The sequence below is a fragment of the Engystomops pustulosus genome, chromosome 3, assembly GCF_040894005.1.
Source record: "Engystomops pustulosus chromosome 3, aEngPut4.maternal, whole genome shotgun sequence".
Classification (NCBI taxonomy): Eukaryota; Metazoa; Chordata; class Amphibia; order Anura; family Leptodactylidae; genus Engystomops; species Engystomops pustulosus.
The window spans coordinates 64,341,236-64,485,414 of NC_092413.1; the positions used below are offsets into that span (position 1 = coordinate 64,341,236).

At 43.1% G+C, this 144,179-nt stretch overlaps 2 protein-coding genes across 4 annotated transcripts; both read right to left on the reverse strand.

Annotated features, from left to right (window-relative positions):
- Positions 1 to 47,019: 47,019 nt before the first annotated feature.
- On the reverse strand, positions 47,020 to 54,797 carry FBXO5 (F-box protein 5). The gene is made up of 5 exons (XM_072140968.1): positions 54,524 to 54,797; positions 51,130 to 51,816; positions 50,835 to 50,925; positions 49,765 to 49,938; positions 47,020 to 48,828 (listed from the first exon to the last, which is right to left on the reverse strand). The coding sequence occupies exons 2-5, from the start codon at positions 51,783 to 51,785 to the stop codon at positions 48,577 to 48,579; spliced, it is 1,173 nt and encodes a 390-aa protein (XP_071997069.1). The 5' UTR covers positions 51,786 to 51,816; positions 54,524 to 54,797; the 3' UTR covers positions 47,020 to 48,576.
- A 16,096-nt stretch (positions 54,798 to 70,893) lies between these two features.
- MTRF1L (mitochondrial translation release factor 1 like) lies at positions 70,894 to 109,031 on the reverse strand. Of its 3 annotated transcripts, XM_072140972.1 has the most exons (8): positions 108,616 to 109,031; positions 108,293 to 108,536; positions 100,619 to 100,698; positions 95,217 to 95,400; positions 94,966 to 95,129; positions 85,327 to 85,444; positions 73,047 to 73,183; positions 70,894 to 71,122 (listed from the first exon to the last, which is right to left on the reverse strand). In XM_072140972.1, the coding sequence occupies exons 1-8, from the start codon at positions 108,667 to 108,669 to the stop codon at positions 70,913 to 70,915; spliced, it is 1,191 nt and encodes a 396-aa protein (XP_071997073.1). In that variant the 5' UTR covers positions 108,670 to 109,031; the 3' UTR covers positions 70,894 to 70,912. The 3 variants fall into 3 exon arrangements, with proteins under 3 accessions (XP_071997073.1, XP_071997072.1, XP_071997070.1); XM_072140971.1 differs by having other exon boundaries at positions 94,966 to 95,126; positions 108,293 to 109,030; XM_072140969.1 differs by having other exon boundaries at positions 108,293 to 109,030.
- Positions 109,032 to 144,179: the final 35,148 nt, after the last annotated feature.

Consider the following 144,179-nt stretch of genomic DNA (forward strand, 5'->3'; position numbering starts at 1 on the left):
ACTTATCAGATGCCACTAGTCCCGATATTATTGTAAATCGTTCTTTTTTTTTTTTTCTTTTTTTTTTTTTACAACCCTGTCCTAATAATTATGTAATAAATACACAGCTATAGGAAATGTAATAAAATATAATTAAATCACCTAATGAATCAGAAACATTAACGATATTCAACTATCAATACTTTTGAAAAAGAAAATCATGTTTTTTTTAATGTTATAAATATTATATCTATTGCTTGTGCTTGTTAGAATCTGTTTCTAGTTGTGCATTAGCACCATCTTGTGAGCATAATATGTAATTGCCACAGTACAACCATATTACAGATTTTAAATGCATGCATTTGAGCATGGAGCCTGTACAGCAAAATCTAAATCATTTGGGCTATACCTCATACATAATATTTTTACTTCTAGTGGGCAACTCCGATAATTAATTGGTAAAAAAAACAAGTGTATAGTATCCTCTGTACACTTGAGTACAACACTGAGTACAACACTGTGCCTTCTGCACCAAGCTGAAGATCAGTCTGGAGGGAGGTAGATAGGTAAGTTTTTAGTGCTGGGGGACCTGAAGAGGTGACATTACTAACAGGGGCCACAAGAGGGGGCATAATAAATAGAAGCGAACCACAGGTTACGGCATAATAAATAGCAGGGGCCCACAAAAGGTGTATTTTATAATGTGATGGCTAGGGTGGGGTTAATTTTACAGCATGTTATACTAGAGTGCAATATTTGGGTGGTATGAGTATTTACAGGGGGCTCTGTATATCTTTTACCATCACAGGCAAACATTTATCAATAACAGTGCACACTGCACATAATTGATAAAAGTTTGCACTGTTATTGATAAATGTCTGTCTGTGTTTAGTGGATCTTCCTCTGGGAAACAACAAAGAAGTTTGGTGTTATGTTTAGATAACATTTTTCAATGTTAAAGCCAAATTCAGAGTAAAAGTCAGTGGAGATTTTTCAAATGCATTACATCTCCCAAGGTGTACAAGGCAAGGCTGCCTTCTGTTGTCTCTGTTATTTGCTTGTTGAGTCTTTAGCAACTAAGATTAGCGGTGTAGAGGTGATAGAGGGATGTGGATGTGGCAGCATGGGAGATAAAATTCTCCTTTATGGCGATGACATGATATTCCATTTTGGGGGATTAAAGATATCAGTTCCACCTACAATGTTAATCATTAAAGGGGATCTCCAGCAACAAAAAATGACCATTGCATACCTCCCCACATGTATCACTTCCCTAATTCAATGTGATTAAATCTTCCCTTTTCATGAAATCAAAGTCATTGCTGTGCACTGCCAGCTCCTTCTATACTTAGTTTCCACAAAAACGACCTGTATGCTTTCTCTGCTCTGCAGTCGCACATGAGCAATCAGCTCCCTGCTGTCCGGGTGTTGGTGCTCATTCCTCTGTCTGAAGAAGCTATGCTGACTAGGGGGGTTGTAGGAAATCTGGTCTTTAGGCAGAGTAGGGGCAGCGATCTTGGAGTGATGCAGCTGCAGAACTAAGCTGTAAGGGCATGTTCACGCGTTGAGTTTTGGCCTGCGTTTTCATTGCGTATGAAACGCATTACAACAGCTGAAGAGAGGTGATTTGTCTAATTACATTATTGTTAACCATTCAGTTTACAAAACGCATTGTAAACACGATGTTAATGCATGTGTTAACAACGCATTAACGCATGTGTTAACATTGCGTTAACAAACGTAAACGGTCATGTAATTACCTCTCTACAGCTGTTGTAACACGTTTCAAATGCAATGAAAACGCGACCAAATCGCAACGTGTGAACGCGCCCTAAAGTGAAATATAATATACCATGTGCAAAAGAACTGACCAGTTTTAAAAAAAAAAGAGAAGGTACATATAGTGACCAGAGCAATTTAATAATAAAGAGTAGGTCTAGAAATTAATAAGAAAAATATATTTAATGTAAATTAATTATTATTATTATTAAATTAGATCCTTTCATAATTTCACCTTCAAGTAGAGTTGATAGTATTGGGATCCTCTGGTAACTTTGAATATCTGGGTCTGAACGTTATGGATTTTGTAGAACTTAATTTGACCCCTTTGATAGAGAAATCTAAAATATGAATCAAAATTTGGAGCAAGTTACCTTTATCGGGAGCCAGAAGTATTTTCCTAGCCAAAATTATACTCGTCTGTAAAAGAAGCGCTTGTCTGTAAGCGGGGACGAGCGCTCCATTCACAAGACTTCCCGAGAGCCATGTGATGTCATTAGCTCTTGGGCAGGGGGTGGGAGTGAGTGGCTATGTTAGGGCACATTCACACGATGCGTTGCATCTCGTTTTTTGATGTGTTTTTGACACATTCCAAGGGCTTTAGCCTTGATCATATGCTAGGGTTACATTGTGTTTCCACTGCTTCTGCTAGAATGCAGTGTAACCTCAGCATGTGATCAAAGCTGAAGCCTTTAGAATGCGTCAAAAATGCATCAAAAAATGTGACGCAATGCATCGTGTGAAAGAGCCCTGACGCGTGCATAATTAGCAGCTAAAAGAGGCCCTGTGTGTAACACAGAAGAGCCTAGCGATAATTATCATATTTTAAAACTCCCTTTTTCTCTGGAATAAAGGCATTGCACCACTTTTCAAGATATGTCCCAGAGAACAGCAAGTAGGTGAATTGGTTGAAATCTTGTCTAGTGATAGATTTCCTTTAAAGGGAACCAGTCAGCAGAAATTGACTTAATAAATCACTATCAGTATGTTTTAAAACAGCTTTAAAATAGTTTTAAACACCTAGTTTTTGTTTCTTTAATGACCCATCCAGAAAATCTACTTTGAAGTGAGATGTAAATTGCTTGTATAAAGTAAAGAGGGTGGAGAGTCAAGCTCTCTCTTCCACAGAAAGCCCCCTTTACTGTAATTGATGATCCTGTATCCAGAGACAACACTAACCTGATCTCCTGAAGTCCTACTTATGTCAATCCCAGAGGAAGACCCATTCAGAGCTCCCCACCTTCACTTCTGTGTTAAACTCTCCTCCTCCTAGACTTTATAAAACCAATTCACAGCTCATTTCAAAGTTGATTTTCTGGATGATGCCACCACACTGGACCATAAAAGAAACAAAAACTAGGTGTTAGGGTGAAGACACACGTGGCGTTTTTAGGCCGTTTTTGGGCCGTTTGTACTAAGTGCGTTTTCAGATCGTAAAAAAACGCATCTGTTTTTTGAAAACGCATGCGTTTTGTCCGGTTTTCCAAATTTGCGCAATTAAAAACGGACAAAAACGCATGCGTTTAAAAAAAAAAGGAAGCGTTTTTTACGATCTGAAAAAGCACTTAGTAAAAACGGCCCAAAAACGGCCTAAAAACGCCACGTGTGTCTTAACCCTTAGGCTGTTTGACAATACTCTGGTAGTGGTTTATTGGGCAAATTGCTGATGGCAATTTAAAGAGGACCACCCCAAAAAGACCCCCACCAAACATGCCCCCCATAATCCTCTCCCCAGCCCTTTCTATACATGCAAAATTTATTTTAATGTATGTTGGGAAAGTTGTACCTAAAAGATCTGACCTCTTACCAAATAAGAGGTTAGATTCACGCATCTCCTGTGCTGGCAGTCAGTTTTATTCATGAGGGGGCTGGCACTCCTCTGTATGGTCTGGCCGACACTCCCCACCGCGCCGCTGTCAGCAGCGACCTGTAAGAGAAGCCAGCAGCATTGCATATATAGAGCTATCGCTGCCGGGTCTCCGCGGTGCTGCCACGTCAAACTGATAAATATCTAACATTCGACCGGCGCTGTCAATTAGCAATAAGCATGTCCGTCACTGTCAGTTTGGTGTGGCCGCATCGCAAGCCGGCAGTGATTGCACAACACATGCGATGCTGCCGGCTTCTCTTCTCAGTGCTAGCACCGATCGCGGGTGCCTTCACATTGATCGCCGCCGGCAATTGATGTCTCCCAGATGACGTCACGGGGAGCGGCGATCCGTTGCCATGACAGCTTCGGGTCTCACGAAGGCCCGAATCTGTCTCGTTTCAACCCATTCATTATAATGTTCAGCACATTGTAATGAATGAGGAGTAAAATCCCCATATACTGCCATATTGCAGTATGACAGTTTATGGTAGGATCGATCAGACAACCTAGGGTTAAAGTACCCTAGGGAGTCTGAAAAAAAGTTAAAAAAATTATAATAAAAAAACCTAAAAATTCAAATCACCCCCCTTTCACTAGAACTGATATAAATATTAAGAAACAGTAAAAAAATCATAAACACATCAGGCATCGCCGCGTCCGAAAATGCCCGATCTATCAAAATATAATAACGTTTTTTCACTGCGTTTAACCCTGTAGCGGAAAATAGTCATTTTGAAAAATAGCCATTTTGAAAAATATAAAAAAATTAATAAAAAGTGATCAAAAGTTCGCACAGTCCTAAAAATTATAACAATGAAAACGCCATCAAAAGTTGCAAAAAATGACAATACCCACAGCTCCGTACACCAAAGTATGAAAAAGTTATTGGCGCCAGAAAATGGCAAAATCCCCGAAAAAATTTTTGTACAGGAGGTTTTAATTTTTTTAGATGTATGAAACCATTATAAAACCTATACAAATTTGGTATCCACGTAATTGTACCGACCCAAAGAATAAAGTAGACATGTCATTTGGGGCGCACAGTGAAAGCTGTAAAATCCAAGCCCACAAGAAAACGTCGAAAATGTGTTTTTTCACCATTTTCACTGCATTTGGAATTTTTTTCCTGCTTCCCAGTACACGACATGGAATATTGAATACTGTCACTACGAAGTGCAATTTGTTACGCAGAAAATAAGCTGTCACAGAGCTCTTTATGTGGAAAAATAAAACAGTTATAGATTTTTGAAGGTGGAGAGTGAAAAATGGAAGTGAAAAAAACTAAAAAAGGCCAAGTTGTTAAGGGGTTAAAATAAAGCATATATAGAAAGGGGCTGGGGAGAGGATTATGGAGTGTATGTTTGGTGGGGGTCTTTTTGGGGGGGAAAGGTCCTCTTTAACCCCGACATTTGACGTAATAGTACTGCATCGCGGGAGGTGCGTCCCCGCAAAATCCAGTACTATTACGTCATGCTTCTGGCACCGGCTCCTCAACGGAGCCAGCGACAGAAGCTGCAGGTGTCGGCTATATATTGACTGCGGCGTGTAAGGGGCATTGGAGGCGATTCGGACAAGTGTCCCGGGGCTGTGCGGTATTCTTCCGGGAGCCGGGTCCATGCCTTCTGGCAGGACCCGGCTGTAAGACACTGGGCATGCGCAGCAGCTCAGTGTCTTACATTACACATTGCAATACATCTGTATTGCACTGTGTAACCTGTAAAAGAGCTTGAACACGTGATCAGAAGATCACGTGTTCAAGCTAAGATGTCAGTAACAGTAAAAAAATGTTTAAACAATAAATAAAGGTTTTTTTAAATAAAAATTGATAATAAAATAAAGTGAAAGTCCCCCCAAACACCACATTTCCCTGTACACCAGTAATACAGTACAAAAAACACTAAATTACAAAAAAAAAACATTTATTTGGTATTGCTGCGTCCATAACAATATGTACAATAATTGGACCCGCTCGGTGAACGTGGAAAAAAAAACTTGCCAAAAATGTACATTTTTTATCAAATTGCTTTACAAAAAGTTACAAGCACCAAAATGATACCACTGAAAAGAACAATTTGTCACACAAAAAATAAGCTCACAACCAGCTCCGTCAACCAAAAAATACTAAAGTTATGCCGCTGTAAAAATGGCGATACAAAAACAAATGCAATTTTTTCTATTCTAGTTTTCCTTCAATAAAATTAGACAAATATAAATAAAACTATATAAATGAGGTATCACCATAATCGTAGTGATCCGTAGAATAAAGATAATATACTATTGTTATGCTACAGTGAACACCCCCCCCAAAAAAAATGATAAAAATCCAAAACAATAATTGATGATTTTATTTTCCTCCACACGTAAAGAGTTAATAAAATTGCTTCAATAAGCTAAAAACCCACTAAAATGGTTTTTTTACAGTGCATCTTTTTGCGCAAAAAATAAGCCCCTATTTGTCTAAATTGCCAAAAAAAAAAAAAAAAAAAGACTGTATAGCCTATAACCCCCTTCCCAATGTGCGCTGTAACTGAACGGTGTGGCGGGTAGTGACTTGCCAACACGGTTCAGACACAGTGATCGGGGAAAGATGGCGGCGGTTCCTGACAGCCATCCATCCTGCCCCATGGACCAGAAGGGTTTTGTGGCCCATAGACCCTCCCCCGCAGTTCATGATCGCTGCTATTGGCTCATCAATGCAGACCAGCCAATAGAAGTGAATTTACTTATGACGTCAGTAATACTGATCACCATGTCTGTAGACGCGGTGAACGGGGCAAGGTGGCGGCTGTTCCTGACAGCCACCAATTTTACCTTTCGGTCCAGAGGGGTTTTGCTGCCCCCCTCTGTCCATGTTCACTGCTATTGGGTGGTCGATTTGGTCCAGCCAATAGCAGCATTATTCATCACAATGGGCATCGCTAGGGTGAATAAGAGCAACACTTGGCGATAATTGCCCTACTCCAATCCCTCAGTTCCAGAGGTTCTGTAATGCACGGCGGCCCTGTAGGCAAAAGCCAGAGAGGTCCCCTAGAACCCTTGTTAGGCAACGGGTTAGAAAGGGGGTGAGATCAAGGAGCTCAGCAATCAGAACATGGTGTTGGTCAAATATAAGGAAAAAAGCAATGTCCTTGTTCTGACCACCCTAACCGCTGCCCCCAAGCCACAATAAATACATGGGTTAGTTGATCCCCTGGTATATTCCACCTCCTTATACGCAACACATTCACAATTCACGTCCAACCTTTGTTGTGAATTCGTTTCGGTAAAATGAATAATTGTAACTGTTCGGTCACATTGCTCCCTATACCCCTCCATTATTTAATTGCGGGATGTAGTTTGCAAACTAGGGGCACTTGTGGGTTTATGTTTTTTATTTAGGTTTTGTATTTCCCCTCTAAGTCTCTGGATTTGTTAGCAGATCCTTTATAATTCTCCAAGTTCTTTATTTATTTATTATTATTCATTTATTTATAATCCAAGTGCTTTATCATTCCGGAGCCCTGCTGGATTTTCTGGCTAGCGTTTAGGACAGTGATGGGCAACCTTTTGAGCTTGGTGTGTCAAAATTCGCCAAAAAACCAAGCATAACTCGGGTGGTGTGTCACCTTGACAAAAAAAACATATTTTTTTTATATTTTATAGTTCAAATAACAAATATGTATACTATTTAACTTCTAGGGTACTTTAACCGTGGATTGTCTGATTGATCCTACCATGTACTGCCATACAATCAGACAGGTGTGAAATTGCTTAGTAACCTGCAAACTTTCAGTCATGAAAGTTCACAGGTTATAGTGAGGGCGCAGGCACCGATGTCCGCATTTCCTTCATGCCCTTTTGGCATGGAGAAGGTGTGCGGAGCAAAGTAATCGCAATGTCTGGCGATTTGCAAGGCGTTGCGATTATTTCAGGGCTTGTATGTCACAAAACTGACACACAAGCCTTGATAAATGTCTTCTATCATACAGTGCACTGACCTTACTCACTGTATGATGGGAGTTGTTGTCCTCCCTCATCCCTGCTCTGGAGCGGGTCAGTGTAGAGGGGGCAGCTGCTGGGACATCACACATGGCAGCAGCAATGTAGCCTCTGACTGTGTTGCCATCCTACCCCCTCCACAACTATCAGGAGCTGCAGAGGAGCCTCCGGGGTGTATGGCTGGGTCACCTCTCCTGCTGTGCCCTGTGCTGACGGGAGACACTAGGCACAGCTCACACATGGGGAGGGGCCGGCCCGGGGAGGAGGGGGGAGTGCTGGAAGCTCAGTGCAATCTCTCAGCCTCCCGGCTACTGCACCTGATCATGTAGGATGAAACTTAACTCTCAGACAGCCGCGTGTCAGTGAAAATGGCTACGTGTGTCAGCACTAACACGCGTGTCATAGGTTAGCCATCACTGGTTTAGGATCACATGTTGGGTCTTTCTCACATCAGGAAACATGGCTTCCTAATCAGAGAGCTGACATTTTACAGTGGCACAAACTGGGCGCCACATAACGAGCGCCACATAATGGGCACTGAACTTTCCAGAAATTATTCCATCTTGGACTCCATTGCACATCATATTTGAAAACCACCTATATGTTCAATATGCTCATTTCACCACGTGTATTACACTACACCACATATTACACCTTGCTAAATTCCCCAAAGGGTGTACATTCAACAATTAGGGTCACTTTTCAGGTTTTCCTCTGTGTTGGTACCACTAGGGCTCTCCAAATGCATCCTGATATATGTGAAGGATTTCTGTCAAATTTGGCTTTTAAAAGACAAACATCCCTCTTTTCCTCTACTGTGCGCCCATAAAGCATTTTATATGCACATGTGGGGTACTTCTACACTCGGGAGAAATAGTTTTACACCTTTTTCAGGGATATTTCATATATTATCCCTTGTGGCTTACAAAAATTAGGGGTAAAAGTGACATTTATAGGAAAATTTTCACCTTTTTAATTTTTAGGGCCTAATTGGATCATTCACCTGTAGGGGCAAATACATATATTACACATTGCGTTCAAAAATTAGGGTCACTTTTCGGGTCACTAGGGTTCTCCAAAAGCATGTAAAACATTTCTGTCAAATTTTTGGCTTCTAAAAGGCAAACATCCCTCTTTCCTTCTATTGTATACAACATTTTATATACACATGTGGGGTACTTCTACACTCGAGAGAAATAGTGGTATAATGACCTTCATAGGAAAAATGTTTTTTTAATTTTTAGGGCCTAATTGGATCATTCACCTATAGGGACAAATACACATATTACACCTTGCTAAATTCTCTAAGGGGTGTGCTTTCCAAAATGGTGACACTTGTTGGGGTTCCCCTCTGTTTTGGTACCACTACGGCTCTCTAAATGCATCCTGACACATATAAAGGATGTCTGTCAAATTTGGCTTCTAAAAAGCCAATGCCCCTCTTTCCCTTCTGAGCTTCACTGCGTACCCATACAACATTTTATTTGCATGTGTGGGACATTTTTATACTCAGGAAAAATAGTAGTACACATTTTTTGGGGTTGTTTCATCTTTGATGCCTTATGGGATACAAAAATCAGCTGTAAAAGTGACTTTTTTGGGAAAATTTTTATCTTTTTCCTTTTAGGGACCTAATTGAAGCAAACACCTATAGGGGCAAATGCACATATTACACCTTGCTAAATTCTCCAAAGGGTGCACTTTCCAAAGTGGTGACACTTGTTGGGGTTCCCTAATTGTTTTGGTACCACTAGGGCTCTCCAAATGCATCCTGACACATGTAAAGGATGTCTGTCAAATCTGGCTTCTAAAAGGCCAATGCCCCTCTTTCCCTTCTGAGCCCTAGTGTGTACCCGTACAACACTTTATATGCACAAGTGGTGCAATTCTGTGCTTAGGAGAAATATTTTTACACATTTATGGGGGTTGTTTCATCTTTTATCCCTTGTGGCTTACAAAAATTTGGGGTAAAAGTGACTTTTTGAGAAAATTTTCACCTGTTTCCTTTTTGGGGCCTAATTGAATCAAACACCTGTTGGGGAAAATACACAAATTACACCTTGCTAAACTCTCCAAGGGGTGAACTTTCCAAAATGATGTGTCATGTTTGGGCTTTCCTCTGTTTTGGTACCATTAGGACTCTCCAAATGCATCCTAACCCATTGTGAAGGTGCAAATTTCAGTGTTCAATGAATATATTGTAAGATAAAATTACATTTCCGTAATTTCATTTTCATTTATTTTTCACCCTCATGAAACGGTCATAGGGTTAACAAAATTCCCAAAGGTTGTTTTGAATATTTTGAGGGGTGTAGTTTCTAAAATGGTGTCATTTGTGGGGGTTTTCTGTCATGTGGGCCTTATGAAGTCACTTCTAACTAAATTGACCCTCAAAAAGTAGTAGGTTTTGCTGATTTTCATTTAAAAAATTGAAAAATTGCACCTAAAGTTATAAGCCTCCTAACATCCTAAATAAAGGAAAAGATGTTTGAAAAATGATGCCAAGTTAAAGCAGACATATGGAAAATGTTAGTTATCAAGTTATTTTAGTGATATGACCAACTTTCCAAAAAGTAGAAAATTTTGAATTTGGAAAACATTGTTTTTTTCAAAATTTTCGCCACATTTCCGTTTATTTCATAAATAAATACTAAACATGTTGCTTAAATTTCTCAACCAACATGAAGTACAAAAAACAATCTCAAAATCAACTGGATATGTTAAAGCGTTCCAAAGTTATAACCACTTAAATAGACACATTTCAGATTTTTAAAAATCGGCCGTGTCAGGAAGGTGAAAAGTGGCTTCGGCGTTAAGGAGTTTATTTGGTTGATTTGGGGGAGATCTAGATCTAGAGTTCGTATGAAACAATAGTTCATGTGTAAAAAATAAGCATAAAGGGGTAGCATCCATTCTATCACTATATTACTATTTTTTTCTGTTGATGCAAAAAGGATGGCCTCCTTTCTCCACCTAGAACATGCTTCAGAGTTCTGCCATTTTAAAGTATGTGTCCCATAGTCAGAGTTCCCTCCATAATAGTATGTCTCCCATAATCACAGAGTTCCTCTATAATAGTATGTCTCCCATAATCACAGAGTTCCTCTATAATAGTATGTCTCCCATAATCACAGGGTTCCTCCATAACAGTATGTCTCCCATAATTACAAATTTCCCCCATTACTTTGTGTCCCATAATCAGAGTTCCTCCATTACAGTATGTTTACCATAATCACAAGAGTTTCTCCATTATGGTATGTGTCCAATAATCACAGAGTTCCTCCATTACAGGATGTGTTCCCCCTTAATAGTATGTGTCCCATAATCCCAGCTAGAGTTATCCCATAATAGTAAAATCAACTTTTAAAATTATGCTAATGAAAAATAGGTGGTATGGGTTATCAGAACCCCTTCGTTCTGTCGCTTCACAGGAGGTTAGATTCTGAAGGACCACTTCCCCCTCCCATTGTGTCCTTAAAGGGGTATTCCTATCTGGGCATTCACATTTAATTTAATTCATTTGCTATATGTAAACATTTCTTCAATTGGATGTTATTTAAAAATATGTTCCTGTGTGAAGATAATTTCTCATGTAGCCATGTTGTCAGTCACTAAGAAACGAGATAGCTTTCTCAGTTACGACCACCTCACATTTTGGCAGCGGTGGACATAATAATAATAATAATCTTTATTGATATAGCACCATCAAATTCCTTAGCGCTTTACAAATCATTGTAGCGCTTTACAAACAAGACATGCGCTATTGAGTCCTGCCTGACCACCTGGATTCAGCGATCATTACAACAGGATTGATAAGGAAAAAAAAAGTAAATTTCAGCTCACCATATGTTCGTGGGTTCAATGCTGGCTAATTCAGGCAGCCTGTGCGCGGACATGCTGTGTGGGGACCAGTCAGAAATCCATGAATCCAAAAAGGAAAAGTCCAGCATCCAGGCAAAAAACAATGTGTCATCAGATAAAATTTTGCCTGGATGCTGGACTTTTCCTTTTTGGTTTCATAGATTACCACAGGATTGCTGCGAGACGAGTAGTAACTCCTGGACATTTCATATTCAAAAACTTGAAAGGGCAATCCCTCCAGCAGAGGTGGCCTCTATCCAAGGACACAGTCTTGTTTCTAAGGGACCATATGACTACATTTATGAGAATTTATCTTCACACAGGTAATTTTTTTTAATAACATCTAATTGAAGAAATATATATATATATATATATATATATATATATATAAATATATATATATATATATATATGGCAGATTATTGAAACTGAATGTGAATGCCCAGACGAGAATACCCTTTAATGCTGCAGAGATTACAAGAAGTGCCAAGGGAGTAGGGTGAGGCTGTGAGGTGCTGATGCAGTGTAAGAGTCTATGAGGCCAAGACACAGAGGGTTTCTGTAACACACCCAATGCCCTTATGGCTCATTAGCATAATTTTAAAAGTTGATTTTAGAGGCTATGATTCATGGTCATTTTCTCTGATGAATCCCCTTTCCAATTGTTTGGAACATCTGGAAAACAGCTTGTTCAGAGAAGACAAGGTGAGTGATGCAACCAGTCTTGTCTCATGTCAACTGTAAAGCATCCTGCAACCATTCATGTGTGGGGTTGCTTCTCAGCCAGTCTTGCCTAAAAACCCATCCATATATAAAGAATCGTACCAGAATGTCCTCCAAGAGCAACTTCTCCCAACCGTCAAAGAGCAATTGGTGCCATAAAGCAAAGGTGATAACTAAATGGCTCAGGGAACAAAACATAGAGATTTTGGGTCCATGGCCTGGAAACTCCCCAGATCTTAATCCCATTGAGAACCTGTGGTCAATCATCAAGAGACGGGTGGACAAACAAAAACCAACAAATTGTGACAAAATGCAAGCATTGATTGTGCAAGAATGGACTGTTATCAGTCAGGATTTGGTCCAGAAGTTAATTGAGAGCATGCCAGGGAGAATTGCAGAGGTCCTGAAGAAGAAGGGTCAACACTGCAAATATTGACTTGCTGCATTAACTCATTCTAACTGCCAATAAAAGCTTTTGTTACTCATAATATGATTGCACTTGTATTTCTGCATGTGATAAAAACATCTGACAAACACACATAAAAACCAGAGAGCAACAGATCATGTGAAAATATAATTTGTATCATTCTCAAAACTTATGGCCATTACTGTACAGCAAGCATACATGTCTCTTTAAGAAAAGAGAGCATGGGACAGGAAGTTAGGTGGTGGCTTGCTAGGAGCTAGGGGAAGGAATGATGATGAGGTCTGACTGCACAGGTTATAATAAGAGAAGTTTTTGATGGAATTCCTCGCAAGCTTCTGCTATTTCATGGAGACATTACACCTGGCAACAAGGATGGGATACTGATATTCTACATGTGTTCAATGCCAAGGTGTGTGAGACAAACACAGAAGACCTGCATCCTACACTACTCTACTGAGCAGAGCTAATATGGCAGATAGATAGCAGCTACATGTGATTCTACTGACACCAACAACCTAGCTCACAACTGGAGAAAATGGATAAGCAGATTTGAGAACTTGCGGGAAGCCATAGACATCAAAGATGATAAAAGGAAAAGCACTTTACCTTTGCACCATGCAGGCTCAGAAGTGTATGACATGTACTGCACACTACCTGCTACAGACACTGACACCTACAGCAACTGATGCAAAGCTCTAAAGCCCCTTCCACACTGGCGTTTTTCACGCGAACAATATATATGTGTGAAGAACACATTGCAGATGTATTTAAACATCTGCAATGTGTTCTTCACACACACATATATATTGTTCTTCACATGCTATTTTGGGCGCACCGTTCCGCACGTATCTCCCGACAAGTAAGCAGATGTGCCGAACATCTGTAATCTATTCTGCACTGTGTTCTGCACTGTGTTTTTCTCTTAAATGATCCTGTGTTCACTGTGTTCACTGTGTTCACTGTTTTTATTCTATTCTTCACTGTTCTTCACATCTGCTAACTTGTCGGGAGATAATATACACGGGGAACAGTGAAGAATAGATAGCAGATGTTTGCAACTTATCAGAAGACATTATTTTTCAATTAAATAACACATTTTAATCCCAAACCATGGTCCCTTCGAAAAATGCTCGAGTCTCCCATTGACTCGCGCGTGAAAAATGCGCCGAAAACGCAAAAAAAACGCTAACAACACGCACGTGAAAAACGCAAAAACGCTAATTACTCCAAGGAAAAATGGAACAAAAACGCAGCCAAAAAACGTCAGTTTTTCACGCATTGCACCCTGACGTGAAATGCAACGCTAGTGTGGAAGGGGCCTAAGAGTGCAGTCATACACTCCGTTAACGCATGCATTTTGTTAACGCAAACGTTAACAGTAATGTAATTAGGCAAATCACCTCATCTCAGCTGTTGTAATGTGTTTTAAAACGCAATGAAAACGCAACCAAAGCGCAACGTGTGAACGCGCCCTAAACAAAACATCAGATATGAGAACTACAAGTTTAGAATATCCAAGCAGCATCCAAAAGAATCCATGGATACCTTTGGGCACGGTTAAGTGACTTTGCTTTTGCTGATAATGAAATACAAGTAATTTTTTCTTGCACAATAAGAAAGACTACTCTCTACATGATTTTCATCATGGCCCATGGCATAGAAATAGCAGATCATCAGGAAAAAGGTGATGTCTCTCATTAATATAACAAAGATCTTAAACCTACGGTAGATACTTAGAGACGAAATAAAAATGTTAAAGATGTGACTTTCCTCACACAAATAGATGTCCAGCTTGAGGGCAAACATGGTAAAGGGAACCATTATGCATCTGTATATAAAAAGCAGCTTAACAAGACTCCTCTAAATCCAGAAAAACAGGCTCATGTACAAATATTGCATCAGGCTGAAGAGGAGATGTTACACTTACAATTGATACTGAAGCATCTGAGAACATCATAAACAACAATACACATGAACAAATGAAGATGAAACCTTAACCCCAGGATTCAGGCCGCAGTAACACGTTGGGGCAGATTTATCAAGCTGTCTGAAAGTCAGAATATTTCCAGTTGCCCATGGCAACCAATCACAGCTCAGCTTTCATTTTACCAGTGCTCATGAATATTTTAAAGGGGAGCTGTGATTGGTTGCCATGGGCAACTAGAAATATTCTGACTTTCAGACAGCTTGATAAATCTGCCCCGTTGTGTTTTGGTTGCATTTTCATTGCATTTTGAAACACATTACAACAGCTGAAAAGAGGTGATTTGCCTACATCACTGTTAACATTTGCATTTACATAAGGCGTGCGTTAACATTTTAGTTTTGTTAACACATGTGTTTACATCAAGTTAACATTTGCTTTTACAAAACGCACTGTAAACGGTAATGTTATCACCACTCCTCAGCTGTGACCGCGCCCTCAGCCTATTTTGGCCTCTAGGACATTTTTCAAATATTCCCTGTGTAATTAATAGTTGCTTTATATAGAGCACACAGATTACGCAGCACTACACAAAGCTTGCCAAATCGGTCCCTGTCTCCAATGGGGCTCACAATCGAATCAACCTACCAGTATGTTTTGGAGTTTGGGAGGTGCAGACGTTGACCCTGGGACTTGAAGCCAGGTCCCAGCGCTTGCAAGGCTGTAATGCTAACCACTAAACCACTGTGCTGCCCCTGTGTCACTATAAGCGGTTATAGCTTTGGAACGCTTAAACATAGGATTTTCTCGTGACATATTGTTCTTCAAATTAGTTTAAAAATTTGGATGATTTGGATACATTTTGAAAAATATTTTATTTTCTAAATTCTCTACTTTTGATGCAGATCAAAGCACCAAAATTAAATCATAACTTACATTTCCAAAATGTCTGCATGATGTTGGCATAGTGTTTTTTAAGATTCCGTGTATTTAACTAGAATGTTATGAGGCTTAGAATTTGGGTGCCATTTTTCCAATTTTTTTTTTTAAATCGCCAAGACCTGTATTTAGAGGGACCTGCTCAGTTTCCAATTTACTATGAGAAGTCTAAATAACAGCAAGACTTGTAAATTACCCCATTATGGAAAGTACACCCATTAACATATGAAAATGCACTTTTAGGAAGTTTGTTAACACTTTTTTTTTTAGGTGTTTTATAGGGGTTTATACATTCATTTGGGGTGAAAAATTAAATGAAATGGATTAAATGAAAAATTTAATTTTATTTCTCCGTGGCATTATTTATTATTTCCATGGCTGGAAGCAGGAAAAAAATTCCAAGTGTGGAAAAATTGGAAAAAAAACGTGTTTGCATCACGTTCTTGTGGGCTCAGTTTTTACGACTTTCACTGTGCACTCCAAATAACACACTCTACTTTATTCTTTGGTTTGGTACCATTACGGTGATACCGAATTTATAAAGGTTTTAATACATTTCCAAAAGTGGAACGAATGTGTATGAAAAAGAAAAAAAATGTTCACCATCTTCTGAAGATAATAACTTTTTTATACTTTTTATTATCTCCTGCAGTTCAAACCGAGCATCAGTATGGGGAAGAAAGGTGATTTGAGTGCCTTTGAACGTGGCATGGTTGTTGGTGCCAGAAGGGCTGGTCTGAGTATTTCAGAAACTGCTGATCTACTGGGATTTTCATGCACAACCATCTCTAGGGTTTACAGAGAATGATCCGAAAAAGAAAAGTCATCCAGTGAGCGGCAGTTCTGTGGGTGGAAATGCCTTGTTGATGCCAGAGGTCAGAGGAGAATGGGCAGACTGGTTCGAGCTGATAGAAAGGCAACAGTGACTCAAATCACCACCCGTTACAACCAAGGTAGGCAGAAGAGCATCTCTGAACGCACAGTACGTCGAACTTTGAGGCAGATGGGCTACAGCAGCAGAAGACCACACCGGGTGCCACTCCTTTCAGCTAAGAAGAGGAAACTGAGGCTACAATTTGCACAAGCTCATCGAAATTGGACAGTAGAAGATTGGAAAAACGTTGCCTGGTCTGATGAGTTTCGATTTCTGCTGCGACATTCGGATGGTAGGGTCAGAATTTGGCATCAACAACATGAAAGCATGGATCCATCCTGCCTTGTATCAACGGTTCAGGCTGGTGGTGGTGGTGTCATGGTGTGGGGAATATTTTCTTGGCACTCTTTGGGCCCCTTGGTACCAATTGAGCATTGTTGCAACGCCACAGCCTACCTGAGTATTGTTGCTGACCATGTCCATCCCTTTATGACCACAATATACCCAACATCTGATGGCTACTTTCAGCAGGATAATGCGCCATGTCATAAAGCTGGAATCATCTCAGACTGGTTTCTTGAACATGACAATGAGTTCACTGTACTCAGATGGCCTCCACAGTCACCAGATCTCAATCCAATAAAGCATCTTTGGGATGTGGTGGAACGGGAGATTTGCATCATGGATGTGCAGCCAACAAATCTGCGGCAACTGTGTGATGCCATCATGTCAATATGGACCAAAATCTCTGAGGAATGCTTCCAGAATCTATGCCACGAAGAATTGAGGCAGTTCTGAAGGCAAAAGGGGGTCCAACCCGTTACTAGCATGGTGTACCTAATAAAGTGGCTGGTGAGTGTATATTGTGATAGATCGGGAATTTTGAGACGCAGCAATACAGCTGTCAAGGCAACTGATCCTCCCCCGAGCGACGATCAGAACCAAGATGGCAGCGTCCACGCGCCATCGTCTTTAAAATTCTGCCGGCGGCATCAGGAGAGCACTGACAGCAGGTATTAGCGGAGGGGTTTGCTGCAATATGCAACAAACCCCACCTATGTATGAAGAGGGATCAGCCCGTGAGCCCTCTTTATACACCCCCTGCACATGCACGGCGCTGAGCGTTGAGGGGTCAAAGTCACTTTTTAGAGCATTTTTAACCCATTTTTTGGAAATCTAACATGTGTATAAGTGGTCAGAACTTTGGAATGCTTTAACATATCCAGGTGATTTTGAGATTGTTTTTCCGTGACACATTTTACTTCATGTTGGTTGAGAAATTTAAGCAATATGTTTAGTATTTATTTATGAAATAAACAGAAATTTGGCAAAAAAAATGTAAAAAAATTATTTTGTCTAAATTCAAAATTTTCTTTTGAATTTTCTTTTCACAGTAGAGGGAAAGAAGTACCATATATACTCGAGAATAAGCCAACCCGAGTAGAAGCCAAGACCCCTAATTTTACCACCGAAAACTGGGAAAACTTATTGACTCGAGTATAAGCCGAGGGTGTAGTATACAGCCAGCCCCCATGTAGTATACAGCCAACCAGCCCCCATGTAGTATACAGCCAGCCCCCAGTAGTATACAGCTTGCCCCCCGTAGTATACAGCTTGCCCCCCGTAGTATACAGCTTGCCCCCAGTAGTATACAGCTTGCCCCCAGTAGTATACAGCCTGCCCCCAGTAGTATACAGCTTGCCCTCAGTAGTATGCAGCTTGCCCTCAGTAGTATACAGCTTGCTCCCAGTAGTATACAGCCTGCCCCCAGTAGTATACAGCACAGCCCCCAGTAGTATACAGCTTGTCCCCAGTAGTATACAGCCTGTCCCCATCAATATACAGTCTGCCCTCAGTAGTATACAGCAGCCCCTATACAGATAAAGAAATAAACTTAATACTTACCCTCCGTTGTCCCGATGTTCGTTGCGGCTCCCAGCGGCTTCCGATCCCCATCACGGCTCCCGGCGGCTTCTTCACTCTTCTCTGGCCGGGAGATCGCGCTGGCCGTCGCACACTGTGATGCCGTGCTGTCGCCGCTGATGACGTCATCCGCGGCGACAGCGTCGCATCACAGTGTGCGACGGCCAGTGAAGAGTGAAGAAGCCGCTGGGAGCCGCGACAGGGATCGGGAGCCCGGCGGAACATTGGGGACACTGGAGGGTGAGTATTAATGTATTTATTTTTATCATTGACTCGTGTATAAGCCGAGGCGAGGTTTTTCAGCTCATTTTTTTGTGCTGAAAATCTCGGCTTATACACGAGTATATACGGTATGTTTGCCTTTTAAAAGCCAAAATTGACAGAAATCTTTTACATGCAATTGGAGAGCCCTAGTGGTACAAAACAGAGATGAACCCGAAAAGTGACCCTAATTTTTGAATGCACACCCCTTTGAAAATTTAGCAGGTGTAATATGTGTAATTGCCCCTACAGGTGAATAAGCCAATGTGGCCCTTAAAAGGAAAAAGGTGAAAAATTGATTTAAAAATTAAATCAATTAAAAATAATCATTTATTTTTTAAGCATTGTTTATGGGGTCCTTCACGGTGTTCACCGTGCGGGTCCAGTAACGATTCTGTTTTATTATACAGTTTTTTATGGACGCAGTGATACCAAATATGTGGGGGTTTTAGTGTATTTTATTCAATTTTACTGAATAAAAACTAATTTGCTGAAAATTTTGTTCATTTTAGCATCACCATTAGAGATGAGCGAACATACTCGTCCGAGCTTGATGCTCGTTCGAGCATTAGCGTACTCGAAACTGCTCGTTGCTCAGACGAATACTCCGCCCGCTCGAGAAAATGGCATCTCCCGCCGTTGTGATTTTTGGCGGCCAGAAACAGAGCCAATCACAAGCCAGGAGACTCTGCACTCCACCCAGCATGACGTGGTAACCTTACACGTCGATAGCAGTGGTTGGCTGGCCAGATCAGGTGACCCTGGAATAGACTAGTCCCTGCCCGCGCTGCTCGGATCATTCTCTGTCTGGATGCCGCTAGGGAGAGAGCTGCTGCTGGTCAGGGAAAGCGTTAGGATGTTCTATTAGAATATTGTTAGGCAGGAGTAATTCTACAAGAACCCAACAGCCCTTCTTAGGGCTACAATAACGTTTTATTTTACTTTCTTTTGGTTTGCCTGTGGCTGGGCTTGCTGCCATTAGTAGTGCAGCTAGTACCATATTGTGAGTAATTTGCAGGGAGACTTGCTACCGTTGTGTTTAGCTCTTAGTGACACACATATCCACCTTAAACACCGAAGTGGGACAATTTATTAGGGGTTCGATTTGAATTAGGCAGAGTCTGCTGATTTATTTTTTTTTACCTTTATTTCTTTTTATAGCTCAAAGTAATCTTGCAAAGCAGTGTGCTTTCAGTGTAGGTTAGAAAATAGCCATAGGAGAACCCCAACGGCTTACTTAGGCCTACAATAGCGTTATATTTTCCTTTTTTTTGTTTGCTTGTGGCTGGGCTTGCTGGCATTAGTAGTGCAGCTAGTACCATATTGTGAGGAATTTGCTGGGAGACTTGCGACCATTGTGTTTAGCTCTTAGTGACACACATATCCACCTTAAACACCGAAGTGGGACAATTTATTAGGGGTTTGATTTGAATTAGGCAGAGTCTGCTGATTTATTTTTTTTTACCTTTATTTCTTTTTATAGCTCAAAGTAATCTTGCAAAGCAGTGTGCTTTCAGTGTAGGCTAGAAAATAGCCATAGGAGAACCCCAACGGCTTACTTAGGCCTACAATAGCGTTATATTTTCCTTTTTTTTGTTTGCTTGTGGCTGGGCTTGCTGGCATTCGTAGTGCAGCTAGTACCATATTGTGAGGAATTTGCTGGGAGACTTGCGACCATTGTGTTTAGCTCTTAGTGACACACATATCCACCTTAAACACCGAAGTGGGACAATTTATTAGGGGTTTGATTTGAATTAGGCAGAGTCTGCTGATTTATTTTTTTTTACCTTTATTTCTTTTTATAGCTCAAAGTAATCTTGCAAAGCAGTGTGCTTTCAGTGTAGGCTAGAAAATAGCCATAGGAGAACCCCAACGGCTTACTTAGGCCTACAATAGCGTTATATTTTCCTTTTTTTTTTTGCTTGTGGCTGGGCTTGCTGGCATTAGTAGTGCAGCTAGTACCATATTGTGAGGAATTTGCTGGGAGACTTGCGACCATTGTGTTTAGCTCTAAGTGACACACATATCCACCTTAAACACCGAAGTGGGACAATTTATTAGGGGTTTGATTTGAATTAGGCAGAGTCTGCTGATTTATTTTTTTTTACCTTTATTTCTTTTTATAGCTCAAAGTAATCTTGCAAAGCAGTGTGCTTTCAGTGTAGGCTAGAAAATAGCCATAGGAGAACCCCAACGGCTTACTTAGGCCTACAATAGCGTTATATTTTCCTTTTTTTTGTTTGCTTGTGGCTGGGCTTGCTGGCATTCGTAGTGCAGCTAGTACCATATTGTGAGGAATTTGCTGGGAGACTTGCGACCATTGTGTTTAGCTCTTAGTGACACACATATCCACCTTAAACACCGAAGTGGGACAATTTATTAGGGGTTTGATTTGAATTAGGCAGAGTCTGCTGATTTATTTTTTTTTTACCTTTATTTCTTTTTATAGCTCAAAGTAATCTTGCAAAGCAGTGTGCTTTCAGTGTAGGCTAGAAAATAGCCATAGGAGAACCCCAACGGCTTACTTAGGCCTACAATAGCGTTATATTTTCCTTTTTTTTTTGCTTGTGGCTGGGCTTGCTGGCATTAGTAGTGCAGCTAGTACCATATTGTGAGGAATTTGCTGGGAGACTTGCGACCATTGTGTTTAGCTCTAAGTGACACACATATCCACCTTAAACACCGAAGTGGGACAATTTATTAGGGGTTTGATTTGAATTAGGCAGAGTCTGCTGATTTATTTTTTTTTACCTTTATTTCTTTTTATAGCTCAAAGTAATCTTGCAAAGCAGTGTGCTTTCAGTGTAGGCTAGAAAATAGCCATAGGAGAACTCCAACGGCTTACTTAGGCCTACAATAGCGTTATATTTTCCTTTTTTTTGTTTGCTTGTGGCTGGGCTTGCTGGCATTAGTAGTGCAGCTAGTACCATATTGTGAGGAATTTGCTGGGAGACTTGCGACCGTTGTGTTTAGCTCTTAGTGACACGCATATCCTCCTCAAACACCGAAGTGGGACAATTTACTAGGGGTTTGATTTGAATTAGGCACAGTCTGCTGATTTATTTATTTTTACGTTTATTTCTTTTTATAATTCAAAGTCATCAGGCACAGCACAAAATCCAGTTGTGTGCTGTCAGTGTAGGTTAGAAACTAGCCATAGCAATAGGATAGCATCGTTTTGTTTAAAAAAATAAATTAATTTAAAAAAATAAACACGAAAAAAAAAAATAAATTAAAGTTTACACTTTAATTTGGAAAATGTTTAACCCGAGGGCTAGGGGTAGAGGACGAGGGCGTGGACGTGGGCGTCCAACTACTGCAGGGGTCAGAGGCCGTGGTCCTGGGCGGGGTGAGACACCACCTGCTGATGAGGGAGCAGGGGAACGCCGCAGAGCTACACTCCCTAGGTTCATCATGTCTCAAGTTACTGGGACTCGTGGTAGAGCACTGTTGAGGCCAGAACAGTGCGAAGAGGTGATGTCGTGGATTGCGGACAATGCTTCTAGCCATTTGTCCACCAGTCAGTCTTCCACGCAGTCCACCCATGTCACCGAAATCAGCACTCCTCCAGCTCCTCCACCTCAGCCTCCTTCCCCCCAGTCTGCCCCCTCCCAGCTAAATTTGGCATTTGAACCGGCATACTCTGAGGAACTGTTTTCTGGACCCTTCCCACAGACACAAACCACTTGTCCGGTTGCTGCTGAGCTATTTTCCGATGCCCAGGTTTTCCACGGTCGCAGTCTGTGGGTGATAATGACATTATTGACGTAGTGGAAGAAGTGTGTAAAGAGGTGTCAGACGATGAGGAGACACGGTTGTCAGACAGTGGTGAAGTTGTTGTCAGGACAGGAAGTCCGAGGGTGGAGCAGACTAAGGGATTGGAGGATGATGAGGTGACAGACCCAAGCTGGGTTGATAGGCCGGGTGAACACAGTGCTTCTGAGACGGAGGCGAGTCCTATAGCAGAACAGGTTGGAAGAGGCAGTGGTGGGGCCACCACTACTAGCTTAACTACCACCAGTATGCGCAGGCATATGAATGCTAAACACCCCACTCAATGGCACCAAGCCCGTTCACCTCCGGCAGGGCACACCACTGCTCCTTCCCCTGTGTCATCTGCTAGTCAGCCCCCTGCCCAGGACCCCGGCCCAAACACCTCTTGTGCGAAAACCCCATCTTCGCCTCCACTATCCTCCACAGCATCCACCAGTGTTCAGCTCTCCATACCCCAGACGCTGGAGCGCAAAAGGAAGTATAGCGAAACCCACCCACACGCCCAAGCCCTCAACGTCCACATCTCCAAGTTGCTTAGCCTGGAGATGCTGCCCTATAGGCTGGTAGAGACCTTGGCCTTTCGAAACCTCATGGCGGCGGCCGCCCCTCGGTATTCGGTCCCCAGCCGCCACTACTTTTCCCGATGTGCCGTCCCAGCCCTGCACAAGCACGTGTCAGAGAACATCATCCATGCCCTGACCAACGCCGTTTCTGACAATGTCCACCTGACCACGGACACGTGGACGAGTGCTGCTGGGCAGGGCCACTATTTATCGCTGACGGCACATTGGGTTAACTTGGTGGAGGCTGGGACCGAGTCTGACCCTGGGGCTGGTCATATACTGCCGACGCCGAGGATTGCGGGGCCTACCTCGGTCCAGGTCTCAAAGGCCTACTATGCCTCCTCCCACCCCTCCTCCACCTCCTCCTCCGAATTACCATCTGTGGGCATGGCGCCATCAGTCGGTAGCCCTAGGCACAGCAGCAGTGCCATCGCTAAGCGACAGCAGGCGGTCCTCAAACTGCTGAGCCTAGGCGATAAAAGGCACACTGCCCAAGAGCTATTACAGGGCATCACGTCGCAGACCGATTTGTGGCTGGCACCACTGAACCTGAAGCCAGGCATGATTGTGTGTGACAACGGCCGTAACCTGGTGGCGGCTCTGCAACTCGGCAGACTGACACATGTGCCATGCCTGGCCCATGTGTTAAATCTCATAGTTCAGCGTTTCCTCAAGACATACCCCAATCTGTCTGATTTGCTCACGAAGGTGCGCCGCATCTGTGCGCATTTCATGAAGTCCAGTACAGATGCTGCCACTCTCAGGGCAGCGCAGCGCCGCCTCCAACTGCCCGCTCACCGACTGTTGTGCGACGTGCCCACGAGGTGGAATTTAACATTAACCATGTTATCCAGAGTTTACCAGCAGCGCAGAGCGATTGTAGACTGCCAGATGTCAACTTCCACCAGAACTGGTAGTCAGGTCAGTCAGCTTCCTGAAGTCTACAATGAGGAGTGGACGTGGATGTCTGATATCTGTCAGGTGCTGAGTAACTTTGAGGAGTCAACACAGATGGTCAGTGGCGATGCCGCCATCATCAGCCTCACCATCCCGCTGCTTGGCCTGTTGAGAAACTCTCTGGTCAGCATGAAGTCGGAAGCTTTGCGCTCGTCACAAGAGACGGGGGAAGAAGATTCCCTTGTTGATAGCCAAAGCACCCTCAGGTCCGTTTCTCAGCGCATATCGGAGGAAGTGGAGGAGGATGAGGAGGAAGAGGAGGAGAATGTTGGCGAGACAGAAGAGGGGACCATTGTTCAGTCCTTCACTGTTCAGCGTGTATGGGCAGAAGAAGAGGAGTTGGAGGAGGAGGAAATGGAGAGTCAGGCCAGTGAGGGGAGTGAATTCTTGCGCGTTGGTACTCTGGCGCATATGGCAGATTTCATGCTAGGCTGCCTATCCCGTGACCCTCGCATTCAAAGAATTTATTCCAGCACCGATTACTGGGTATTCACTCTCCTGGACCCACGGTACAAGCAAAATCTTTCCACTCTCATCCCTGGAGAGGAAAGGAGTGTGAGAATGCATGAATACCAGCAGGCCCTGGTGCACAAGCTGAAACAGTATTTCCCTTCTGACAGCGCTAGCGGCAGAGGGCGTACTTCTGCGGGACAAGTAGCGAGGGAGAGTAGGCGAGCAGGCAGCTTTTCCAGCACTGGCAGGGGTATGCTTTACAAGGCCTTTGCCAGTTTTATGTCACCCCAGCAAGACACTGTCACCTGTCCCCAGTCTCGGCAGAGTAGGGCTGATCTTTACAGAAAGATGGTGAGGGAGTACGTAGCTGACCATACCATCGTCCTAAATGATCACACAGCTCCCTACAACTACTGGGTTTCAAAGCTGGACATGTGGCACGAACTGGCGCTGTACGCCTTGGAGGTTCTTGCCTGCCCTGCCGCTAGCGTGTTGTCCGAGCGGGTTTTCAGTGCAGCTGGTGGCATCATCACCGATAAGCGTACACGCCTGTCGACTGACAGCGCTGACAGGCTGACGCGTATCAAGATGAATAAAGCCTGGATTTCTCCGGATTTTCATTCTCCACCAGGTGAAAGAAGCTCAACCTGAATAATGTATGCACTCCTCCTCCTCATTGTCCTCCTTCTCCTCCTCTTTGTACACTAAAGCAGAGGAAACTGGCTATTTTTTGCCAGGGCCAACTGGCTCTAGCTATAGTACTCTATGTATTTAATTTTTCTGGAGGACCGCCTCTGTTTTAAGCAATTTTTGGGAGTGCCACATACAGGCACTCAATCTATTTAATTTTTCTGGAGGACCACCTACCTGCTCCTCTGGTTTGAAAAATTTTTTGGACTGCCACATACAGGCACTCAATTTATTTAATTTTTCTGGAGGACCTCCTACCTGCTCCTCTGGTTTGAAAACTTTTTTGGACTGCCACATACAGGCACTATCCAAATTAAATTGTCTCCATAGTAGCCTCCACATGTCGTCTTTTTAGCTGGCTCCACACGTTGTCTCCATTGCTACCTCCACACGTCATCGCCATAGCTGCCTCCAAAAGTCGTCCATATAGCTGCCTCCATACATGGTCTCCTTATCAAAGGAACTGTGTCAGGCAGAATTTTGGGTTGTTTTCATGGATTCCACATCAAACTTGTTAACTTTGTCGCCACCCTGCTGTGTAATCCACAAAATATACTGGCAAACTTTTATCATTTACCGATATTATTTCAGCGCTTCCCCTCCCCTCACCCGCCATAACCAAAACTTATAAGAACGCTACTACACTTGATCTTATACAAAAGGTTCTTAGAAGTGCTGTTTGGGGAGTAGCCTAGAGACAGGGGCTTGGATTGGCGAAAGCTCGCCTGGCAGCGGAGCGCCAGCTCCATCTCAAGATCCAACTAACATAGTTTTAACTGCAGTAACTTTAATCTACTACTAGTTCACTGCCTCCATACATCGTCCCCTTATGAAACGAGCTGTGTCAGGCAGAATTTTCAGGTGTTTCACCAGTTACATAGTGAAACTCGGCCCATCTGTCGCCGCCATGCTGGAGACCTGAAGTTGCAATCATAACAGCGCAATATGGATGCCCCATACTGTCGCTCTTAATCATGGAACCATTTCCGTAAAAACAATTAAAAATAGAACCACTATGCTATTCCATTATTCTTAGGTGAAATATTCAAACGACCCGACCTGCTTTGAAAATTATAATTTTTTCAAAGTAAACGCTTCTGGCCCCCAGGCCCATTTTGGGTGGGGAGCAGCCGAGAGACAGGGGCTTGGACAGGCGAAAGCTCACCTGGCAGTGGACCGCCAGCTCCATCCCAAGATTAGGCAGCCTCAGAGGCATCCATGCATTCTGCCCCTGCTGTTTCCTGTCCATTTTGCCTCCACGATCCTCCACAGCGTCCACCAATGTCTCATTTCAACTCTTTATACCCCAGATGCTGGAGCATGAGAGGATATGCAGCACATCATCCCCTTATCAAACGAGCTGTGTCAGGCAGAATTTTCAGGTGTTTCACCAGATACATAGTGGAACTCGGTCTATCTGTAGCCGCCATGCTGGAGACCTGAAGTTGCAATCATAGCAGTGCAATATGAATGCCCCATACTGTCGCTCTTAATCATGGAAGTCGTCTCAATGGCTGCCTCCACATGTCGTCCCCTTATCAAAAGAGCTGTGTCAGGCTCATTTTTCGGGTGTTTCACCAGATACGTTATGGAACTTGGTCACTATGTCGCCACCATGCTGTGTTATCGACTAAATATACCGTCAACCTTTTGTTCACATAGGAAATCATTTCAGCGCTTCTTGCTCACCTCCTTTGGTGAAGCCTGAGTCCATTTAGGGTATGTCGCCATGACACTCTCTAGTCTGCCGCTGCTGCCGCTGCCTCTGCATGCCGTCCCCTATAGTGTCAGGGTCAATTATTGCATGTTTTAGATGCTATCTAGCCTCATTCAGTCACTCTGTCATGGCCATGCTGTTGCCCATAATTTTGGCATAATGGTGCGATTAAGCAGCCTCAGAGGCATCCATGCATGCTGCCCCTGCTGTTTCCTGTCCATTTCCGTGGTGTTTCCATCCTTTTCTGAGGTTCCCAGGTGTTTGGCCAAGCTTCCCTGTGCAGAGCCTTGGTCCCCTTGAAAAATGCTCGAGGCTCCCATTGACTTCAATGAGGCTCGTTATTCGAGACGAGCACTCGAGCATCGGGAAAAGTTTGTCTCGAATAACGAGTACCCGAGCATTTTAGTGCTCGCTCATCTCTAATCACCATCTTTTCAGATGCATAACTTTTTTAAATTTTTGGCTGATGAATTTGGTTTGTGTGGGAAGTGTTTGTGTGGGAAAGTGACATTTTAGGGGCTTATATTTTATTTATTTTTTATTTATTGATTTAATTTTTTTTTCTTTCTTTACTTTATACAAACTTGAACCAGTGATGCTCTGATCAATACTAATGCATTGTAGAGCAGCAATGTAAACTCTCTGGCATGCTCAGACAGTTTACAGTCAGACCCAGAAGGGATCTGACTGCCAGGGACATCGGGCAGGCCCAGGGCACTTGGCAGACCTTGGGGATAACCATAAGAGTATCATATCCCCAGGTAAGCAGCACGGGGATAGGGTCCAATCCTTAGAGGGAAAACCCTTACATGCCACGGTCATGCTTGGACAAGGCGTGTAAGGGGTTAACACTCGCGATTGGAGACGGTTCCTATCGTGTAAAAGCACGGTGTCGGCTGTGATATACAGTGTGACGCTGTTTTTCCAAGAAAACTATTTCAAAATCACTTGGAGATGTTAAAGTGTTCTGTAGTTATAACCACTTATAGTGACACAGGGCGGATTTGAAAAAATGGGCCGTTTCAACGCTGTGAAGGACATACACTATAATGAGGGATCTGTGGCGGGCACACACTGTTATGAGGGATCTGTGGAGCACACACATTGTTATGAGGGATCTGTGGAGCACACACACTGTAATGAAGGATCTGTGGAGGACACACACTGTTATGAGGGATTTGTGGCGGACAAACACTGTTATGAGGGATCTGTGGAGAACACGCACTGTTATGGGGGATTTGTGGCGGACAAACACTGTTATGAGGGATCTGTGGAGAACACGCACTGTTATGGGGGATTTGTGGCGGACAAACACTGTTATGAGGGATCTGTGGAGAACACACACTGTTATGAAGGATCTGTGTAGATCACACACTGTTATGAGGGATCTGTGGAGGACACACACTGTTATGAGGGATCTGTGGAGCTCACATACTGTTATGAGTGATCTGTGAAGGACACACAATGTTATGAGGGATCTGTGGAGAACACACACTGTTATGAGGGATCTGTGGATCATTTCTAACTTACAGGGCCTACAATTCCCTCTTTAAATCCTGGACCAAGGGCTCAGACTATCACCATTTACAATGTTGGGAGAATCCTGTTTAGAGTTTCACAATCTGGAACCTGAAATTGCCTGGAACTATTCTTAACAAAGTAATACTGACTCAATCACATTACCATTATAGTGCAAAACATGCTGATCCAGTAAGTATAGCCCTTTAAGAAACTGTGTACTAAAGGGGGAGAGGTTAATGTAAAGCATGTTGCTATGTATCGCTGTACATCACTGCCAGGGGAACATAGCACCCTAATTGCCATTGCCGGCTGTGGGGGAAGAGGTCATTGTGTCAAGTTGCTATGTATCACTGTCAGCAGTACATGGCACACGTAATCCCTGAGCCGGCTGTGTTTGGCAATTCTAGCAGCTTTGCTGTTCCGAGTTGTGGCTTCTGCTCTGCATTGGACAGAGCGCTCAGCAGCCGTGGCCCGGAACGAAGTGTTACATGTGCGGCTCTTGCTCTGCACTGGCAGGTCACCCAGCGATTGTGGCACATTGTTCCACAGCCCAGTCATTGGGGACCACTGGCTTAAAGGATATAATTACAAAATTATTTGCAGACCTGGTAAATACAGCAATCCAGTTGACTACATTTCAAAACATTCTACAGAAGTAGATCAAACTACTTGGTGCTCAACTGAAGAATATATCAATTTTGTTACAGCTCATTCAATTCCAAAGGCTCTTTCAGATCATCAGTTTGAGACAGCAACCGCACAAGACAAGACACTCTGTACCTTAATACACATTATTCAGAATGGCTAATGGCAGAATGGTCAGGCATTGAGGAATTATTCTCAGAGGCACCAAGCTAGTTGCTCCTAAAACATTGCATTGCTCAATAATACAGATTGCTGGGAATAGTACAAATAAACTTTGTGAAAAAGTATTGTTTCCAAACATTGATCAACCTTGCTTCACGTGTCAGCTGGTTACCCCTTCATCAAAACCTAAACCCTTACAAAAGTATTTTACCAACAGCTGTCTGGGAAGAAATAGCAGTTTATATCTATGGTCCACTGACTAATGGGAAATACATTCTGGTAGAACCCTATCAAACCCACAGTGATGTACCTGAGACTCACAGTTCTCAACAGGACACAGCAAGCTCTTCAGAAAACCGTGTTTAACAACCTAGATATTATCCAGCGAGAGAAAGAAGAGCCTCATCCAGACTCCAGGAGGCATAATTTGGGGTTTATATCCACCTGAGTGAAGTTGGCCTCCCACCCCTATTCAAATGAAATCAAATTGATGTCATACATTTGTGTTGGTTTGTGCAGTAGAAATTTATAATTTCTGCTGCTATCGTTTTTAAGATATTTATAAAAGTTTCCAGAGGTCATCAGAGGTCAACCAGCTCCCCCCCCCCCCCCCACATTGCCCCAATCAAACAAAACTGGTGCCAATCAATTTTTCTATGCTTGTGCTGCTCAAATTTTAGTTTGTGCTGCATTTGTTTTGAATATATTAACACATTTTAAAGGTGAAAAGGTGAACCAGCCCCCCCTCCCACCACATTAACCGAATCAAACAAAACTGGTGTCAAACGTTAGTGCTAGGTTTGTGCAGCAAAAATGATTAATTCGTTACTTACCGGTAATTCTATTTCCATTAGTCCACCATGACGGCCCATCTGGAGAAAGCACCTTGACCTCTGCAGGGACCTCTGCAGGCTCCTTTACTAGAGTGTTGAGAACCAACAAAAGATCCCATGAAGGGGTCTTCTTAAGAACTTGGGGTTTTAATATAGAGGCTGCGAAGAGGGCACTGAGAGCCGAGACCTGGACCTTCAAAGTACTTGTGGAAAGCCCCAATTCTAGACCCTTCTGAATAAAGTCAAGAACCTGTAAAATATTTGGGTTAGATTGACAAGGTGGTTTATCTGCACAGAAGGAAGTAAACCTCTTCCATATTTTGTGATATATTGCAAATGTAACCGGTTTTCTACTTGCCTTCAGAGTTTTGATGACAAGTTGCTGTGCAAGGTCAGCAACTCAGACAAGTCTCCGCTATGCTACAGCAGCTATTGTCATTCCAGCAACAGCAGCAGCATCCGGTTCCTGCAGTACCCTCCGCTACTGCGGTCGCATTATCTTCCACAGAACCAAGACTGCATCTATCTATGCCATCTAAATATAATGGGGATCCCAAGTTGTGCAGTGGCTTTATCACTCAGTGCTCCCTGCTCATTGAACTCATGCCTATGCAGTTAATCTCAGAAAGGTTTAAAGTAGCTTTCATCATCAGCCTCATCTCCGGGAAGGCCCTGACATGGGCTACTCTCCCCTCTGGGACATTAAAGACCCAGTCACCGCTAATATAACCATCTTCTTTGGCGAATTCCAGTCCGTCTTTGAAGAACCAGCCCGGGCTTCTTCTGCTGAGACCGCCCTGCTGAACTTGCGTCAAGGGGACTGCGGTCCAGTTCTGTACTCTGGCTTCTGGGCTTGCCTGGAACAAAGCCACCCTGGTCACAATTTTTAAAAAGGGGTTGTCTGGTCAGATCAAAGACGCCCTGTCTGCGCGGGACCTTCCGTCCAAGCTGAGTGAACTAATGTCTCTGGCCTCCCAGATAGACATCCGGTTTACAGAACACTCTGAGGAGGGACGCTTCGAACAACCGCAAGTCCGGACCCGTCGTCTGCCCCGCTTTGCTACAGTCTTCCGTGCCTGTTGCAGAGGTGCCCATGCAAGTGGATAGAGCTCGTTTATCTCCCCAGGAAAGTTCCAGACGAAGACAGGAGAATCTATGCCTCCACTGTGCCAGCCCAGAGCACCTTCTTTCATCTTGTCTAGTCCATCCACAGCGTCCGGGAAAATGCCCGCACCTAGGGTTCTTGGGAGAAGCATCCCTAGGTGAGAGCAAGGCTTCTCCTCGTCCAAATGTCTCTGCTCTTCTCAGTTTTGGAACAAGCAACCCGCTTCAAGTCTCATCCTTCCTGGACTCTTGCTCTGCAAGAAATTTTATGGATGCTGCCTTTTTCTCCCAGCATCACTTTCCTGTGGTTCGCCTAGAGAAGCCACTGGTTATCTCTTCTGTATGCGTACAGATTCTCCATGACCCGGTCCAGTATCGTACTGGGGCATTACATCCTCAGTACCTTTGGGCCTCCCATGGTTGCGGCAACACGCTCCGTTGCTCGTCTGGGGAAATTCTTCGCTGGGGACCGGAGTGCCATTCCAGCTGTCTCATGGCCCTTCACCCGGTGTCCGTAATGTCTTTAGCGGACTCTCCCAAGCAGCTGACAGGCCTTCCCGCTGCTTATAAGGACTTTGTGGATGTCTTCTCTGAGAAGCAAGCAGACATTTTGCCACCGCACCGTCCTTATGACTGTCCCATAAACCTGCTGCCGGGTAAATCTCCTCCATGAGGTCGGATATACCCATTATCCGTGCCTGAGACCACGGCTATGTCAGCCTACATCAAGGAGAATTTGCAGAAGGGATTCATCCGCAAGTCGTCTTCTTCTGCTGGTGCTGGATTCTTCTTTGTGACCAAGAAGGATGGCTCCCTTCGTCCGTGCATTGTTTACCGCGGCCTCAATGAAGTCACTGTGAAAAAACACTACCCTTTGCCTCTCATCACGGAACTTTTTGATCGCCTACGGGGTGCCATGGTTTTCACCAAGCTGGATCTGCGAGGGGCATATAACCTCATCCGCATCCGTGAAGGCGATGAGTGGAAGATGGCTTTCAATACTTGTGACAGGCATTTTGAGTATTTGGAAATGCCCTTTGGACTCTGCAATGCCCCGTTTTCACCCAGAAAGGGCCCAAAGGTCGGACCCTCACCTGCAACTTCTTCTCAAGGACCAAGAGGAATTATTCCATTGGTGATTGGGAACTTCTGGCCATAAAGCTTGCTTTGGAGGAATGGCGATATCTTCTGGTAGGAACTCATCATCTGGTCTATATCTACACTGACCAAAAGAATCTCCTGTGTCTCCAGACTGCTCAGCATCTCAATCCTCGTCAGGCTCACTTGTCTCTCTTCTTCTTGCGATTCAACTTCCTGATTCACTTGCGTACAGCCAAGAAGAACATCAAAGCTGATGCCTTCTCTCGAGCCTCTGATGTTATTGGGGAAGAATCGGCTCCTCGTAATATCACCAGAACGACTGGTTGCTGGCTCTTGTGAACCTACGGCAGCACCCTCCTGGCAAAATCTATGTCCTACCGGCTCTTCAGAAGAGGATACTAACTTGGAGACATTGCTCTTGTGTGGTTGGGCATCCTGGGGTGCAGAGATCTGTAGCCCTCATATCTCTTTACTACTCGTGGCCAGATCTGGTCAAGGAAGTTCGAGATTTTGTGGGCTCTTGACGCATCAATCTGCATACCATCCACAGTCCAATGGACAAGTTGTCTCTGCCCGACAGGACAACTGGTCCACCCTGATGCCATGGGCGGAGTTTTATTACAACTCTGGACTCTGAATCTGCCAGCTCCACTCTACTTTTTGTTGTCTTTGGGCGACATCCACGCCCACCTCTTCCTCTGTCCGAGCCTTCTGATGTTCCTGCCATGGAGGATTTGGTTCAAGATCTCAAGTCCATCTGGGAGCAAAACGGCAGTCGCTACTTTGGGCCTCCGCCCGCACCAAGTCCCAGACCGACAAGAGATGCAGGCCTCCTCCGGTCTTCTTTCCAAAAGATAAGGTGTGGCTGTCTTCAAGATATGTCTGGCTGGAGGTTCCCAGCTACAAACTTGGTCATCGCTATCTGGGTCTATTTGAGGTGCTGAAGCGCATCAACCCTGTGACCTATAAGCTCCGCCTTCCTCCCACTATGCGCATCCCGAATTTCTTCCACATCTCCCTTCTGAAGCCAGTCATTCTGAACTGCTTCTCTCTGCAAGTACCACCTCCAGAAGCGCATTCCACTGATGTCTTTGAAGTGAAAGAGTATGAAGTCAGTCAGAGGGAAGCGGTTCTTTCTTGTTTACGGGAAGAGATTTGGGCTGGAGGAGAGGTCTTGGGAGCCTGAGGACAACAACCTGGATCCTGCTCTTCTGCAAAGCTTTCCCCAGTCCAAAAAGAGAGGGAGGCCGAGGAGGGGGGATGTTGTAAATGGTGCCCCTGCGACCCATATCCCGTGTTGCAGGCGCACCCATGTACCTCTGTGTGCCCCAGTTTCGGAACTCACCTGTCCCGGCTACAGTGGTGATCCCCGTAATGACTGCACTCCGGCGTGTGCACGCTCCCGTGTCCTAGGGTGTGTGCGCGCTGGCTCTGTAAAATTTAAAGGGCCAGCGCGCCGCTAATTGGCGCTGGCCAGCTGCCTGCCAGTCCCTTCCTATGTCCACTGCTGGATCTTTGTGTTTCCATGCCTGAGAAAAAACTATATTCCAAGCTCTCTGCGATTGTCCTGATTTCCTGTTGTGACCTCGATTCCATTCCTGACTCCGAGTCAGGGCTGCCTGTCCTGACCTACCGCTACATCCCCGACAGGATCCTGTGGTGCCTGTCACGACCTCCTGCCTGTCCCCGACCACGAGTTTGCCTTATGTTTCTGTACTACACCTTGGCCGCCACTGCAGACAATGTTGCGCCTGTGGAACGACCTGGTGGTAATACGCTGCAACAAGCCCAACCTGCTCTGCGACGGGCTCTGGTGAAAACCGGGTACCACTTAGACTCCGGTCCCAAGTTTCGGCTTATGTCATCATCCGCTGTGGTACAGAGGATCCACTACCTATGATCCTGACACCAGGCTGATAAATGGAGTCTTCCCGGGTCCTGATGTTGAATTGGACCTTACCACAAGAGGTCTCTTGATGCTGGTAGTATCACTGGATCTTGAGCTGTCATAATTCTCAGCAGCAGATACCAGCTCTTTTTCGGACAGTTTGGACATATGAAGATAGTCTTTGTCTTGTCCTGGTGTATTTTTTCCAGAACTCTGGCAATCAAGGGAATAGGGGGGGGGAAGGTGTAGGCAAGAGGAGTGTCCCAGGAATGAGGGAATGCTTCCAGATGTTCTCTGGTTTCCCCTTTTTCCAGTGAGAAGTAGTTCTGACTCTCGGCGTTTTCCTTTGTGGCGAACAAGTCTATCTGGCGAGTGCCCAAAGATTTGTTAGGTTGTGAAAGGACTCCCAATTTAGATTGATAGTACATGATCTTCTGCCCACGAAAATTTTTGTTGAGTCAGGGATATTAGAGATGGAGATCGGGTACCTCCTTGTCTTTTTAGATAAGACACTGTTAGATGGGAAGTGTTGGAGCTTAGAGCCTCCCAAACTGCCCGCAACTCCCGATAATTTGACGATCTTCTGGCAACTGTCTCCGGCCAGGATCCCTGGACAAAATGATGAGGTAACACTGCTCCCCAGCCCCTCTGACTTGCATCCGTCTGCATCCGGTGATGGACTATTTTTCCAGAATACACCTCTTCTTAGATTTGTTTCCCCTAGCCACCATAGGAGATCTTCTTTGATATCAGAGGGGATGTTGACTTTCTTGTCCAATCCTTCTGGTTTCCTGTTCCAGGACCTTTGAAGGATGCGAGCATGGGCCTGGCACCAGGCTACCGAAGAAATGCACACTGTTAGTAGACCCAAGGTTTTCATGGCATCTCTGATTGCATCTCTGAGATATGCAATTTCTTCCTGAATTTCTTTATTTGTTCCCTGGATGTGGATTCCTTTTTCCTGTGGAAGAAATGATATTTGATAACATGAGTTTAAGAAATGTCCTTACTGTAGCTGGTGACAACTGTGACTTCTGGTAATTTATCAGCTATCCCAATTTTGCTAGAGTAACATCCCTTGAGGAAAGTTGATTCTCTCTGTTTTGGCAGATAATAAGCAGATTCTCTCTGTTTTGACTGTCTAAGTATGGAACAATCAATACATTCTGTCGTCTAAGAAAAGACACCACCTCTACCATCACCTTGGTGAAGGTTCTTGGGGCTGAAGATATGCCAAAGGGGAGTACACAGAACTGAAAGTGTAGAGTGGAACCCTCTGGAGACAGGATAGAAAATCTTAGAAACCTTTGAGAAGCTGGGTGGATGGGGACGTGATAGTACTTTAAGTCCATGGTGCACATTAAGGAATCTTCATGAATAATAGGTGTAGCTGATCTTACCAATTCCATTCGAAATTTCGATGAACTTGTTGAGATGAGTTGATGATCAGCCGATTTGTCACGTTTGGCTTCTTTACCAAAAAAAGAGAAGAGTAGAATCCTAATTTCTCTTGCTCATGGGGAACAGGAATAACGACACCAGATAACAATAAAGACAAAACTTCTTGCCAAATGAGAAGGTAAGAGGCTGATGACATAGAGGAAGAGGGAGACACATATTTTGTAGGAGCAAGCAGAGAAAATTCTATTTTGCATCCATGTTTTACAATATCTAGGACTAGTACCCAGGGATTTGATGTGATTTTTAGCCATTTCTCCCTGAACCCTATAAGTCTTCCTCCTACTATGGCATCATTGTTTTTTACTTCTGTTCTGGTTTGCTGGGGTGGAGAAAAGAAACCCTTTCCCTTTGCCTCCTTTCTGGTAGCTCCAGCGACCATTTTCCCCTTTATTCTTATACACTCACCGGCCACTTTATTAGGTACACCATGCTAGTAACGGGTTGGACCCCCTTTTGCCTTTAGAACTGCCTTCGTGGCATAGATTCAACAAGGTGCTGGAAGCATTCCTCAGAGATTTTGGTCCATATTGACATGATGGCATCACACAGTTGCCGCAGATTTGACGGCTGCACATCCATGATACGAATCTCCCGTTCCACCACATCCAAAGAGATGCTTTATTGGATGGAGATCTGGTGACTGTGGAGGCCATTTGAGTACAGTAAACTCATTGTCATGTTCAAGAAACCAGTCTGAGATGATTCCAGCTTTATGACATGGTGCATTATCCTGCTGAAAGTAGCCATCAGATGTTGAGTACATTGTGGTCATAAAGGGATGGACATGGTCAGCAATAATACTCAGGTAAGCTGTGGCGTTGCAACGATCCTCAATTGGTACCAAGGGGCCCAAAGAGTGCCAAGAAAATATTCCCCACACCATGACACCACCAGCCTGAACCATTGATACAAGGCAGGATGGATCCATGCTTTCATGTTGTTGACGCCAAATTCTGACCCTACCATCCGAATGTCGCAGCAGAAATCGAGACTCATCAGACCAGGCAACGTTTTTCCAATCTTCTACTGTCCAATTTCGATGAGCTTGTGCAAATTGTAGCCTAAGTTTCCTCTTCTTAGCTGAAAGGAGTGGCACCCGGTGTGGTCTTCTGCTGCTGTAGCCCATCTGCCTCAAAGTTCGACGTACTGTGCGTTCAGAGATGCTCTTCTGCCTACCTTGGTTGTAACGAGTCACTGTTGCCTTTCTATCAGCTCGAACCAGTCTGCCCATTCTCCTCTGACCTCTGGCATCAACAAGGCATTTCCGCCCACAGGACTGCCGCTCACTGGATGTTTTTTTTTTTTTGGACCATTCTCTGTAAACCCTAAAGATGGTTGTGCATGAAAATCCCAGTAGATCAGCAGTTTCTGGAAAACTCAAACCAGCCCTTCTGGCACCAACAACCATGCCACGTTCAAAGGCACTCAAATCACCTTTCTTCCCCATACTGACCATGTCTTGACCATGTCTACATGCATGGATTGCCGCCATGTGATTGGCTGATTAGAAATTAAGTGTTAACGAGCAGTTGGACAGGTGTACCTAATAAAGTGGCCGGTGAGTGTATGTGTCTTTGGGATTCTTGAAAGGGCTGCTTCCTGGGTGCAGGTTTGTTCTCCGAGAATCCTTTTATCTTGTCTGATACTCTTTTCCAGCTCTGTCATGAAAACAAATTCTCCCTACATACTGTAACTTGTTTCAACCAAAGTGCTCTTCGTGATGCATTCGTTAATGCCCCTTCTTTAGAGGAAAAAAGGATCCTTCTGCTGCGGCATCTGCTAGAAAAGCTGTAGTTGGTTTTAGCAAGGGAAAATTCTCAAGTATGGTTACACTTGGATTTCCTTCTCTGATATAGGATTCCAATTCGCCCAACCAGTATAGCAGATTTCTAGCAACAGATGTAGATGCTAATTTTGATTTTAGACTTAAAATGGACGTTTCCCAAGCTTTCTTCAGGAGGGAGTCCGATTTCCTGTCCATTGGGTCTTTTAACTGCGCTGCATCTTCGAAGAGAAGATGTTTTTTTTAACAATCTTAGTGACCTGCATATCCACTTTCGGAGTGTCATTTAAGACCCTTTGACCTTTTGCTTTCAGGTCCCCAAATAATTCCTCCTCCTTGGATTTTGGCAGTATAACGTTCTCAATCTCCAAGGTCTGTCTAATGACTTTTAGTAGGTTATCAAGCTTCTCCGGCTGAAATAAGTGCCTTGCATATGTAGCTTTAACTGAATCCTGAGAACCCTAAGGATCTTTGCCTTCTATCACAGAGAGAATCAGTCGGAAATAATCACATAATCGGAAATAATCACATTATTTCCGAATCAGTGGGGGACATTTACTATGGCGTTTCCGCCAGTTTTGTGGCGCTCTCACCACATGTTCTGCACTCCTACCTATTTATTAGCTGGCGGCGCCAGAAAAAATTACTTTTTCCGTCTGCTCCGACTCTTCTCCGAAAAGGGACATGGCTTTGGCGGAGTGGAAACACAGACACAATTAATATGTGTCGCAGCCCTTTTTGGGCGCTGTAAACTGGCGGAAAGCAGACCAAAAGAAAACTGGTCTAGCAGGGACTGTTGGACACATTTCTGGTGCTCGGGACAGAAAATGGTCTCGGCGCCAGAAATGTCTCTGCACAGCTCCACAATATTAAATGTGTATCTTCTTTCCCAGAGCAGGTCGGTAACAAAGCCAATGCAGACACCGACACTTTAAGTAAATGTCCCCCATTGTCTTCATCTGATACTAATGATTCTAGGTCTAATCAAAGTTTTTTGCTTGGGGGAGCTTTAGATGTGGCCGCAGCAATGGAAAAAACAACTTTCTCTTCTATAAAACCTTATAATTCATCCAAGAATTATGTATTTTCTTTGCACATAAAGTTATTGATAAACACTTTACATGAAACATGTGAAAACACATGTTACATCTCTTAGTTTTTCTGTTTTCTCTGGCTTGTCAGGCCTGTTTGCCTTATCCCCCTTACCTTTTCCCCTAGACTCCTGGTCTTTGTCCTAAAAGGCAATTATAGGATGTATAAATGGTTAAGTACCGGGCCCTTTCCTGTTTTTTCATGTCCATTTTTCACTCCCCACCTTAAAAAATTTATTTATTTATTTTTTTTTTACACGTAAAGAGCTGTGTGATGGCTTGTTTTCTGCATAACAAATTTCACTTCATAGTGATGGTGTTAAATATTCCATGCCATGTACTCAGAAGCGGGAAAAAAATTCCAAATGCAGTAAAAATGGTGAAAAAATGCATGTGCGCCATTTTCTTGTGGGCTTGGATATTACGTCTTTCACTGAGCGCCCCAAATGACACGTCTACTTTATTCTTTGGGTTGGTACGATTACGGGGATACCAAATTTGTATAGGTTTTATAATGTTTTCATACATTTACAAAAATTAAAACCTCCTGTACGAAAATAATTTTTTTGATTTTTTGCAACATTTGATAATATTTTCAATGATATCATTTTTAGGACGGTACGACCTTTTGATCACTTTTTATAGATTTTTTTATATTTTTCAAAAGTGCCATTTTCAATTTTGGCCGCTATTTTCCGTTACGGGGTTAAACGCATTGAAAAACCGTTAATATATTTTGATAGATCGGGCATTTTCGGATGCGTCGATACCTAATGTGTTTAGGATTTTTACTGTTTATTTATATTTATGTCAGTTCTAGGGAAAGGGGGGTGATTTGAATTTTTAGGTTTTTTTATTATAATTATTTTTTTTAAACTTTTTTTTTTTTTTTTTTTACTTTTCAGACTCCCTAGGGTACTTTAACCCTAGGTTGTCTGATCGATCCTATCATATACTGCCATACTACAGTATGGCAGTATATGGTGATTTTCATTCATTACAATGTGCTATCAGCAGATTGTAATTAAGGGGTTAAAACGAAATAGACTCGGGTCTTAGGAGGAGCAACGATTTTAGGTCAGATGGTGGCTCTTTTTGAGGCTGCCGGCAGCCATCGCTGTGATAACACCCGCGATCGGGTGTTACCGGTAAGTGTTTGCTGCAATATGCAGCAAAAACTTACCGGCTATGGAGAGGGCTCAGCCCGTGAGCCCTCTCCATGCATCGGGACCCGACCGCCACCGTGAATACACGAACAAGTTAATAACCCAAATTTCGTTATGACAAATTAAACAACACCAAAAACACCGCTTACAGAGACTGGAGGGTGTAGGAAAATCGGGTCTGCCTCATCAGCCATAGTCAAGACTGTAATGACGCCGAGCAGTCGGAACAGCAATCACTAGTACACGGAGACCTCAGATCATAGTGACTTGCCTGCCTTAAATACCTTTATAGGGAGCTCATCCTCTTCTGCAGTGGCTACAGCGTTTTCCCTGCTGCTACCAGTACTGCAATCCTCCGATCGCTTGTTTAAGGTCTCATTCATTTAACAATGTAATACATATGTAGGGCCGAGCTCCTGGCAACATTGCCCAAGCCCAGGTCACTGGCCAGACCTTGGAGAATCGGGCACCCCCGGTTAATGGCTTGTGTGTGGGCAGGAGTCCAACCACTTCACAGGCCCCTTGCATGTGTTAGAGTATGCTTAGGAATATACTGGCCCCGAGTCGCTCGCGCTCTATATCCAATACCAATACACCATCTACGTTCTTTCCAAAGGTAGCTTTCGTTGTGGCCACAATGGGTGCAAGTGCTGCGAGATCATTAAGCATAGGCAACTTAACTATGTCCAGTCCAACGCGGGATTCTTTTCCGATCAAGAGTTTTTTTGAATTGCAACTCGAAAAGGAGAATTATTCTCACCGTTAATTCGGTTTCCATTAGTCCACCATGACGGCCCCAACTGGAGGATGGCCCTTGACCTCTGTAGGGACAGGAAGCAGAGAGGTTAAAAGCCCCTCCCCTACACCCACACTCCAGTGGCTACCAAATAACTACACCGGCTGTGGATGCAACCCATTTATTGTATGTTATAGTCACACACAGATACAACAGGTTAAATAATAAAGACTAAGACTACTCTGTCTTATAAAAATAAAAGGGGACGGGAAAAATATATGGGCCGTCATGGTGGACTAATGGAAACCGAATTAACGGTGAGAATAATTCTCCTTTTCCATGGCGTCCCCCATGACGGCCCCAACTGGAGATGTACCAGATTACCAGTACCTTAGGGTGGGACAACTGCCTGCAAGACTTTCCTACCGAAAGCCTGGTCCCTGGCGCTTTGGATATCTAATCTGTAGTGTCTAGCGAATGTTAACTGGCTAGACCAGGTAGCTGCTTTACAGATATCGACTAGAGAGGCCCCACGTTTTTCAGCCCATGAGGCTGCCACCCCCCTGGTTGAGTGGGCCCTGACAGTCCCAGGAATGTCCATATTTTCGGCATCATATGCCTCTTTGATGGTAGTCCGGATCCAACGGGCAATAGATGCTTTGGAAGCTTTCTTCCCCTTATTCTTCCCTGTATACTGCAGAAGGATGTTGTCGTCCTTTCTCCAAGGTTTAGAGATGTCCAGATAGTGGAGAAGACATCTCCTCACGTCCAGAGTATGCCATGCTGACTCCTTACTGTTCTTAGGGTTCTGGCAAAAAGAAGGTAACACAATTTCCTGATTGCGATGAAAACTGGAAGACACTTTAGGAGCAAAGGCCTTATCTAGAGTTAGAATCACTCTATCTTCCAGAATTCTAAGGTAAGGTTCTCTAAGGGAGAGAGCCTGGATTTCTCCTAACCGTCTAGCTGAGGTTATGGCTATAAGGAAGGTCAGCTTGAGGGTTAGGCTTCTAAGGTCCGTAAGGTCTCTAAGGGCTCAAACGGAGGACCAGTCAGGTGATTCAACACCAGAGACAAATCCCAGTTTGGGATATTTTGCTTTAAGTGAGGTCTCAATCTGGAGGTAGCTTTTACGAACCTCTGGATCCACTTGTGCTCCGCCAAGGAAGTATCAAAGAAGGCACTAAGGGCTGATACCTGGACCTTGAGTGTACTCGTCTTCAGCCCTTTATCAAACCCAGCTTGCAGGAAATCCAGTATCTGCGAGATGTTGGGAGACAACTGGTTAGGAGGGACTGAGCCACAAAAAGACACGAATTTCTTCCATATTCTGGAGTAAATTCTGTGGGTGACCACCTTACGACTAGCCTTCATCGTGGAGATCACTTTGTCCGATAGCCCCTGGGCTGTCAGTATCTTCCTTTCAGGATCCATGCAGCGAGCTGGAGAGCCTGCGGATTGGGATGAAGGACTGGACCCTGGAACAGGAGGTCTGGACGGGGTGGTAACAGGAATGGATCCGCCATTGCCATCTTTTTTAGCCAAGGAAACCAGTTCCTTTTTGGCCACCAAGGCGCTATGAGTATAACCTCCGTCTGGTCTTCCCTGATCTTTTGTATGACCTGGGACATAAGAGGTATCGGAGGAAAGGCATACAGTAACAGCCCCCCCCAGGACTGGCTGAATGCGTCCCTTTGGTTGAAGGGAACTGTAGGTTCTTGCTGGAGGCAAACAGGTCTACTGACGGATGTCACCACCTCCTTGTTAACTGAAGGAAGACATCTTCGTGAAGACACCACTCGTTTTGATCTATCTTCCTCCGACTGAGGAAGTCTGCTGCCTGATTTTCTTCCCCCTTGAGGTGGATGGAGGAGAGGGATTGAAGGTTGTCTTCTGCCCAGGTGAAGATTTTGTTTGAGAGTGCCAGGAGACTCGGATTTTTGGTTCCCCCTTGGTGACGTAGGTAGGCTACCGTAGTGACGTTGTCCGAAAAGATTCTGACATGCTTTCCTCTCAGCCTTTGTGTGCTGGACCACAGGGTTTCCAGAACAGCTCTTAACTCCCGATGATTTGAGGAACGGGTTTTCACTGAATCCGGCCACAGGCCTTGGACAGGATGACCTGCGACAATCGCTCCCCAACCTGACTGACTTGCGTCCGTCTGTATAGTTGTCACTGGCCAAGGATGCCAGGGTACTCCTTTTTCCAGGTTTGCTGGATCTGTCCACCAGTCTATGGACCGTAAGACTGAGAGGGGAATCTCCACCTTTTGGTTTAGGTGACCAGGATCTTTGTCCCAAGAGGACAGCACCCAGTTCTGTAGTGTCCTTGTATGACTTTGGCTCCATTGCACACACTGGATGCATGCAGTCATGAGCCCAAGGATCCTCATTGCCTCTCTTATGGAGCAGCTCTTCTTTTTCTTGAACGCGTTTAGCTGGAAAATTAAATTTTCTCTCTTTGCTGGTGGGAGAAAAGACATCTGTCGTGTGGAGTCTATTAGAAATCCCAGGAATACCACGTTCATGCTTGGTTCTAGGTTGAATTTTTCTGTATTGATGATCCAGCCTAGCCGCTGAAGAGTCTTCATGGTGATATCCCTGTGAAGAATCAGCTCCTGACTTGAGGCACTTACTACCAGAAGGTCGTCTAGGTACGGAATGATGGATATTCCTTCTTTTCTCAGAAACGCTACCACCTCGACCATAATCTTTGAAAAGGTTCTCGGTGCAGAAGATATCCCAAAGGGAAGGGCTTTGTATTGAAAGTGAGCTTCCTCGCCTTCTGGTGACAGGACTGCGAACCTGAGAAACTTCTGCGAGTTGGGGTATATTGGGACGTGGTATTAGGCTTCCATCAGGTCTATTGTACACATGAACGCCTGACGATGGATTAGCGCTGAAGCGGAAGAGACGGTCTCCATCTTGAATTTTCTGTATAGGACGAACCTGTTTAGCCCTTTCAGGTTGCAGATCATCCTGGACTTCCCGTTCGGTTTCTTTATGAGGAACAGTGGAGAGTAATGTCCTCTTCTCTGATGTTCCTGGGGTACAGGGATAATCACATCCAGTTCTAACAACTTCAGCACTTCTGTCCAGAGTTGGAGCGACAGGTCCCGAGAGGGTTGTCTGGTAAGGACGAAACTTGTGGGAGGAAGAGCGGTCAATTCTATCTTGTAGCCGTCCTGGAGGATGGACAGAATCCAGGGGTTTGATGTTATCCGGCTCCATTGCTGATGAAAATTCAACAGTCTTCCTCCCACCTTGGCGTCATTGTTTCCTGAAACTCGTAGCGGAGTTACTGGGGTTGAGCAGAAACCCCCTGCCTCTTCCACCTTTAGGGTAACTCCACCTTCCTTGTTTACCCTTACCCCTAAAGGATGGTCTCCTCTCTTTGGGGTCACGAAAGGAAGGTTTCTTCAGACTGGTCCTGGATTCTGGGAAGCCTTTTTTCTTATCCGCCGCCCTCTCCAGGATGGTGTCCAATTCGGGCCCAAACACATATTCGCCCTCGAATGGGATGCCGCACAATTTAGACTTCAACCTGAAGTCTCCGCTCCACTGGCGCAACCAGAGAGATCTTCTTACGGAGTTGGAAAGAGCCCCTTCTTTAGCACTAATCCTCACTCCCTCTGCCGAGGCGTCAGCAATGAAAGCTGTGGCTGCTTTCAGGTTCGGGAAGGTATTAAGTAACAGCTCCCTTGGGGTTCCATCCCTTACATGCTTTTCTAACTCCATTACCCAGTGGAATAGAGTGCGGGCTACGGACGTTGTAGCAATGTTGGATTTAAGGTTCAGCATGGAACATTCCCAGCTCTTTTTTAATAGGTTGTCTGCCTTTCTATCCAGCGGATCTTTCAACTGGGTAGCATTCTCAAAAGGCAAATCAGTCTTCTTTGTCATTTTGGTGACCTGGATGTCTATCTTAGGAGCCGAGTTCCATAGCTTGGCTTCTTCTTCATCAAAAGAAAGACGATTTCTGAATTCTTTTGAGAGAGAAATTTTGTTTTCCGGATCCCTCCATTCTTCCAGAATCAGATCCCTGATAGTATTATTGACCGGGAACACGCGCCGTTTTTTGGCTTTGAGCAGACCAAAGAGTTCATCCTGAATGGACTGCGTCTCCTCTACCTCTTCTATCTTCAGGGTATCTCACACCGCTTTTAAGAGGGGTTCCAGGTCTTCAGAAGCCAGCAGATATCTCGATTCCATCCTGTTTGCAGAGGTGGAAGGGAACGTATCAGGCTCCAAAGAATCCCTGACCGTAGCACCATCAGAGTCTGAAGCGGGGTCAGAAGATGAATCCACTATTTTCTGGCGCTTTTGAGGTGGTTCCTGGGGGGCAAAGGCAGCCAAGGATGAAGACACAGATGATCTGACTTCCTCCTGGATAAAGCTGCGCATCTCATCCATGAATGAGGTCTTTTCTTCACGAATCAAATTATCCAGGCATTTTTTGCACACAGGTTTTTTATATGCACTAGGTAACTTTTCAAACCACATGTTGCACTTTTTATGAGGAGTTTTCTTCCTCTCAGAGGAGGATTGCTCCTTAGCACGGCCTTTTTCCTTTTCCTTGGGATCCTATCAAGGAAAGGAGAGCCCGGATAAGGAACTGCTATAAACGGGACGTGCGGGTGACCCACCACCCTATCCCTTTAACCCCTACTCACAGGAGGTGGGGATATGAGGTCCAGACCCGAGGCCTCTAAATTGCAGGGTTCCATGCTCCTAGAGGAACTACAGTAACCAGCCAGCCTAGAATGTAATAATAACAATTGAAGGCTTGTAAATCAGCACTGTAATGGTTAAAGGGTAGGATTTTACCTGGTACCGGTAAGCCAGGAGAGATCCACCAGGGTCTATAAGGTAAACGTGGCCCATATCAGAATACAGTGCAATAAAATATAGTATGTGCCAGCATAATATACAGTTATACATATCAGGGTGTTTGAAGCCAAAGACCTGACCTGAAAAAACGCCAAAGGGAACCTTTAACTCGTAAGCCGCAGGTTAGAGGTGTGCTCCGGAATGAAGATTAGACCTCAGATCAACGTAATTACCACGCTAGAGCAATTTAAACTTACCGCCCCGCGATCCTGTTTCCGGGTCGCGCGGCTTTGACGTCACTTCCGGTTTCGTCACTCCACCGGAAGTTGACGCCGGGGTCGACCGGAAGTGCGCGGGAGCGCCAGAATCACATGTTCCGGGTGTCGTAAGCTCCAGGAGCTGCGGGCAGAGCCGGAGGGAAACACAGATCCACACAGGCAGAGGAAAGGGCCGCAACCCGATCGAGGCCCGGAGCTGTGCTGGGTAAGGGATAGGTCCCGCGCCATGGTATCCCCCCTCATTGTCCCAACTAGTGGGAAGCGAGGAGAGAAACTTCTCTCTACTCCCTGCCCTGTGTAGGGACAGGAAGCCACTGGAGTGTGGGTGTAGGGGAGGGGCTTTTAACCTCTCTGCTTCCTGTCCCTACAGAGGTCAAGGGCCATCCTCCAGTTGGGGCCGTCATGGGGGACGCCATGGAAATATGTTGTATATCTCATTGAATGCACTTGTAAGTTCCAATATATTGAGCGCACCATACAGCCCGAGAGAACGTCTCAACAAGCATAGATCCAACATCGAAAATGGATATGCACTACATAGTGTGTCTCGCATGTAGATTTGTGTCATAGTAAGAATTGGAAGGAGTTTAGCTCAACTCCAATAGAACACATAGAACCATCGACTCCCCAAAGATTCAATTATCTTAAAAGAGAAATGTTTTGAATCTATAAAATGCAGAGTTTGGTGCCTAAAGGACTTAATGAGAGCCTTGAGAATATATTTTAACCTAAACCTCTCATTATGCACTTATGACACTTGCGGTTTGTAACATTTACCGCATAATATGACCATTTAATATCAGTTTATACTTTCCTTTCTGTATATTTATGCTTAATTTTTTCTGCCAAGTTTATGCCTATTGTATATGTTCACTGCTCCCTCAAAGGATCGGTAAGTTAGTAATGTGTGAATACCTTTTACCTCTCCTCGTTCTCATCTGTTTACGTCAGCACTGCAACAGTAACAATGTTACCACCACACATGCGCGTATAATCTCTTGTTCGTAAGCGTAGTGATATCCACCTCATACTTCAACACTATTAGTGTTACCACGGCGCATGCACATTCATCTTCTGATCGTATCCATCTCACAATGCGCATGCGTGCACCGGAAACACCGGACCCTTCGATCTGGTTCGTGCCGAAGCTCATTTCCGGTCCCCGTTTCCCGCTAATATGGCAAGCATCAAACCAATCCCGGCATACTTCAGTGTTTTGGTATGTACCAGTACTCGTAACGTACTGGCTAGTTTATATTGTCTGTATTTTGAGAAAGGGTGTTAAACACCCGATACGCGTTAATAGTACTTATTGAGAATATACAAGAATATTTTATTCTGTTTTTATATTTATAATTTTTATTACATTAAAGTTTTTTTATCTGTAGACACCACTTTTGTTTCATTTTATTGTTTATAGCAACCCATATAGTGCTCTTTTTACTGCGTACAGTGACTTACTACTACATCCAAAAGGGATTATGAAGAGAGATCATGGGACAGGAAGTTACGGTGTGGCTTGCTGGAAACTAGGATAAGTAATGGTTTGACTACACATGTTATAATAAAAGAAGTTTGATTGAATGCCTCTCGCTGCCATTTCATGGAAACATTACAGGCAAGACACCCAAAAAATTTTTCGCGGTCATGTCTATAACATGTGATATTCGAGATTATCATTTTTTAATCAACAGGCTTTATGGTTTTTAAGGAATACATTAAGCTCAGATAAATTTGTAATAATTTATTTGGCCCAGTGCAAATTAAAAAAATAAAACTGCACAAGTAAATATATACATATGAAAACATGACAAATATTTACAGATATATACAAAGTTGACTTCAATTCATAAAAAGCTATCATGTAAAGCAAACCATCACATAAGTTTATAAAGGGCAGACACCTGAAAATAAAAATTTACATTTTTCTTTTTTGCAATAAAATACTGCATTACTAGAGCTTAAGATCAAATAAAAAAACTAAAGTAGTACAGTACCTTTCCATTTTTTTTTTCTTATTCTACTGTGGTGCTATGTCAACGAATTAACAAAAGCGGCAAATTCATAAGTGACACATGCATATAACCCAAAAATGTTTGTAGAAATTATTATCTAGCAGTAGCAGTCAGCTTCTTGAACCCATAGATCTTACCCACGCTACTCTTGGCAAAGATAACTGGCTGAAAGAAGAGGACAAACAGTGCTGCTCAACACTGTCCTAAGTTCCTTTTCAGCAGGGGTATTGAAAATTGACCAAAATTGGTCTTGTCAAACTTCTGTATGTAGGAGGGATTCTGCATGCTTAATAGCTTAAAGCAAACCAGTCACCTAAAATGTAATATTTAGTTTGTGACAGGTTCCAATAGCCTATGCTCATTTTAAATGTAAATGTAACCATTCTGAATCATTTCAAAATTACCTGGATCCCTGCTAACAGTGTGGACAGCCTGGTGGTGATGGGCAGCTGCAGCAGCATAAGTCTCCTCTGCCACCACCTCTTTCATCTTCCGATCATATGCATCGAGCAGGCAGGGGAGGGGGATGGCATGGATTAGAAAAATACATGAGGAGACAGAAACAGGCTACTGCTGCTTATCTTCCCCCAGGACTTGTCACACTGCTAACAGGGAGACAGGTATTGCAAAATAAGGGTGCATTCACACGCAGTATGCCAGTCGTGTGCTGGGGAGGAGTAGGTGGCCCCTCGGCCGTCCATAGGAAACAACGGTGCATGGCCGCACACCATTGAAAATATAGAACATGTTCTATCTTTATCGTGGTGTGCTGCGTGGAACGGTGCCACACATGTGGCACCATACCACCATCTATGGGCACGTATATGCGGCCACGCGAATGAACCCCAACATTGTATGAGAGTACTGAAATGATTCAGAATGATGACAAATGCATTTTTAAACTCAGTGGATATTGCACATTCTGATGGACAGGCCCTCAGATACTGGGGTGCAGTCTGTAGTGTACAGCAAAGAGATCTAACACAAGTGCTATACTTTCAGTTACAATCCTGAAAATAAAATGCATTTTTCATAGCCCTGTTGCTCTTAACACTAGACACAAAGGCATAATTCAACAGAGTTGCTAACACACACTGCCTGCAGTTGATTGCTTCCCTGTAAGACTACGCACAAGACTATAGAACACAGTAGCTTTTAACATTAAACTTTCAGTGCCCTTCTTACATCTTGGATAAAATCATATTTTCTGTTTGCAATAAAAAAAAAAAAAAGTTTGCTTTTGCGTTTCTAAAAGTCAATTTTCCTAAAAGTTAAAGCCTTCGTAAATTCTGTTTGCTCTTTTTACTTCCTGGTAGCGGTTCCGATAGCCATCGGTGATTTTGAGCTTTGTTGGTCACACAATCTTTGGAAAAATGATACTGACAATTACAAAGTGTGCAAACATCTAGTTGGCAACTTTCCCTGGTACAAATTGCTCTGCGTTGGTAGGAGTCATACTTTGCAGGGGAACCACAGTCTCTGCAAACTTTAAGGCTTTGGTCATTTGTTAAGGTCTTTCCAACCTATCAAAGAAACAAAAATATTGTTTTAATGGAAACAATGAGCGTTCAGAGAACACATTTTGCTACTCAAGATACAGATTTACGGCATATTGATGTGAAAGGCCATAAATGGCAAGATGCAGTTTCCACACCTATCCGTGGAACAGAGTTTACCTAACCACTATCTAGAACTGTGGTTAGGTAAAGCTAATTCTTATGAAGACTTCATAATCTTGCTCTTTCTCCACATACTTTGCTATTACCGTATATACTCGTGTATAAGCCGAGTTTTTCAGCACAAAAAATGTGCTGAAAAACGTCCCCTCGGCTTATACACGAGTCAATACTTTATGTAAGTTTATTATTTTTTAAATATTTTTTAAGTATATATATTCTCACCCTACATACTCACCCGATGTCCGCGTGGGTCCTCTTCTGGCTTCCGCGGCCATCTTCTTGCTTCTCTAACTTCGTGCCGGGCGCCGCCATTGTTTTGCTTCCAGGTGGCGCCTAGTATGCAGCGGCGAGTCATACTAGGCGCCGTCCGCGGGAGAGCAATGGCGGCACCCGGCACAAAGTTAGATAAGCAAGAAGACGGCCGCGGAAGCCAGAAGAGGACCCGCGCGGACGTCGGGGCCACCGGAGGGTGAGTATATAAGTTTATTAATTTTTGGCTGGCTACATACTGGGGGGCAGGCTGGCTACATACTGGGGGGGTCTGTGACCAATGCATTTCCCTACATCGGCTTATACTCGAGTCAATAGGTTTTCTTAGTTTTTGATGGTAAAATTAGGGGTCTCTGCTTATACTCGGGTCGGCTTATTCTCGAGTATATACGGTATGTCCTCTCCCCTGCCTGATAAAATAAGTGAAATCTGTAATTTCTTCCATTATAATATACATTCACCGAATTAAAATTTCTAGGGTTTGAGGTTAATTTATTCCAGCACACTTACCTCTTTAAACTCTGAATAACGACTGAACGAGGAAGATGGCTTATTCTTTTTAGTGCTTTTTTTTTTGGAAACACAGCAAGCAGCACTGGCCACTTTCTGAACTGAGGACAGTGGTATCCGGAACAATGAAGATTCTCGAGTAGCTGTAAGTTCCATCTTTCTTGACTCTCTCTCCTGTAAAAAAAAAAAAAAAGTGCACAAGGTTTTTGTTTAAATTCTGCATTTATAAAGTCAGAATATATACAATATCGAGGTTAAAGGGCATCTACCACCAGGATGAAGGATTGTATGCAAATGAGCCCGAGGGGCTCCAGACTCCATAGGTGTTATGGAGAATGGAGCCCCTCAGGCTCATTGGCTTACAGTCTTTCATTCTGGTGGTAGATATCCTTTCATGATATATAGCATTGAAAGCATCTAAGCATTAAAAATATTGATGGCTTCATGATATTCCATAATAAGTAAATATTAGCAAGTCTCAGTTCACACCTGATTTGGGGGTGTACGGCGACAGGAGGAGCCTTGTCAGACCACAGATGAGGACCTGAATAAGTTTAGAGCATTAGAGGCCTGACCAACCTGATAATAATGTCAGTGTTAGATGCCAGCTATTGTTTGATAACCATTAAAACTTTAGCCTATGAAACTTTCTACTTCTCATTGATTTGAGATCTAGAGCACTTCATATCAAAATCTGAAGAGATTGGATTGCTTTATAAAGTATTATAAATATATACAGGCAGTCCCCGGGTTACATACAAGATAGGGTCTGTAAGTTTGTTCTTAAGTTGAGTTTGTATGTAAGTCGGAACTGTATATTTTATCATTGTAATCCCAGACAGAAATTTTTTGGTCTCTGTGACAATTGGATTTTAAAAATGTTGGATTGTCATAAGAACCAGGAGTAACAATAAAGCTTCATTACAGATGCCTGTGATATCTGTTTATTGTAGCTTAAGACTAAAGTAAAATAAATGATCAATATCCAGAGGTCCGTTTGTAACTATGGGTTGTATGTAAGTCGAGTGTTCTTAAGTAGGGGACCGCCTGTAATTACATAGAATACTCACACAAATTTCTTTACGACACCGTCTGTAAACATTATAAGCCCAGTTGTCCCTTTGCAATATCTTCCTCCATGTTGTACTCACACTGATGACACTAAAATCAAATGAACGTAGACATGCAGTTTAGAAAAAAAGATCTCAAAGAATTTCAACATGCAAGACACTATGCTTCTCATGGGAAAGAGGCAGCTACTTATTCCTTACTCTTCATCTAAAATACATGGATGTGTTTGCTGCATTGAGTTTATTGTAATTGTACAATACAGTTACTATTGCCAGGAAAAGAGAAATAACTTACTTGATTAAATCAATTGCACTCAGATGTCTCAAGATTTTGCTGAGAAGATGCTTGAAATCCCTCTGGAAAAGCTCCCCAAGAACATCCATTTTTTCCAGTCCCATTTTTTTACCTATAAGGTTATTAAGGCCAAAGGTCTCACGGGAAACTACTTCTTCTACAGTGCCCCAGTCAACTTTTGGACTTCTTTTGCCACCTTTTTTTAAAGTAGAACACACAACCTCCTCAAAGCGGAGCACCGGTAGGGAGAGAGTTCTTGGATGGACTGGCACAATTTTTTCCTCCAAGGCTTGCTGCTTAGGGGTCTCAAACAAAGCAGTAGATGTAATGCTTGTGCTAAAATCCTCATCTTGGCTCTGAGAGTCATTAAGCAGAACTGATGAATACCCACTGTCCTGAAGAGGGCTACAATCCAAGTTATTTGTTTCAACGGCACTTAGCCTACGCAGAAGATTTTCCTTGTTATATACAGGTCTGTCTCCTGCAAATGAATCTGCTCGGCTAGGAGACAAACGTTCTATGCTTGTGTCCAAGTACTCCTTTTTTGGGGAGGGTTCTTGTCCTTTTCCAGGTTCATGATCAAACTTGGTTGGGCTTGCATCAGGTAATATCTTTGATGGTGACAACTTGGTAGGAGTTTTAAAGCCACACTTCATCTTGCAGTTTTGTGAAAGTTCAGTAACAGACCTGTAAAGGAAAAAAAAAAGAAGTTGAATCACAAAACCATATAAATGTGTGCAAATTGCCATCCTAAGTACTAAGATTAAAATGAACATGCTACCAGTTTCTCTTTTACATGGTTAAAACCAGATAAAATTTAGCCATTGTCCAACCTATTTTTTATTTTCTTATGGTAATTCTTTTTTGCCCATGATTACAGGATCTGCCTGAGCTCAAGAAGCAAAATATAATAATATGGTTTACAGCATGGAGATGCTCTGTGAAGATAAGATGTGGTATCCAATGACGTGGTTAATGTTCTCTATAGCGACGTCTTTGTATTTTTCGATTATAAATAATTTTAAATAAGGCGAGTTTATATAGTCTCCTACCACTTTAAAAGGGTTTGCCCATGAAAGAAAGTTCTCAAAATTTCATCCCCTTTTGATGTTTACACAAGATAATTGCTGACCCATAACTTTACAATTTTACTCCGTTTTATTGCCGTTTTAGCTCCGATACATGGCAGTTTCCTGAGGGGCGAGACACCACTCCATTACCACGTTTGCTCCACGTTGCTCCCAATTGTCTATGGGGACATATGGGGGGGGGGGGGCAGATGACAGGCTAAGGTTTTTTTGGCATTTCATCAATTTTACAACCAACCCCCGCAGTTTATTAAAGAAACTTAACATTCCATATGTACTCAGACCTTGTTTTGCAACACAATTGTGAATACAGTTTCTACCCTAAATTGTAAACATGGCATAAATGGACCTTAACCCCTTAACGCTCTGCGCCGTAGCTCTACGGCGCAGAGGTATAAGGGATGTATGAAGAGGGCTCACGGGCTGAGTCCTCTTCATACAGAGCGTCGACGATCGGTTACCATGGTAGCCTCGGGTCTTCTTTTGACACGAGGCTACATGGCTTATGCAGGTTCGTTACAATGAGCCAGTGGCTCATTGTAATGTATGACCTGCAAAAATGCCATATATTGCAATACTGTAGTATTGCAGTATATGGCAGGAGCGATCTGACCATCTAGGGTTAATGTACCCTAGATGGTCTAAAAAATAGTGAAAAAAATAAAAAAAAGTTTAAAAAAATAAAAAAAATTAATAAAATATTAAAAGTTCAAATCACCCCCCTTTCCCTAGAACGGATATAAAACATAATAAACAGTAAAAATCACAAACATATTAGGTATCGCCGCGTCCCAAAATGCCCGATCTATCAAAATATAAAAACCGTTACGGGCGACGGTGACCTCCGAGGCGGGAAATGGCGCCCAAATGTCCGAAATGCGACTTTCACACCTTTTTACATAACATAAAAAATGAAATAAAAAATGATCAAAATGTCGCACAGACCTCAAAATGGTAGCAATGAAAAAGTCGCCTCATTTTGCAAAAAATGACCCCTCACACATCTCCGTGCACCAAAGTATGAAAAAGTTATTAGCGTCAAGATGGCAAATTTGTTTTTTCTTTTTTGTACACATTCGTTTAATTTTTGAAAATGTATTAAAATACAATAAAACCTATATAAATTTGGTATCACCGCGATCGCACCGAACCAAAGAATAAAGTAGGCGTGTTATTTGGAGCGAAGAGTGAAAGTCGTAAAAACTGAGCCCACAATTTTTCCACATTTGGATTTTTTTTTCAGCTTCGCAGTACACGGCATGTTAAAATAAATAGCATCACGGGAAAGTAAAATTTGTTACGCACAAAATAAGCCCTCACACAGCTCTGTACATGTAAAAATGAAAAAGTTATGGATTTTTGAAGTTGGAGAGCGAGAAATGAGCCGAAAAACCCTGCGTCCTTAAGGGGTTAATCTTAGATACATAATTAAATTGGATAGTACTAGAGAAAGATGCACATTATGATCAACTTCCAGAAATCAAAATGTGATGCATGCCAGTACAGCGATTTTCTAATGACTGTGGGATATGTCCTCTGCCATCTTGCACAAGGCTTACATTAGAATGGTCTGCAATATATTGAGATCCCTTTATTTATATAGAGCCATTTGTGACAGGAAAAGTTTGCCTACTTTGCAAATTAAGTATTTCACCGTTCACAAAAGGCATGTAAGGAAAATAACATATGTATATACACATATGTACATATATACACAAGGGTGAGGGGATATTCATGTATCACACATACATGGAAACACTAACATGTTCTTTCCTTATGGAGCCAGAATAGACATGACACCAATGTCTCTGCCTGATAGGGTAATTTAGAAATGTGGATTTAATACATGTATATACACACACTGGTCTGGAGGAGGCCGCACCCCCTCTCCCACATCCGCGCCATATTTAGTCCGCCTAAACTTGCTTTTGTCTCGGAAACGCAGTGCACATTAAGCCATCAGAAAATATGACTTGTCCCTAGTTTACACAGAGAACCTTGTGACACATCAAATGTATCTATCCATCCCCTAACAAAATGGTGGAGCGCTCAGCAGGGGATTTTGGCGGGCGGCTGCCAGTTTTCCTATAACCTTCCCCCATGGTGGGCTTATCATAGGCGAGGTGTGATAGTTACACACACTCCACTGGGAAGATTTTGGTTATTATGGTCCGTGCACTTTCCCATCCGAGACCCCTCCGCCACCACAGCAGAACCGACATACGGTCTCCAAACATAACCGTACAAAAGAAATCCATTACAGCAGTCATAGCTAGCGATATGAGCCTTAGGTAATAGATACTTACTGGTTCTCCGACCTTCCCTCCTAGATTTATATCACAGGTGCCAAGGCTGTGCTGCACTCAACGCTTCATCGGAACAAGAGCTTTAATAAAAACACTATTCTTAAAAGTTTCCTGCCGAGCCACCCAGCGCTCCTAGCCCGCCGCTTTCCGTCCAGTCACTCCGGCTGCGGCTTGTCAGTTAAATGGCGCCAGCTGCTGAAGCAACTATCTTCAAATTTCGCGTCCAAAAGTTTAGACCAATAAACGCTGACTTCCGGTCCCTTGATAGCCGACTAGTATACGCCAGGCGCTCAAACAGGCTGCGTATTTCATTGGAGGCTGCGATAAGAAAAATTTCCTCCAGCTACTCGTTGCAGACTGCGCCATGTTACTTTCTGGCAGCCGAACTATTGCGAAAATAATTTTAAAGCGGCAAATAAATAGGACAACGTGAGCGATGAATATGTTTATACCGTCTATTTGGTATACAGTTCTTATTTACAAAAAGTTTTAACAGTAAGGTATCGCTATACTATTATTGTGTAGGTTTCTTCATACCGCAACTAAGCAGCAACTTTAACCTTTACTTACTCTATACACAGGGCAGTAAAAATGCTTGTTTACGGAGGAACAGCTTTACCTCCACACCACCCCCATATACCTATTCTAGCCTCCATCTTCATCACCCACCTATGCTAGCCTCCGTCTTCAACCCCCGTCCACCCCAACCCCCCCCAAAAAAAACCTTTACCACCATCTTAAAGGAAACCTACCACTTGAAGTGGCAGGTTTCCGATGGCAATACCGAGAACCAGCTCAGGGTGAGCTGGTGCCGGAGCTTATTTTAGTTAGTGTTTTAAACCGCGGTATCGCGGTTTAAAACACTTTTTAAACTTTATAGCCGGCGCAGGCAGGTACGCGCTCGGCGCTTACCATGCGCGCGGCTCTCATTCACTTCCTATGTAGCCGCGCGCACGGTAAGCGCCGAGCGCGTACCTGCCTGCGCCGGCTATAAAGTTTAAAAAGTGTTTTAAACCGCGATACCGCGGTTTAAAACACTAACTAAAATAAGCTCCGGCACCAGCTCACCCTGAGCTGGTGCCCAGTATTGCCATCAGAAACCTGCCACTTCAAGTGGTAGGTTTCCTTTAACTGCCCACAAATATACTCCAGCCAAAGGCCTGGAACGAGGCATTTTGGTGACGAGGCAGACAAGAAAGATTGCACCTCAAGCCTTACGAACGTGGCCGAATAAGGGACGATCCTGACAGGAAAAATGAAATGCTCCTCCAATTAAAAATAATAAAGGGCAACTGGTATGGAAACATCTACAATAAGGCCTCCCAGCCATGAACATAGTGTAAAATAGAAAAATATGTCCCTCCAGTAAAAATACCTGCGATGCGAAAAGAATGTAGCAAACATAAATATATTCCAGCAATTAATATACCAAACACATAGATAACAATGACTGGGCCACGCATATATTTACCAGAATAATAATATCCTGCACATATAAATATACAGGCAGTCCCCGGGTTACATACAGGATAGGTTCGACGAAGCCGCAGGGTGAAACGTACGTCGAGGTTCTTGGACCGCGGCGTGTCTGTGCTTCTCCTGGCAAGATGACACAAGGTATACATGGGTTCGACTAATGCATCTATTTGTGGGAGAGATTCTCTTATTATGCGACTTTTTCCACTGCCTTATCCTTAGACCGCTAACCTTTGTATTTAACCTTTGTTGGTGATCATTTACATCTTCACCTCTAGTAGTACCATAGTACACTTATATCCCTTGTGTTTGCCAATACTATTAGTATATCTATGAGGACATGTTATAACTGGTATTGTTCTCATGGGCCTTCTGGCATTAGTCTCTTACCAGGTGCACACACACGCTGCGGTAGCTTCTATATCCACCCACTTTGTAGCCAGTCATACTCTTATGTGATATGTCTTCTGGTTTCTCCATACGATAATTTGTCTTTGTAATCCTTACATTTACATATATTTTTTATGGTATTGTATCAAATAAAATTTTGAAATTTTACATTTTGTCTATATGATTATTATACTCCCGCCCTCTTCTTTTGGTGCATACATACAGGATAGGTTCTGCAGGTATATTCTTAAGTAGAATTTGTATGCAAGTAGGAACTGAATATTTTATCATTGTAAACGCAGCCAAGTATTTTTTTGGTCTCTGTGACAATTGGATTTTAAAAATGTTGGATTGTCATAAGAACCAAAATTAACAAAGCTTAATTTCAGCCACCTTTGATAACTGTTACAGCCGTTTATTGTAGCCTAAGGCTAAAATACAGTAACTTACCATCCAGAGGTCCATTTGTAACTAGGTGTCGTCTTTTAAGTTGAATGTTCTTAAGTAGGGGACCACCTGTAGACCAAAATTTAATCTACTACACACATCAATATACTGTATACTGCATTACATGTACGGCACATCTGTGCTGCACTCGGGCACAGAAATCACTCACTGTTAAGCACCGCCTTCTGTAGTCTCCTCATTGCTGCCAATCTTTCTCCAACTTAATGGAAACTTCTCCCAGTCGAGAATTATCTCGGCAGAATTTGCCACCTGGGTGACTGTGGCCTCTGGAGAACATCTCTACACTCCATCCCTAAAAAGATCACAGTCGATATAATGTCCCCTAGATCACAGCATATACAGATAATACACTGTGACCCATCAGTTTGCTATAATATATACTACAAAAGAGATGAAAACAGAAATTGTACAGAAGTGTCTATATACTTGGTTATAGAGGCTGTACAGATATTTACACCAAAAGGTAGGTGCCACATATATTGAGGAAATCTACAAAAACCTATGGTCCCCCTTAGGAAAAGGGGAAAAGATATGAGGCAAAAGAAATTACTGACATTAAAAAGACAAAATTTTATTGAATATATGGTAAAAACATATAGCAAAGATACGACATTTTGTAAAAAAGTTACAAGATTACAGGATTACAGAGTGACAATACAGCAGAGAAAAAGGCAGTCATACCCGGACACAGCACTTAACCAAAAAGTAAACCAAATTAGTTGGGCTGATGTATGGAGGTTTTGAGGTAAGTTAATGACAAAGGTGCATATGCATTAGTAACGACATAGCAGGCTCATGCCTTGTGTGTGGCTCACCAGTGGAGCAAAATTAACAGGCCTTACCGTGTGGGTAGATGGTTGTGCAAAGTGTCCGGGGATGACTGCTGCCCCGACGCGCGTTTCGGCTCCTGCTGAGCCTTCGTCTGGGGGTGGCGTCTTCCCGGTCACAGATGGTATTTAAAGAAGAGTTGGACCAATAGAATCATGTTGTTGTTAGTATCGCGAGAGTCAACATCACGTGACCGCACGGACCTCGCGCACGCGCAACTCAAAGGAGTCACCGTAGAATAGACTGCCAAGATAGAATATCATCATGATCGCGCATACGCAATGGCCTCATCGGCCGGCCACGCGCACATCCCACATCGCGTATATAGAACGCAGCAAGTGCTGAGCACGGTCTCAGGTAGGTATATATTGAAAGGTTACAGCCTATATATACATTATAATGTTTCAACGTAACAAGTACTCTATATTTATAATCTGATAATACATATTATAAAGTGACAAATTAAATACAGTGTCAATATTTACAGTATTATATTTTGTTACCATTTAAGTGGAACATCATTGTTATAAAAAACAATCCTTGATGTGAATTGATTACATTTCATATATAAGACACATAAAATTGATATAGAATTAATATTAGTGACAGGCACATAAAAGGGAAAGAAATATATTCTATTAAAATGAAAAACAGTGGTAAAGTGCCCAGTGCATGGGGGGGGGGGGGAGGGGGAAGTGAGGTGCTGAGAGTGATTGTGAATAAAGTGCAAGGGATAGTGTGCTGGATTAGTGACAACAATTAATGAATTGTTCTATTTGAAATATGCCAAAACCTTCAAAGGGATGGAGCTGTGGTTCTGTGGATAAAAAAGTTAGATATATTAAATATGCTGGTTATCATGACAGTTTTTCCATCAGGATGTGATCTTAGGTCACGCTGGACTTGATATCAGAGTTCGTTGGTCCTCATAAACAATCAACTCAAGTAAAGGACCTCCATCTGTTTGGGAGGTCCCTGGTATTTAAAAACATGTTCGATACGAAGGACCCGAGGGATATCTTTGATACGGAAACAGAGGTCGAAGCTGTGAAGATCTTGGAGGAACTACAAAGAGAACACAATGAGGACACTTGTGTCCCACAATGTATAAGAAAAAGATCAAAAAAATTTCCAAGCTTAAACATCTGTCCAGCAGTTGACCAATTTATTAAAACAGTGACACATGAATTCAGAAAATTAGATCAACAGGTGAGCAATAACAACCTAACTAACATCCAAAGACACTGTATTAATAGTCTAAAAAAGGATAAATCCATTGTTATTAAGCAATCGGATAAAGGTGGCAATATTGTTGTTTGGCCGCAGGAAATGTATGAGGCTGAGGCCTATAGACAATTAAATAACAATCATTGTTATAAACGTTTAACGTTCAACCCCATGTCAAAATTCAAGAGTGAATTGAATAATATACTTTTACAGGCACAGAAGGACAAGATCATCAACAGTGAGATCTATGATAGCCTGAAGACAGACGATCCAGTAGCTCCAACCCTGTATTTACTACCTAAAATTCACAAACATGCAAAGACACCTCCAGGAAGACCTATTATATCGGGGAGAGGAAGTCTGACCGAAAAGGTGAGTAGGTTTGTAGACCACTACCTTAAACAAATGGTAATTAATTTACCATCATACACACGCGACACCATGGACCTCCTACGAAAAATAGATGGGATTCATATCGAGGAGGACACATTGCTGGTTACATGCGACGTAGAGTCGCTGTATACCAGCATCAGACATTCAGATGGCCTGAGAGCTGTTAAATATTTCCTAGCAATGGAGAATCTGACACCAAAGTTTTCGACCTTTCTATTACAGCTTTTGGAATTTGTATTGTCCCACAATTTTTTCGTGTTCAATGGGTCCTTCTTCCTGCAGCTCCAGGGCACGGCGATGGGGGCGGCCTGTGCGCCCTCATACGCTAATCTTTTCCTGGGGCTGTGGGAGAGGGACCTATTGGGTGATGATCGGGATGTCGCGATGGACCGGGTCCTCCTTTGGGCCCGTTACATAGACGACATCCTGATCATATGGAGGGGTGACACGATGGAGCTAAACACCTTTTTCGAACGATAGAACAACAATCCGTACAATATTAAATTGACCTATAGCGCTGACAAAAGCAATATCCCTTTTTTAGACGTGATCATAAGAAGGGACTCCGAGGGGTACCTACAGACTGAAGTCTACAGGAAAGAGACTTCAGTAAATGCACTTCTTCATGCAACCTCTGCGCACCCAAAGCAAACCATTTCAGCCATCCCGATTGGTCAGTTTCTGCGCATTAGAAGAAATTGTTCAACAAACGAAGATTTTGAGAAGCACGCGAAGGATCTGTGGTTACGTTTTCAGCAACGAGGATATAGCAACCGGGCAATTAAAAAAGCGTATTGGAGAGCAAAAGGAACAGCACGCCACGACCTACTAGTACCGAAAAATAAAGAAGTAACATCTGAACAGGTAAGATATATAACCACTTACCACTCACAGTGGCCACAAATGCGAAAAATACTGCAAAAATATTGGCCAATTTTGACATGTGACCCGACCATAACAAAATACATCACATCATACCCTGCCGTGACAGCCCGGAGGGCTAAAAACTTACGAGACCACCTAGTAAGGAGCCATTATGACCCAGGAAAAACGCAGACTATCTTTGGAGCAAAACCGCCAGCATGGGGGTGTAAGCCCTGTGGCAAATGCGTAGCATGCCCTAATGTTGAACATGCCACCACCTTTACCAATTCAGCAGGTGACAAGGAATTTAAAATCACCCATACAATCACGTGTAACACAAAAGGAGTGGTATATTACGCGACGTGTCCATGTAATCTTATTTACATAGGACTTACAACTAGGGCATTAAAAACCCGAATAAGAGAGCACATGAGGGACATCAAAGCCACGTCTGACCCACACTTTGACCCTGAAGGAAAACCAGTAGCGGCCCATTTTAAGTTGAGACATGACTCCAACCCAGGACTATTAAAAGTCCGAGGGATCGATAAAATTATATCCGGGATCAGAGGGGGCTCAATCAAAAACAAATTGGCCCAATGTGAAACGAGGTGGATATGGACCCTTGGGACCATCCATCCCAATGGTCTTAATGAAACCATCAGCTTTGCCCCTTTTCTCCAGTGATGCACCATTCTAATCACCATCTCCAATCTCCCTACAACCTTCACCTCCTTTCTCTACATGGCGCTCTCATAGCATGTAAGGCGTCCACGAATGTAGGACTCATTTTAACATATTTCTTTGACAAATTTTTTTTATATTTTATGTAACAAAGTCTTTTTCCTTCTTCTTTTCACAAGTTTTTAGATTTTTGTCAAAAGACATACATACGCCATATCTTTTCCGGTTTACCTGTTTTTGAGGACCAACGAACTCTGATATCAAGTCCAGCGTGACCTAAGATCACATCCTGATGGAAAAACTGTCATGATAACCAGCATATTTAAAGGAAACCTACCACTTGAAGTGGCAGGTTTCCGATGGCAATACCGAGCACCAGCTCAGGGTGAGCTGGTGCCGGAGCCTATTTTAGTTAGTGTTTTAAACCGCGGTATCACGGTTTAAAACACTTTTTAAACTCTATAGCCGGCGCAGGCGGGTACGCGCTCGGCGCTTACCGTGCGCGCGGCTACATAGGAAGTGAATGAGAGCCGCGCGCATGGTAAGCGCCGAGCGCGTACCTGCCTGCGCCGGCTATAAAGTTTAAAAAGTGTTTTAAACCGCGATACCGCGGTTTAAAACACTAACTAAGATAGGCTCCGGCACCAGCTCACCCTGAGCTGGTGCTCGGTATTGCCATCGGAAACCTGCCACTTCAAGTGGTAGGTTTCCTTTAATATATCTAACTTTTTTATCCACAGAACCACAGCTCCATCCCTTTGAAGGTTTTGGCATATTTCAAATAGAACAATACATTAATTGTTGTCACTAATCCAGCACACTATCCCTTGCACTTTATTCACAATCACTCTCAGCACCTCACTTCCCTCACTCCCCCCCCCCCCCCCCCCCCCCATGCACTGGGCACTTTACCACTGTTTTTCATTTTAATAGAATATATTTCTTTCCCTTTTATGTGCCTGTCACTAATATTAATTCTATATCAATTTTATGTGTCTTATATATGAAATGTAATCAATTCACATCAAGGATTGTTTTTTATAACAATGATGTTCCACTTAAATGGTAACAAAATATAATACTGTAAATATTGACACTGTATTTAATTTGTCACTTTATAATATGTATTATCAGATTATAAATATAGAGTACTTGTTACGTTGAAACATTATAATGTATATATAGGCTGTAACCTTTCAATATATACCCACCTGAGACCGTGCTCGGCACTTGCTGCGTTCTATATACGCGATGTGGGATGTGCGCGTGGCCGGCCGATGAGGCCATTGCGTATGCGCGATCATGATGATATGCTATCTTGGCAGTCTATTCTACGGTGACTCCTTCGAGTTGCGCGTGCACGAGGTCCGTGCGGTCACGTGATGTTGACTCTCGCGATACTAACAACAACATGATTCTATTGGTCCAACTCTTCTTTAAATACCATCTGTGACCGGGAAGACGCCACCCCCAGACGAAGGCTCAGCAGGAGCCGAAACGCGCGTCGGGGCAGCAGTCATCCCCGGACACTTTGCACAACCATCTACCCACACGGTAAGGCCTGTTAATTTTGCTCCACTGGTGAGCCACACACAAGGCATGAGCCTGCTATGTCATTACTAATGCATATGCACCTTTGTCATTAACTTACCTTAAAACCTCCATACATCAGCCCAACTAATTTGGTTTACTTTTTGGTTAAGTGCTGTGTCCGGGTATGACTGCCTTTTTCTCTGCTGTATTGTCACTCTGTAATCCTGTAATCTTGTAACTTTTTTACATAATGTCGTATCTTTGCTATATGTTTTACCATATATTCAATAAAATTTTGTCTTTTTAATGTCAGTAATTTCTTTTGCCTCATATCTTTTCCCCTTTTCCTGAGGGGTACCATAGGTTTTTATAATATATACTACCATATTATTTCCCCCCTCATTAATCCAGATGCCCCAGCACACTTCTCCAGTATATAGCCAGCAAATATATATTGAGCCACCCCTACAGTATATAGCCAACCTGTCCCCTGCCCTCTACTAGTATATGACCTGCCCCCTGTAGTATATAGCCAGCCCCCAGTAGTATGTAGCCATCTTGCTCACATGTAGTATATAGCCATGCCCCCAAAAAATAATACCTCATCTACTTGCGCTCCCTAGAACCACATGGTTTGTCCAGCATCCCTGGCCTCAGGCGCGCAGCTGCCAATGGCATTGCTCAGGTACCGGCGCCGCACGCCCTGGGTCCTAGAGGGACTGCTGCGCACAGCAACCAGTGATATGTGTAATACACATATTACTGGTTGCTATGGGGGCCGGGACAGCACTACAGGATGAAAAGCAAGGGTTGCGCCCAAGCGCTCACCTACCACTCTTCTTGGCCCTGCTCCACCCCCCACATACCCAGCCTCAATCTCCAACTCTTACCAACATACGCCCAGCCACAATCCTACCCCCGACCCACACACACACACAAAACCCTAACCACCATCTTTACGGCCCACAAGCACACACAATGGGCGGTGAGGTGGTCCTGCATATAATTAATCTATGGGGGTGAGAAGGCTGTATATAATGAGTTCATGGCGCTACACTAGTTTACTGCAAAAGGGGCCACTGAGGCTATGTTGTCCAAGGGCCTACTGAAACCTGGAGCCGGCCCTGGGCATATTTAATACCATTAAAACTTGTCTTTAGTGCCATGCTTAAAGGAAGTGAGATCCTCCATGTGCATATTGTTTACCTTAGACACCTACATTGTCATCATTGGAGAAATTTGCTTCAACAAAAGTGGGATACAAAATCTTGTGGCGAGGATTAATAAGTGTGACAATGACCGCTTGTACCTTCGAGTGGGTATTTCAAAGTGGTGGCGGAGGAGTAGATGAGAGTCCAACTAATACAGTTAACATAGATTAAAGGAAACGTGTCATCAGCACTTGGCCTCAAACCACTACCAGTATATTGTTAAGCACCATGACACCTTCCTTCATGGACCTTTGGGGTGGCATCATCCAGGAAATCAACTTTGAAGTGAGAAGTAAAATGATTGTATAAAGTCAAGGAGGCGGAGAGTTTAAAGGGGTTATTTTTTTAAGCAGCCCCCTCCGGCCACCTTTAGTTTTTTTTTCAGAACTCTCGGACAACACATTAACAAGGAAGTCAAGGTGGGGAGCTCTGAAAGCCTCCTACTCTGTGACTGACATCATGCTTTGGACTTCAGAAGATCAGGTTAGTTATGTCTCTGGATGCAGGACCATCAAATACAGGAATGGGCTTTCTGAGGAAGAGAGAGCTTGACTTCAGTGGCAAAATCTCCGCCCTCCTTGACTTTATACAGCCAGTGTTGTATATGTGTTGTGATGGCAGCACACTGGGTCATGAAAGTAACATTATCTGGAAGGTTTCAGCTGCTTGATAATATGCTGGTGATGGTTTATAAGGTCAATTTCTGCTGACAGGTTCCCTTTAAAAGAGAAAAGTTGTTGCAGTTCCTGACAGAATGGCAAGAGAATCCTACAGGAATATGTTAAGGATTGAACCCTTCTTTCCACACCACTAGGACAATGTCAGGAACCTGTGGAAAGATAGTGTGCAATCTTGTGGATACTCTATACAATCTTGCTAGCAACTTATAGCCTGTCTCTTGCTAGCAAAAACTAATAGAAACACCATGACAAAGCTCAAAAAATTCATTGTTTTTGATCCAGAGTCAAGGAAATGTTTAGATCTGAATCTCATACATACAAAAGGGCCAAGCCATATAAATACCGGACACCCCCTTTAAACATTACAGCATTAGGCAGGGAATCCAATAGACCAATAATATGCTATAAGGAAATTGGGTTGGAGAAATATGTCAGACAGCATTAATAGATTATGTAAGCGCCAAGTCAATTGCAGGCAGGAATTGTTCTTTTGCTGAGGGTGGTGTAGCCAGTTGCAAAGTACATTAAAGGAAATGATTTTTTGATGCCTGGCAGATTTTGTAAGTTTGGCCACTAACAAAGACATGAACAATCTATAATATTAACGCCATAGCGCAATAAGACGTACCGTACCCTTATGTCTTGATGCGCATGAGGGAGTATGAAGAGGGCTCACGGCTGAGCCCTCTTCATACTCATCGGGTGTTTGCTTCACAATGAAGCAAACGCCCGTCGCTAACACCCCGCGATCGGTGCTAGCGGCGATTGCAGGTGTTAACCCTTTGATCACCGCCAGCAAAGCTGCTGGTGGCATTAACAAGCTGGCGGCGCGTGGGCGCTGCCATTTTCGCTCTGATCGACGCTCCCCGTGACGTCATCAGGGAGCGGCGATCCATTGCCATGACAGCCTCGGGTCCGAGGCTATCGTGGTTTAAGCTACCTATTACAATGTGCGATGGTGTGCAAAATCCCCATATACTGCCAAACTGTGGTATGGCAGTATATGGTAGGTCAATCAGACACCCTAGGGTTATAACTTCCTAAAAGTCATATATAAACAGTAAAAATCATAAACACAACCGCGTAACGTAAAATAGCGCCCAAAGTCGCAAAAGGCCAATTTTTTTGCCAATTTGAAAAATATAAAAAAAAAATTCAATAAAAAGTGATCAAAAGGTCCAGTTCTAAAAATAAAAGCATTGAAAACGTCATCAAAAGTCGCAAAAAATGACACAACCCACAGCTCTGTACACCAAAGTATGAAAAAGTTATTAGCGCCAGAAGAAGGCAAATTTTTTTTTTTTTTTGTACAGGTGGGTTTTAATTTTTGTAAATGTATGAAAACATAAAACCGCACTGACCCAATGAATGAAGTAGACATGTCATTTGGGGGGCACAGTGAAAGCCGTAATATCCAAGCCCACAAGAAATGGTGCAAATGTGTTTTTTCACTGCATTCAGAATTTTTTCCCCGCTTCCCAGTACACGGCATAGAATACTAGAAACCACCACTATGAAGTGCAATTTGTTACACAGAATACAAGCCCTCACACAGCTCTGTACGTGGAAGATGGGGAGTGAAAAATAGACACAAAAATGAAAAAGAGCCTTAAGGGGTTAAAGATAGAATTTCAAAAATAAAATCCAGAAAATCACATCATATAGATATCAATCTATTTGCATTTGCAGTGAGAAATAAGTAATTGTGTTGCTTATTTTTAATTTACTGGCGAAGGTTGTCACTCAGGATGTTACCATACACGGCTCCATCCATTGTCACATTGAAGCAGTAAATTAGTCGTCATGTGCCTTTAGCAGAGAAATGCCCCTGAAACAGGTTTCCACCCCAAAGCCTGACAATGGGGATGGTGTTCTTTTGGTAATAGTTCTTGTCAAAAAGGCAATTTTGTCTCAACTGATCACAGAACTTTCCTCCAATCGTTCACAGAATCATCCAGATGTTCTTTCAAAAACCTGATATAAATACTTGTGTAAAAACTACAAAAGTGCTTAAAGGGGTATTCCGGGATCATGAACGTCTGATACAAAAACCCATGATGCTATAAATAAATACCTATAACAAAAATGTCATTAGTCACAAAATTGAGCTTAAAAAGTGTGATTTTATGATTCACAAAATGTTACGGCCTCTCTAAAGTATGTAGAGTTCTCACCAAGATGGCCGCCATCTACAACTACAAATTCCATGATCCATTAGTTCTCAGTAACTCTTCCTCCCTCTTATGTTCTGCTCCCAGTGATGATCTAACGGACTGTGCTACTCTGTTACCATAGTAATGATGTGTAACTGCCATCCCTGCACATCACCACAACACTGGTGATGATATATAGTGGTGTTCACATGGTGATCACATGACCTGCCCAGGCTGGTGCAGGTCATGTGATGTGGACATGTGACCAGCAGTCATCTTCTGCCTGTATCTGGTCTGGTCTGCGTGGAGGAAATCAACGGAGTGATTACAGGGCCAGTAGCATTTATTTCTTCATTACAGTCTATGTCAACAGCATTTTCTGCTAAAGGGAGCAAAATTCCTTAAGCATCGATGTAAAAACTTGTGTGTAAAAACTACAGATTTTTTATTTCTCCTGGCTAGCACAGTACTTCTACAATTTTCTCAACATACTGGGTGTTCTTAGGCAAACTTGAGATCCGCACATCTTGGGCCTGCACATCTGCCTTTTTGAACAAGGGAACCTGCAGTATTTTAAACCATTACGGCGGAAGGCATTACCAATGGTTTTCTTGGCGACTGTTGTCCCAGCTGCCTTGAGCTCATTAACAAGCCACATGTAGTAACAGGCTGATCTGTCATCTTCTTCATACTGATGGCTACCCTACGAGGGGAGATTTTGCAAGGTGTTCTTGGACAGTCATTTTGTATTCCTTCTAATTTCTATTACACCACCAGTTTTCTTTGTTTTGTATCACATTTCAGCCTGGTGCTGGTTTATGATCTTCGCCTTAGAGAGGTCTTTGGGCTTATCTGTTTTGTAGAGGTTAGAGTCGGATTATAAAAAGATTCCTTTCCACAGAAGTAATTACAGATGATTATATAAGACAACGGTCTTAAATACAGCTAACAAGGTGATAAGGAGTCTGTAGGAGCCCGAACTCTGAGGCGTTGCATTTTTTGATGAGTATTTGACACATTCCAAAGGCTTCAGGCTGGATCACATGGCGAGGTAACATTGCATTTTAGCATATGCAATGGAAACGCAATGTTACTTAACCCCTTATCGACATGCATTGTAGTAGTGCGGTGAGCATTGGGTCCCAGTGCATGGAGAGGGCTCACGTGCTGATAAAAATATAAATAAACAGTAAAAATCATATAAACACATTAGGTATCGCCGCACCCAAAAATGCCCGATCAAAATATGTTTTTTCAATGCGTTTAACCCCGTAACGGAAAAAAGCACCAAAAAGTAAAAAAAATAACACTGCCATTTAAAAAAAAATATTAAAAATTCTATAAAAAGTGAGCGAAAGGTCGTACAGTCCTAAAAATGGCAGCATTGAAAACGTCAAAAGTCGCAAAAATGTCACGACCCAGCTCCGTACACTGAAGTATGAAAAAGGTATTAGCGCCAGAAGATGGCAAAATCACCCCCCCCCCCCCCCAAATTTTTGTACAGGAGGTTTTAATTTTTGTAAATGTATGAAAACATTACAAAACCTATACAAATTTGGTATCCCTGTGATCGCATCAACCCAAAGAATAAAGGGTACATGTCATTTGGGGCGCACTGTGAAAATCGTAAAATCCAAGCCCACAAGGAAACGGCGCAAATGCGGTTTTTCACCATTTTCACTGAATTTGGATTTTTTTTCCGCTTCCAGGTACACCACATGGAATATTCAATACCATTACTATGAAGTGCAATTTGTTACGCAGAAAGCAAGCCATCACAGAGCGCTTTACGTGGAAAAATAAAAAAAAGTTATATATTTTTGAAGCTGGGGAGTGAAAAATCGAAGTGAAAAAAGTAAGGGCCAGGTCATTAAGGGGTTAAACATGTGTTCAAGGCTAAAGTCTTTGGTGTGCGTCAAAAAAGCATAAAAAAAAATAACGCAACGCATCATGTGAACGCTGCTAGTTTGAACCTGTTTATCTTCATTTCTAGAAGTGTAGGCAGCTGTGAAACAAGATTGAAACCATCCAAACGCATGGTATGCTTACAAAAACGCATCAGTTTAAAAATGGTCCAAGAACATGACGTTCTTGGTCCATTTTAAAACCGACTAAAAACGCATGTGGTTTTTTTGTATGTTTACCATGCGTTTGGCTGGTTTTAATCCTATTCACAGCTGTCTACACATCAAGAAATTAAGATAAACAGATTCAAGCCAGCCAAATGCATGGTAAACATACAAAACACATGAGTTGTCAGTCCGTTTAAAAAAAACGTCCAAGAACACACAGATCGCCAGCACCCCTACCACTGCCTGTGCTGACAAGAAATGGATGAAATGTGCATGATATATGATATTCTTTTATTGGATAGCTTGAAAAAATACTTCTGTAAATTGTAGCTCGCTCAAGTCCAAAGGGTGGTTGTGATTGACAGCTACCTGCTTGTACGCCTATTCTAGGATGGCTTTCAATCATTTAGAAAGACCAGCCACTGTAATATGCAGGGTTCTCATGGAGACCATGAGGTCCAAGCTAAATACATTTTGGTCTACTATTTACAGACCCGTCTTGGCCCAACTGTACTAAGGCGTTTCATGGGACTATAATATTAACCCCTTAAGGACCAACCGCTTTTTAGTTTTTGCTTTTTCACTCTCCACCTTCTATAACTATAGCTTTATTTTTCCATGCTTGTTTGCAGTGTAACAAATTGCACGTCATAGTGGTGGTATTTATTATTCCATGTACTTGGAAACGGGCGGGGGGGGGGGGGGGGGGGCGTTGGGCAAAATTTTCTGAATGCAGTGAAAATTATGAAAAAAAACACATTTGCGCCCTTTTTTGTGGGCTTGGATTTTACGGCTTTCACCGTGCGACCAAATGACGTGAATACCTAATTAAGATAAGTACGATCAAGAAGATAACAAATTTGTATAGGTTTTATAGGTATAGGTATATTGTGAAGCAAACAATCGATGAGTATGAAGACGGCTCAGCCCGTGAGCCTGCTTCATACTCCCCCTAACGCTACGAGAAGTACAATCATGTCTTTTTGCATTATGTGGTTAATGCCTTGTACTGGGATTGAAGGAGTATTCCAGCTCTCCTTTATTTCCCGCCACAACTCTTTTCCTGTTACTACAATTCAATTCGCTTTACATGAATTTGAGTAGTAATAAGAAACACCATACATTTTACCTGCTGGCCAGAGTAGCTGAATTCAGATTATCAGAGGACCTTCTACAATGTAGAGAAACCATCATTTTTATAATATCTATTAAATCCTTAATGTCAGAATACATTTTGGCCCTCTCGACTAACCCCTATTTTTAAAATATGACATGTCACCTTATGTGGCAATACTTTTGAAACACTAACACATCCAGCTGATTTGGAAACAATCTCATGACATCTTATACTTTATTATGGGTGATTTGTTTTGCATTTAGTGGTGGAAAAAAATGAAATTTGGCCAAAATATTTCAAAATTTTCAATTTTCTGCTTTCCAGGCAGAAAGTCATACCATCCAAATAACTTGATAAAGTAGGACATTTGAGATATTTGCATGTTTATTTTTTACCAGGCCTTTCATTTTTACCATAAATTACCTCATTATAGGAACTCAATAAATGAAAAACAACTTTTAGGAAGTTACTTAACCCTTTAAGTGTTTCACAATGGATTAAAATACCCAATTTCTCGTGACTATAAATATACTTCATATGTGGTTGTGAACTGTTGTCACACAGCCGGGCATTGAAGGAGCACCATTCAGATCAGATATGTATTGTCACTTTTTACAGGCAAGAAAAATTTAATTTGGGGGGAGATGTGGAGATATGAGGGCTTATTTTTTGCTGGATGAGATTCAAATTTACAGATTCTTCATTTTGGGTTGTCTATAGTTTACTGATGAGATTCATTAAGTCTTTCAGGGTGGAAGAAAAGAAATCCAAAGTTACCCCTCAGAGAGAAGGGAAAGATGGCACCAATACATATAAAGGGTATAAGGGTATTTGACCCTTCAGGCCTCCCTTATACCTGAGCCTGTTCATCAGATTTTATGGAAGAAAAGAAAGAAAATCATAAATCCATTTGGATTTTTAGCTTTTTTTGTTTGCCGTTAACATATTTTTTTTTCATGTCATGGTTATCTTTATTCCTTGTGCCATTACGGTTATGGCACCTCATTTATATAGTCTTATTTTTTCACAAAACAAGGCACAATCTCCTTACACATCGCGGTCATGCTAGATACTTTTACGCTTTTTTGCGTTGAGGGGCTAATAACAGCCAATCACTAAGTTTCAGATTCACATGCTTGCAAGTACCGTTTCTGTCAAAAGTCTCAAAAATGATTCCATTAGTATTTTAGCATGTAATATGTTTAAGGTTTTGGGAAATATCCATTTCCTTAAGGTTGTTAAACTTCATTAAAATATGCTTGATAATACACAAGTCCGCAGAATAAGGCAACTTTATTTACATACGTTTGCATTTTCAATCAATTCCATGATGGACTCATAGTCAGAAAATTCACTAAGAGCCCGAATCATCTCATCTAAAAGTTCATTACCAAACAAGAATCCGTCAATATTGTGCACAGACATTCCAATCCGATGGTCTGTTACACGGTCCTGAGGGAAGTTGTATGTTCGTATTTTTTCAGACCTTCCTTTTGTCCCAACCTAGAGAAAACCGTTAATAGTAAATAAGAATGAACAGAGCAAGCATTATTCACAAATATGGTGCTACCAGGGATATCCCATAAATGGCACCTTTGAAGCTTTGAGAAAATAAATATAGCATTTCAACTTTCAAAAGAAGCTTCTCAAAATTTAGGAAAGTGGGCTGGTTGCTCTTACTAAGAGGTCGGATTCTCTTATCTTGTGTCCCGGTGGTCGGCCTTATTCATAAAGGGGCTGGCTGACACAGCCACAGGAGGCCCCTGTCAGCGGGGACCTGTAGGAGAAGCCGACAGCATCGCAAATATTGCGCAATAGCTGCCAGCTCTCTGTGATGCGGCACTGACAGCAGCTGCAGCCGCAGACTTTCTTCTTCACCTTGTCGTCCGGCAGCGCTGCACTAACAGCGGCCGCACCAGGCTTACTCACAGTGCCGCATCGCGGAGAGCCTGCAGCGATTACGCAATATATGTGATGCTGCTGGCTTCTCCTACAGGTCCCAGCTGAAGGGGCGTGGTGGGGGCGAGTCGGCCGGCCCCATTATGAATAAGGCCGACCGCCTGGACACAAGATACGAGAATCCGACCTCTTATTTAGTAAGAGGTCGGATCGGTTTAAATCAACTTGGCACACATAAAAAAAAAAAAACTGGCTGGGGAGAGGATTATGGGGCGGCACATTTGGTGGGGGTCATTTTCAGGGTGACAGGTCCTCTTTAAGTGGGGAGTGAAAAATGGAAAATGCAAAAAATAAAAAAGGGCCCTTTTCGTAAGGGGTTAATGTCCAGAAATCACTTGATTCTTTACTGGTGCAAGATTACATACATCTAGGATGGTAAAACATGGGAGGAGAAGTGTAACTGCCTGTGAAACTGAAGCAAGGAGGGGGCTCTGGTAACATCCCCACAAGCAAAATTTTGATGATTTTAGAAGGAAGGAGGCCATGGATAACAAATATAAGAAGATCACCACAGTCACAGTGCCTGGATCTATGAGTAGGTGTCCCTGGCTTATCATGCAATATTTTGATGGTAGATTTCCTTTAATCTCGCTTTTCTTGTTTCCTAACTTATCCCCCAAATTACTTATCATACCTAATAGAAACAAAGTAAATATAATCCAAAACATGAATTGCCAATTCTCTTGGATTTTGGTTTGGCATACGAGGACTAAAAACTCAAGACATGATCTCATTAGGCTTTGTCACATTTCTATGTTATTTGTCTGAAAGTTTTTATTATGTTTTTATAGGTTTATTGATCACATCCTTATTGTGCATGTGTTAAAGTTATTTACCGTGGCATAATAAATTGTGGGATTTATGTCTCCAACATATATGTATGTACATTATCAGCATGTTCAATATATAGTCTAAAAACTAACTGCAATGGAAATGCATAGACTATAATGTTGACACACCGCCCAAGATCATGTTTTCCAGTAATCACATGGCCAGGATCATGAGTTTTAAATGTGTGTACCAGTGTGGGGAACAGGATATTGAGTAATTTATTAATACACATCTAATAAAGGTTCTGCACTTCTTTCTTGATATGTGAAGTGAAACCTCCTGTTACTCACCTGCCGATGCTCCCGGTAGCTCCCTTTCCTTTTTCTGTCCACTCTGTTACACGTGAAGAGAAACGCGCCCATGCGCACTAACTGCTGTTGCACACTGTGATGTCAGCAGCGGTGACACCGTCATGTCATAGTGTGCACCGGTGGGCAGAGCACATGGACACGTCTGTCTGCTCTGTTTCACGTGAAGAGAAGAAGGAACAAGAGCATGGGAAGTCGAGCATGTACGTTTATTCACTTTTTTTTTTTAATACACGAGTATGAGCTGAGTAAGGGGTTTTTCAGCCAATTTTTGGTGCTAAAAACGTAGGCTTATATATACAAGTATATATGGTGTTTGTAAAGCTTACCTGGATTTTTCTTGCATTCTGGCGCTTATTGACCTGCTCCTCTAACTTCATGTTGTATAATTTTGCACGGAGAACTTTCATGGCAGTTTCTTTGTTTTTAATTTGAGACCTTTCTTGCTGGCATTCTGTGACTATGCCTGAAAAGTAAACAAAAAGGTCACTTCACAATATTATCCCCCCATCTCCGCAGCTATTCTCCATGATAATAACTAGGATATTTTTCATTGAGTGTCAATGGGGGCTTGTTTCATTTAAAATTATATATATAGATCAAAAGATCTATATAGCTGTACACTCAATCAATGTTAAAGCTAGATCATCCATACCTCATAAGACAAGAAATGAGTCTACAGTATATATACCCCCCTCCCCCCCCCCCCCCCCCCAAAATAGTAGGCGCACACGCACTGGATTTCAAGTAGCCCGGCTATCTCCTGGATCTCACCACGTGTGCATCAAAAACAGTGTCCGCAAACGCCATGGGTGCATCAGAGAGGACCTGTCACCCGGGAAAACCCACCCACCAAATGTGGCCCCCCCATAATCCTCCCCCCAGCCAAAGACATATGGTTTGTGCACATGCCATGACTATATCAAAGCTGAAGCTAGTGTAAGTATATAGTGGCTACTTTAGTCTGTCACCAGTAAGTTTTTTGTTACTATGTATACAGTGTTCAAATGTTATAGCAAATGAATATGAATAGTTTAATATGCACTTAACTATTATATGACACATCTTGCACCGCACACATACATACTCACATGGGCACTTATATAACATATCCTTATACTCCTTACCAAATAAATAATCAAAATATATAAACTTAACACCATATATAGACAATAAATTTGTCCATTTTTCATGCAACCTCAAAGATTTATAAAGAAAACCATAATATTGCTTTAGTGCCATAATTATACTCAAAAAGTATAATGTGCAAGTGAACATAGGAATATAGGAGACAACTAAATCAGAAAATATATACCGTATATACTAGAGTATAAGCTGACCCAAGTATAAGCCGAGGCTCATAATTTTACCACCAAAAACCTGGAAAACCTATTGACTGAAGTATAAGCCAAGGGTGAGAAACACATTGGTCACAGCCAACCAGCTCAGTGTAGTATACAGCCAGCTGCAGATAGTGTCAGACTTATACATTCTTACAAAATTTGAATACCAAGTATAGAAGCTCACACACAAGAGCAGAAGGAGATAATTATGAGTTTTTCGCATCTCCTATGTTTGAGTCTACTGCATATGGTAAGTCTCAAGCAGAGGAGATGTCAGCCTGTAGAAAAGCAAAGGTCCTGGTTATGATCTTCTCCTGCTCTTGTGTGTGAGCTTCGATACTTTATATACAAATTTTGTAAGAATGTACAAGTCTGACACTATCTGCAGTAACTGGAGAGTAACAGTGGATGCCAGCCACGAACCCCGTTGACAGGGGCAGGCCGGCCATATGACCCACCGGGGGAAATACCGACTTAGCCTGGGGCTGGTCGAAAAATAAAAACACAAAAAAAAGGTATTCATCTTCTTGACGCTCCTCCGCAGAACTGCTACTTGATGCAATCAGTCTGGCCACACAGACTATGATGTCGGCAAGCGGCTGATGTCCTAGTCTAAGCCGCAGGCGCGCACAGAATTGTCACTGCCAGCCGGACTGCATCAAGCAGCAGAGCTGCGGGGGAGCATCGGAAAGGTGAGTACATTGTTTATTTCTATGTGCTGGGCAGGGGACTGGCCATAAGTTTTGAGAATGACATAAATATGTATAATATATCAAATACAGGCAGTCCCCGGGTTACATACAAGATAGGGTCTGTAGGTTTATTCTTAGGTTGAATTTGTATGCAAGTCGGAACTGTATATTTTATAATTGTAGCTCCAGGCAAAATTTTTTGGGTCTCTGACTATTGGCCTAAGTTGAAGGGTGTAGTTTCTATAATGGGGTAATTTATGGGGTTTTACTTTTATTTAGGCCTCTCAAAGTGACTTGAAACCTGAGCAGGTCCCGCAATAGCAGGATTTTGAGTTTATGAAATGTGAAAAATCGCACCTAACGTTCAAAGCCTCATAACATCCTACAAAAATAAGTGTATGCATAAAAAACCATGTCCACATAAAGTAGACATTCGGTGAATGTTATTTATTAAGTATTTTTGCAGTTATGACTATGTATGGAAAAAGTAGAACATTTTGAAGGTCGAAAATCGCAAATTTTTCCAAATTTTCACCAAATATCTGATTTTCTCAAATGCAAAACATACCACCAAAATTTTTCAACTAACATGAAGTACAAAGTGTCATGAGAAAACGATTTTAAAATCACTTTGATATGTACAGGGCAGATTTGAAAAAATGGGCCGTGTCAGGAAGGTGAAAAGTGGCTTTGGCGTTAAGGGGTTAAGGCAAGCCTGCAATGAAGTTGAAATGTGTTTTGGGGGAAAATATGGAATTAGACTTACCGGTAATTCGGTTTCCACTAGTGACCATGACGGCCCCCACCTGGAGGATGCTCCTATATCCTGTAGGGACAGGAAGTGCAAGAGATTAAAAGCTCCTCCCTAGCACCCAACACCAGTGTCTACCAAAGTACTACCCGGAAGGATGCAAGTGCAAAAAAATTTACATAGAACCATCTCCAAGAAGGAAGAAAGGGAGGGAAATAATGGGGGGCCGTCATGGTCACTAGTGGAAACCGAATTACCGGTAAGTCTAATTCCATATTTCCACCACGTTCCATGACGGCCCCCACCTGGACACTTACCAGATTACCCCATTGTTTGGGAGGGACCACCGCCTGCAGGATTTTCCTGCCGAACGCCAGGTCCTCCTGGGAGGCAATATCCAAACGGTAGTGCTTTGCAAAGGTCGAGGAACTTGACCACGTTGCTGCCCGGCATATCTGATCCAGAGATGCACCCCTTTTCTCGGCCCACGATGTTGCCATGGCCCTAGTGGAATGGGCTTTAACCCCATAGCGCAATAAGACGTACCTGTACGTTTTATTGCGCATGGGGTAGTATGAAGAGGGTTCACGGGCTGAGCCCTCTTCATACACGCCGGGTGCTTGCTTCACAATGAAGCAAGCACCCGTCGCTAACACCCGCGATCGGTGCTTGTACCGATCGCGGGTGTTAACCCTTTCATCGCCGCCGGCAAAGCTGCCGGCGGCATTAACGAGCCGGCGGCGCGTGGGCGCCGCCATCTTGGCTCCGATCGCCGCTCCCCGTGATGTCATCGGGGAGCAGCGATCCGTTGCCATGACAGCCTGGGATCACACAATGATCCGAGGCGATCATGTTTTAGACCATCTATTACAATGTGCGATCTGCACATTGTAATAGATGGTGTGCAAAATCCCCATATACTGCCTTACTGTAGTATGCCAGCATATGGTAGGATCAATCAGACAACCTAGGGTTAAAGTACCCTAGGGAGTCTGAAAAATAGTAAAAAATTTAAAAAAAAATAAAAAATTATATTAAAAAAAAACTAAAAATTCAAATCACCCCCCTTTCCCTAGAACTGATATAAATATAAATAAACAGTAAAAATTAAACACATTAGGTATCGCCGCGTCCGAAAATGCCCGATCAAAATATAAGAATGTTTTTTTTACTGCGTTTAACCCCGTAACGGAAAATAGTGCCCAAAGTCGCAAATGGCATTTTTTTGCCATTTTGAAAAATATTAAAAATTCAATAAAAAGTGATCAAAAGGTCGTACAATTCTAAAAATAAAAGCATTGAAAACGTCATCAAAAGTCGCAAAAAATGACACCACCCACAGCTCCATACACCAAAGTATGAAAAAGTTATTAGCGCAAGAAGACGGCAAAATGAAGAATTTTTTTTTTGTACAGGAGGTTTTAATTTTTGTAAATGTATGAAAACATTATAAAACCTGTACAAATTTGGTATCCATGTGATCGTATTGACCCAATGAAGAAATTAGACATGTCATTTGGAGCACACAGTGAAAGACGTAAAATCCACGCCCACAAGAAAACAGTGCAAATGCGTTTTTTCACCATTTTCACTGCATTCAGAATTTTTTTCCCCGCTTCCCAGTATATGGCATAGACAATTAAATGCCATAACTGTGAAGTGCAATTTGTTACGCAGAAAACAAGCCATGACACAGCTCTCTACATGGAAAAATAAAAAAAGTTCTGGATTTTTGAAGGTGGGGTGTGAAAAATAAAGCCGCAAAAACGAAAAAGGGCCTGGTCCTTAAGGGGTTAATGTCCCCCGGAAGGGAGGTGTTTGCGGTTTTGTAGCAGAGAGAGATGGTGGATTTTATCCATCTGGCTAAGGTCGCTTTTGAGGCTTTCAACCCTCTATTCTTCCCCCCAAAGTTGACTAATAAATTTGAATCTTTACACCACTCTCTTGTTGCTTCTAAGTAAAAGAGAACACATCTCCTAACATCTAAAGTCTGCCACTTTTTTTCACGTTCAGATTTTGGCTACATTCACACGGACGTATGAAAACGGCCGTATCCGTACCGTACCGTACCGTTATTTTACGGATTACATACGGCCACATTCATTTCAATGGACAATACGTCTGACCATTTATGTTGCCGTTGTTAAATCCGTTCCGTACCGTACCGTATACTAGCCGTATAAAAATTTAGAGCATGTCCTATTTTCTCCCATATTTCAGTTCCGTATGCCCTAGAAGTCTATGGGGACGTATAAAATACGGGTTACATACGGATGAAAAACGTCACGTATATACGGCCCGTAAATAGGGGACTGGAGAAATCATACGGTCGTGTGAATGTAGCCTTAGGTTTAGCACAAAAAGAGGGAAGAATAATTTGCTGTCTACGGTGGAAATCAGACACAACTTTGGGGAGGAAGAGGGGATCTAGTTTAAGAACTATCTTGTCGTCTAAGATTCTTAGAAAGGGTTCCCTGCGCGAGAGGGCATGAATTTCGCCCAATCTGCGAGCTGTGGTAATAGCAATTAAGCAATTAGGAAGACCGTTTTAAATGTGAGGATTTTCATGTTTGCAGAATCAAGAGGCTCAAAGGGGGGCTCTGTGAGAATATTTAGGACCAGCGAGAGATCCCAAGAAGGGACTGGGTTGTGTATATGCGGTTTAATACGAGAACAGCCCTTAATGAATCTTTTGATCCATCTGTGATCTGCTAAGGGGGGCCGAAATTTGGACTCTAAGGGTACTTGGTTTAAGACCGAGAGAAAACCCTGCTTGTAAGAAATCTAAGATTTGACCTAAGTTTGGATTCTCTGGAGAGGGGGGATAGTCCCCGCACCACTTATAGAATTTTTTCCAGATCTTGGCATAAATAGCGTTAGTCACTGGTTTCCTGCTTGCTTGAATAGTGTTGATCACTTCGGTAGAAAGGCCTTTGGTCATTAGGTATGCCCTCTCAGGATCCAGGCCGTGAGTTTTAAATGTCGTACGTCTTGATGATACAGTGGACCCTGTAGAAGAAGATCCTGACGATAAGGTAGATGAACAGGATTATCTATAGCTAGTTCCTGAATAACCGTGAACCAACTTCTTTTTGGCCAGTATGGAGCAATAAGAACCATTAATACCTGTTCTGTTCTCATAGACTAACCCTGACCCCCATGCATGACTGAAGGCATGTAGGAGAGCCCCTAGGGCAGCGATGGCGAACCTTTTAGAGACCGAGTGCCCAAACTCCAAACCAAAGTCCATGTAATCATCGCAAAGTGCCAACACGTCTATTTAGCCTAAAATCACACCATACCACTCTATAAGGGACATATAATACTGCTACATGTTGACCATTACCAGTACAACAAGATAAATACCTCCATACTGATAATAAACAGACCACTAAAGAAAGTACAACATCTCCAATCACAAAGCAGGAGCAAATACAGCGGGGAATACTACCCCCCATCCAGTGAGGGACCACTACCCCCCATCCAGTGGCAATATGAAGGATTTATGAATTCGGCAGGGGGTGTGTAGGGTAATGTGTATGTTGTAGGGTGGGTGCACTGAACAGCAAATCTACATGCAATCAGGCAGGTGAATTTACCATCAAATCACCACAAATGACACATGTCTGTGGCCACACACACATATACATATACACACTTCCCTTGGTCTGGAGCTCTGGGCACCTGTGCCATGCTGTCAGTGAGGGCAGTGTAGTGCACCCCAGGGTCACTGGCAGCTTGGCACAGTGACAGGAGAACTGGACCAGGGGCAGTATACATGTGACCACAGACATGTGTCATATAGAGCAGTTTGGGACACTAAACAATAAGCACCTACAGTTGTTCAGTGTCCCAAAGCGGCCTGCCTGCTGCCTGTGTAATACACACAGAGCAGCTCCTGCCCTCCTGCCGCACTCCTCTGTACTCAGCCTGTGCACAGGCTGATGCATGCTCCGGCAGTTTTCTCTCACTCTCCTCCTGTTCCCGGGCTGAAGGGGAAGGGGGAGGTAGTGGAGGGGCGGCCACTGACCTGCTGCTGTGTTTCTAGGCAGCACTAATGAGCACAGAGCAGGTCAGACGCAGCCTTCAGTGAAAGAGATCACAGGAGCTCTTGGCGATCGGCAGCTTTTCCTGCCTGCCAGGAGTTCTAATGATTTGTATATAGACAGCAGGGGAGATGGTCCTCGTGCCCACAGAGAGGGCTCGGCGTGCCCTCTCTGCACGCGTGCCATAGGTTCGCCACCACTGCCCTAGGGTCTAAAGAGAAGCATTTAGGGGATTTATTATTTAGGTGGGTCGCGAAAAGATCTAAGGTTGGAGTCCCCCAGATATGACAGATTTCCCTGAAAGTTTGCGGCTTTAGCGACCATTCATGTGGATCTAATGTAACCCGACTTAGGAAGTCTGCTTCTATATTTTCTGTACCGCTGAGAGGGATAGAAAATATGTTTCCGCCCACCGAAAAATCTGATGTGATAACCCTGACAAAGTTTGACTTTGTGCCCCCTTGTCTGCGCAGATAAGCTACTGTAGTAGTGTTATCAGAAAGGATTCTTACATGTTGATTTCTTATGTGTAAGTGGCTCTGTTTGAAGGTTTCTAGGACTGCCTTTAACTCCCGGAAGTTTGAGGACCTAGAACTAGTCTGGCTGTCCCACTGACCTTGAAAATAGTGGCCTGCTAACACAGCCCCCCAACCTGTCAGGCTTGCATCTGTTCGTATTGTCAAGACCGGGTTTGGATTCCACCAAACTCCTTTCTTTAAGTTTATGGGATTCTTCCACCATGATCGAGAATGTTTGACTAAAAGGGGAATTTTTACCTTGTGGTCTAGATGTAGAGGGTGTTTGTCCCATACCCGGATTGTCCAAGCCTGCATAGTCCTTGTGTGGTTCTGAGCCCATGCCACGCACTGGATAAAGAACGTCAGAAGGCCCAGAAGACTCAGAGCTGCTCGAATGCTGCACGACTGCTTTCTCTGGAAGAGACTCACATTTTCCTTTATTTTTTGGATCTTTTCTATGGGTAGGAAAGAACTCTGTTTCACAGAATCTAGTTTCACCCCTAGAAACTTTTTCACTTTCTCTGGTTTTAAATCTGATTTTTTCTCGTTTATGACCCAACCTAAGTCCTGGAGGAGACCTATGACTATCTGAAGGTGGGTCTTTAGTTCTAATTTGGTTTTGGCCACTAGAAGTAGGTCGTCTAGGTAAGGTACTATAACTATGCCCTTCAACCTTAGGTGGGCCACTACCTCTACCATAATTTTTGTGAAAATACGGGGTGCCGAAGAGATCCCAAATGGTAAGGCCTTGAACTGATAATGAAGTATTTTTCCCCCCGGGGAACGAACTGTGAATCTGAGATATTTTTAGTGATCCTGACAAATAGGGACGTGATAGTATGCGTCATTTAGATCTATTGTACATAAAAGATAATTTTTACCTATTAGGGGGGTTGCTGACTTTATCGATTCCATTTTGAAGTGTTTAATTATAAACCTGAAAAAATTAAACGGGTTTATAAAATACAAACGATAAGACCCATCGGGGTTTTTTTTACCAAAAATATAGGGGGAAAAAAATCCTTCCCCTATTTCTGTCTCCTGGACTGGAACAATCACATCCATCTGAAGTAACTGTTGGATGTTGGTCCAGAGATGGAGAATTTATTTTTCTGGAAGTTTTGGTGGGTTCTGAAAATGTTGTGGGGGAATATGGAGAAACTCTACCCTGTAACCTGACTGGATGGTCTGGAGTATCCAAGGGTTTGGGCAGATTTTTTCCCATTCGGGCCTGAAATGGGAAAGTCTCCCCCCCACCAGCAAGTCATTGTTTCCTCTGTTTGTGGTCGGGTTAGAGAAAAACCCACGACCTTCCCCTCCTTTTGCGTAGCTCCATCTCCCCGTTTTTCCTTTGCCCCTAAAGGGAGTTTTCTCTTCCCTGGAAGTACGAAAGGGAAAGGGAAAGGAGGGTTTTTTAGGGGGAAGTCTATTTACCGGAAACCCCTTTTTTCTGTCTGCAGCTTTCTCTAGTATGGAGTCTAATTCGCTGCCAAACAAAAATTCGCCCTGGAAAGGTATACCACAAAGCATAGACTTAGATTTTATATCACCACCCCACTGTTTTAACCAGAGAGATCTCCGGACAGAATTGGTTAAGGCCGCCTCTTTGGCCGAAAACCTTAGAGCCTCCGCCGAAGCATCCGCTAGAAATGCTGTGGCAGATTTGAGGAGGGGTAAAGACTCTATAATAGATTCTCTTGAGGTCTTATTTACAAGATGAGATTCTAATTCTGATAACCAGAAATATAAAGTCCTGGCGACAGAAGTGGAGGCAATGTTGGTCTTAATATTTAATGAAGACGTCTCCCAAGCCCTCTTTAGCAAGGCATCAGATTTACGATCAAGGGGGTCTTTTAATTGAGCGCCATCTTCAAATGGGAGATCTGTTTTTTTTTACTACCTTAGCGACCTGGATGTCAACTTTAGGCATTTCGTCCCACAATGCATTATCCTCAAATTGCAGTCTGTTCCGGAATTCTCTAGGAACAGAAATTCTTTTTTCTGGTTCCTTCCATTCTGCTAACACTAAATCTTTTAACGTGTCAACTACTGGAAAGAAACTTTTCTTTCTATATTTAAGTCCCCCAAAGAGGTCATTCTGCACTGAAGTAGGTTCTGACACATCTTCTATTTCTAATGTGTTTCTCAGGGCCTTTAATAGGTTGTCTAGATCAGTGGTGGCGAACCGAGGGCACGCCGAGCCCTCTCTGTGGGCACGCGGACCATCTCCCCTGCTGTCTATATACAAATCATTAGAACTCCCGGCAGGCAGGAAAAGCTGCCGATCGCCGAGAGCTCCTGTGATCTCTTTCACTGAAGGCTGCGTCTGACCTGCTCTGTGCTCATTAGTGCTGCCTAGAGACACAGCAGCAGGTCAGTGCCCGCCCCTCCACTACCTCCCCCTCCCCCTTCAGCCCGGGAACAGGAGGAGAGTGAGAGAAAACTGCCGGAGCATGCATCAGCCTGTGCACAGGCTGAGTACAGAGGAGTGCGGCAGGAGGGCAGGAGCTGCTCTGTGTGTATTACACAGGCAGCAGGCAGGCAGCTTTGGGACACTGAACAACTGTAGGTGCTTATTGTTTAGTGTCCCAAACTGCTCTATATGACACATGTCTGTGGCCACATGTATACTGCCCCTGGTCCAGTTCTCCTGTCACTGTGCCAAGCTGCCAGTGACCCTGGGGTGCACTACACTGCCCTCACTGACAGCATGGCACAGGTGCCCAGAGCTCCAGACCAAGGGAAGTGTGTATATGTATGTGTGTGTGTGGCCACAGACATGTGTCATTTGTGGTGATTTGATGGTAAATTCACCTGCCTGATTGCATGTAGATTTGCTGTTCAGTGCACCCACCCTACAACATACACATTACCCTACACACCCCCTGCTGAATTCATAAATCCTTCATATTGCCACTGGATGGGGGGTAGTGGTCCCTCACTGGATGGGGGGGGGGTAGTATTCCCCGCTGTATTTGCTCCTGCTTTGTGATTGGAGATGTTGGACTTTCTTTAGTGGTCTGTTTATTATCAGTTTGGAGGTATTTATCTTGTTGTACTGGTAATGGTCATCATGTAGCACTATTATATGTCCCTTATAGAGTGGTATGGTGTGATTTTAGGCTAAATAGACGTGTTGGCACTTTGCGATGATTACATGGACTTTGGTTTGGAGTTTGGGCACTCGGTCTCTAAAAGGTTCGCCATCGCTGGTCTAGATCTTCGGACGCAAGTATTTTGTGTGCCCCTGATCCTTAGAATGTACCTCCTCTAAATCCTCTTCCAGTCTTTCATTCATAGAACCGGAAGGAAAATCTGAATCCTGATCAGAAGAGGATGACTGAATATATCTAGGTTTTTTCCTAGGTGTTTCGGGTAAGTGAGCAGCAATAGAGGAAGACACTGGTGTTGGGTGCTAGGGAGGAGCTTTTAATCTCTTGCACTTCCGGTCCGTACAGGATATAGGAGCATCCTCCAGGTGGGGGCCGTCATGGAACGTGGTGGAAAACTTCATTTTCTAGGCAAATATAGACTTTGCAATTAATTGCTGTTAAGCTGATCACTTTTTATAACATTCTGGAGTATATGCAAATTGGCATTATAAAACCTGATACAGTACTTTGTAAAAATTAACATTTGTATAATTCTCAAAACTTATATTATAATGCTGCATTTTATGTACAAGAATATACAGTCATGGCCATATGTAAAAACTTAGGGGCACTATTATTATAGTTACAAGCCAGCACAGTTTGTAAGACTCCCCAGAGGGAGGGGTGCAGAGCCCCCAGAGGTCCTGGCTTGGTCCTCTTGTAGGTAGAAAATCTAAAAAGCAGGCAGCATTCCAGGTTCAAAATCAAAAGTTGGTGATCTTTATTGAACAAGTGGCGGACACCTTTATCAGGACTTGAATCTGGAGTGCTGCCTGCTTTTTACACACAAAAAATATATACACACACGGTCCCCTACTTAAGAACACTCGACTTACATACGACTCCTAGTTACAAACGGACCACTGGATATTGGTAATTTATTGTACTTTAGTCCTAGGCTACAATAAACAGCTGCAACAGTTCTCAAAGGTGTCTATAATGAAGATTTATTGTTAATCCTGATTCTTATGACAACCCAACATTTTTAAAATCCAACTGTCACATATATACACAAATGCATATACACATATACATACTATATGACAGTGGTGGCAAACCTATTGCACAGGTGCCAGAGGTGGCACTCTGAGCCATTTCTGTGGGCACTCAGACCATCACCCCAGGACAGAGTTCTCCAAATAGGACCAAATCCACCAAATCTTCCTGCAGTCCCAGGTAACATAAGAGATGTCGCCATTTTAAAGCGACACTTCATTGGCTGTTTGGAACCGCAGGAAAAAAGTGAGAAGGTGTGGACAGAACTGCATTATCTTTGGAGGTCCTCCTGCTGGACCAACCATTGTTCCTCTACAAAGAGACCCGGGAGAGAAGCGACAACAAAAGTCTGAATTTGCTCTCCTTCTTTCAACTGTATTAGTGACCTAAGGGGGGGGGGGGGGGGTTGATATAATTGAAAGATATGGATGAACAAATAACAATAAGTTGCTGCCTAAAATGACAAAAAAAAAAAAAAAAAAAAAAAAGCTCTAGAAACTGCTTACTAAAGTAAACATCTCCTACCTCTACCCCATTATTAGCAGTGTTAAACCGCTAGCTTTATCATAACATTAGCGAACACTACGATGCCATACCCACAGAGCGTCAGACCGAGCTTACAGCGGCGTATTCATGAGGGGGTGGGATCCAAGCCGGTCCCCTCTCCTCCGCTTCTTCCCCGGAGCACCCCTCCCATGCGCTAGGCCAGCGGTGACTGCCAAGCTACATGCGGGAGTCATCACCTCCTCGTACCTCCCCCTTATGAATAGGAGGGTTCTGAGGGTATGGGAGTGCAGCGTTTGCTAGCTTAATCTGAAGTTTCCATTAACACTACTAATATCGAGGTAGATTTAGGAGCAGTTTTTAAGGGTGACAGGTCCTCTTTCAATAGTTGCCTAATGACAAATTTGGTCTTTTGATAGGAGCTAAATCTGCAATAAAAGTGAGTAAAAAAAAGTAAAGGGGTTAAAAATTATATTTATTGTGTAAACGTTACCAGGGGTTTTAATCTGGGAACTTTCTATCTTTGCGCATAACCACTTACAACAAATTAGTGACATGTTTCTGTGTTTATTTCCCCCCCCCCCCCCATACATGGACAACAACCTACCAGTTGGTATGTGGACAATCCTTACAGCGCTGTCTGTAGTATTTACATGCTGCCCTCCAGCACCACTTGCTCTTTTGGTTTCAATGCGCAAATCCTTGGAATTAATTACCAAATGGATCTGAAGACAGAAGAGAAATTATATTCTTTCTATAACGTAACTGGTGTATTTTTTAGATTATTAAAAAAAAGCACAATTAAGAACCAAGCTTCTTTCTTGCATGTCTGGCTTTAAGAGATTGTCATTAAAATTGCTATATACTGCATTACAGTAGTATTGGAGTATATATGTATTAGCAGTCTGACCCTGCAGTTAAAGTACCATAGAGGGTCTGAAATAGTAAATGCCTGTTCTATCAAAATATAAGAAAAAGTGAATTAGTCTTGCAGGTAATTCCATTTCCTTTAGTCCACCATGACGGCCCCACCTGGAGGATGACCCCTTGACCTCTGTGGGGACAGGAAGCAGAGAAGTTAAAAGGCCCCACCCCGGCATCCATACTCCAGGGTCTACCAAATAACTACACCGGCTTGGATTCAACCCGATTTATTGCTGGTTATTATCACATAACCTAGGGGGAGGGGAATATGGGCCGTCATGGTGGACTAAAGGAAATGGAATTACCGGTAAGACCAATTCATTTTCCCTTACGTCCCCATGACAGCCCCACCTGGAGATATACCAGATGAATTATTTTTTAGGGTGGGACTACAGCCTGTAGTATCTTTCTCCTAAAGGAAAGGTCTATGTTATTTGGAATGTCCAGCCTGTAATGTCTAGCGAAGGTAAGTGAAGAAGACCAGGTAGCCGCTTTACATATTTGTTCAATTGTGGCTCCTCTTCTTTCAGCCCGGGAGGTAGCCATCGCTCTTGTGGAATGGGCTTTTACGGTTTCCGGCGCAGCCTTATTCAGAGACTCATAAGCCTCTCTGATGACAGTTTTAATCCATCTGGATAAAAGATGCTTTTGATGCCATTTTCCCTTTGTTCTTCCCTTGGTATTGGAGAAGAATGTTAAGAGTCTTTTCGCCAGACCTTAGAGACTTCTATGTACCCGAGTACTGTTCTCCTTACATCCAGGGAATGCCTTAGCGGATCCTTAGCGGATCTTGGGTTCTGGCAGAATGAAGGTAGGACCACTTCCTGATTGCGGTGGAAAGCTGTGCAAACCTTAGGAACAAAGTTTGGGTCAAGTGTTAGAATGATCCTATCATCCGAAATTAAACAATAATCATTTATAGACAGTGCCTGAATCTCCCCAATCCTTGTCGCAGTAGTAATTGCAATTAGGAAGGTTGTTTCCAAAGTTAGATTTCTAAGGCTTACAGATTCAATCGGTTCAAACTGAGGCCCAGTAAAAAAATTTAGCACTAAGGATAAGTCCCAGGGAGCCACTGAAGGGCCTGATTCGGACAGTCGCTCTTACAAACCTTTTTATCCAACTATGGTCAGCCAGGGATGAATCAAAGAACACACTTAGCGCTGCAATCTGGACTTTAAGGGTACTTGTTTTAAGGCCCATGTCGAACCGGCTTGCAAGAAATTTAAGATCTGTAAGATATTAGGAGAAGATTGATTGGGGACTGCTGGACCACAGAAAGAAATAAACGTCTTCCAAATTTTCAGGTATATAGCTGAGGTAACTGGTTTTCTACTAGATTGTAGAGTAGAGATTACCTTGTCAGAAAGGCCTTTTGCCCTCAAGAAGCTCCTTTCAGGATCTAGGCTGAAAGCTTGAGATCCTGCGGATTCGGATGAGATAGTGGCCCTTGGTAGAGAAAATCTTTCTGAATGGGTAGCATAAGAGGTTCTGCTAGAGCCATCTTCTTCAGGAGCGGAAACCAGCTCTTTTTGGGCCAGAAAGGAACGATCAGGATGACCTTGGACCTGTCTCTTTGAATTTTCCGAAGAACTCTTGCTATTACAGGCAGAGGAGGAAAAGCATATGCCAGAAAAGCATCCCACTTGTGGCCGAATGCGTGCAACTTCGAGGCGGTCTCTGAATAACAGAGTAGAAAAGATCAGTTTTTGTATTTTCCCTGGTGGCAAACAGATCCACTACAGGCATACCCCACATCTGGGTTAGAAGATGGAATACTTGCTGGTTCAGACACCATTCGTTGTGGTCTAGTTTTTTTCTGCTCAGAAAGTCTGCCACCTTGTTGTCTCTTCCTCTTAGATGAACTGCTGATAGGGACTTGATGTTCATTTCTGCCCAAGAGAATATTTAGCTCGAGAGGTCTATAAGGTCTGGAGATCTTGTAGGTAAGCGATCGTCGTGGAATTGTCCGATAGAACTTTCACGTGCTGACCTACCAACAAATGACTGGCTGTCTTCAAGGTTTCCAGGACTGCTTTCAGTTCTCGATAGTTGGAAGACATCCTTTGGATAGGAGGAGGCCAGTTTCCCTGGAAGAAGGACCCTGCTATGTTCGCACCCCAGCCCTTTTGACTTGCATCTGTCATAGATAGGGGCCAGGGATGCCATGGACATGTGTGGGAATGGTCCACCACTCTAATGACTTTTTGCTGATGTTACTGTCCAGATGTAGGGGATCTTTGTCCCATGATTGCAGTATCCAGCCTTGCAGGACTCTCGTATGGTTCTGTGCCCACTGGATGCAAGATGTTAACTGTCCCAGAAGCTTCATAGCATCTCTTATGGAGCATCTCTGGCGATGAAAAAAATGTTGACTTAACATACCAGGTGTTCGGACTTCTCTCTGGGAAGATAAGATTTCTGGTTCACAGAGTCCAGGATGGTTCCCAGGAAAAAGATCTGAGTATTTGGATGCATAGCAGACTTCTCCCAGTTTATGATCCATCCTAGATCTTGTAGCGTTTGGATTGTAAAGTTCCTGTGTAGAATAAGCTCTTCTCGATTTTCCGCTATTGTGAGTAAGTCGTCCAAGTATGGGATGACCAGGACTTGATGCGTTCTCAAGAAGGCTGCGACCTCTATGATTATTTTGGAAAACCCTCTCGGAGCTGATGCAATCCCGAAAGGTAGAGACCTGTATTGGAAGCATAGATTTTCTCCTTGTGGTGAGACTACTGCGAACCTCAGAAACTTCTGAGACGGAAGGTAAATAGGGACGTGGTAATACGCATCCTTCAAGTCTATCGTGCACATGTAGGCTCCCGGATGGATTAATGTTACAGCAGAATTTATTGACTCCATCTTGAACTTCCTGTACAAGAGATGCTGGTTCAAGCCTCTGAGGTTGCAAATCATCCTGTGGGATCCATTTGGCTTTTGAATGAGAAACAAGGAGGAGAAGTGAACGCACTTCCACCTTCCTTTTGGTACTGGTGTAATTACGTCCATCTGAATAAGTTTCTGGACTTCCTGAAAAATTAAAGCAGTCGACTTTTGAGAAGCCAACTTGGTAAGGATAAACTTGTGGGGAGGAAGAGATGTTAATTCTAGCTTGTAACCTTGCTTTATTATTTCTAGAATCCAAGGGTTGGATGTGATCTGGGTCCATTGTGCAAGGAACCCCAGTAACCTTCCTCCATTGCTTCCCAAATGAGGTCAAATTACTGGAGCTAAGGAGGAAGCCTCTACCTCTACCTCCTTTCGGATGGCTCCAGCGCCCTTGCTTGCCTTTGCCTCTGTATGAATTTTTTCGATCTCTAAAGTCCTGAAAGGGCTGTTTTCTGGGTGGCTTCTTAACCTCAGGAAACCCTTTATTTTTGTCCGCCGCTTTCTCCAAAATAGAATCAAGCTCGGGACCAAACACAAATTCCCCTTCAAATGGAATGCTGCAAAGTTTGGACTTTGACCTGAAATCACCACTCCATTGTCTTAGCCATAGCGCTCTTCTGGTTGCAATAGACAAGGCACCTTCTTTTGCCGAAAACCTGACGGATTCACCAGACGCATCGGCAATAAAGGCAGTAGCAGACTTTAATGCTGGAAGAGTCTCTAACAGGAGCTCTCTAGGGGTGCCTTCCCTAATATGATTTTCCAGCTCTGATAACCAGAAATACATAGTACGGGCAACCGAGGTAGTGGCTACGTTAGCTTTTAGATTAAGCATAGTAGACTCCCAAGCTTTTTTAAGCAAACAGTCAGCTTTCCTATCCATGGGATCTTTTATCTGGATAGAGTCCTCAAAGGTGCGCTTTGTCAGTTTTGTCACCTGGACATCAACCTTGGGAGGTGAATTCCAGAAGCTAGATCCTGAATGGGATCTAGCTTCCTCCACTTCCTCAATCTTTAGAGTGTCACGAATAGCTTTAAGCAATTGGTCTAAATCCTCAGAGGAAAACAGATATCTGGATTCCATCTTTGAAGCGGATAGAGAAGTGGATGGCTCCATAACTAACGAGTCCTTAAAAGAAGAATTATCCTCTGAGTCAGGGTCTGATTCTGAGGCGCATATTAGGGCCCTTTTAGGTAGGGGGACGGGAAGGCTAAGCGAGGCCATGAAGGAACGTATCTCCTCCATGAATCCTGTTCTTTCCTCTCTTAGAAGGTTATCCAAACAGTCCTTGCATACTGGTTTTTTATAGTTAGAATTAAAGGAAACCTACCACTTTAAATGGCAGGTTTAAGAAGAAAACACCGAGCACACTTTTTAAACTTTATAGCCGGCGCAGGGAGGTACGCGCTCGGCGCTTACCATGCGCGCGGCTACATAGGAAGTGAAGGAGAGCCGCGCACATGGTAAGCGCCGAGCGCGTACCTCCCTGCGTCGGCTATAAAGTTTAAAAAGTGTTTTAAACCCTGATACACGGGTTTAAAACACTAACAAAAATAAGCTCCGGCACCAGCTCACCCCGAGCTGGTGCTCGGTGTTTTCTTCTTAAACCTGCCATTTCAAGTGGTAGGTTTCCTTTAAGCCTTGTATTGCACATGTTGCATTTACGATAGGCTGATCTCTTCCCATCTTTAGAGGGATCATTACTCCTCACTTTCTCTTTCGGCTCCTACCAAGAGAAAAGTGATAGCTTTTTATAGGGGATATAACATATATTTGAAATAGAGCCCCTACCCCTTTAAATCTATAAGACACTCACAGGGCCCGTAGATTCCATGGCAAGGACCTCGCTAGTGTGAGGGAATAGAATCCCCTGTGTTCTCCCTCTATGTGTCTTTTTCTTTGGCTCTATTGATAGAAAAGACTCCTATGTACCATTTCCCACCATCCCCCCGTGTACACAGATCATCTTTCAGTTACATCCTGTTGGCTATTGGAATGTGGGTATGGTCAGTAGGTCCCTTTGTCTCAAGAACCTATAAAAACTGTCTGCTACCTAAATAAATTGGAATTCTCTCAAACATGTGAAGGTCTGAGTGATTCACCGAGCAGCTCATACTATATAATGATTTGGAACCACACATTACATCAAGAGATGGGGATATTTCCCTGACACTAGGAAAGATAGATACTTCCATGGGCACCTATAATTTATAGGTAAGGGGGGCTTATTCACATACAGCAGAATATATTGCAGTATTATGTACATTGACACATGAGCATAGTGTACAGTACCTTATCGGCGAAGCGGTAGGCGATCTAGACCTCAGAGTCAGAGTGACTACCTGCAACCAAGCTTTAAATTTTGGCGCCGCTGAGCCCCAATACGTCACTTGCGGTGCAGCCGGAAGACATCTAATCCGCGAGCCGGAGCACGTGACAAAGGTTACCACGTGCGCTCCGGCCTTTCAGTGACCCAAAACGTCACTTCCGGTGCGACCGGAAGTTCTCAAGAGAAGCGTCGGAGCATGTGACCGGAGCCACCACATGTGCTCCGACTTCCGGGTACCCTGGATCTACGCGGAGTCGGGGGTAGTGTTGGCACAACAGTCCCCATCGGAGCCAGGGAGGACGCGCGATGCGTCGAGGCGAGGTCCGGGACTGGCAGGGTAAGGGTCAGGCCCGTGCCTGCAGGTTCGTACTCCCCCCACTGCCCCACCTGGAGGAAGCATGTGAGGAGAGTTCCATCTCTGCTCCCTGCCCTGTGTAGGGACAGGAAGACACTGGAGTATAGATGCCGGGGTGGGGCCTTTTAACTTCTCTGCTTCCTGTGCCCACAGAAATCAAGGGGTCATCCTCCAGGTGGGGCCGTCATGGGAACGTAAGGGAAGAGTTTATTTCCGGCTGTGAACATCGTAACCAAAATTAGCACCCAAATGTCTGAATTGTTACTTTTTTTGCCATCGTGCCTTTGAAGTACAATGTTTAAACTCCTCTAATGACAGGGCAAATTTTAACCCCTTAAGGACACAGCCATTTTGTAGCTTAAGGCTCAGCCCGATATTTTGGATTCTGACATGCGTCGCTTTATATGGTTATAACTTTTAAACACTTATTTATCTAAACGATTGAGATTTTTTTCCCCCACATGTTGTACTTCATTTTAGTGGTAAATTTTGTCTGATAAGTTTTGTGTTTATTTACATTAAAAAAAAAAAAAAATTATGAATTTTTAGAAAAATTTGCCATTTTCGAAATTCGAAATCATCGCGTTTTCAGGCAGATAGATTTACCACCTAAATAAGTTGCTGAATAACATTTCCCATATGTCTACTTTTCGGCTTACAAATAGTTTAGCGATTTTCCGTATTTTAAGAATTTACTATTTTTGGGATAAATACTGTTTTGAACGAAATTTTACATATTTAGCATTAAAACCCCCTGTATAACCAACCCATTTTCAAATCTGCACCCCACAAACTATCAGAAACAGCTTTTATGAAGATTTATGAAGATTGTTAACCCCTTGAATCAAAATGTAGGTGAAATTTAGAATGGTCAAATTGTGCCGGTTATACGTTCATTTAGCCCTAAAATTTACACATTTCCAAAAGATAAAAAGAGAAAACCCACCATAGTTTGTTCTATAATTTTTCCTGAGTACAGAGACCCCCCAACATGTAGCCTCGACTTGTTTAATGGGTGTACAGCGAGGAGCAGAAGGGAAGGAGCGCCCTGCAGCTGCCAGGATTTTAGTTTCCTCATTGGCCCATTTTGCAGGCTATAGAATTTTCACTTTCCCGTTATTGGGGCCATGTGACAGCATTTTTTTGCGGGATGAGAGGCTTTATCCATCGTTACCATTTTGGGGTTGGTATCCCCCATTGTTGAAAATTTAGGAACTTTTTTTATGAGGGCAGGAGTAGAAAAGCATCAATTCTGTACTGGATTTTTTACTTTTTTTTTTTGGTGTTCACCATATAGCCTAATAATCATGTTATCTTTATTCTATGGGTCGATACGATAACGGGGATACCATACATCAATATTTTCTTACGTTTTACTAAATTTGTCAAATAAAACCCTAATTTGGGGAAAAAAAAATCTATCATTTTTGTATTGCCGTATTCCAAGTGGCATAACATTGTTACTTTTTTGGCTACGGAACTGGTTGATGGCTTGTTTTTTGCGGGACATGTTGTAATTTGCACCAATATCATGTCGGAGAACATATGTGTTTTTGATCACTTTTTATAGCATTTTTTTGTGGGATTGAATAGGTAAAAATCATAATTTTTGGAGGTTCAATTATTATTTACTGTTATTCTACGGGTTGTTACGGTGAGACTATATATGTGGGGTTTGTGTTAGGATTTAGACTTTTTTTTTTAGTTAAATGTCTGTTTATATGTTTTGGGGCTTTTGGGCATTTTTAGTGATTTATTACTTTATTTTTTTATTGAATTACTTTTTCACTTTTTTTCCATGGGACATGAACAAGCAATCTATACAATTGCCTATACAATTGCATAGGCTTGTGCACTGCCAGTAAGATGACGTCACATATGCCATCTTACTGGCAGTTCTTGCAGGTAACTCCGGGGTCCAGATCGGACAACTCCGATCGTGGGTGTTACACTGGGGTGCCGTCTATCAGTTACAGCCAGCACCCCGTTTTTCCCCGAAGCTGGTTCGGCTCAGATCTTGAGCTGAACCGGCATCGGCTCAGCATCCGATATATCAGACACTGAGCGCTAAGGCACTGAGCTCAGTGTCCGATATATCGGACGCTGAGCGTTAAGCGGTTAATAATCAGGCCTCACCTCATTAGCCAGACATTACTGAACATAAAAAGAACACAGATGCCGGGTCATATGATCTCTATCACTCCATGCACAATCACCGTGCCAGAATCGTGACCTTATATTCATGATCATAATGTCCTGGCAGTGCAATTGTTCAAGTAACAAGCACGCTTTCCAACAGTTTTGTTGGATTTCAGGAAAACTGTCTGAAATCCTAGGGAAGAAAAATTTTGACTGACATTCATTACGCCAGTCTTTTCTTTTTAAAGGGGAACCAGTCACCAGCCCCACACTTGTAAACCACAAAGAGTAAGCAAGTAGGTAAGCTTTCAAAGTTGCTGGCCATAACTTTATAACTTTCCAACGCTGTGTGCACCCCGTAAAATGCACTCCTATTCCTGTTCGGCTTCCAGTCAGGTGGGTGGGGCTATCGTCCCAGCAATCCAAGAAGGAACACTACAACATGGCTACCTCCTCAGCCAACTACGCCTCCTTATGTGCATGGACACGCAGTAAGCACTGCCTGTCGACTGTGCAGAAATTCCAAGGAGAAACTTGCCAGGCACGGTAGTCGACGAGGAGGCAGGTCCATGCAGATAAGGAAGTATAGTTAGATGCCAAGGAAGCCATGATAGAGAGTTTATTTGCTATACTTCTCAGATTATCTCAGTGCTGAAGTAGCCCCTTCTCCTGCCTTGTGTCCATCTATAATATTCAGTCTCATAGAGGGGAGTGGCTTCTGATCCCTGCTCACAGAGGAAAAGGTCATATGGCAGTGCTCTCTCTGTGTATGTAGCAGAGCTGAGGGTGTACATCTGTGGATACACATGTCTCCTACGCAGAATAGTGAGGTACAAGAGCTCGCCTGTTACTATCAGTTCCTCTATTGCAGGCTGTGATTATACAGAACTTTCTCTTCACCTCACCCTTCCCCAACCTTGTTTTCAGCACTTTGTGCCCTGTGCAGAGAAGCTATTAACCCCAAGTGCTCACCCAGCACAGGCTATACACTTCAAGTAACATTTTTACTTATGATTTCTTACACTTATTACATGTTCCCTGCTCCTCCATGTGATGTAAGCTGCCAGACTAGTCATCCATTGTACATGCATGCTGCATGTACACTGTTCAGTAGAAATTACTTGTGGTAATTAAGAGAGAAAACAAGGCATCATGGCATCTGTATGCACCAAATTGGACTTCAGGGCAAGTACAGGAAGATGTTAGTCTCTGCCCACTTGACCACTAGCCAAAAAGATTTTTTTTCAGAACAGAAAATGCCATAACTTTGGGAATTTGGTAAAATCATTATAACTTTACAGTTACCCTTTAACTGATTATGGCACAGGAAAGCTCAATACCGTCGCCTTACGGTAACAATATATCCCTTTCTGGAACATGATCATGAGATTAGACAAATGCATACCTTCCCATTGGGCCCATAAGGGTGCGACCAATGCTGAGCAATTAGTTTTCAGGATCGATATAACATCCCGCCTATGCTTATGCCAATATGCCAGTCTTAATACATTCCCCCAAATGTGTTTGAGCCAGACAACCCTTTTCACAGCCATAACCGAATCGGATAAATCTTAAAGCACAAATGTAATTTTACATTCACAATCCTTACCTCTCTAGGTTGAGGCAGAATAGCAACAGTCATAGTGCTTGTATGAATTCTTCCTTGTTTCTCAGTCTTGGGTACTCTCTGAACTCTATGGACACCCCCTTCATATTTCAGTTGCTTATAGGCATTAAAACCACCAACACTTGCGGTTGCATGTCGAACTCCTCCTTAAACAAAGAAAATATTAATTGGTACAACCACATTATGAAAATATGCCCTCTTAAAATATATTTAATTCATGTAGCATTATTCACCCAAGTCACTGCGAAAATATTCCAATATGTCAAAGCTCCAGCTTTTATAGGAGGCGTATCTCTGATACATATCAAATATCTCAGCAGTGAAGAGCATTGCTTCTTGTCCTCCAACACCAGCTTTCACCTCTAAAATAAGATTGCAGTTGTCAGCGTCTTCTTTGGATATTAAGAGCCAAGCCATCTGTGCAACAGAAACGGCAAAATAATGTGAGCACATACAGCATAAAAAAAATTTCTATAGTAGAAACACAACTTTAAAAACTAAAATATTACTGTGTTTACATTGCCATCCTCATCAAAAACATAAAACTGGTTTTACCAACACAGTCATTGCTCTATATCACAAGATTTATCTGGTTTGTGTGGACACTAGGTCAACATAAGTCAATCCAGCATCAAGGGGTGTAATTTAGCACAATAGAAGTTTGTTACGCTTGGGTTTATAGGTCTATAAATACTCAATTTCCGGCATCAAAAAGTTGAATGCCTGTAGTTATGCTATTTTTGGTGGACACAACTTTTGAGGCACTAACACAATCACAGCAAACCTGTCATAGATATTATTATTAACGCCCCCTCCAATGATTGCATGAGGACCTCTATCATGAGACCACCAACAGGTGGGTGTGTACAGTCATGGGCAAAAGTTTTGAGAATGATACAAAATGTTAATTTTTACAAAGTCTACTGCATCAGGTTTTATAACGGCAATTTGCATATACTCCAGAATGCTATAAAACAGCAATTAATTGCAATGTCAATATTTGCCTAGAAAATCAACTTTTCCCCCCCAAAGCACATTTCAACTTCATTGCAGGCATGCATTAACCCCTTAAGGACGGAGGGTTTTTCGCCTCATTTCTCGCTCTCCAACTTCAAAAATCCCTAACTTTTTCATTTTTCCGTGTACAGACCTGTGTGAGGGCTTATTTTGTGCGTAACGAATTTTACTTTCCCGCAATGTTATTTATTTTAACATGCCGTGTACTGCGAAGCTGAAAAAAAATTCCAAATGTGGAAAAATTGAAAAAAAACCGCACGTGCGTCACGTTCTTGTGGGCTCAGTTTTTACGACTTTCACTCTTCGCTCCAAATAACATGCCTACTTTATTCTTTGGTTCGGTGCGATCGCGGTGATACCAAATTTATACAGGTTTTATTGTGTTTTAATACATTTTCAAAAATTAAACGAATGTGTACAAAAAAGAAAAATTTTTTTTTGCCATCTTCTGACGCTAATAACTTTTTCATACTTTGGCGCACGGAGATGTGTGAGGGGTCATTTTTTGCGAAATGAGGCGACGTTTTCATTGCTACCATTTTGAGGTCTGTGCGACATTTTGATCATTTTTTATTTCATTTTTTATGTTATGTAAAAAGGTGTAAAAGTCGCATTTCGGACATTTGGGCGCCATTTCCCGCCTCGGAGGTCACCGCCGGCCGTAACCGTTTTTATATTTTGATAGATCGGGCATTTTGGGACGCGGCGATACCTAATATGTTTGTGATTTTTACTGTTTGTTATGTTTTATATCCGTTCTAGGGAAAGGGGGGTGATTTGAACTTTTAATATTTTATTGATTTTTTTTATTTTTTAAACTTTTTTTTTTCACTATCTTTTAGACCATCTAGGGTACATTAACCCTAGATAGTCAGATCGCTGCTACCATATACTGCAATACTACAGTATTGCAATATATGGCATTTTTGCAGCACATTCATTACAATGAGCCACTGGCTCATTGTAACGAATATGCAGCTGCCAGATAGCCTCGTGTCAAAAGAAGACACGAGGCTACCATGGCAACCGATCGCCGCCCCCCGATGACGTTCGGGGGCGTGGCGATCGAAAAAAAGATGGCGGCGCCCGCGCGCCGCCGTCTTTTAAACGCCGCCGGCGACTTTGCCGGCGGCGTTTAGGGGGTTAATAGCCGCGATCGGTGCAGGCACCGACCGCGGTTATTAGCGGTGGGGGTTTTGTGCAAAATGCAAAAACCCCCACCTCTGTATGAAGAGGACTCAGCCCGTGAGCCCTCTTCATACATCCCTTATACCTCTGCGCCGTAGAGCTACGGCGCAGAGCGTTAAGGGGTTAAAAGGAGGAGCCAACATTGTTTCAGTGATTGCTCCATTAACACAGGTGTGAAGGGGGCTGGAGATCAAACTGTCATGATTAAGTAAGAATCACACCACTGGACACTTTCAAAGGAGGATAGCTCTTGGCATCATCGTTTCTCTTCTGTTAACCATGGTTATCTCTAAAGAAACACGTGCAGTCATCATTGCACTGCACAAAACTGTCCTAACTGGGTAGAGTATTGCAGCTAGAAAGATTGTTGACTGAGGTGCATTCTATCGTATAATCAAGGAATTCAAGGAAAGAGGTTCCATTGTTGCCAAAAAGGCTCCAGGGCCGTTTCTTACAAGTGTTTCAGCTTCTGGATCGGACTACCAGCAGTGCAGAGCTTGCTCAGGAACGGCAGCAGGTGCGAGTGCATCTGTGAGACGGAGACTCTTGGAGCAAGGCCTGGTGTCAAGGAGGGCAGCAAAGACACCACTTCTATCCAGAAAAAAAAAACCATCAGGGACAGATTGATATTCTGCAAAAGGTACAGGGAGTGCACTGCTGAGGACTGGGGTAAAGTCATTTTCTCTGATGAATCCCCTTTCCGATTGTTTGGAACATCTGGAAAGCAGCTTGTTCGGAGAAGACAAGGTGAGCGATACCACCAGTCTTGTCTCATGCCAACTGTAAAGCATCCTGCAACCATTCATGTGTGGGGTTGCTTCTCAGCCAAGGGAATCGGCTCTCTCACGGGGGGGGTCCATTTACTTACCCGGTCCTGTCGCGATCCAGCAGAGCGTTCTCCGACGAGGATTCGGGTCTTCCGGCGATTGACTAAGGTTGTGCGCCCGATGTCCACCAGGTGTTGCTGCTGCGCCGAGGTCCACCAATCTATTCCTGGTGCATGTGAGTGATTGATTTTACGACAATTCGGTTTTTAAATTCCGCAGTTTTTCCAAAGCCATGCCCCCGATTTCTGCCACGTGAAAGCCAGCGCGATTGCGCCAAAATTCAATCGTGTGCACCAAAATCCCGGCGGAATTCGACGCAAAGCTGAAAAAGTCGGGAAACCCGACGAAAGTGCAGCCGCGGAGCCCTTAGAAAATGAACCTCACAGTCTTGCCTAAAAACACATTCACAAATAAAGAATGGTACCAGAATGTCCTCCAAGAGCAACTTCTCCCAACCGTCCAAGAGCAGTTTGGTGATCAACAATGCCTTTTCCAGCATGATGGAGCACCTTGCCATAAAGCAAAGGTGATAACTAAATGTCTCAAACTAAATGGCCTGAAAACTCCCCAGATCTTAATCCCATTGAGAACCTGTGGTCAATCATCAAGAGACTGGTGGAAAAACAAAAACCAACAAATTGTGACAAAATGCAAGCATTGATTGTGCAAGAATGGACTGTTATCAGTCAGGATTTGGTCCAGAAGTTGATTGAGCGCATACTAGGGAGAATTGCAGAGGTCCTGAAGAAGAAGGGTCAACACTGCAAATATTGACTTGCTGCAGTAACTCATTCTAAGGGCTTATTCTCATGGCCGTCTGCGGGGACGTACATGCGACAGCAATAGTGGCACGGCAGGGATACGGTGCCACACGTGTGGCACCGATCCAGGCTGCACACCGCAATAAGATAGAGCATGCTCTATCTTTCGGCGAGTGTGCGGCCGTGTGCCGCTATTCTATATGGAGGGAGGAGGGGTCACCTCCTCCTCCTCCTCTCCAGCACATGGCGGTATGCCCGCATGTACCCTAACTGTCAACAAAAGCTACTTGTTACTCATAATATGATTGCACTTGTATTTTTGCATGTGATAAAAAACATCTGACAAACACACATAAAAACCAGAGGGCAACAGATCATGTGAAAATATAATATTTGTGTCATTCTCAAAACTTTTGGCCATGACTGTACCACTCACCTCCCCATGCCCGTTTCCAGCTATTTTTTTTTGCTATATCTTAGTATGGCCCATCTGACAAATTAAAGTTTCTTAGGCAGTGCCAGGAGGCCTCGTGCTGTGCATAATTTAGTTTGCGACAGAGCACCTCATGCAGATAATCATATTTTAATGCAAATTGGCCGTTCTAAGATATAGTAAAAGATGGCTGGGAGGATGCACAGGATGGGCAAGTGGTAATTAAGTGTACTCATTCATCATCTGGTAATCTGATGGTAGAGGTCCTTTAAGTTTCTTCCTTCTCTTGTCACTAGTTACATTTTCACAGCACAAACCGATTTCAAGTGTCAGTGGTAAAATATAGATAAACATTTACATCAGTTAACTGAAGTATCATTGTCAAGAGTGGGCCCTTGTGGCTCCAGGACAATATACCGATGTCATACAGAGAACGATGGGGGGTTCCGACACCACACAGATAAACCAAGTAGCCGCATCTAGGCCAAACCATGAATTGGGGGTACTTTTTTTTATATATGGCTTCTCTATTATGCATTCATACATGTAAAGCATGGTATGTCGGTGTAAGATGGTGTACTTTTTTAATCATAACTGTATTAAATTTTATGACATTCATAAAAACTATGTTTTCCCAGGAAGACAAATTAAGCCCCAACGTGCTGATCAGTGGGGGGGTCTCAATGCTGAGACCCTCCCACAGATTACGAAAATGAGGGTTCTGACTGATCTTGTTGCTCCATAAGAGTAATGGAGCAGATGGCCATGCATACATGGACCCCGTTGGACCCTTCGTTTTCGCGATCTGCAGGGGTGTCAGCACTGAGACCCCCACTGATCAGCAAGTTAGGCCCTATCCTGTGGATAGGGCCTAACTTGTCTTCCTGGGAAAAACCCTTTAAAGAGAACCTGTCATGCAAATTAACCCACCCAAAATAAATATTTCATTAAAAACTATGATTAAAAAGCATTGCCCTTATTGCTAAATGGTTCCTTTTCATGCCTTTGTTAAGAAAATTTGTTTGTAAAGTTATATGCAAATCACCTGATGCAAGTTAAATGTCACTATGCGAGTCCAATGAGGCCTTACATATTCATGGGTTACTTGCATTTCCCTGCCTCCTTGTTCCTGATGGACAGGTCTCAGTGCTATATAACATGCTATTGAGGGAGAGCTCTGTTACATCATGTCATGTAACCGGGGTGACATCTAAGGTTGTATTTGTGTGTGCATCCGATTATTTGAAATCACAGCAGTCTCCATGGAGGATGGGGAGTAATAGAAGTCCATGGAGGCAAGAAATTCCAGCTTCCACTTTTTAGAGAACATTTCAAAATGAAAGCAGAGACCCGATTGCTTTCCATCCTAGTATCATAACATGCACCATGTCATACACTGTCTACTTCACCTGGTATTTAAGATTGAGAATCTCCTCCTCACAGGACTCAATGTCTGTTTGGGCCAGAGATTTTAGATCTTCATTTTCCTCTACAAATAAGTAAAAGGAAAGGATTAGTCACCAGAAATATGAGGAATAAAACACTTTCAGCCATTTAGTACACCTGCACCAATTCATAGCTATTGCCCTTAAGATTAATTTGCCCCAAACACATAAGGAGGTCACACAAATCTGATAAGTACTAGGTCACTGGAGGATAAAGTTTAAACCCTCAGGGACCAGCCTATTTAAGGCCTAAATGTCTAAGAATTTTTTCTTGTTTTTATTCCATCACCTCCCAAAGGCCATTATGTTTTCTTCATCATAAGCATACAAGCGCTTAGATTTACATTTTCTCTTCTGGGGTGGGAGATTTACCCTTTTGAAATTTATTCACAGTATGAAGTACAAGATACATTTAGATACAGCTTTATTTGTGAGGGTTGCCTTTCAATGTGAATTGAATAATATTTATTACCGTATATACTCGAGTATAAGCCGACCCAAGAATAAGCCGAGACCCCTAATTTTACCATCAAAAACTGGGAAAACCTATTGACTCGAGTATAAGCCGAGGTAGGGAAATGCATTGGTCACAGACCCCCCCCCCAGTATGTAGTCAGCCTGCCCCCAGCAGTATACAGCCTGCCCAGCGTTAAAAAAAAAAAAATAAATAAACTTATATACTCACCCTCCGGTGGCCCCGACTTGCAGCGCTGCTCCCCCGATGTCCGCGCGGGTCCTCTTCTGGGTTCCGCGGCCGTCTTCTTGCTTCTCTAACTTCGTGCCGGGCGCCGCCATTGCTCTCCCGCAGACAGCGCCTAGTATGACGCGCCGCTGCTGACGTCATACTAGGCGCCGCCTGGAAGAAAAACAATGGCGGCGCCCGGCACGAAGTTAAAAAAGCAAGAAGACGGCCGCGGAAGCCAGAAGAGGACCCGCGCGGACATCGGAGGAGCAGCGCTGCACGTCGGGGCCACCGGAGGGTGAGTATATAAGTTAATTATTTTTTAAATATTTTTTAAGTATATATATTAAGTATTGACTCGTGTATAAGCCGAAGGGACGTTTTTCAGCACATTTTTTTGTGAAAAACTCGGCTTATACACGAGTATATACGGTACATTTCATAACTTACCAGGTGTGCCCCATTACATTCCTAAAAAGATTGCCAAGAAGGAAATCTTTTCAAAATTTATGAATATAATCCATTCATAAGTGAACCTGTCACGACATTTTAAACCACTAAACTACTATCACTACTTTCATATAAAATATAACTTTTATTAGTATTGCTATTAAAAAGCAGAAAAAAAGATGCTTGCACGGATATATCATTTTCTGCGGATACAGAAATAATTCTCAACCGAGGGTTAAAGTGTCTTGTATTAGTTTGGTGTCTTTTCAATGCGAAAGAGGGCAAACTCAGGTGCAGTACTAACACTCAATCACTAGATGCCCCTAGAACACTACATAATATCAGCAGGTGGATCACTCTGATGAGGAGCATGTCCAACAGCGATGACCCCCATTAAAGGTATAGAGGGGTGAACAAGTCAATATCAATATGATCAGTGAAATTAAGGTATGGTCCTTTCTAGAATTACCTCTTCTGTGAAATCTCACTTGTTCATACCTATAACAAAATCACCTCTGCCAAGAAATACAGACAAAACAGGAATTACGGGCAGTTAACCCTTTAACGCTCTGCGGCAGATATCTGCTGAAGGGATACACCCTTCAAAAAAAAGCCTCACAAGCGGTCGGCAATCAGTTGCCATGACAGCTTTGGGACTTTGTCAGACCCGAGGCTGCCGGGTTTCTTAAGAATCTTATGTAACAACACCATATGTTGCAATACAGTAGTATTGCAGTATATGGTAGGGACGAAGCTCTAAGAAATAGTGAAAAAAATAAAAATAAATAAACATATTAGGTATTGCCGCTTCCCAAAACGCCCGATCAAAATATAAAAACGTTTATTTCCGGCAGTGCACTACATAACGGAAAATAGCGCCCAAATGTCCAAAAAGCGACTTTTACACCATGATGTCGCCCAGTACTCAAACGATAACGATGAAAGCGCTGGCTCATTTTGCAAAAAATTACACCTCACAAGTATGAAAAAGTTCTTAGCGTTAGAATTAAATTTGGCATCACAGTGATTGTACCGAACCAAAGAATAAAGCACAGGTGTTATTTGGAGCGCACAGTGAAAGTCGTGAATGTGTTTTTTTTTTTTTTAATTTTTCCACATTTGGAATTTTTTTCCAGCTTCCCAGTTACACAACATGGAAAAAATAACATAACAGAGAAGTAAAATTTGTTGCACACACAATAAGCCCTCACGCAGCTCTGTAAAAATCACAAATTTAGGGATTTTTGAAGGTGGAGAGTGAGCTATGAGCGAAAAAACCCTGCGTCCTTAAGGAGTATTAAAGAAAAGGAGGATTTATCTACAGCTCACATTCTCAGCTATGTATTTCACTGTCTGTATCTCCGGTTGTGTCAGCTCAAGATCTGAGCCGAATCGGCATCGGGAAACAAGGGGTGCCGTCTGTAACATAACCGACACCCCAGTGTAACACTTGCGATCAGAGTGGGCTCCAATCGTGGGTGTTTAGCCCGTTAAATGCAGCAGTCATCGCAACCACAGCATTTACCATGCCTCTGGGGGGGAAAGGGGGGGGGGGTGTCCTTTCCCCCACGAACCGTTGTCGGGGGCGCCGATCGTTGTTATGGCAGTGCTGGGGTCCGGTCTGGTCCCAAGAGCTGCCTGCAGGCAGTGCCAGTAACATGGCGTCTGTGAAGTCATCTTAAAGGCACAGTGTCAGCCTATGCATGTGCATAGGCTGACACTGCTAATATCCTGCAATACATCAGTATTGCAAAGTATTATCATGAACAAGCAATCAGATAATTGCTTGTTCATGTCCCATGGTGAAAACTGTAACATAACACAAAGAGACATAACTCAAAAAAAGTCTAAATCATAACACAAACCCCACATATATAGTATCACCACGTCCATAACAATCCATAGAATTACAATAAATAATTAATGAACCCGCATGATGAACGCTGTTAAAAAAACCCAGTTATAGACCCTCCAAAAGAATTATGATTTTTACCTATTCAATCCCAGCAAAAATGCTATAAAAAACAAGCCATCAACCAGCTCCGTAGCCAAAAACGTAACAATGTTATGCCACTTGGAAGACGGCAATAGAAAAATTATTTGACAAACATAAGTAAAACATAAGAAATAATATTCATGTATGGTATCCCCGTAATCGTATCGACCCATAGAATAAAGATTACATGATTATTAGTCTATACCAGTGATGGCGAACCACTGACACGCGTGTCAGCGCTGACACGCGTAGCCATTTTTGGTGACACGCGGCTGCCCAGCGCCCGCGGTCCGCCTCCCTCCCTGTGTAATGTGCTGCCCCTGTGTAATGTCCTGCCCCCGTCCCTGTGTTTCTGCCCCCTGCTTACCTGTCCGGCGCCGCGTTGGTCCGCCCACCGTTTGCAAGTCCTCCGGCTCCTCCAGGCTGCAATGCGCGCTGCTCGTCACGTGACTGAGGCGACCTGACGTCGGGTCACGTGACCCGAGGTGCGCGGTGCAACCTGGAGGAGCCGAGCCGCCATTATCGTCAGACCTGCAGTAAAGCTACAGGGAAGAAGACATCACTGGGTAAGTATATAAGTTTATTACTATATTTTATTTAAAGGGAGGGCGCTGCTGGACATGTCATTAATAAGGGGAGGGCGCTGCTGGACATGTCATTAATAAGGGGAGGGCGCTGCTGGACATGTCATTAATAAGGGGAGGGCGCTGCTGGACATGTCATTAATAAGGGGAGGGCGCTGCTGGACATGTCATTAATAAGGGGAGGGCGCTGCTGGACATGTCATTAATAAGGGGAGGGCGCTGCTGGACATGTCATTAATAAGGGGAGGGCGCTGCTGGACATGTCATTAATAAGGGGAGGGCGCTGCTGGACATGTCATTAATAAGGGGAGGGCGCTGCTGGACATGTCATTAATAAGGGGAGGGCGCTGCTGGACATGTCATTAATAAGGGGAGGGCGCTGCTGGACATCTCAATACAAAATTAGTTTTTTTTCTAAAGGTGACACAGGTCCTGATTTATGCTCGTTTTTGTTGGTGAATTTTGACACACCAAGCTCAAAAGGTTTCCCATCACTGGTCTATACGGTGAACACAAAAAAAAAAAGTAAAAAATCCAGTGCAGAATTGATGCTTTTCTACTCCTGCCCTCAAAAAAAAGTTACAAAATTTTCAACAATAGGGGTTACCAACCCCAAAATGGTATAACTGGAAAAAGCATCTCATCCCGCAAAAAAAAACATGCCATCACATGGCCACAATAACGGAAAAGTGAAAATTTTATAGCCTACAAAAGGGGCCAATGAGGAAACTAAAATCCTGGCAGCTGCAGGAACAAATTGTATGGTGGGTTTTCTATTTTTTATCTTTTGGAAATGTGTAAATTTTAGGGCTAAATGAACATATAACTGTCAACATTTGACCATTCTAAATTTCGTCTCCATTTTGATTCAATTACTATGAAGATCTCAAGGGGTTAACAATCTTCCTAAAAGTTGTTTCTGAAGTTATCCCCAAAATAGTGAATTCTGAAAATCCAGAAAAGGGATATTAGATTTGTAAGCCGTATGACTTAAAAATATGGAAATGTTTATTTAGGTGGGAAATCTCTCTGCCTGAAAACGCAATGATTTTGAATTTCGAAAATGGCAAATTTTTCAAAAAAATTCATCATTTTTTTCTTAAATAAACGCAAAACTTATCAGCCAAAATGAAGCACAACATGTGGGGAAATAACAATCTCAGAATCATTTTGAGAAGTTCAAAAGTTACAACCATATAAAGCGACGCAAGTCAGAATCCAAAAAAATGGGACTGAGCCTTAAGCTACAAAATGGCTGCGTCTTTAACCCCTTAACACCGAAGCCACTTTTCACCTTCCTGACACGGCCCATTTTTTTCAAATCTGCCCTGTGTCACTATAAATGGTTACAACTTTGAAACGCTTTAACACATCCAAGTGATTTTAAAATTGTTTTCTCGTGACACATTTTACCTCATGTTAGTTTAAAAATTTTGGTGGTATGTTTTGCATTTATTTATGAGAAAATCAGATATTTGGTGAAAATTTGGAAAAATTCTCAATTTTCGAAATTCAAAATGTTCTACTTTTTCCACACATAAGTCAAACCACCAAAAAATTTAATAACTAACATTCACCAAATGTCTACTTTATGCCTCCGTGGTTTTTTTTATACATCCTCTCATTTTTGTAGGATGTTATGGGGCTTTGAACGTTAGGTGCAATTTTTCACATTTTCATAAAAAAAGCAAAATCCTGCTATTGAGGGACCTGCTCAGGTTTGAAGTCACTTTGAGAGGCCTAAATAAAAGTAAACCCCATAAATTACTCCATTATAGAAACTACACCCCTCAATGTAGGTAAAACAACTTTTATGAAGTTTGTTAACCCTTTAATTGTTTTACAGGGGTTAAAACAAAATCGGATGCAATTTCAAAATAAATTTTGTTTTTTGGCTAAATGAATGTGTTTTTCATAAAATGTACAAATTCTCAGTGGATAAAATACCAAAACGCTCCACAAAATTTTATACCCAATCTCTCCTGCGTATAACAATCCCCCATAAGTGGTGGTAACCTGCTGTATGTGCACACGCCAGGGCACCAAAGAGAAGCTGCGCCATTCAGAGCAGATTATGCATTGTCACTTTTTATTGGCTATACAATCTTTATTTTTTTGGCAATTTGGACATATAAGGGCTTATTTTTTGCGACATGAGATGCACTTTACAAATACTTCATTTTAGCGGGTCATTAGCTTATTGATGAGATTTTATTAACTCTTGAATGTATGGGTGAAAAGAAAATTGTCAATTTTGGTTTACCTTATATACTCGAGTATAAGCCTAGTTTTTCAGCACAAAATTTGTGCTCAAAAACCCTAACTCAGCTTATACTCGAGTCAACTAAAAACATAAAGACAAAACTCAGAAGACAGAAGAGGACCTATGGGGGGACGTCGGAAAGATGAGTACAGTGTTATTTTTTTTCCTACTACAGGGGCTGGGCAGGCTGTATGCTACAGGGGCTGGGCAGGCTGTATGCTACAGGGGCTGGGCAGGCTGTATGCTACAGGGGCTGGGCAGGCTGTATGCTACAGGGGCTGGGCAGGCTGTATGCTACAGGGGCTGGGCAGGCTGTATGCTACAGGGGCTGGGCAGGCTGTATGCTACAGGGGCTGGCAGACTATATACTAGGAGGCTGTAACCAATGCATTTCCCACCCTCAGCTTATACTCGAGTCAATAGGTTTTCCCAGTTTTTTTGTGTTGAAATTAGGGGTCTCTGCTTATACTCGAGTATATACGGTACTTTCTTTTCGTAATTTTTGGGGGTTGTACACCGTACACTAAAAATACTATATTATTTTATTCTACAGATCACTACAATTACGGTTATGCCACATTCATATAGTTTATATATTTTACAATTTTACAGGAAAAAAAACGAATATAAAGAAAATCTCATTTGTTTTTGCAACACCATGTTTTTGGTTGACAGAGCTGGTTTAGGGCTTATTTTTTAAGTGTTGAGTTGTCCTTTTCAGTGGTACCATTTTGGTGCACATAACTTTTTTTGATATCTTTTTGTGAAGGGATTTTATGAAAATTTACATTATTGACGAGTTTTTCGGGTTTTGTTTTTAACGGGTCCAATAATGTTTCTCACTTATTGTACAGATTGTTACGGACGCGGCGATACCAAATATGTGGGGGGTTTTGGTGATTTTCAGGTTGTATCGGACACTGAGCATCAAGAGGTTAAGGGACTTTCTGTATAAATTCTGTTTTAAATTGATGTAATAAAGTGTTATATTATGCTTTCTCTATTTTGTTTCCTTTTTTTGTGGCATTATTTGATTTTGGGAACAATCAATTGGGGGGTACATTGGGTCCATGCCTCCTACTACTTGCATCAGTGTTCGCTCTTTGCAAAATTAATAATACTGAAACTTTCCTGTCATTACATTGTATGTACCGTATATTCCGGCGTATAAGACGACCTGGTGTATAAGACGACCGCCCTAGTTTCCTGTTAAAATATAGAGTTTAAGATATATTCGCCGTATAAGACTACCCCTTTTCCAACGCATACAAAACACCGGTAAAAAAAAAAAAAAAAAAAAAAAATTTGATTTGAATTTAAATTCTTATGACATGCAGGTATATAGGAGGAAAACTGTCGCTCATAAACATAAGGCATACAACAACAACATTACCATCGTCCATTTTACTGTAAATGTTACCATACTGTACCTTAAATTTTTATTTTATTAAATATTCCATGCCATGTACTCAAAAGCGGGAAAAAAATTCCAAATGCAAAAATTCCCCGTTACGGGGTTAAACGCATTGAAAAACCGTTATCATATTTTGATAGATCGGGCATTTTCAGACGCGTCGATACCTGTACCTCTAGGTACTGTTATGGGGGTACCTGCTGTTATGGGGGCACTCACTGTCCAGGGCATTGCCGAGCTGTCACATACCAGCCATTAGTTGCTGCAGCTCCTGAAGTTCTTTCTCTTTATTCCTTAGGTCTCGCATTATTCGGAGAACCCGTTTCCTTCCTGCCGCATGACTACCGTCTGGCTCCGGAGCCGGTACCACCACTTCATCGCTCCCCAATTCCTCAAGACGTCTGAGATAAAGGGTCCACGCATCGCTCCGTATCAGCTCTTCTATTAGTGGAGGGCGGCCGTTATCTGACACCGCTCGAATTCCTCGGACTGTCTGCCGCAATAAGTAGCGCTTATTTAATACATTGCGGCAAACGCTTCTTGACACAGCACGGACTCCGCACATAACACACCTGACAACGCCGAACAGCATGACCGACTCGCACTCGCTGAGGTCGTGGCGTCATTGGGTCACATGTCTGCCCACGTGACCGGAATCAAGCGTGTCCGCGCGCGGTGTCGGTTCTCCTCTAGTTAGCAATAGCCGGCTGCCGTTAACATACTTGGTTACTGTGTGTGAGAGACAGTGAGGAGCCGGTGGCAGGATTTCATGTAGGCTCTGCTGCACTGAGGTGCCCGAGTGTCCTCTCACTCGTGTAAACAGCGGCGGTTAACCATGGGCCCTTGTCTGTATAAAGGTTGTGGGTCCCTAGGCGGACTTGTAAGTGAAGCCTATTACCCCCTTATCTCCTGGTTCATTAGGCTCACTTAGTTTACAGGCTGAATCCCCTTATCGATGTGTGACGTATTGATGCATCACACATGGCTGCAGGAGATGGCTGAGGGGCTGAGCCCTGTCAATCAGACATTTAAGCCCTTCCCGCCACAGCCCTTTTTCATTTTCATTTTTCACTTCCCACATTCAAAAATCTGTAACTTTTTTATTTTTCCATGTACAGAGCTGTGTGACGGCTTATTTTCTGCGTAACAAATTACACTTCAAAATGGTGGTATTTAATATTACATGCAGTTTTTTGCGGATTTTGATGACGTTCACAATGTTATCATTTTTAGGACTGTACGACCTTTTGATCACTTTTTATAGAATTTTTTTTTTTTTTTTTTAAATGGCAAAAAAGTGCCATTTTCAACTTTGGGAGCGATTTTCCGTTACGGGGTTAAACGCAGTGAAAAAACGTTATCATATTTTGATAGATCGGGCATTTTCGGATGCAGCAATACCTAATGTGTTTATGATTTTTACTGTTTATTTATATTTATATCAGTTCTAGGGAAAGGGGGGTGATTTGAATTTTTAGATTTTTTTATTATAATATATTTTTTTAACTTTTTTTTTATTTTTACTATTTTACCCTAGGGTGTCTGTATGATCCTATCATATACTGCCATACTACAGTATGGCAGTATATGGGGATTTTACTACTCATACATTACAATGTGCTGAAAGCTACAATGAGACCTGAAGCTACCATGGCGACGGATCGCCGCTCCCCGATGACGTCACGGGGAGCGACGATCCTCAGAAAGATGGCGGCATCCTTTTGAAGCCGCCGGCACCTTCGTCGGCAGAGATCAGCAGTAAAACACCCGCAATCGGTGCCGGCACCAATCGCGGGTGTTACCGGTAAGCCTTTGCTGCAATATGCAGCAAAGACTTACCGGCTATGGAGAGGGCTCGGCCTGCGAGCCCTCTCCATGTACCGGGACCCGACATGTGACGTACTATTACGTTACATGTCGGTAAGGGGTTAAAGTACCTTGAGGGGAAGGGGGGGTGTCTTAAAAATATTAAAAAATAAATATTAAAGGGGTTGTCTGAGTTCTTGAAAAAAAGCTAAAAGTGGCCGGGACAGGGCTGCTTAAAAAAAATAAAGTCCTACTTACCTTCCGGTGCCCTCCGGTATCCAGCGCTGCTGTCACTCCGGTCCGGGCGCCATGTAAACAAACTTCCGGCCGGACCCGACAACCTTCCGGCCCCCATACACAATGCTGTGTATAGGGACGGATAGGCGTGCCCGGCCACGGCCGGCCGGAAGCTGAATCCAGCGCTGCTCCGGCGGCCATGTTTGTTTACATGGCGCCCGGACCGGAGGGCACCGGAAGGTAAGTACAGCTTTATTTTTTTTAAGCAGCCCTGTCCCGGCCACTTTTAGCTTTTTTTCAAGAACTCGGACAACCCCTTTAAAATTTAAATCCCTAGAACTGATATAAAAATAAACAGTAAAAATCATTAACTCCTCTCGGACCGCCCACTGACTTTGTAGGACAAATGTAGTACAATTCCGGATTTATCTGCAGAAATTGAAATTCATTGCCCCAAAAAGAAAGTGTATACATTGAGAATTTTCTGTTTGCAGAACTAGTGTCCCATGATTATAGAGAAAGAAGTTGCAGCCAGTGTCAAACACATATTGGCTCAAATTCTGTACATTTTGTATTTTTGCATCTAGATTTTTATTTGCTTTCAGACCGGGAAACCATTGACCGAGAGTATACCATTAGCCATATCAGTAAGATATAGGCCAGTAAAAATACAGGATCGAGGCCCTATGACAGTGATGGCGAACCTTTTAGAGACCGAGTGCCCAAACTACAACCAAGACCCACTTATTTATCGCAATGTGCCAATATAGAAATTTTATTTGTGATTTATACTCCCTGCTCAGTCACAACACCTTCCCACTCCTCGATTAGTCCCAGGCAGCGCTGTCACTTTAAAATAGCTCTATGCACAGCAAGTCCTGGGCTGTCTGGGACTGTAGGAAGTTACCTAGAGTCATCTCTAGTGATGGCCTGGGTGCCCACAGAAAGGGCTCTGAGTGCCACCTCCGGCACCCGTGCCATAGGTTCGCCACAACTGCCCTATGAGATTTCATTTGGTTCCAAGATTAGGATGTTATTATTCACAGTTGCTCCAAATGCAGTATGGGAGACTTGCAGACTATATGATAACCTCACACACGCACTGTACTAAAGTATGTTTCTGAGTTTTCTTTTTCATTAGCTTCAACCTGGAGATCAGTTGGTGATAAAGTGGCATGTGAAGAGGAGAGATGACCCTGGAGATGATGATGCCAGGTTCCAGGTTCTGCGGACAACAAGCACTTCAGGAAAACTAGAAGGAAGTCCTAATTGGATTAAATAAAGTCAAGTTTTGTTACTTTTATGTCTTATAAAAATTTTGATAGGGGTTAATAAACTTCTTAGGGAAACAAACTCTAGTATTGACCACCCATGGGATGCTTAGCTTTCGGTGGCTAAGTGATTGGCCATCAGCCCTTAAACAACTAGGATTGTTTCTCCTGTGTGTCCTTATTAGCCCTTCTATTATTCTGTTTTCCATTACATTTTGGTCTTATGTTGTGTGAAGAGGTTAATGTCTAAGGCCAGTGAAGCCATAAGGCCTGTCAGAATAGGAAAAACCAAGAGGAGAGACCTAAAGTACATCGAGCCCCAAAGGTCCCCTTTCCCCATTATGGTGAGTGCAACAGGTTTCACTTGTGGGGACATTGGAGTCTCAGTACCCACAGTTAAAACACAAGTGGTACACAAGGATATCTAGAAAGGGAAAGAATAGGAGGAGTTTAATCAGCAGACAAGTACAAAGGGGGGATGGAGCGTAAGGCTCTGACCATCTCAAACTGGTGAAGAAATCCTATTCCCTTCCCCACTGCTGACTAACTCCTAAGGGATTAACTAAGGTGTGAGGGAAAGATAAAATAAAAACATTTTAGGGGGGACTGTGAAGTATTACTGTATGATTAATGTAAATGTTTTTATTTTTCATATGCTTGCTGAAACTAAGATGATCAAAATGTAATCCTCTGCACCAAAGGAATGCTAGAACCCCTTGGCCTATGTTTACCCATGTCAAAAGGGATTTAGGAATATTACCCACTCCAGGGAAAATAGAGTCTTTGTGTCTGCAATGCCCATGTAATAACTTACCAACCAATGGACTATGGACATTACTTCTTTATCCCTAAGTAACCAAGCCCAGGTCATGCCCCACTGAAGGTTTCTGTATAATACTTTGTGACACAAATAAAGCATCTCACATCAGCCTAGCCTTGCATGGCATCACTTCTCCACAGAGATTGAGATATTATACCATACTTTGTCTTGTTGTGATATCTTTGAGCTCACTCTGTGAATTTTATTAATCGTTAGAGAAGCCCTCTCTGTGTACAGCCCATCCAACACTCCAGCTCAGAGTTCACCAGATCAAAGAATCTTCCTGCAGTCCCAGGCAACTCCAGTGCTCTCGGCACTATTTTAAAGTGACAGATCCTTGACTTCTTGGTACTGCAGGAAGAGTGAAGTGTGGACAGTGACAGATTTGGAGGTTCTCCTCTTGGCCCCATGAATCTTCCTGTGCAAAAGCTACAATGATAGTCCAAATTTGCCCTCCTTCTTTCAACTGTGTTGGTGTCCTCAGGAAGCCAATAAGATTGAAATCTTAAAGGGAACCTGTCACCAGGGACCTAATTTTTCACTAAAGACAGGTTGGAGAAGCTTATTACACCTGCAGTGCAAATCTGCCTTTCTGCCTTTTCTAAGCATTTGCATTACTATATAATTGTGTGTTATAACTTACTCTTGCTGCATGACAAAATCCTGGGGTAGTCACAGGGGCTGGACTTTGGTTTGGATGCATTTCAAAAAACAACATGTGACTTGTCTGTTACCCACTCCTCAGAGCTTGGCCCCCTCCTTTGTGCTCCTGTCTTGCTCCACCTCCTGCTGGTTCTCAGAGGCTACAGCCTGGTCAGCCTGACATCAGTGGGGGAGGGACAAGATGTACAGGAGCACAAACATGGAGGACAGCCTGCAGCTCAAACAGGTCACATGTTGTTTTTTGAAATGCATGCAAACCAAAGTCCAGCCCCTGTGACTACCCCAAGGTTTTTTTCATGGAGCAACAGTAAGTTATAACACACAATTATATCGTAATGCAAATGCTTAGAAAAGGCAGATTTGCACTGCAGGTGTCATGGGCTTTTACAATCTGTCTTTAGTGAAAAATGAGGTCCCTGGTGACAGGTTCCCTTTAACCCCTTCGTGTCTATGCCATTTTAGACCTTTAGGACCAGGCCTGATTTTTAAAATTTGCCCTGTGTCATTATAGGAGGTTATAACTTTGTGGCGCTTTAACTTAAACAGGGGATTTTGAGATTGTTTTACCGTCACACATTGTACTTTAAAGTAATAGAAAAATTTTGATGATATCTTTTGTGTTTAGTTATGAAAAAAATTGAAATTTGGCAAAAATTTCTTAAAATTATTCATTTTCAATGTCCGCTCTATATCGGCATAGGGTTTTATGCATCCTCTCTCTTTTCTAGGTTGTTAGGAGGTTCAGAATTTTGGGTGCAATTTTTCTCATTTTTATGAAAATCGCCAAAACCCTTATTTAGAGGCACATGCTCAGCTTAAACTGACTTTGAGAGGCCTAAACAACAGTAAAACCCCATATATCATGCCATTTTAGAAACTACACCCCTCAATGTGTAAAAAAATCAACTTTAAAAAGTGTGTTAACCCTTTAGATGCTTCACATGGGTTAAAACAATATGGAGGTGTAATTTACAAGCTGTAATTTTTTTAGTCAATATATTAATTTTGGCCAAAAATTAAACCGTTACAAAGTATTAAATGACAAAAAGCTCCACAAAGTTTGATACCTAATTTCTCCCGAGTATGAGGATGCCCCATATGTGGTGGTGACTGCTGTATGGGCACACAGCCGGGCATAGAACGGAAGGAGGCGCCATTCAGAGCAGATCTGCAATGTCACATTTTACAGGCTATAAAATGTTTATTTTTTTGTAATTTGGACATATGGGAGATTATTTTTTTTGTGGATGAGATCCACTTTTCAGGTACATCATTTACAGGGGGCTCAATAGCTAATAATCAGATTTTATTAACTCTTTCTTGGTGGTGGTTAAAAAAATCATTAATTCTTGTTTATGGTTTTTAGCATTTTTTTCGCTGGTTGTTCACCATACCATAAAAATGTATGTGTTATCTTTATTCTATGGGTCATCACGATTATGGTGATACCCCATTTATATGGCTTTTTTATGGTTAACTTGTTTTGCAGAATATAGAACTCATTTTGTGAGAAATTTGTTTGTTTTTGTATCGCCATGTAACAATGGGCAGAACATTTATATTTTTTTGTTTACAGAGCTGGTTTATAGCTTAATTTGTGCGGGACAAGCTGTACTTATTCTTGGTATCATGTCGGGGTAAATGTTACTTTTTGATTACTTTTTATGCGCTTTTTATGAGGTCAGATGTGAAAATTTCATAATTTTTGCAAGTTTTTTTGTGTTTTTTTTACGCCGTTCACCGTACAGGTTCAGTGATGATTTTATTTTATTGTACGGGTTGTAACGGACATTGTGATGCCCAATATGTTGTGTTTTTTTGGTGATTTTCACTTTTTTATGTTTTATTGGGTAATTGCATGGGATGGGACTTTTATTCTTTTTTAATAATTTTTTTTAATTGCACTTTTTTTAAAAAAACTTTTTTTACTGTTTTATTTTGTCCCAGGGTGGGACATGAACAAGTGATCATTTGATCACTTGTTCATTGTAATATACTGCAATACTAATGTATTGCAGCATATTACATAGTCAGCCTATGCATTCTGCATAGGCTGGCATCAGCACTGTTATATCGTGTTGTAAGCTCGATCCTAACAGGCTTCTAGTGAAGGCAACCCTGGGGTCCTTATCGGGCTTCAGGGTTGCCATGGCAACGATCGGCACCTCTGTGATTGCTATGACGTGATACTACATCAAGGTGCGGGAATGACCCGCATCCTATGACGTAGTATCACGTCAAGGTGCAGGAAGGGGTTAAGGGAGCAAGAAGTTACTGCTTTAACACTTCGGCTGTGAGAACGCAGCAAAGATAATTTTAGGACAGCCTCCCAGTGATACTAGAGTTCCCACGACTGACAAAGGGTTCCCCTAGATTCACTAATTTAGATCCAGTGAATTTTTGGCCCACACGTCCTGATTGTGATGTCACTGAGAGGAGGAGAACCTTGCCCCCTCCCTCTTGAACGGTACCCTTGGTGTCTGATTTTTATTAAAACCCCAGAACTTTTGATTGGAAGATGGCATGACTGGTGCCATTGATTCCAATTGTCAGGTTTCCTCACTTCGTCTCACCATTGTCACGGGTGCTGTGCCGCGCAGCCCCCTGGTCTGATTGTTGTCACGGGTGTCCCCACGATCCTGTTGCGGATCGCAGGTGCACCTGTGCTCCGCTGCTGCCGCTGCCCCGGCTCCCCAGGGCAATGCTTATCTCTCCTGGCTCCGGTCCCCGGCTCCTCCTCGCGGACTAGGCCCTTTAAATTCTTAGAGTCGGGCGCGCGCACCCTAGAGTGCAGGGGCGCGCGCGCCCGACTCTAAGAATTTAAAGGGCCAGCATCCTCCTTATTGGCGCTGGCATTCCCGGCTCGGCTGGCGACTCTCAGCATCCCCTGCCGGATCTTCATGTCCTGTTACTGAAGAGAAAGCCCTCCTTGTTACTGAGCGTGTTCCTGTGGTGATTCCCATGGTGTTCCCGTGTTCCTGTTATCCTGTGGCGGTCCTGTTATCCTGTGGCGGTCTGGTGTTCCTGTGGCGGTCTGGTGTTCCTGTGGCCAATCCGAGGTCCTGCCTGCCCTGTGTCCCTACCTTGGCTGCTACCGCGGGCCTAGTCGCACCCGTGGAGCGACCTGGTGGCTCCCCGCCGCAGCAAGACCATCCCGCTTTGCGGCGGGCTCTGGCAAAGACCAGGAGTCCACTTAGACTCCGCTCCCGGGTTTTGGCTGGCATCTTTATCCCCTGCGGTAGTCCAGGGAGTCCACAAGACTTTAGTCCTAAGGGACTATTCCCCGAGATTATGACTACCATATACTAAACTTGGGATGGCTAGGCTTAAAATCAGGAGTGTTCTGCAAATGGACCAGGTTCCCAGCCAGCTAGGGTCTTGAAACACAGGCTATAAGTACAGCCCAACCCTTCAACCCTCTCCTGCTAGTTGTTTTACTACAAACCCTATTCTTTTCTTTGGGCTTCTCCTTGCTGGCCCATAGCAGGGGTGGATGAGGCGTACAATGGACATAACGCAACTGTGACACTAGCTTTAGGCTGTAGCCAATCGTTTAGAGACATATGACCGGAGTCAGCAATATAAATCAATTTTTCTTTATATCCAAATGTGAAAAGACATAAAACACCAGTACATCACCATATCTTCGGCAAACAGTGTCAATTGTCCATAAAATTGTAGCACGCTAGGAGATCATGGCTTTTCACTGAGCAACCGACGCCCGTATGGTCTCGTGTGACGTTTCGGAGGTGTGTCCTCCTTCCTCAGACATGCGTGATACTAGGTAAGTGGAGATTTAAATGCTTTCTTAATACTCATAGTTATACATAACTTATTATATAGTAAAATCTACATTAGATACCACTAGCCTAGAAACGAAAGACAACAGACATACATACTTACAAAAATACATTAAAATGACATTGTTCGTTCAGACCCCGGGGCTGGACGGTGTCCAACGCTGTAATCCAGTAAACTTCACGCTGAAGTAACTTTTTCTTAAGAGCGGTCTCTTCTTTTATTTCCACACTCTCTAGCACTAGCCATCTAAGATCACTGACATTATGTCAATACTCACGAAAGTGTTTGGCAACACCAGTCTCATGTTTAACCCTTTCATTGACGCTTTTAAGCTCCTCCTCCGTTTTACTAAGGAACTGTCTAATAACAGATCTATGTTCATTAAGTCTAGTTTTGATGGATCTTGTCGTTTGCCCTACATATGCCAAGCCGCACGGGCATTTTAACATATACACGACTGACTGAGTATTACAGGTAAAAAATCCTTTAATCTGTATTGGTGTCCCTTTCCTAGGGTGGTTGAAAGTGTCTCCTTTAATGATACCTGTACAATTTTGACAAGATAGGCAAGCAAATGTACCCTTTTTATTTGTAGCTAAGAACGTTTGTCGTGTTTTCTTCTTTACTGCGATGTCAGATCTAATTAACTCGTTGGCGATCGAGCGCCCTTTCTTATAAATGAATTTAGGGCAGCTTTTGAATAGTGATCCAAACTTCGGATCATGGGTAAGTATAGGCCAGTGTTTGGTTATGGTTTTTTTAACCAAATGGGCATGTTTATCGAATTGGGATATATAAGATATCCTCTCTTGGTTATTCTTAGGTTTAAATGACCTGACTTGGTCTCTGGGTAAACGGGATACTTCGATGCCAACTCTTTCTACTTCTTTTCTCGGATAGCCTCTCTGTACAAATTTTTCCATCTGAATCAGATATTCACTATCATTACTACAAATCCTACAAGCTCTTATAAATTGCCCTTTCGGGATCCCTTTAAACGTCTGAGGGGCATGGTAGCTATCGTGTTTAAGCAGGTTATTTCGATCTGTTATAAGAAAGGGCGCTCGATCGCCAACGAGTTAATTAGATCTGACATCGCAGTAAAGAAGAAAACACGACAAACGTTCTTAGCTACAAATAAAAAGGGTACATTTGCTTGCCTATCTTGTCAAAATTGTACAGGTATCATTAAAGGAGACACTTTCAACCACCCTAGGAAAGGGACACCAATACAGATTAAAGGATTTTTTACCTGTAATACTCAGTCAGTCGTGTATATGTTAAAATGCCCGTGCGGCTTGGCATATGTAGGGCAAACGACAAGATCCATCAAAACTAGACTTAATGAACATAGATCTGTTATTAGACAGTTCCTTAGTAAAACGGAGGAGGAGCTTAAAAGCGTCAATGAAAGGGTTAAACATGAGACTGGTGTTGCCAAACACTTTCGTGAGTATTGACATAATGTCAGTGATCTTAGATGGCTAGTGCTAGAGAGTGTGGAAATAAAAGAAGAGACCGCTCTTAAGAAAAAGTTACTTCAGCGTGAAGTTTACTGGATTACAGCGTTGGACACCGTCCAGCCCCGGGGTCTGAACGAACAATGTCATTTTAATGTATTTTTGTAAGTAAACGTCACACGAGACCATACGGGTGTCGGTTGCTCAGTGAAAAGCCATGATCTCCTAGCGTGCTACAATTTTATGGACAATTGACACTGTTTGCCGAAGATATGGTGATGTACTGGTGTTTTATGTCTTTTCACATTTGGATATAAAGAAAAATTGATTTATATTGCTGACTCCGGTCATATGTCTCTAAACGCTTGGTAAAAGGATTATGAGAGCCCTTATTTGTAGACCAGTGTACACACTAGGAGTCACACGCTATAGAGCTTTTTTTGTTTTTTGTTAGGCTGTAGCCAAGCCAGCCACTCCAGTCCAAACGTTCAGGCTTTACACCTCCTACCAGCACACCTCTACATATACATATGTGCCTATCAACCACTTGTGTGTGGTGATTGCACATAGCAACATACCTCCCAACCCTGCCAGTTACAGTGCTGATTACAGTGATAATGCCCAGCTTGTGTTCCTCTGGTGGTGCTGTATGTAGCAGAGGCAGCAGGCGCGATGATATTATTACTTTACTGTGGGGGCACAATAGGAGGAGGAGCTGCTAGGGGGAGCACAATAAGAGGGGAAATTGCCTGGGGGTGGGTACAATAAGAGGGGGCACAGCTTGGGGGGCATAATAAGAGGAGGAACTCCTGGTGGTCTACAATAGGGGAATGCACTACTGGGGGCCACTAAAAGAGGTGGTACTGCTAGGGGGCACTATAAAAGGGAGATCTGCAAGCGTGGGGGCAAAATTAGAGCTGGAGCTGATAGAGGAGGCACAATAAGAGGCAGAGGTGTTAGGGTGGGGCAAAATAAGATGGGCAGCTGCTAGGGTTATACAATAACAGGGCTAGATACTGGGGGTGAGCACAATAAGATGGGGAGATTTTTGGGGGCAAAGTGAGAGTACAATAAGTGGTTGAGCTGCTGGGGAGGCACAATGTGAGGGGGATTTGCTGAGTGGGCTTTAATACCTTATGAAGGGGGGCCGGCACAACAACGGATGGGCTACACTGGGATAGGGAGCTTGGGGGGGACACAATGTGAGGAGGAGATGGAGGCAGCAATGGGGAAATTATAAAGTGTGGGGTAGAGTAAGGGGTGGAGCAAAAGGCGTGGCTTAGGGCAAAAAAAATTCCACACACGGCACTTTTTTTCCCCTCGATCTCTCCTGCAAAAGTTGGCCAATATGTCACCATACACACAGATTAGGCTTGTCCTTGGAGTTGGAACTGAGGCAATTGCCTCCTTAAGATTGTAATACGGTCCGGTAGTATAGACTCTACTCTGCCAAATGCTGGCAAGTCCGTATTACATGCAAAATCAATTACTTCGGTACCAACGTAATTGATAGGTATAGTGCAGGACACAGGCCTGGTGCATATGATGACATCATCACGTGTGCCGTCCATTGTCTCTACACAGAATCTGTCAGTCGTCTCCATCAGGAGAGGACCAGCAGGGAGCGCCGAGGCTGGAGATAAGTACAACATTTATTTTTTTATAGATGTCATGGATGTGCATAGTGGGGGGGGTGGAAACAGCTGTGTATACCGGAGGAGGGAGAAAAGCTGTGTATACCACTGTAGGGGAGACTGTGTATACCACTGGTGGGGAGGCTCTGTGTAAACTGGGGGAGTCGAAGCTCTGTATAGAGTCTTCTAGGGGAATCTGTATATAGGGGCTAGATTTTAATTAAACTGGGTGTCCTTATATGGAGCACTGTATATAATGTAATTTGCGAGTATGTATATGGGGGCTGTTATAAATAAATTAGGGAAACTGTGTATAAATCATGTGTTTGTATAAATTAGCAGGGCGCTGTGATTCAGGGGGCTTAGTATATATAATAAATTTTGGGTGCTGTAGATACTATCATTTATTTGGGGGACTTTAAAAAGGATGTTTTATGTGATAAATAGTGTGTTCAGTCTTGTTGTGTATTTAGAAACACACTCCATTTTAATGTAAGTGTCTGTGGTATTTTTAGGGGCGCCGTGTGGAGTTGTGCTGCATGGAGCTGAAGACATTTGAATGTGAATTCAGCAGAGATAAACCGTGGGCGGAAGAAATCCTAAAGAAGTCCTCTTCCTAATGGACCAGTTTGTCACCTGTAGGGTATTAGATGTCACTAATGGCTGTTTCATTGACCAACTACTAGTGTGTGAGGTAGCATGATTGGGGGAGGGTTCAGAATTTTCAATTTTGACCTCAGGCAGCAAAAATGCTAGAATCGGCTCTGTTTATGAACATGTCAATACAAAAAAGTTCAGGAAGTGTGATCCTTTACCAGGACTGCCTACATTCATTTTATTCTGCTCACTTATAATGTATAAAATCATATCAGATATTCCATGATTTTGCTTCATTAACTCAATTTGTTCATTAAGATGCAGCAGTGAGTATTGTTCCCCAGTGGTTTACAGATTAAAAAAAAGATTTTAATCAAAGAAATCTCTGATGGCTAGATGAATACTGTTAAGGGGGATGTAAATCCATCCTTTGTAGAACTGCATTTTACGAAATTATATCTAGTTCAAGAATTTAAGGCCAGAAGGTGGCAGTAATGTTCCATGGTGTTATTATAGCTGCAAGAAATTAAATCAATATGATGTTGGTGTTCGTGTGTAGAAAGTGTATGGAATCATTGATTTATGCACAAACTACAACAAAAACGATAGCTAGTAATTTTCCATGAGTAATGAAATACATTTACTGTAGTTTTCAGAAAAAGTACTTTGGTTGTGATCGGGGTGTATAGTATGCCGCGGGGATAGATTGGAGAAGTTTGCAATGCAAGTTTTTAACATTAGCACTTTACCAACACTTCAATTCTCAGCAGTTCATTTTAATGACATGGTATGTGCTATGTATTACATATTTTAATGCAATAGTCAGAATATTTAAATTCAGCATTTAACACTAAATGAGTATTCAGGGATTATATGTAACACCATGACCCTTGTGACATAATTCTGGCAAAATATGCAAATACGTTTTCCAGGATGGGAAAAACTATGCATCTTTTGCTATCTTGTAAGGAAGTCTCCTATTAAAAGGCATGGTTTTCATTTTCCCATCCTGAAAAACTTATTTGCATATTTTCCCAGAATCCCCCAATGGAGCCTCAATGGCTATTCGTCTCCACACGCATACTAGGTGGCCTTAATTGGTAAAGGCAAGGGGAGCCCTTACTTCCCTAACATAACTGTGGCAGAATGTAACCCCTTAACCTCTTCAGGACAAAGAGCAAGATTTAAATGCTTGAAATGCGTAGGTCCGCATGCTTTTCTATTTGGATGTATACCAATTTTAATGTTTAAATAATAAAAAAAAAATTCCACTTGCTGAAAAGGTTAATTTTTCTTTTCACATTGCTGCAATCTATTCAATCTTTGGCAGTGCATCAGTCTCCCGCACAGACATCTGCTCCTCTCCTCCTGTGCACCTAACTTATAGACGTGAAGCCACAGGACTACTGAGAGACGGTTAGCTGACCATTTTTCCCCTTTATTCCTGTTTGTGATACAAATTAATAACATATTTTGGTAAAAGTTATTACTTATTAAAATACACTTGCTTATTTTTTCACATTTGTAATCAGTTATTGGCAAATTTTAAATATGTAATTATTAAAATTATTGTATCAAGATAAAGTCTCATACACTCACCGGCCACTTTATTAGGTACACCATGCTAGTAACGGGTTGGACCCCCTTTTGCCTTCAGAACTGCCTCAATTCTTTGTGGCATAGATTCAACAAGGTGCTGGAAGCATTCCTCAGAGATTTTGGTCCATATTGACATGATGGCATCACACAGTTGCCGCAGATTTGTCGGCTGAACATCCATGATGCGAATCTCCTGTTCCACCACATCCCAAAGATGCTCTATTGGATTGAGATCTGGTGACTGTGGAGGCCATTTGAGAACAGTGAACTCATTGTCATGTTCAAGAAACCAGTCTGAGATTATTCCAGCTTTATGACATGGCGCATTATCCTGCTGAAAGTAGCCATCAGATGTTGAGTACATTGTGGTCATAAAGGGATGGACATGGTCAGCAATAATACTCAGGTAAGCTGTGGCGTTGCAACGATGCTCAATTGGTACCAAGGGGCCCAAAGAGTGCCAAGAAAATATTCCCAAAACCATGACACCACCACCACCAGCCTGAACCGTTGATACAAGGCGGGATGGATCCATGCTTTTATGTTGTTGACGCCAAATTCTGACCCTACCATCCGAATGTCGCAGCAGAAATCGAGACTCATCAGACCAGGCAACGGTCCAATTTCGATGAGCTTGTGCAAATTGTAGCCTCAGTTTCCTGTTCTTAGCTGAAAGGAGTGGCACCCGGTGTGGTCTTCTGCTGCTGTAGCCCATCTGGCTCAAAGTTGGATGTACTGTGCGTTCAGAGATGCTCTTCTGCCTACCTTGGTTGTAACGGGTGGCAATTTGAGTCACTGTTGCCTTTCTATCAGCTCAAACCAGTCTGCCCATTCTCCTCTGACCTCTGGCATCAACAAGGCATTTCCGCCCACAGAACTGCCGCTCACTGGATGTTTTTTCTTTTTCGGACCATTCTCTGTAAACCCTAGAGATGGTTGTGCGTGAAAATCCCAGTAGATCAGCAGTTTCTGAAATACTCAGACCAGCCCTTCTGGCACCAACAACCATGCCACGTTCAAAGGCACTCAAATCACCTTTCTTCCCCATACTGATGCTCGGTTTGAACTGCAGGAGATTGTCTTGACCATGTCTACATGCCTAAATGCACTGGGTTGCCCCCATGTGATTGGCTGATTAAAAATTAAGTGTTAACGAGCAGTTGGACAGGTGTACCTAAAAAAGTGGCCGGTGAGTGTATGTCTTGAAAAAAATCAAAGTAAAATTTGTTATGATATGTAAAGCTTTTACAGAGATATCATCATTTAAAGAAGAGCATAGCTGAACGTCAAAAATTGACCTGGTCTTTCTGGCACCAATGACCATGAGTCATGAAAGGGTTAAGGACTAAGCTCATTTTCACCCCTAGGACACAGCCCAATTTTTTAAAACTGCCTGTGTCACAATACGAAGTTATAACTTTGGAATGCTTTATCTTACCGAGTATATTTTCAGACAGTTTTTTTCATGAAATGTTGTACTTCACATTATTGCTATACTTCAGTTGAAATATATTGTATTTGTTTGTAAAGAAATGGAAATTTGGTGAAAATTTTGAATTTTCCTATTTTTATGATTGCTAAATGTTATACTCATCATCCAGTTAGTCTAACTGGCCAAATTGATTGCTAGCTAACATTAACCATATGTCTGCTTTATGCTTACATAATTTTTTATCTGTTACTTTTTTTTATTAGGACGTAAGGAGGCTTACAGTTCGAAAAGCGATTTTCCAAATTTTTAAGTAAATTTCAGATTCAATATTTTTAGAGGACAATTCCTCTGTTTAAGGTTTTTCAAAGTTCTATTTATTAGAAATTTCCCACAAATCGCCCCATATTTAAAACTGCACCCCAAACTATTCAACAGCCTTGTTAACGCTTTAAGCATCTCACAAGAATTAAAACAAAATTGAGGTTCTATTTGGAATTTTAAAATTTTCACAATAAATTCATTTTTTTAGTCGTAAAATTTACAAATTCATGAAAAATAAAATGAGAAAACACATCTCAGATTTTGTAGTGCAGTTTCTTCTGAGTAGGGCAATACCCCACCTGTCAATGTAAGCTACTTTAGGGTCCCACAGCAGAGCTTAGAACAAAAGGAGCTTTCAGAGGGCAGATTTTGATGACATTCATTTCAGTTGATTCACAAATTTGAAAAGTCCCTGCGCTACGAGAACAGTGAACCCCCCCTCCCACAAATGATACTATTTTGGAGACTACACCACCCAGAGAATTTCTCAAGGTTTATATTGAGCTTTTTATAACCACATATGTTATATAGGCGAATTTTGCTGGAATAGATCTTAGGCGCTATGTTGCTTTGGCTGAACCCCTAATATAGCAGTAATAACCTCCAAAGAGTGGACATATTTTAAAAAGTAGACCCCTCAAGACCCAACAATATATTTGGGGCACAATACCACATTGTTTAAGCTTTCTTAGCTTTTTTTGGGGAGGGGGGGTTTGGTAAAATAAAATCTATTCAGTAATTGATTTTACTTATTTTTGGCAGGATTTATCGATACCCAATATGTCCTGTTTGTGTTTGGGAGTTTTACAGTACATGGGGGATACAGAGGACTTTTATTTTGTATAAATTTTTTTTATATTAAACTTTTTTTCGGTGGATGCAAGGGGTGGAGCATGATACGTGCAGCGCGCTGCGTGATGACGTAGCGCATGCTGCACGGAGCAGAGGGGAAGGATGTGGCAAGCTTAGGAGCCGACTCTCGCACCCGGCAACCGCGCTCAAACATATGTGTGAGTTGCTAATAGGCCGCCAAAGGACCGGGCACGCGTCAGCTGACTTCCCGATCGCGGAGACCGTTTGGATGATATCCGCTGCGAGGGTGAAGATGTTGCATATGATTGCGTTGTCCGGCTGAAGCCTTGGATGAGTTGGAGCTGTCTTCTATCGATGTGGACGGATCTGAAGGTCTAATGGAGCAGTGGCTTCTTTCGCTACCCCTGGATTCCTGGGCTCTTCTGTGTCCGCTGGTAATCTTTGTGAACTGACGTTCTTGGAGGCTTCCTTCCGGCTGAAGTGAAATCATCTGTCCAGACTTCGAGGATATCTGCACTCCTACCCTGATCCTGTTCCTTGCGGATAGCAGCGCCTCATGTGATGCACGGATGTGGTGAGATTATTGCGTGTCGGTGCTGATGTTCAGTGACTTATTGTCAGTGTTTTTCTGCTTCAGCCTCTTTGCGGATTGACTTACACGGCCACTAATCTATAATAACCTGCGCTGTACTTGAAGCTTGTCTGGTATTGAATATAATCTTGCTTAAGATTGGCTTATTGCTCCCTTCCTATGTACTGCTTGCTTTAGACCAGGGGTCTCAAACTCAATTTACCTGGGGGCCGCTGGAGGTAGATTCTGGGTAAGGCTGGGCCGCATCAAGTTTTCCACACAAAATGCGCTTACAAAATATCATTATTCAGATTCAAATGTCATGGCGTCTCCCAGCGCAAGGAAAGCCCCGAGCTGGGAGACGTGTTTTCTCTATGAACGCGTCCTGTGCACCGAGGGGTCCCAAGCTCCTACCGCACTGAGCCCAGTCAGGGACACTCCATCCCCCCCTCCCCCCGGTACTTGCCTCCCCGTGTCCCTCCCATCGAAGAAGATGAAGTCGCCGCTCTGACTTGCACCAAGTGCGTTCAGAGCGGCGACTTCATCTTTTTCAAGTACCGGAGGGAAGGGGATTAACCGGTTACGGGCCCTTTCCTGTTTTTTCATGTCCATTTTTCACTCCCCACCTTCAAAAATCTATAACTTTTTTATTTTTACACGTAAAGAGCTGTGTGACGGCTTGTTTTCTGCGTAACAAATTGCACTTCATAGTGATGGTATTAAATATTCCATGCCATGTACTCGGAAGCGGGAAAAAAATTCCAAATGCAATGAAAATGCATTTGCGCCATTTTCTTGTGGGCTTGGATATTACGTCTTTCACTGAGCGCCCCAAATGACATGTCTACTTTATTCTTTGGGTCGGTACGATTAAGGGGATACTAAATTTGTATAGGTTTTATAATGTTTTCATACATTTACAAAAATTAAAACCTGTACAAAAATTATTTTTTTGATTTTGCCAAATTCTGGCGCTAATAACTTTTTTATACTTTGGTGTACGGAGCTGTGGGTGGTGTAATTTTTTGCGAAATATGACAATATTTTCAATTATATCATTTTTAGGACTGTACGACCTTTTGATCACTTTTTATAGATTTTTTTATATTTTTCAAAATGGCAAAAAAGTGCCATTTTCGACTTTGGGCGCTATTTTCCGTAACGGGGTTAAACGCATTGTAAAAAACGTTATCATATTTTGATAGATCGGGCATTTTCGGATGCGTCGATACCTGATGTGTTTATGATTTTTACTGTTTATTTATATTTATGTCAGTTCTAGGGAAAGGGGGGTGATTTGAAATTTAATGTTTTTTTATTATAATTTTTTTTTAAAAAACTTTTTTTTCATTTTTATTTATACTATTTTTCAGACTCCCTAGGGTACTTTAACCCTAGGTTGTCTGATCGATCCTATCATATATTGCCATACTACAGTATGGCAGTATATGAGGATTTTCCTCCTCATTCATTACAATGTGCTATCAGCACATTGTAATGAAGGGGTTAAAACGAAATAGCCACGGGTCTACGGAAGACCCGAGGCTATCATGGAGACGGATCGCTGCCCCCGGGGGAGCGGCGATCCCAGGAAAGATGGCGGCGCCCATGCGCCGCTATCTTTTTGAGGCTGCCGGCAGCTTTGCCGGCAGCCATCGCTGTGAAAGCACCCGCGATCGGTGCTAGCACCGATCGCGGGTGTTACCGGTAAGCCTTTGCTGCAATATGCAGCAAAGACTTACCGGCTATGGAGAGGGCTCAGCCCGTGAGCCCTCTCCATGCAGCGCGACCCGACCGCCGCCGTGAATACACGGCGGGCGGTGCTTTTCCAGGTGGGGGCCGCAAAATGTTGTCCCGCGGGCCGCAGTTGGCCCGCGGGCCGCGAGTTTGAGACCCTTGCTTTAGACAGTGGCTGAGCTCTTCAATATTAACCAACATCAGTTATCGAATGTTAACTAACCTCTATAAAGTGATGTGAGAACTTTTAGCTAAATTAAATGGAATCTTTGCTATGGTGACTCCTTTCTATTATATGTGCTATGTTAACACGCTTTCTCGCTTTACTAACTGAGCTCTATTGCCACTAATTTATACAACTCTATACCGCTTGTGAAGCTTGCCCTGCTTTGGATTTAATCCTGCTCAAGACTGGTTAACTGCCTCCCCTCTGCTTTCTGCTTATTAGTGACTGTGTTCTGATACTCTATCATCAACTAGCACTGGTTAACCAACATCCACCAACTCCAAAAAAGTGTTTTGAGAACTTTAAGCTTGATAAAATTAATGGCGTTTTTTGAAAATTGGTGTACTTAAAATCGGTTCTCCTATTGATATATAAGGGTTGTGCACAGATTCTGTAACACTAATCACTGTAAGCTGTGTGAGATTTTTATGTTAAGAAACAACAACGGTGTTATCTGTGATTGGTTATAGGTGATTGTATTTTGTTGCTTGTATAACCTTAAGGGGTGGGGGGTGGGTGAAGGGGAGGTAAGGAGGGAAAGGAAAAAAAAAAAACACATATATTTCTATATTATATTGACTTTGACACAATGGGGAGCAAGAAGCAGCCAAAAAATATAACCAAAATTAGACTTTCGGATGCAGGGGGCTCGCCCAGGGGGAGAAAAAAAAAAGAGGGCAAAATGGAGAAATACCTACAATCCCCGACTGCCCCACAGAATAAGGGGAATAAGAATGGAGAAAGAGGCAAGGGTGCAGTGATAACTCAGGTGGCTACAGATGAATCGATGGATAAATCATATATTGAAGATAGTATAGGAGGAAATGAGGAGGGGGCCATGAACATCTCCCTTAAAGATATTTCAGCGCAGATAACGCAATGTCTCTCAGCAGTGGGAGATGTGTTAAAAGAGATGGGTGGACTAAAAAGTGAGATCGGGCTAGTCAGGGAAGATATTAACAAGCTCAGGGTTAGAACTGAGGAAGTCGAGGAGCGAGTGGGGAAGGTGGAAGACTCGGCTGCTGATCTTATGAAAAAGGTTCAAGAATTAGAAAAAATGGAGCGAGAAAATCAGTATAAATTAATAGACTTGGAAAACCGCTCAAGGAGGAATAATTTACGAATTGTAGGGTTCCCAGAAGGCTCGGAGGGAGAAGATGCTACTAAGTTTGTTTCAGATTGGTTGGTGGCCACCTTTCCGGAGGGGGTTCGCACCGGCATATTCCTGGTGGATCGGGTACCAGCCAGAGCTCGCCCGGTGGGGTCCTCCCCCAGGAGTATGTTGGTCCGACTCCTGTCTCTGAGAGATAGGGATTATATTCTCAAGGCAGCAAGAACTATGGATCATCTGAAATTCAATAATTCCCCGATAATGATGTTTCCCGACTATCCACAGGAGGAGCAGAGAAAGCGAGTAAGCTATACTAGCTTGAAAAAAAGATTGAGAAAAAGGGAATTGCATACTCGCTACTGTATCCAGCTAAGCTTAAGGTACTATATGAAGGCAAAGCCCATTTTATTGAGGAAGCAAGTGCAGCGAATGACTGCACTTAGCTACAAGCTACAAAAATGCTCTAGGATGAGTCTAGGGTTATACTACTCTGGACATTGGGAGGGGATGAAGGGGGTGGGGGGAGGGTTTTTTAGGCGGCTGACAACAGGATGGAATTTCAGAGGGTTAATCAAGGTGGAGTATGAGTCATTTCATTTATGGTCGCCATGATAAAAGTATTATCTTGGAATGTGTGGGGTCTTGGGGATAGATTGAATAGGAAAGCTGTCTTTGATTTATGTGCCTCTTACCAGCCGGAGGTGATCTGCCTTCAAGAAATTAAAAGAGAATTGTAAGAGGATGTGTAAACCATGGTGTAGCCACTGCTATCATGCCACCTTTTCATCTTATGCACGAGGTGTGACCATTATGATTAACAAAAAGGTGTGCTTTGAAGAGCACAAAGTTAAGATTGATCCATTAGGCAGATATATTGTTTTCTATGCCTCTCTGAATGGTATAAAAATGGTGTTGGTGGGGATATATCTCCCACCAGCAACACCAGTTGATGAACTAGTGAACATCGTAAATCAACTAGGGATTTATGAAGGGGAACCCGTCTACCTGCTAGGGGATTTTAATCATGTAATAAATGAAGGATTGGATAGGCTAAAAGAGAGGCAACAAAATAACACTAGGATCAAGCAGTCCACTACGGAATTAAGATATAAGGATATCTGGAGAGAGAGAAATCCTGAAAAGCGTGCCTATACCTGCTACTCTAAAACATGTGTATCATTTTCTAGAATTGACCTGGTTCTAGCAAATGAGCATGGAAGTGAGCTTGTGGAGGAGGTAGCAATAGGGGCAAGATGTCTTTCAGACCATTCCCCAGTTTGGTTCTCTTTAGGGAAATCCAAATCAATGGGAATTACCTATTACAAGGTAAAGCCTTTTTGGTTTAACCTGGTAAAAGAGGATAAAGATCTGAGCGAAGAAATAATTTTTTTTCTGGGGAAGAATTTAGGAGGGCAGGATATAAGGGTTGTTTGGGATACACTGAAGGCGTACTTGAGAGGGCTTATTAAGGATCAAATATCGTTCTATAGAAGAAGAAAGGCGGGAAGATGAGCCAGAACTCTCGCCCAAAGATGTGTCAGCCCAGCTTTTAACAGTGTGGGAACTAGCTTGGTAGAAGCGGTAAAATTAGTCCAGAATCGCAGTCAGAGACAGTGACACAAGAGCTTTGGCTACAAACAGGGCTTTGCCTGGCTTTAATAGCAGAAAACAAATACAAAATAAAACATAAAGCCTTAACTTCAGGCTAAAATAAACACCTGCTCGGCTGAACTCTAACTAACACAGAGTCTTCCCTGACTACTCGGGGGGCGTACTACCAGCCACCCGAAACAAAACAAAACGTGGGTTTTTGCCTCACGTGACACGCACAGTCCGTATTAGGCTCGCAGGCCTCAGTGCAGGAGAATAGAGTCAGGTTCTGCCTCTCCACATGTTCCCCCCCTGTGAAGCACAGAGTGCAATCCTTTTAAAGCTCTAGTTGGAGCTGAGCTTCAACACCTGGGTTTCCTGAAACAACCAGGAAAACCAGTGCTGGACAGGAAGGGAATGACCAGCCCCACTACCAGCCTGCCAGTCATTCCAAAAATCCAGGCCCGAAAATAGGATTTACCAGATCCTTTAGCAAGCTATGTCTTGCTAAGGACATCAAGTCTCCCTGGATCTTCTACATCTCACTCAGCTTTCCCTGGGTGAGATGTACACCCCCTGTCCTCTAGAAGACATATGAGAGAAATCTAGGGGAAATATAGCGATTTCCCTCCACCTTACCAATCACTATCTCACAACAGCTATACAGCAATCCACGGTTTCCTTAACTACGAAAATTGAGGAGATTCGGGTGGATGTTGGACTAATCCAACAGGATATGCAAAAGCTGAGAGACTGGGTTAAAGACGCGGAGGAGCGTATATCTCAGATGGAAGACGACAACGCTCCGATACCGGCGCAACTGGCTATGCTAGAAAAAGCAGCTGAAATGTGGGCCCAAAAGTCAGACGACTTGGAAAACCGCCTAAGGCGAAATAATATCGGAATATTGGGTCTTCCCGAAAAATCTGAAGGTGCCGACCTCATTGGATTTATGGAATCGTGGTTTAAAGAAATGGTCCCGAATCTAGCTGTTTCACCGTTATATGCTGTGGAGAGGGCACACCGGGTTCCCGCAAAACCCCCACCACCAGGGACTCCACCACGACCTATGTTGGTGCGCATACTGTGCAGTAAGGACAGAGATGCTATTCTGGGAGCGGCTAGATGCGCAGGAACTATCACCTACCATAGCAGCAATGTTGCGCTGTACCCAGACTTTTCTGGGGCTCTACAAAAATCACGCGCCACATTTCTGGGAGTGAAGAAAAGGCTCCGAGATCTACAGATTTCTTATTCTATGGCCTTTCCAGCTCGCCTGAGAGTCATCTACGATGATCGAGTGATGTTCTTCAACTCACCTGCAGAAGCTGATGACTGGCTGAATACCAGAAGACGTCCGCCTAGGCCTTGACATCGCCATCTTGATCCTCAGAGTCATGAGTTTAACCGCATGGCTTTTCAAGGGACGCTTGACGCATGATATGCTAAGTATACCTTATGCCACTTGCAAGGCTTAATGACTTTCTGTTTAAGTTGTTTATCCAGATATTAATCTTCCTATATGCCCACCTCAGGGATATGAGATATGTCCAATGTTTTTTGTTATAGGTTGCTCAGGTTACTTATACATATGTGGTTAACTTTCATCCCGAATAAGGGTTAATTAAGTGAATGTAGTAATAACTAGCCCAAGCCCCTTCGGTTGGGGAGAAAATGCTGCTTATTTTTCTATTATTATATGGTCTATATGTTTATATTGAGATGAGGTGATGCTCTACCTGGGAGTGATAGCTTGTGTTTACTGAGACCATCTGTAGCACAGACTACCCCGTACTAGTAGCGGTTAGCTGGAACATTAAGCCAACCGCTTTTAGTTGCTCCATAGGAGCTTTAGTTAGCGTGCTCCTGTTGAGCAATATTTATCTATCTGTGAACATTAAGGATTTGTATTTTATCTGTGCCTAGCGTAACCACCACTCATAGTACCCCTACACATGTCACTTGGAATGTGAGAGGATTGGGAGATGATAGAAAACGCAATATAGTGCTATCCTGCATACAGGGATATTCACCGTCCATTATATGCTTACAGGAAACTCACTTAACTCAAGCAACAGTCAGGTCACTTCACAAACCTTGGATACAATGGTCCCAACACTCGACACACACCTCACACTCCAGAGGGGTCTCAGTAATGGTTCACCGGTTATTGCGCTGGGAACCAGGGCTGGTAAAGCGGGACCCAGAGGGTAGATTCCTGTTTGTCCAGGCATGGATTAACTGTCGCCAGTTTGTGATCCTTGGCATATATAACCCTGTTTCGCTGCACAATTTCCACAAGCTGCCCTATTTTGTATGGGTGACTTTAATGCCATCTACAATTCTACCCTAGATAGGTTCAGAAGTGACTCCAGATCGGACCCTGTAGATACCCAGACCCCGCTCGCCCGCCTGATGATGGAACTTGGGTGGGTAGACTTTTGGAGGTTACTGCACCCACAGCTGAAAGAGTTCACATGCCATACCCCTGGGAGGGATATCCTTTCAAGGACTGACTATGTATGTGGAAATAGTAGTTCTGTTGCATTGCTACATATTGTTGACCATCTGCCAAGAGGAGTTTCGGACCATACCCCTATTTTAGTTGAGCTTAGGTTTCCAGTAACTCACACCTATACTACCCCACGTAAAATACATCCATTTTGGTTCTCCCTCCTGCCTGCCACTGACCGAACCCCTACTTTAATTGAGGAATACTTAGCGAGTAATGATATATCAGAATCGCACTCCATATACTGGGATGCACTGAAAATATATATTAGAGGATGTTTACAATCTGCAATTACTTACGTTAAAAGAGATGCCCGTAGGGAGGAAGAAGAATTAGGGGCACGTTGCGCCCACTTGGAGGCGATATACACTGAAAATCCCACTGAGATTAATAAGGAGAATTGGTTATCCACGGGTAGACAATATCTGCATAAGTTATATGAGAAGGACAAGAGAAGATCCTTTTTTGCGCACCAGAAGTACTTTGAACTTGGGAACCAGTCGAGTAGCTTACTGGCGCACCTAATACATCAAAATACAGCCTCCCCTACACTATTACAGCTGACCTCCTCAAATGGAATAGCTATTACCTCCAATGATGACATATTAACCTCTTTTTCAGAGTTTTATAGATCGCTTTATTCCAAGCAGACCACTTGTTCTACAGATGAGATAGGCACCTACTTAGAAGCAATTGAATGCCCAAAACTTAGTCAGGATCAGCGAGACCTCCTTGACGCCCCTCTTACACTCGAGGAGTTGCAGGAGGCCTTGGAATTAATGGCTAGAGGAAAGGCCTCGGGACCTGATGGTCTCCCGTTGGAAATGTGGGCCAATATCAGGACACCCTATTACCATCAATGCTGCAGATGCTACAGACCTCCTGGGAGAAGGAGTCCCTCCCAGACTCCTTTTATATGGCCAACATAGTAGTCATACTTAAACCTGATAAAAACCTGAAAGAATGTGGTTCATATAGGCCCATCTCTTTGTTAAATATTGACTATAAACTTTTAACTAAAATACTAGCCTGCCGATTAAATAAAGTCATCACCACATTGATACATACAGATCAAACGGGCTTCATTCCAGGCAGATCCACATTAGATAACCTGCGTAGATCACAAATAATCCTACAGGTAGGGTCGGAAGCGAAAGATGACTGGGCCCTGGCCTCATTAGATGCGGCCAAGGCCTTCGATTCCGTGGAATGGAATTACTTACAGATGGTACTGCAGTCATTTGGGTTCGGACCTAGATTTCGGAAATGGGTCTCTATAATTTATCAAAAACCACAAGCTTCAGTGTCAGTTAACGGGCTACTCTCCACCCCATTTACCCTTGAGAGGGGAACTAGGCAGGGCTGCCCACTTTCCCCACTCCTTTTCACTTTGGCGATAGAACCACTAGCCATTAAAATACGGACAGACTCTGTCTACTCTGGAGTGCCACATGCGGCGGGACAGGATCTTCTGGCGCTGTATGCCGATGATCTACTCCTGTTCATGTCACACCCAGATAGCTCACTCCCTAGAGCTATATCCCTAATAAACGAATTTGGGTCTTACTCTGGTCTCCAAATTAACTGGAGCAAATCATGCTTAATGTATCTATCCCCAGATAGGGCCAATACTCCTCCAACAGAGGCTACAGATTTGTTAGTCATGGACAAATTCAAATATCTCGTGGTAATATTAACTAAACCTCCTAAGGCAGTGATGGCGAACCTTTTAGAGGTCGAGTGCCCAAACTGCAACCCAAAACCTGCATGTTTTTTGCAAAGTGCCAAAACAGCAATTCAAGCAGTAACTTTGTTGTACCATACCACCTCTCTCTTCCTGCAGTCTCAGGTAGACCAGGATGCTCCACATTAAAATAATGGCAGGTTATGAGACTGCAGGAGTATCGCTGTCTGGCAAACTCTGCCATGGTGCAACAGCCCGAGTGCCCACTGAGAGGGCTCTGAGTGCCACCTTTGACACCCGTGCCATAGGTTCGCCACCACTGTCCTAAGGTTTCCCTAGAAGTCAATGTTTTTCCGCTATTGGGGTACTTTAGGGACAAATTTAAAACTTGGTCTTCTCTTCCTTTGTCAGTGGCAGGTAGGATAAATCTTGTTAAGATGGTAGTACTCCCTAAATTCTTGTACGAACTCCAACATATTTTTTACCCAATACCCAAACACTTCTTTAAATCCTTGGATTCTATGATAATTACATTCCTTTGGAGCTCATCCAGGTCAAAATTACAACTGGCAAAACTGCAAAGACCCAGAGACCAGGCCGGTATGGCTCTACCTGATCTTTTCTTATACTACCTGGCAGGCCAACTGAAGTTTCTAAGCCAATGGCTAACACACATACTTCTCTCATACCCTGAGAAGCGGCTTGCTGATCATTTAGGATTGATGAGTCTTTGGTCCCTTCTAGCAGGAAGTAACCCAGAGATAAAATTGTTGCCCATACATAAAGTTGCTAAATTCGTTTGAAAAGAAGCCTCCCTAATATCCCCCCATGACAATATTCCCTCTGAAACTTTTCTTTGGCATAACGATAGTCTACCTCAGCTCTCACAACTGCAGGAGGGGGATTGGTGGAGCTCTAACGGTATCTACACCCTAGGGGAGGTTTATATAGATGATGTTTTCTTGTCTTTTGACCAAATGAAAGAACAATTCCAGCTTCAGAGGTCACATTTCTATAGATACTTACAATTGAGGCATGCGATACAGGCACAGTTCCCCAATCCCTGTCTTGTTATCTCCTCATACCCTCTCATAGGTGTCATTAGATCACCGGGTCCGGGTGGTATCATCTCCACTATATACTCCTATCTCATAGACAGTAAGGTTAATAGGGTACCTCTCCCAATTATTTCCAAATGGAGGAGTCTAATCCCGGAACTGGATGACGAGTTGGTTCAGGAAATCCTAGAGTCTCATTTATATGTTTCACCTGCTATTAATAATAAACTTACGCAATTGTATATTATTCACCAAAGTTATTTAACCCCATTACGCCTAATTAAAATGGGATGGTTGACATCTCCCCAGTGTTTAAGATGCTCGCATCTCCCAGCAGATTTCTGGTACATGTATTGGGTATGCCCATGTATAGAGTCTTTTTGGGTCTCTGTGACTAATTTGTTATCTCAAGTCATAAACAAGCCAATTTCTAGGACTCCCTTGATTTTCCTTTTTGGTATTGTTGATGAAGAAGCCTGGACGCACCTACGCGAGACACTGTTTTTAGCCAGGAAAGCTATTGCTTTAAAATGGATGGGAGACTCTATCCCCTCTCTTTCTCAATGGATTCAATTAGTGAATCAAATAGTCCTGTTAAGATTGGTACACAAAAGACAGGGGATAGTGAGCCCTGAGCTTGCCCCAACCTCTGTCCCTTCCTATAGCCCCCCCACGCTAAACCGTGGGGCGACTACTTGAAGACTTCGAGATACGCTGGAATAAGTGTGAGAAGGAAAACACAAACAGACTGACAACATAAAACACAAAAGAATGGTAAACAAGCCGGAATCACAACGAGAGGGTACGTCAATAGCAAAATCAGTAAGCAAAGAGTCAAAGTCAAAAACTAGCCGAGGTAACAACAAAACAGATAAAGATACTGAGCAATACAACCTAGAGCAGCGAGTGGAGAAAGGGATTTTCAAACACTGGCACAGGTGACTAGTGAAGCTGCAATTTATGCAGCCAGAACTCCACCTCCAGAACCTGATAGGTGCTGGACAGCATCTGGGAATTAACCCCTCATGGTGCAGAAACAACCAGGCACCAAGCAGAGGTTCAAAGTCCCAGCCACTCCTAGACAGCGCGAGATCTTAGCAGCCGCTGCCCAGGACGAGAGGTGGAGTTTGCGCGGATACGCGCCGGGGTTCGGAGAACGCTGCTGGTACCACCAGAAGTACCAGAAGTCCCAGCAATCTCCCTAGCGAACCTGACAGTACCCCCCCCCCTGACGGGGGGCCTTCGGACCCCTAGATCTTAAAGATGGCTTCTGAGGGTAGGTCTGATGAAATAACCTGAGTAACCGTGGAGCATGAACATCTCTAGCCGGAACCCAAGACCTATCCTCAGGACCAAAACCTTTCCAATGGACCAGGTACTGCAGGGAGTTACCTACCCATCTGGAATTCACCACCTTTTCCACCTCAAATTCCAGATTCCCCTCCACAATAGATGGAGAAGGAGGGTCAGAAAGAGGCAAAACAGGCTCAACATAGCGCTTCAGAAGACTCTTATGGAAGGTGTTATGGACCCGCCACCCTGCTGGAAGTGTAATCTTGAAGGAAACCGGGTTAACAATATGAGTAACAACAAACGGACCCACAAACCTGGGCGCAAACTTCAAAGAAGTGACCTTCAATTTAAGGTTTTTTGTTGATAACCACACTTTATCCCCCACCACAAACGTATCAGATTTAGTGCGCCTTCTTTCAGTTTGTTGGACCATAGAATTTTGTGCCCTCTGAATATTCTCCCGAACTTGTGACCAGAGCGAGCGCAACTTGGATGTAATAGCTTCCGCTCGAGGAATATTAGAGACAGGCACAGATGAAAAAGAGAAACGTGGATGAAAACCATAATTGCAGAAAAACGGAGATACCTGTGTGGACGAACTACAGTGGTTATTAATAGCAAATTCTGCCAACGGAAGGAATTTCACCCACTGGTCCTGACTGTCCGAGACAAAGAGTCGCAGATATTGAATCATCTCCTGATTCATTCTCTCAGACTGACCATTAGACTCAGGGTGAAACGCAGACGAGAACGACAAATTAACTTCCAGTCTAGAACAAAATGCTCGCCAAAATTTGGAAACAAATTGTACGCCCCTATCTGACACAATATCATCTGGTATACCATGGAGGCGTACAATATTCTGTATAAACAATTCAGCCAATTCTTCAGCTGAAGGCAACTTTTTTAATGGAACAAAGTGTCCCATTTTAGAGAAACGGTCCACTACCACCCAAACCACTGAACAGCCTTGAGATGCTGGCAGATCAGTGACGAAGTCCATAGACACTTTAGACCATGGCCTGGTGGGAACTGGAAGCGGAAGAAGAGGCCCCTCAGGACGTCTCCTGGGAGTCTTTCCTCGCGCACAGACCTGACAGGCTTGGACAAATGCGTGCACATCCTTAGTCATGTGAGGCCACCAGTAACTTCTCTTTAAGAGATCCAAGGTACTCCGCATTCCCGGATGACCAGCCAATACCGAGCAATGCGTCTCCTCCAACACTCTCAAACGACAAGAAGGAGGAACAAATAATTTGCCTTCCGGAAGGTCTTTAGGTGCAGATCTTTGTCCTGCTAAAATTTGAGAGGAGAGGTGGGAGGAGACAGCTGCCAGCACAACCCCTGGAGACAAAATATTACTGTCAGCAGCCTCTGGAAGCTCAGGAGTCCCGAAGCTACGGGACAAGGCATCAGCCTTCACATTTTTTGACCCAGGTCGGTAGGTGACCACAAAATTAAAGCGAGAGAAAAACAAGGCCCACCTAGCCTGACGTGAGTTCAAGCGCTTAGCAGTATCCAAATATACTAAGTTCTTATGATCCGTGAGCACAGTTATCGGATGAAGAGCTCCCTCCAAAAAGTGTCGCCAGACTTCAAATGCCCACTTAATGGCAAGGAGCTCTCGATTACCAATATCATAATTCCTCTCACAAGAAGAAAATTTTCTAGAGAAATATGCACAGGGCCTAAGTCTGGTGAGAGTGGAAGACCCCTGAGACAACACTGCACCTACTCCTACCTCGGAGGCATCAACCTCCACAACAAACGGTAGAGAGGTCAGGTTGAACCAAAACCGGGGCTGACGAGAATGCCGCTTTTAGAGTTTCAAACGCTGAGTAAGCGGCAGGGGACCAATTGTTCGGATCAGCACCCTTACGGGTCAGATCCGTGAGGGGTTTGGCGATCACGGAAAAGCTCTTTATAAAGTTCCGATAATAGTTAGCGAAACCTAAAAAACGTTGTAGGGCCTTAAGATTGGTAGGCCGAACCCAGTCCGTGAGCGCCTGAACCTTACTCGGATCCATCTGTACATCAGAGGGAGTCACAACATAACCTAAGAAGGAAACCTTCTGGACGCAAAAAACACACTTTTCCAGCTTAGCGAAGAGGTGGTTTTTGCGCAACCTGGTAAGTACTTGGCGGAGATGTTGCTGGTGAGAAACCATATCAGGAGAGAAAATCAAAATATCGTCTAGATATACCACCATAAACACACCGATGTAATCATGAAAGATGGAATTCATAAACCCTGGAAAAACCGCTGGGGCATTACTCAAACCAAAGGGCATAACCAGGTATTCAAAGTGCCCCAAAGGTGTATTAAATGCGGTTTTCCACTCATCCCCTTCTCGGATCCGAATCAGGTTATAAGCCCCTCTGAGATCTAATTTAGAGAAAACTTGGGCCCCAGAAACCTGATTTAAGAGATCCGGGATCAAGGGGAGAGGACCTGAGTTTTTTACCGTTATCTTATTTAATTCTCGATAATCAATACACGGCCGTAGACCACCATCTTTTTTCTCAACAAAAAAGAACCCGGCCCCAGTGGGCGACTCAGAGGGACGGATATGTCCAATTGCCAAACTCTCATCAATATAACTATTCAGTGACTCCCGTTCTGGTACTGACAGGTTATATATACGACCCTTTGGCAATCTAGCATCAGGAAGAAGGTCAATTTTACAATCAAACTCCCTGTGAGGAGGAAGGACTTGGGACAAGGGTTTTGAAAACACATCTGAGTAATCAGAGAGAAAACCTGGAAGACTCTGATCTTCCGCTACTACTGTACATAATGAAACTTTGGACAGGTGATCCTTACAGTGAGGACCCCAATGAACCAGCTCCAGAGTTTCCCAATTAATTACCGGATTATGGATCCGGAGCCAGGGTAGACCAAGAATGACATTTTCAGACAAGTTTTCCATAACTAGGAAAGAACACCACTCTTCATGCATAGCTCCTACCCTGCCTGTAGAGGGGTCAAATCCGCACCCGACATCTGGATAGGAGTGGACAATGGAATCAATGACATGCAAAACTGAGAGACAAACTTATAATCGATTAAATTAGACGCAGCACCTGAATCCAAAAAGGCGCGACCAGTGCAGGAAACAGACTGAAACTTAACCGTACAAGGTAAATACATTCTAGACACAATTGGGAGTACCTGAGCTCCTAAGCAGTCCCCCCGACTACTGCTTAGGAGCGGAAGTTTTCCTGCTGCTGCCTCTTGGAACAGGAGTTGATCTGATGATCAGGACTTCCACAGTAGAAACAAAGATGACATCTCAGTCGATGTTGCTTCCGCTGTGCAGGAGAGATGCTATCCAGCTCCATGGATTCCAATTCTGGACTACCTGGAGACAGACTGGCCGCTGGCTGACAGTCAGAGGACACCCGAGGTGATCGCCTGGATCTTAGGCGACGATCAACTCGGATGACCAGAGTCATAGCATCATCTAATGTCTGAGGCTCGGCATAAGCTAAGACTAAGTCCTGTACTCGGTCTGACAGTCCGGACATAAATTGGTCTTTTAGGGCGCAGTCATTCCATTGCGAGTCAGTCACATACTGTCTGAACTGGGCACAATAATCTTCTGCTGTCCGTTTTCCCTGACACAGAGATCTAAGGTGGGAAACTGCAAGTGCTCGGCGGTCAGGTTCGTCATAAATCTGGCCTAAAGCAGAAAAAAAAGCATCAAGAGAAGAACGGGATGGAGAGTCAGGTGGGAGAGAAAAGGCCCAATTTTGCGGATCCCCACGCAGCAGGGAAATTACCACGCCCACCCTTTGAATCTCTGTGCCCGATGAACGAGGACGTAAGGAAAAATAAAGTTTACAGCCCTCCCGAAATGAAAAAAATTTCTTACGGTCACCAAAAAACACGTCAGGGAGAGGAACCTTAGGTTCAGGTGTGGGTGGCAGTGGATCCTGCGGTGATGTCTGCCGCGGAACCTGCATAGATTCCTGAATTTGGAGACGGGAGGCTAGATCCTGAACAAACTGAGTTAGGGTCTGGACCTGAGTGACCACAGCTGACAAAGGCTCCATGGGAGGAGAGAATGTAGCAGGTCGGATACAGGATGCAGACCTATGTGTGGCCAGTGTTTCTGTTAAGATTGGTACACAAAAGACAGGGGATAGTGAGCCCTGAGCTTGCCCCAACCTCTGTCCCTTCCTATAGCCCCCCCACGCTAAACCGTGGGGCGACTACTTGAAGACTTCGAGATACGCTGGAATAAGTGTGGGAAGGAAAACACAAACAGACTGACAACATAAAACACAAAAGAATGGTAAACAAGCCGGAATCACAACGAGAGGGTACGTCAATAGCAAAATCAGTAAGCAAAGAGTCAAAGTCAAAAACTAGCCGAGGTAACAACAAAACAGATAAAGATACTGAGCAATACAACCTAGAGCAGCGAGTGGAGAAAGGGATTTTCAAACACTGGCACAGGTGACTAGTGAAGCTGCAATTTATGCAGCCAGAACTCCACCTCCAGAACCTGATAGGTGCTGGACAGCATCTGGGAATTAACCCCTCATGGTGCAGAAACAACCAGGCACCAAGCAGAGGTTCAAAGTCCCAGCCACTCCTAGACAGCGCGAGATCTTAGCAGCCGCTGCCCAGGACGAGAGGTGGAGTTTGCGCGGATACGCGCCGGGGTTCGGAGAACGCTGCTGGTACCACCAGAAGAACCAGAAGTCCCAGCAATCTCCCTAGCGAACCTGACAAGTCCCATATGAGAAGGTAATATATAAAAAGCGTGGCTGTCCAACGAAAGTGTGGCAAAACTGGTGTGAATCCTCACTCACATCATACACCCCGGATAATTTGGTCTCTAGTATAAATAGATAGGGTAATTTAACTTTGAGTGGCCGGTTCAATAATAAAGTGTTTGCTTAATGCGGACACATCACTAGAAGCACAGATGAAATTTAACCTGTTAGTTATGTTTATTATGGTACTGTCTGTTGGAACTCATGCTAGAGTTGTGGTTGGAAGCACAGGAATGCCTTGGTAGATATTGCTTGGAAAAAGCAACTGTGGAGTCAAGAAGGCAAAGCCGAAGGGCCATTCTGGGGCAGTACTTGTCAATGAAAAAGTTGTCAGATCTATTGAAGAGCCAGGATAGGAAAAATGTGATCGGAGCAATAAAAGGGGAAAATGGATTGTTAGTAAGATAAGATAAGAGAGGAATTTAGGCTCTTCTTTGAGAAAATATATACTTCCGAATTGAGAGTGGGGCAGAGGGAAATAAATAAAATCTTGTCTAGTGTTTCTACTCCAAGGCTGTCCGCGGAGGAGCGGGAAGCCCTCGACCTCCCTCTCAGTTTGGAAGAAATGTCCGTGGCTTTAAAAAATCTGCCCAAAGGTAAAGCGGTGGGCGCGGATGGATTGCCACGCTGAGGTACTACTTCCCCTCTTATTGAGAGTTTACAACTACTCGATGTCTGAAGGCCTACTGCCTCAATCGATGAGAGAGGCACTTATTGTCCTGATTCTCAACAAGGGGAAATGCTCTATGGACCTGGATGCATATCGACCGATCTCCCTGCTGAATTCCGACTATAAGCCGTTGGACAAAATACTGGCAACTTGGCTACAGAAGGTGGTGCGTGCGGTGGTTCACAGTGACCAGTCGGGATTCATGCCGGGGAGATCGGTCAGAGATAGCGTCTTGCGTATGTGGTGGTGTATGCAATGCCCTAGCGAGACCATGGGCACCCGTGCACTGGTCTCACTGGACGCGGTCAAAGCCTTTGACTGCGTCGAGTGGGACTATATTTGGCTTGTCTTGGAGAAAATGGGCTTTGGTTCCCACTTTATTAAGTGGGTGAAGCTCTTGTATGGGGGTGCCACAGCTAGGGTTAGTATAAACTGTAAGGCCTCCGCGGCTCTGCAGCTGTACAGAGGAAAGAGACAGGGTTGTCCCGTCTCCTTTGTTATTTCCAGTGGTATTGGAACCCTTGGCATACAGTATAAGGGCAGAGGAAAACATAAGAGGGTTGGTATGGGGACAGAGGGAAATCAGAATTCAGCTGTACGCTGATGATATGCTCTTGTTTTTGGATAATCCAGTGCAGGGGATAAAAGTAGTGTCGGATTTGATAGACAAATTTGGGCAAGTCTCAGGCATTAGAATAAACTGGAGTAAGTCGTCTTGCTTGACTTTAGACTCTCCCCTTCCGTCATTGCCCTCCATTGAAAAACCCCCTGTAGTTGATAAGATGCGATATCTAGGGATTATTGTTAGCAATAGGCCAAGAGACTATATTGAGCTTAATGTAAAACCTCTCATTGCTAGGATTAAACAGAAAATCGCAGTATGGACTAGAATGAATCTCCCCATGGCAGCGAGAGTGGTTATTTTTAAAATGATAGTTCTGCCACAGATCCTATTTGTATTTCAGAATAGCCCAATAATGATCCACAGGAAATTTTTTGCTGTTCTTGACTCCCTCTTAAGGCAACTTATGTGGAATGGGGGGAAGGCCCGTATTAGTCTGTGGAAATTGTACGCCCCAATCAGGGCCGATTCTAGCATATTTGCTGCCTGAGGCGAAAACTAAAATGCTCCCCCCCCCCTTTCAGTAGCCACTCCCATTCCATTATCCACACCAGGTTCAGTAAATACTGAAAACTTTACTAACAATTAACATCCCCACAGGCAGGATCACAGTCATGTGTTGCAGTTAAAACTGCATTGCAATCAGCTTTGAGGTGGTTTTAGGTGCAGTTTTGTTAATTTAACAGGTGAAAGACATTTGTGGAACAAGTGTCCCCTTCAAAATCAAATTAAATCGTTCAGTTCATGTCTTTCACCTGTTAAATTAACAAAACTGCACCTAAAACCACCTCAAAGCTGATTGCAATGCAGTTTTAACTGCAACGTGTGACAGCACCCTGAGGGTGTGGTCACACGTTGCGTTTTTAAATGTATGTGTTAAACGCATTGCAACAGCTGAAGAGAGATTTCCCTATTTAAACTTGCTCTTAACACTTGCGTTTACAAAAAGCAAATTTAAACGGGTGCATTTTGTAAACACACATGTTAACAGTTGGCCGCCCCCTGACACTGTGTGACTGACTACAGGTTCTGAGAGTCATTAGTGGCATCTGGTACCTTATAGCTGACAATCTCTTCCATCAGGAGGACTTTATTCCGGGTTCTCCAATCCATGACGTATCACTGGTGAGTTCACGGCCAGATATCTTCAGCTCCGTGCAGCATCTCCACCCGGCGTCCCTAAAAATACCACAGTGACTTACAGGGCCGGTTCTAGACAAAGTGGGGCCCTGGGCAGAACTAAAAGTGGGGCCCCAAAATAAAACTATTTTATGACCAGTCACAGTCAGCAAGAGGCTCCTTTAGTATGGTAAAACAAACTGTAATATGGGAGAATTTTATAGGAGATAGATAAATGATAGAGAGGTTTATGGGCAGCACGGTGGCTCAGTGGTTAGCACTACAGCCTTGCAGCGCTGGTCAACATCTGCAAAGATTTTGTATGCGTGTGTCTGCGTGGGATTCCTCCGGGTCCTCCGGTTTCCTCCCACACTCCAAAAAATTACTGGTAGGTTGATTAGACTGTGAGGCCCATTGGGGAGAGGGACCGATATTTTCTGAAAGCAGACACTTGCCCCATTTTCAAAATTGCATCAAGGATTTTATAAAAATTGGCGCCTTCTTGCAATTTTGATTCAAATTGAAACATTTTATTAAAAATACTTAAAATTTGACTTTGATGGCAAAAAATTTGATCCAAACTGAAAATGTTTACCTTCACATCTCCTAAATGTAATACGTGGACATTTGTACAGTTCACAAATGTCCCATATTGATATGTTCACATAAATAAATCCACATAATATCACTAAAACTGTAATAAC

Bases quoted from the DNA above. Each gene is read 5' to 3' on its own strand.
- MTRF1L (XM_072140969.1), bottom strand. From the start codon at position 108,635: ATGCTGTTCGGCGTTGTCAGGTGTGTTATGTGCGGAGTCCGTGCTGTG. The intron at 100,699-108,292 runs GTATGTGACAGC...ACTTATTTGTAG, and splicing joins GCTGCAGCAACTAATGGCTG to AGGAAAATGAAGATCTAAAA. The intron at 85,445-94,965 runs GTAAGGATTGTG...TTCTGTCTTCAG, and splicing joins TTCTGCCTCAACCTAGAGAG to ATCCATTTGGTAATTAATTC.
- FBXO5 (XM_072140968.1), bottom strand. From the start codon at position 51,785: ATGAAGTGTGGCTTTAAAACTCCTACCAAGTTGTCACCATCAAAGATA. The intron at 50,926-51,129 runs GTAAGTTATTTC...ATTTGATTTTAG, and splicing joins AGTGCAATTGATTTAATCAA to TGTCATCAGTGTGAGTACAA. The intron at 49,939-50,834 runs GTGAGTATTCTA...TTTTTTTTACAG, and splicing joins GGTGTCGTAAAGAAATTTGT to GAGAGAGAGTCAAGAAAGAT.